The sequence below is a fragment of the Pseudophryne corroboree genome, chromosome 4 (genome assembly GCF_028390025.1).
Source record: "Pseudophryne corroboree isolate aPseCor3 chromosome 4, aPseCor3.hap2, whole genome shotgun sequence".
Taxonomy (NCBI): Eukaryota; Metazoa; Chordata; class Amphibia; order Anura; family Myobatrachidae; genus Pseudophryne; species Pseudophryne corroboree.
Genome location: NC_086447.1, coordinates 833,984,151 through 834,128,329, shown reverse-complemented (window position 1 = coordinate 834,128,329; position 144,179 = coordinate 833,984,151).

Below are 144,179 nucleotides of genomic sequence, written 5' to 3'. Positions count from 1 at the left end.
CTTGATTGACAGGCAGAGGCGGTCAGTGGGTGGGAGGGGGCGGGCCGGCGGCGTTTGCCCGCCGGTTTAGGGGCATGGTCTGGGCAATGCAGGTGCGGCCGGACCATGTGGGGGGTAGGCCGCGGCGGCTGCTTGACGTCACATGCAGCCATTGCGACTCTCACAGCGATGAGTAGCTCCCTGCCAGCGCGCAGGAGCTGCGCTGGTAGGGAGCTACTCCTAAAGTACAAAAGTGCTTTACTTGTGCGAGGAGTCGGGCCTGATATGCGGGGCGGACTAGCCCTGTGCTGGGCGTCCCCCCCATGTCTGTGTGACTGATCGTAGATGTGCTAAATTTAGCACATCTACGATCAGGTCTGAATTAGGCCCAATATGCTTTTTTAATTAATACAACTGTAAGTACAGCACGCCTCATGACTTGGACTAACAATTGTGGTTTAGATTGTTTTATGTTTTGTGCTTTGTAGAAACAGCCTCAGACTGCCAGTGTCATTGCATTTCTGACACTTAGTACTGTCACACACAGGAGAAATCAGATTGTCACTGCTTTGTGTCGCCTATGCAGCCTGCAGCATGGTATACAGCTAATAAAGAACTGAGGTCATCAACAGAGCAGACAGTTCCAAGGGATTTGTAAGCCCAGGGGACATGGTATTGCTAATGGAATGTGAGATGAAAGATGTGGCCATTGTTATGAGAACCACACACACAATCTTTTTATTTGGTGTTAAATGCTTACAGTTCTTTATCTTATGGGGAAGCCCACAGAGCATAATCAGGGGTACGTCATCTGTAGTCCCACATCTATAAATAATAGTTGAGAAATGCAATGTGTTTTAGGTCTTGCATAGGATTATATACAAGAAAATAATTACATGTATTTTTATCTGCATTTCCTCTAGTTAAATGTGCATTTATTTTCTTGTGGATTGGGTGTAAGCATCCCAAAGTGCAGTAATATTCTCTGCACCATTGCATCTCCAGAGGTACTGTATTATTTTTATCAGCAGTTTATAGTGCAGCATATTCCGTTGCGCTTTACAATTAGAACAACAGTAATAGAACAAAACTGGGTAAAAACAGACAGACATAGAGGCAGGAAGGCCCTGCTCGCAAGCTTACAATCTATAGGGAAATAGGCAATGATACACAAGGATAGATGCTACCTATTGCATAATGGTCCACCAGATTGCTACGTTCTTCTTAATGGGTTGTATGATATGATCACCCAGCAATGTTGGCCTAGGGTCAGGACAGGAGGGTACCCTTTATCAAACTCTGGCCTTGCTTCTTCCAGTCATGACAGACCTTGCAATATGTGACCCATCCCGTCACCTCTGCCTGGGCTGGGGAAAAAATAAGGTTAATAAATGGTGATTATTGCCAGCTCGGGATTTCTTTGCTTCATGTACTCTGCCTAATGCTGGGATTTGTGTTACTTTTTATAACAGTACATACGTGTGTGTGTGTGTGTGTGTGTGTGTGTGTGTGTGTGTGTGTGTGTTGTAATTGTAAACTAGCCAGGAATGTACAAAAAACAATGGGGATAGCTGTAAGCGGAATCTGATATTATCTGGAAAGCAGCAGGTAAATTAGAGGGGTGGGTGGGTTCCCATTCATCTCGCAGGAACAAAGAGAGGGTTGCGTTTGAAAACCGAGAGCTCTTCTGGTGACACTTGACACACATCAGTATCCCAGTGCAGGTTGCGGCTGTTGTACCGTACGTACAAATCATACATTTAGATGCAGTACGGCATGCAAGGATTAGGTTGCTATGACAATTATTAAGCAGCATCCTATGTGTAGAATGTATTAATGCTGATGATAGTTGAGATTACTTTTTTTTAACTAAATATATAATACAAATATAAATTTGCTGCATCAGTTGTTTTTTTATTTTATTTTTAACTGGCTTCTACAATGTTAGTCTCTTTAGATGTGTACTCCTGTGTTTCTCTGTGCTGTAAAGCATAAACTTTCTATTGGCCGATGTCGGACCGCATGACATCATTACACAATAACCTTACAACTAAATATGAACTAACTTAACTTATCTAGAAATAACGACATAGACCACTGAAATGCCATTAAAATCGGTCATCCGCTATTTATTTAATTATAATATATAAACTAAGTATGGTCGCAATAAGAAAGAACGTCCAGATCAACAGTGACATTACGACTTATTGCCGCTACGCATGTCCACGACATGACTTTATTTATCTCATTGGCTACACCAATAAATGCTGAGTCTCCAACTCTCTCCCCAGTACACCATAATAGAGCCGGCCAGACAGCCAAGCCCAATGATCCCCGGTCAGGAGGGCCAGAGTATACAATGTATTGGGCAAAAAGCACACCTCCAAAAACAGAGGCGCAATAGCCACTGTAACTGCCGTTCTTTCCCGCCACACACCGGCCCGACAGGAGCCGGTGCCGCCACCATACTCTAACTCACCACTACAACACAATGGATTAAGTGCTAACTAACTCAAACCAAGCTATCAAGAACTCGAAAAATGCTTTCCAAATATAAACAAATACCTTCATCAGTCAAATAGACGCCAGCAGGTCTATATACATGGGCGTCCTTAAAACGAATATGGGGTGGGAGACTACTGCGCCACCAAGATCCAAAACTCACCTGCCAACCAAAGCATTGAACTTGCGGCGGAACTTGTCCAAGACAACGCCAGGCAGCGGACTACGCCAAACCTGATGCAGAATGATTGCGGAACAAACAATCCGACACCAAGGCCACCACGTCATGACCTGCTCCAAATCACGCACCATCCGATGACGCAACACAAGAGAAAGCAGAGACCCTATGTCGTTACCCCCTAGGTGAATGACCAACACTCCCAGGGGGCCATGGGATTTAGCATGCAAGGTCAAGGTAGGCAAGAGTTCCTCCCATCTAATCCCCCTACGGCCTAACCATCGAACTCATTGCAAAATGTGAACATCAGCTGAGTCCCTGGACAGAGGCGACCGAGCAGCCCAATAAACAAATGAGTGGCCCAAGATCCATATAGGGCGCATGTCGAGTGACACTCCTGAAAACAAACAAATACAATAGGTTAACAATGTAACACAAGCGTGGCCAACCTGAACTAACCGGCAATGAACGGTAAGGACAGGCCAGGGACGGGGAGAGGAATTACTTGTCCCGAAGTGAAAACCTGCAAAATTTGCCACAGAGGGCGCGAGCCAATAGCACCCCCTGGGTTCTCAGGAAAAAAGCAGGGCAAAATCCAAACGGGACCCCCACTGTTCAAACGGTGACGAGTGGCCAAAAAAGGCTACAGGTCGAGTCCAGTCGAGGAAAAAGGAAAAGACGGGGAAACAAGTCGGAGCCGAGGCACTCCCGCAGAGCACCGTCGAAAAAATATAGCGGCTAGAGCGAAGACATCCCAACACCGACCCGTTGGCTTGCCCTTCCGTTGCCCCCCGAGTGAACTGAAAACAAAACAAAAGCAGAAAAAATTAAGCCAAACCAGAAAAAAGGCCGGCCTGAAACAGGAAAAAAGTTTATTACCTGACATAGCGTTTGTAAGCATTGGATTTCCATCGACCAAGCGATTTAATCTCAGTCTCAGAAATACCCAATGAAGCGGCTGTTGTCGCAGCCCCAATACGAAAGGAATGTGTGCCATACAGTGATGGCGACAATCCCAACGCAAGGATGCATTGCTTAAATACCCACCGGAATTGGTACACCGTCAAAGGAGACCCATCGAGTTGGACGAGCCACGATCCGCCACCACGTGGCCGACAGTCACCATACTCATGTGCTAAGGTTACAGGACAGACACTGGTGTGAGGGCAGGCAGGCAAGGTAACCCAACGCCCACACCCCAAGTGATCCGTCTTTGAACGGCTCAATTTGCACAGTAATGCATCCTCCAGTAACACCTGTGACTTAAGTAAAGGGGGGACCGCTTACCTGGACGGTACCACCAACTTGCCGATCCGAAAGGCTCCGTGAAAAGCCATCACAAAGGCGAGCCGGAAAAGCAACACCTCATACTGAAAACCGCAAACGGACGGTAAGACATCCATCAAGCTACCCAGCATCGCAACCGATATAGAAAGCCTGCTGTCCACAGACAAAGGAGCGCCACGAGCCCAGCCCTGCAAACAGTGTCTCACCAAAAAGCTTTTAGTGAAATCGTGTCTACCCTGTAAACGCAGAAAAAAGGAGATTCCTGCCAGCATCTGCCCGACAACAGCGCGTGACCTCCCAGCTACGTACATACGCCAGACAAAATCTAACAGTAGTAGACAGATCCTGGTACTGTGACTTTGAAACGCTTTTTCATTCAGCTCGGGGACTAGAAGGTACTGTTTCACTATCTATACATTTGGGGGTCCGGACTTCCCCTTTTGTGTTGGATGGTGGTTAACCTTTCCTTCTTGGGGAACCGTTTTTGCTTCTTTTTATTTTGGAATATTGTTTTTTTTTGCCATTTGGATGTTTGTAATAAGTGTACTTTTTATTTCAACTATGGGATGTGTATAATTCCTTTTTAAAAAAAAACTATAAAGAGATTTGTTTTTAACCATTGTGGACTGGTCTCCTTGGAAAAGAACATCATACACCGGTTAAGATTGGAACTTGTGCCCTTGGGGACTATAGCAGTGGAATCCATAGATGAAAAGAAACCCAGATAAGAGGGATATCTCCATCTATATGTGTGAGTAAGGTTACGCATCACCTTTAACAAGATAAAAGAAACCTTTATTAGGATTGAAAATCCATTGCTTAGAAGTGAGTTGGGTACGCACGCCTCTTATACACACTCTGGTGGAGGCCATACTGGGTTCAGCTGTAAAGAAACCGTTTTGCATATGTGGTGGGGTTCAGTACTGTGAGTCGGGGTACGCCCTATATACTTCCTCCATTTCCGTTTGGGATATTTTGAGGGTTGATCAATACACGGCCATAAAACAGCGCTACACATTGTATGTCATTCTTTTTCCACATACTCACGAGAATTGAGAACTTTGGGAGGAATAAAAGGAGTGATTGAAAAGCAGGAAATACTGGTGGAGCCACCATTGGGCCCGAGTAAAGAAACCTTTTGAGGCTTGTCTCCTTCCCTCTCTCAAGTGAGTTGGGTACGCATTCTTTCACAAAAACGTTGGGTAGATGTCCCATGTGATATTATCATCTAATACATATTTTGGGAGATACCATTGTGAGTCTGGGATCCTCTGGTGCAGGGTATACGAGGTCTAGGATAAAGAAACTGCTACGTGCACAGTGTATGATACTCTATTGTGAGTCGTGGTACGAACTCCAGATTCTTAAAATGTCTCTCTCCGTGGGTCCAGTGGGTTATATACATCGGGATAGACTTTAAGCAATTGTACACATTTTGTGGTTTTTTTTCTGTTTTTTATACGTTGGGACTGGAGTGGAATCAATTGCTACCACAATATCGAAGATGGAGGAATAAGGAACGTCATTGTGGATATATAAGGAATGTATTATTCATCTTCCTATTCTTAAGCGCTTATACGAGTATTTTCTCCCGCTAAAATTGTTGTATTTGTTCTGTTCGGGTGTGGTGACACCCTTGAGGGGGATTATATACGTTAAAGCTGTTTTTTTCTTGCGCACATCTCTAAGATAACTTCCTTCTGTTTTTAGTAGTCGAAAGGAAGGCTTACCTTCGTTCCACCTGTGCTCAATAAATGCCTCCCACCGATCGAACGCCGCCCGATATTTCACTAGCGTGGCTGGAGCCACCGACTGGCTAGCCAAAGCAGTTATCCCTGCCATTTAACCTGCCAAAAATGAGAAGGGCAAACGTCACCTGTAAGCGCTGCAGCAGGAGCCAAATTGCGAAACCTTTCCCACTGTTGCATAGAAAGAGCGTCGGCAATCAGGTTGTCTACCCCTGGGACGTTCCGCGCAACGAAGTGTACATTAAGACACAAACAGCGCAAAACCAGGCAGGCCAACAAGCGAAGAACTGGAAGAGAGGAAGATCGCTGCCCGTTGATCGCCTGTACCACGCTCAGATTGTCGCACCAGAAGACCACGTGCCGGTCTCTGACCCGCTCCCCCCACAGCTCCAATGCAACGACAACGGGAAACAGTTCCAGCAACAAAAGGTTGCGGGTTTAGCCCCGCTGGAACCAGGAATCCGGCCAAGGGACAGCGGACCATGCACCATCGAGGCACGCACCATATCCCCAGGAACCCGACGCATCAGTGAACAACTGGATACCTAGGTTGTGGACCGTATCAGAAAGCCAAATGGCTACACCATTGAACTCATGCAGAAAGGCATCCCAAACTCGCAGATCCCTGCAAATCTCGGATGACAAGCTAATGAAGTGATGCGGCCTACGAGCGCCAGCCGTCGGCCGCTCCAATTTGCGACAAAAGATTCTACCCATGGGAATGACCCTGCATGCAAAATTGAAAAGACAGAGAAGGGATTGGCACTGGCGCAAGGTAACCTTGCCACCTCTCAATTTCCCCCATGCAGTTTGGCAACTTTGTCTAAAGGCAAACGGCAGCAGCCCGCCTCAGTATCCATTTCAATGCCTAGATACGAGAGGCAAGACCGGGGACCCTCACATAGCAGCCGTGCACACCTGTCTGAGTTGGAAGGCCCTACGCACGGGAAATCATCCAGGTAGTGGGCGACTCCCTGTTCGCCCATCCCAGCACAAACGCACCAATAGAGAAATGAACTAAAAGCCTCGAAAAAAGCACAGGAGACTGAGCAACCCATGGGTAGGCATTTGTCGATGTAAAATCCGTCGTCCAGCCTAAAGCCCATGAAACGAAACGAATCAGGGTGCAATGGCAAAAGACGAAATGCAGATTCCACATCAACTTTACCCAATAACGCATGAGGGCCCGCCGCTCTGACTAATTTCACAGCATCATCAAATTACTAATACATAACCGAGGACAGCTCCTCGGGGATTGCATCGTTAACTGACGCGCCATGCAGGTAAATTTGCCAGGAGTTTTCTTAGGGACCACTCCGACCGGGGATAATACCAAATTCATCAAAGGGGGTGCAGCAACGGGGCCGGCCATGCGCCCCAGCTGCACCTCCTTGGCCACTTTCCCTTTCAGAACGTGGGGAAGATCTCTGGCCGAGTGCAAGTTCCGAGGAGCCGAGAAAGGGACCTTGCCGCTAATGGGAAGGCGAAATCCCTCGGAAAAAACCCTCCAGCAAAAATTCGGCCTGAGGGCGGAGTGGGTACCAATTGAGCCATTTGCACATGGCATCCAGCCTGACAGGGCTTTACTTAGCGCTAGTAATGCCAGAGGATCTGCCACCCACTGGCGTTTCTATAATGGGTGCAGTGTGTGCGGTGCACACGGGCCCCTGAGTCCAGAGGGGGCCCCCACCGCACACGCTGCACCTATTTTATAAATACTCACCCCTCCGGAGTCCCGCAGCAACGTCCACGGCGGTATTAAAACTAATTTTCACTGAGTTCTGCGCATGCGCAGTAGAGAAATCTCAGGGAAAAAGGTTGCCGCGTCATTTTCCCGGAGCTCTGCGCATGCGCAGTAGAGTCTGAGCGCTCTAGTGCTCAGACTCTCAGTGCTGCCGGCAGAGAAGAGGGGGCACAAATGGAGGAGGCTGCACCCGGGCCTCCTCCTCTCTTAAAGCGCCCCTGCTGCCACCCGATCCCGCACCGGCAGGCTTGGGACATTCCTTAGCTGGGTGGGACGCTCCGCAGCGCAGGCAGCTGTGTCGAAAACAACATTTGGACCCGGATCCGCAATTGCCGTTGTTAAAGGCAAAACAACGACCTTTGGACCTTCTTGCCCCGAAAGGAACCCCTATCGTACGGCCTAACAGGTTTGGCCGGAGAGGCTTCTGTAAGCTCGGGGGAGTTCTCTGTAACCTCAAGCCACACCTCAACGTCCTTCACTCCGAAGGCCATGATGTGCAGTCCGTGTTGTTTGCGCCTGAACTCCGTGTCATACCGAAGCCATGCGAGAGGCCTGTTAGAAAGGAATAGACCATAAATCATGTGCAGATAGCGCACGATGTTCAAGGCCTCTTACGGGCGAGTCTCCAGGTAACAGGCTGAGAAAGTGTAGAACCCCTTGAGCCAGTTAACATAGGACCTATAGGCATCCTCACCTATCCCACTCTTCTTCTTGGCCACCACCAAAGCCTTGCGGGTCTTGGATGTTAATGCAAAGACATCTACGTAAGACCCACTATTGATACGATCCCGTATTTGTGGCGGAGACCCCGCAAAACTTTGGTGTATGCACATGCCTCCGGCATTTACCCTTAGAAAGCTCTGCATGCCCTTTGCCACTCGCAGCCTCGGCCACATCACCCAGCTGCCCTAGTGCACAATCATTATCAGTCTCACCTGACGAGGAGGCTTGGGAGTCCCGTCTCGCGGCAGCCGATGCGGAAGACTGGTCGCTGTCGCTGGAATCACTCTCCGCCATGTCCACTGGATCTGAAACACGAGAGGGAACAGAAGGTGCCAGCAGAGAGCCTGGCAATTGGTTATGTGCAGACGCCGGCGCACCGGACCCATCGGCAACCTGCGGTTGCTGTCCCGCAGCAGAAGCGGGAGCGGCGCATAACGACGTCAGTTGAGTGACAAGTGGGGTCAGTGAAGACCGCAAGTCACTGAACTGTCCCGCCGATCCACTCCCAGACGCCTGCGCAATCAGTAGGGGCATCAAAATCCCTGTCACGGAGACCATTAGTGCGGTAACAGCCGCCGTGTCCCCGGTCGCTGGCCCGGGTTCTACCGCTGGTGTAATAGGGAGCGCAACGCTACTTGCTGAAGGTGCACCACCGGCCAAAGGCCCTGCACCACCAACCGTCCTACACCCAGTGACCGCCAGAGGCAGGCTGAGATCGTCCGGGGGGTTCATGACCCAACGGGGTACCCCAATCACGCCGACCTGGAGTGGCCGCCATTGCCCGAGCATCCGCCGCAGGGAACTGAGCCATGCTAAACACCGGGGACACCCCTCGACTGGGCACAACAGCACAATGCCTCCCGACACGCCTAGCCCGGGCGCCGCATGACAAGATGGGTGCACGTGCTGTTGCCCCTGCAAGTGCCCCACTACCCTGAGAGGACCCCTCTGCAGTAGCATTATTAGGGACTGAACCCCTGGAGGCTGGCACATCATGCCCTCCAGGGGACAGCCCCTGCCTCCCCCTTGTGGCTCCTCTAACATGTGCGCCCATACCCCTGGGGGCTGACGTAGCAGCACCTCCAGGGGTCAAACGCCGCTGAGACTCTCCAGGGGACAGCACCTGCCTCCCCCTTTTGGCCCCTCTAACATGTGCGCCCAGACCCCTGGAGGCTGACACAGCAGCATCTCCAAGGGTCAAATGCCACTGAGACCCCCCACGCGCTCCTGCCGCCGGCCAGAGCGGGAGCAGCGCTGCCGCCGGAGCCCACCCAAGCACGTCGCGGAAGCACCAGCGAGCGCGCCCTCAGCAGCAGGTAAGACAGGAGGGCTGGGGGACTGGCAGTGGCGCCGAGCAGGAGGTTCCGCTGAAGCCGCCCCAGCCGCAGCACTTAGGTAGCAAGCAGGGGGGAGCGCCCTTCTGTATGGGCAAGTGGCCATATCAGCAGGGGAGAGAAGAGGGGAGGACAGAAAAGGAAAGAATAGGGAATAGCAAAGAATGCAAAGGTATGATAGAGGATAGAGTAGAATATGGAATGAATACAGTAAAGAAGAGCAAAGAATTGTAATAGAAGAGACAAGTGAAGAACAAGTAAGATCACAGTGGATACTCATAGGCACAACTTTCTCTGGAAAAATCCTGAGAGAAAGAGACAGAATGAAACTCCTGTCTCCTCAAAATGTCCGCTAGCTCCTCCCTAACACTCCCACTATTCTAATTAAATCCAACCCCCCAAGCCTATTAACTGTTTGATAACCTACTCATTGTGCAAAGCCCATGCAGTCCTAACAGCCTTGAAGTTTGCACTCGCTTGCGCTATTTGCACTCGCTCTTCATTACATGAGATTATGGAGGGTATCCAATTTTTTTCGTGCAACCAGTTACCCGTTTTCACATGGAAACAGTGGCGCAGAGAGAGGGAGGGAGAGGGTACAAATTTCCTGGGCCCAGGTCTGATGGAGGGGCCCAGTGGGGGGCCAGGTCCCCCCACTTACCTGGAAGCAGCAGCTGCAGCTTTTCTCCTCAGCCCAGCACACCTTTTTCACAATTTTTTTTTGGGGGGAGTTCAATTACGGACCCTTTTTTTTTGGGGGGGGGGGTAAAAAGTATGCCTTTTTCGTGAAAAAACGTACAGGATCCTGGATAAGTTCCCAGATCCATGTGTTTTCCTTATCGCAGCCGCAGAAAGTGGCACTTATCAAGGATTTTGTTTAGATCTGAAGAATTTCAGATAATGCCAGCAATTGGTGTCAATTGAATTACCTCCAGGGATCTATTAGCTGTGGTATTTACTGCGGATAACTGAATTTGCTCCTAAATATATAATTTAAGACATCAAAAGGCTGTCTAGCTGAAAGTAAGGGCAAACCACATGATCCTTTGGTTTTAAACAAGTTAAAAATAATATGAAGTAAGAATTATGAGGTAGATTTAACAACGAATGATAGTCCTGTTATCACTCGTTATGAATGTTACATTTTGATCCAACCAATCAGCTCCTGTTATTTTTCAAACACAGTTAGGAGCTGATTGGTTGGAGAACCATTTAACATTTGTAACGAGTAATAATAAGAATATCACATGTTGGTAAATCTGCCCCTAGATATCATATACCCCTTTCATACCGCACAAATAACCGGTATCGACCCGGCATATTGCGACACGGGTCGCTGTGTGGTGTGAAAGGGCCCATGGTGAATTCCCGGGTTGCCTGACCCAGTAATTCAACCATGGGAATAAAGCCGTATTATTTCCGGGTTGAATACGGGGTCAGTGGCAATGCCAACAGGTTGCCGGGTCGATGCAACCTGGAACCCGTTCACTACATAGGGAGAGGCGGTGCGGAGATGAGCTCACCTCCAGCGCTGCCTCCGCCCCCACCCCCGATTATGCCGCAGTCCCCACCCTCAGATAGCAACCCGACGCGGTATATTGCCGGGTCAGGATGGCAGCGTGTACGGTCAAATGCTGGGTCCCACTGGGTAAGGACCCGTTTCCAATTACCAGGTGGGACCTGGCATTTGTGATGGGAAATGGGTAATATTTACCTCTGTATTTCAAGCATAGGACTCCCATTATTTTTAAATTAAAACTTGGGACACCAAGAAACCCTATGGTTGTGTTTGTAAGTCATGTTTGCCTACTGTCCCTATGCATAACTCCCAAACATCCCAATTTGGGCAGGACAGTCATGTGTTTCAAGCACTGTCCTGCCGTCCTACACTGTGCTCTGCTATGCAGTGTCCATACACTACCGAGAGGGGCTAGGGAAAGCCAGCAGCTTGGGGAGCGCTGGGCATGTCCCGAACATAGCAAGGAACCCCCTGTGTGACTCACGGCCATACCCCCAAATTGGCACATGACAAGGGCATGATGTGTGACCATGCCCCTTTTTTTATATCACATCTATCTCATCCCAAATATTGGGAAGCATAAATATGTCATAATTTGCCTCATGTCCTCACCCACTTTGCAGCAGGTGCGCACTCTCTGGGAGAACTGCCTGCTTTCTTGGAAATCTAGGAGACCTCACTCTAATTCTAGAAGAGTAGTTATACTGTATGCCTGCCAAGTTTATTTGTTCCCCCTGATTCTCTGTACTGTGTTTATATATAGATGTCTCCTAGTCCTTCGACTCAGACTTTTGAAACCTATTTACTCCCATTTCTCTATTTTCCTCTTGGTTCCCTAACCACCTGGTTCTTGCACCTGTGTAATATCACATAAATCTAGCCTAAGTGGCCAGACACGCTGTGATTTTGACTTAGGACCTAAAAGGCTTCAAGTCACCGTGAATTTGAGCTGAAAATGGACGTTGATCCTGAATAATCTAATTGAGATGGACAGTAAGTGTGCTAGGGCTCTGACTGTGTAAGCACCCATATCCCAGCCGTGCAGGCCATGCATATAATCAGACATCCGTATCGCCCTATCTGACCATACATGCCCCAACTTGCCTGCCTGCCTGACTACTTTCCACAGTGTGATAAAAATCCCTTTTTTTGCCTATTTTCTATTTGTTCTACACGAGGCTGAATTAACATTACGGTAAAATATAGCATGTGTGATTGCAGTTATAAAAATAAATAAATTGGAAAAGCAGTACCAGTCATGGTCCATAAATGCATTCACAGCACACACTACAACACACACATATACAACACACAAACACTAGTGATTTTTTTTTTGCTGCACGCTAACAAAGCTCAGACAGAGGAAGTTTATGAGCTGTTTTTCTTAAGCTGCCTCAATAAGTACATACTGTACGCAGTGTACACTATATCACCTTTATATTGTTGATTATTGACTTACTGTAGGAGTTGTTTTACTGCTATTTGCTGCTAGTGTTCGAATACAGCTTCATGGAGACTTTGCCACATCCTGAGGCAGGGCCGTTTCTTGGGGCAGGCGAGCAGTGCAACCGCACTGGGCGCCCACCACGGCACTAACTGTGGCTCCCTGCTTCCCCCTCCTATTTCTCCCCGAGTAACCCGCTCGGGGGGCGGAGTTTCACGGAATGACGCGGTTGCGTCGTTACGTCACGACGCAACCCCTTCACTCCGCGAAACTCCCCCCCCCCCCCCCAAGCGGAGTACAGAGGGGTATCCAAGTTAGGAAGAGGGAAAGGCCGGCGCGAGGAGCGACTGGTGAGACGGGTCGAAGAGCAGTAATCGCCTCTGTAAGTATTCTCTCTCTCTCTCAATGTGTAAAATGGTGACACCTGCCGTAATGTGTGAAATGGGGACTCTTGCCTGCCGTAGTGTGGGGATTTAATGTTTCAAGGGCATTGCGGTGTGTGGCATAATATGGTGCAGGGGGCATTACTGTGTGGGGTTTAATATGGTAGAATTTTTTTCTCCTGTGGTGGTTGTGATCTGTTGGAGCAGGGTCAAAAACTGGATTGTAAGGTAGTCTTTTCAGACGAGGCTATGTCCATTTAAATGAGGCCACACACATTTAGATGAGGCCACGCCCCCTTGCCGAGTGCGCGCGCAAGTTTTTTTTTCCATCTAGGTGTGTGTGTGTGTGTGTGTGTGTGGGGGGGGGGGGGCACATTTTATTATGTCATGGGGGGGCACAGTTTTAAATCTCGCACTGGGAGCCAAATTGGCTAGAAATAGCTCTGTCCTGAGGTTTCATCACGAGGTGGGTCCCATTTGAATGAACAGATACCACTTAATGAGGGTAATTCCAAGTTGATCGCAACAGGAAATTTTTTTAGCAGTTGGGCAAAACCATGGCCCTCATTCCGAGTTGTTCGCTCGCAAGCTGCTTTTAGCAGCATTGCACACCCGCCTACTGGGAGTGAATCTTAGCTTAGCTAAATTGCGAACGAAAGATTCGCAATATTGCGAAAAGATTTATCTGTGCAGTTTCTGAGTAGCTCGAGACTTACTCTGCCACTGCGATCAGTTCAGTCAGTTTCGTTCCTGGTTTGACGTCACAAACACACCCAGCGTTCGCCCAGGCACTCCCCCGTTTCTCCAGCCACTCCCGCGTTTTTCCCAGAAACGGCAGCGTTTTTTCACACACTCCCATAAAACGGCCAGTTTCCGCCCAGAAACACCCACTTCCTGACAATCACATTACGATAACCAGAACGAAGAAAAAACCTCGTAATGCCGTGAGTAAAATACCAAACTTCTTAGCAAATTTACTTGGCGCAGTCGCATTGCGACCATTGCGCATGCGCAATTAGCTGAAAATCGCTGCGATGCGAAGAAAATTACCGAGCGAACAATGAGGAATGAGGGCCCATGTGCACTGCAGGGGAGGCAGATATAACATGTGCAGAGAGAGTTAGATTTGGGTGGGTTATTTTGTTTCTGTGCAGGGTAAATACTGGCTGCTTTATTTTTACACTGCAATTTAGATTGCAGATTGAACTCACCACACCCAAATCTATCTCTCTCTGCACATGTTATATCTGCCCCCCTGCAGTGCACATGGTTTTGCCCAACTGCTAAAAAATTTCCTGCTGCGATCAACTTGGAATTACCCCCAATGGGCCTAATTCTGAGTTGATCGCAGCAGCAAATTTGTTAGCAGTTGGGCAAAACCATGTGCACTGCAGGTGGGGCAGATATAACATGTGCAGAGAGAGTTAGATATGGGTGGGGTGTATTCATTTCAAACTGAAATCTAACTTGCAGTGTAAAAATAAAGCAGCCAGTATTTACCCTGCACAGAAACAATATAACCCACCCAAATCTAACTCTCTCTGCACACTTTATATCTGCCACACCTGCACTGCACATGGGGGGTCATTCCGAGTTGTTCGCTCGTTGCCGATTTTCGCTATACTGCGATTAGTCGCTTACTGCGCATGCGCAAGGTTCGCATAGCGCACGGGCTTAGTTATTTTACACAAAAGTTAGGTATTTTACGCACGGCGTAACTACGTTTTTTCATCGTTCTGCTGATCGGTGAGTGATTGACAGGAAGTGGGTGTTTCTGGGCGGAAACTGACCGTTTTCTGGGAGTGTGCAGAAAAACGCAGGCGTTTCAGGGAAAAACGCGGGAGCGGCTGGAAAAACGGGGGAGTGGCTGGCCGAGCGCGGGGCGTGTTTGTGACGTCAAACCAGAAACTAAACGGACCGAGGTGAACGCAATCTAGGAACAGGTCTGGAGCTACTCAGAAACTGCAAGGAATTATTTAGTAGCAGTTCTGCTAATCTTTCGTTCACTATTCTGCTAAGCTAAGATACACTCCCAGAGGGCGGCGGCCTAGCATTTGCAATGCTGCTAAAAGCAGCTAGCGAGCAAACAACTCGGAATGAGGGCCAGTGTAATCTATGTAGTGCACCCTACATGGCTGCCTGCATGGTTCTGAACTCTCCTAATATATTTGTCTCCCCAAATATGTGTAATTTCTACACATTTTGGGCCTAATTCTGAGTTGATCGCAGCAACAATTTTGTTAGCAGTTGGGCAAAACCATGTGCACTGCAGGGGGGACAGATATAGCATGTGTAGAGGGAGTTAGATTTAGGTAGTGTGAATTCAAACTGAAATCTAAATTGCAGTGTAAAAATTAAAGCAGCCAGTATTTACCCTGTACAGAAACGAAATAACCCCACCCAAATCTAACTCTCTCTGCACATGTTACATCTGCCTCCCCTGCAGTGCACATGGTTTTGCCCAATTGCTAACAAACTTGCTGCTGCGATCAACTCAGAATTACCCCCTTTGAGAGAATTTATTTACAAAGACAACTTCAAGCAAGATATATTTAAAAAATAAATGTCTATTTTTATTTTAACTAAAAATGTTGCCTGTTTTTGTTCTACTTCTTCGTCTTCTTCTTCTTCTTCGTCTTCTTCTTTATCTTCTTATGATGATGATGATGATGATTATTATTATTTTGTAATTATTAATATTATAATTTACTCTGCTTCTAAAAAGGAGATTTATGGTAAGAACTTACCGTTGTTAAATGTCTTTCTGCGAGGTACACTGGATTCCACAGGGAATTACATCGGGGTGTAGAGTTGGCTCTTGATCCGAGGCACCAACAGGCTAAAAGCTTCGACTGTTCCCAGGATGCATAGCTCCACCTCCTCTATATCCCCGCCTCCAGGCACTGGAGCTCAGTTTTGTTAACCAGTCCAATGCAGCAGCAGGTAAAAGAGATGACAATACTTAGTAGACACAGACAACCACATTCTCACGACAGGAGAAGATACCAGAGGCTAATGCCATACAAACCCAAAGAAGCTAAGTGCGTCAGGGTGGGCGCCCTGTGGAATCCAGGGTACCTCGCAGAAAGAGATTTAACAACGGTAAGTTCTTACCATAAATCTCCTTTTCTGCAGCGGGGTACACTGTGATTCCACAAGGAATAACATCGGGGATGTCCTAAAGCAGTTCCTCATGGTAGTGTAGTGTGCGCAAGAACCCGGCGTCCAAAGGAAGCATCCTGGGAGGCGGAAGTGTCAAAGGCATAGAACCTGATGAACGTGTTCACTGAGGACCACGTAGCCGCCTTGCACAATTGTTCTAGGGATGCGCCACGACAGGCCGCCCAAGAAGGTCCAACAGACCGTATAGAATGGGCCTTGATAGTAGCAGGGGCTGGAAGTCCAGCCTGTACATAAGCATGTGCAATCACCATCCTAATACATCTAGCCAAGGTCTGCTTATTAGCAGACCAGCCACGTTTGTGAAAACCAAAAAGAACAAATAGAGAATCAGATCTCCTAAGAGAGGAGGTTCTTTTCATATAAATACGGAGAGCCCGTACCACATCCAAAGACCATTCTTTGGAGGACAAACCAGGAGAGGTAAAGGTCGGAACCACAATCTCTTGGTTAAGGTGGAAAGACGATACCACCTTAGGCAGATATCCAGGACGAGTTTTAAGAACCGCCCCGGTCATAGTGAAAAATCAGAAAGGATGACCGACAGGACAAGGCGCCTAAGTCTGAAACCCTTCTAGCAGAGGCAATAGCCAGTAAAAATAGGACTTTAAGTGTAAGCCATTTAAGGTCCACAGACTCAAGAGGTTCAAATGGTCACTCTTGTAGGGCATCCAGAACAACCGACAAATCCCAAGGAGCCACATGAAGAACATAGGGAGGTTGAATCCGTAAAACACAGAGTGAAGGTATGAACGTCAGGCAGAGTCACAATCTTCCTCTGAAACCATACCGACAAGGCTGAAATGTGAACCTTGAGGGAGGCCAGATGGAAGCCTAATTCCAGGCCCTGTTGCAGAAAAGCCAAAACTTTTGCAGTACTGAACTTGTATACATCGTAATTCTTAGCCGCACACCAGGTGAAGTAAGAATTCCAGACCCTATAATAAATCTGAGCCGAAGCCGGTTTACGGGCCTTCAACATAGTTTAAATAACCGCCTCAGACAATCCTTTGGCCCCCAGAACTGAAACTTCAAGAGCCACGCCGTCAAAGCCAGTTGGGCCAGATCCTGGTAGACACAAGGGCCCTGAACTGAGGTCTGGGCGTTGCGGAAGTAGAAGAGGACACTTTATTGAGAGACCCTGCAGGTTTGAGAACCAATGCCGTCTGGGCCATGCCAGAGTGATTAGAAGTAGTAGTCCTCCTTCTTGCTTAAGCTTCCTTATTACCCTGGGCAGGAGTGACACCAGCAAGAACATATGCGGCAGCCGAAAGTTCCACGGAATTGCCAGCACGTCCACGAACACCACTTGAGGATCCCTTGTCCTTGCTCTGAAGACCGGAACCTTGTGATTGTGTTGAGACACCATCAGGTGCACATCTGGTAGGCCCCACTTGTCCACTAGAAGTTGAAAGACTTCTGGATGAAGGCTCCACTCTCCAGCGTGTACGTCCTGACGACTGAGGAAATCCGCTTCCCAGTTGAGGACGCCCGGAATGAACACTGCCGATATGGCTGGCAGATGGCGTTCCGCCCAAAGAAGAATCTTTGACACTTCAATCATTGCCATGCGGCTTCGAGTGCCGCCTTGATAATTTATGTACGCCACCGTGGTGGCGTTGTCTGACTGTACTTGAACAGGCCTGTTCTGTACTAGAGGTAGGGCCAGTTGCAGAGCATTAAACACTGCCCTCAACTCCAGAATGTTTATCGGAAGGTGAGATTCCTCCCTGGTCCACCGACCCTGAAGAGAGAGTTGCTCCAACACCGCTCCCCAACCCCTCAGACTGGCATCCGTCGTTAAGAGGACCCAGTTGGAGATCCAGAAGGGACGACCCATGCTCAATCGTTGGTCCTGGAGCCACCAGCCCAGGGACAGGCGAACCTCCGGAGTCAAGGAGATCATGTGAGTCCTGATCTGGTGAGGCAGGCCGCCCCACTTGGAAAGGATTAACCTCTGCAGATGGCGGGAATGAAATTGAGCGTACTCTACCATGTCGAAAGCCGACACCATGAGGCCTAGTACTTGCATCGCCGAGTGTATCGACACATGTGGGTGAGATAGGAAACATCTTATCATGTCCTGAAGTTTCAGGACCTTCTCCGGAGACAAGAACAACCGTTGGTTGTGCGTGTCCAGTAATGCCCCCAGGTGCACCATGCTCCGAGCAGGGACCAGCGATGATTTCTTCCAGTTGATGAGCCACCCGTGGGCTTGTAGGAATTGGACCGTCAGTTCCAGATGATGGAGGAGAACCTCTGGGGAGTTCGCCAGGATCAACAAGTCGTCCAGATGCGGTAGGATCCCGATACCCTGACGGCGGAGCAGAGCCGTCATGACCGCCATGACCTTGGTGGAGATTCTCGGAGCCGTAGTCAGACCAAAAGGTAAGGCCTAGAATTGATAATATAGGTTGCCAATAGCAAACCGCAGGTATTGCTGATGCGACATGGCAATAGGTATATGTAGGTAAGAATCCTGAATGTCCAGGGATACCATATAGTCCATGGGCTCCAAGGCCAGAACAATAGAGCGAAGAGTTTCCATACAGAATTTGGATACCTTCACAAATTTGTTCAAAGACTTGAGATTGAAAATGGGCAGAGAGGAACCATTCGGTTTTAGAACTAGGAACAACGTGGAATAGTACCTAGTGATGAGCGGGTTCGGTTTCTCGGAAACCGAACCCCCCCGAACTTCACGCTTTTTACACGGGTCCGAGGCAGACTCGGATCTTCCCGCCTTGCTCGGCTAACCCGAGCGCGCCCGAACGTCATCATCCCGCTGTCGGATTCTCGCGAGGCTCGGATTCTATCGCGAGACTCGGATTCTATATAAGGAGCCGCGCGTCGCCGCCATTTTCACACGTGCATTGAGATTGATAGGGAGAGGACGTGGCTGGCGTCCTCTCCGTTTAGAGTAGACTAGAGAGTAGTAGAGACACTTGATTTACTAATTTTGGGGAGCATATTAGGAGTACTACTTGCTGATAGTGTGACCAGTGACCACCAGTTTAATTAATCCGTTCTCTGCCTGAAAAAAAACGATACACAGTGTGACACAGTCACATACCATATCTGTGCTCAGCCTCAGTGTGCCCTCAGTGTGCTGCATCATCTATGTAATACTGTATATCTGACGGTGCTGAGTGCTCACTGCTCACACAGCTTAATTGTGGGGGAGACTGGGGAGCAGTTAGAGCAGGAGTACATATTTTAACAGTGCACACTTTTGCTGCCAGAGTGCCACTGCCAGTGCCAGTGTGACTGACCAGTGACCACTGACCACCAGTATATTGTGATTGTCTGCCTGAAAAAGTTAAACACTCGTCGTGTGGTGTTTTTATTCTATAAACGCATTCTGCTGACAGTGTCCAGCAGGTCCGTCATTATATAATATATACCTGTCCGGCTGCAGTAGTGATATATATATATTTTTTATATCATTATCATCCAGTCTATATTAGCACTGCAGCAGACGCAGTACGGTAGTCCACGGCTGTAGCTACCTCTGTGTCGGCAGTCGCTCGTCCATCCATAATTGTATACCACCTACCCGTGGTGTTTTTTTTTCTTTCTATCTTCTTGATACTAGTAGCTTACTTTAGGAGTCTGCAGTGCTGAGCTGACAGTGTCCAGCAGGTCCGTCATTATATAATATATACCTGTCCGGCTGCAGTAGTGATATATATATATATTTTTTATATCATTATCATCCAGTCTATATTAGCAGCAGACGCAGTACGGTAGTCCACGGCTGTAGCTACCTCTGTGTCGGCAGTTGCTCGTCCATCCATAATTGTATACCACCTACCCGTGGTGTTTTTTTTTTCTTTCTATCTTCTTGATACTAGTAGCTTACTTTAGGAGTCTGCAGTGCTGAGCTGACAGTGTCCAGCAGGTCTGTCATTATATAATATATACCTGTCCGGCTGCAGTAGTGATATATATATATATTTTATATCTCATTATCATCCAGTCTATATTAGCAGCAGACGCAGTACGGTAGTCCACGGCTGTAGCTACCTCTGTGTCGGCAGTCGCTCGTCCATCCATAATTGTATACCACCTACCTGTGGTGTTTTTTTTTTTTCTATCTTCTTGATACTACTAGTAGCTTACTTTAGGAGTCTGCAGTGCTGAGCTGACAGTGTCCAGCAGGTCCGTCATTATATAATATATACCTGTCCGGCTGCAGTAGTGATATATATATATATTTTTTATATCATTATCATCCAGTCTATATTAGCAGCAGACGCAGTACGGTAGTCCACGGCTGTAGCTACCTCTGTGTCGGCAGTCGCTCGTCCATCCATAATTGTATACCACCTACCTGTGGTGTTTTTTTTTTCTATCTTCTTGATACTACTAGTAGCTTACTTTAGGAGTCTGCAGTGCTGAGCTGACAGTGTCCAGCAGGTCCGTCATTATATAATATATACCTGTCCGGCTGCAGTAGTGATATATATATATATTTTTATATCATTATCATCCAGTCTATATTAGCAGCAGACGCAGTACGGTAGTCCACGGCTGTAGCTACCTCTGTGTCGGCAGTCGCTCGTCCATCCATAATTGTATACCACCTACCCGTGGTGTTTTTTTTTCTTCTATCTTCTTGATACTAGTAGCTTACTTTAGGAGTCTGCAGTGCTGAGCTGACAGTGTCCAGCAGGTCCGTTATTATATAATATATACCTGTCCGGCTGCAGTAGTGATACATATATATTTTATATCTCATTATCATCCAGTCTATATTAGCAGCAGACGCAGTACGGTAGTCCGCGGCTGTAGCTACCTCTGTGTCGGCAGTCGCTCGTCCATCCATAATTGTATACCACCTACCTGTGGTGTTTTTTTTTTTTTTTTCTATCTTCTTGATACTAGTAGCTTACTTTAGGAGTCTGCAGTGCTGAGCTGACAGTGTCCAGCAGGTCCGTTATTATATAATATATACCTGTCCGGCTGCAGTAGTGATATATATATATTTTTTATCTCATTATCATCCAGTCTATATTAGCAGCAGACGCAGTACGGTAGTCCACGGCTGTAGCTACCTCTGTGTCGGCAGTCGCTCGTCCATCCATAAGTATACTAGTATCCATCCATCTCCATTGTTTACCTGAGGTGCCTTTTAGTTGTGCCTATTAAAATATGGAGAACAAAAATGTTGAGGTTCCAAAAATAGGGAAAGATCAAGATCGACTTCCACCTCGTGCTGAAGCTGCTGCCACTAGTCATGGCCGAGACGATGAAATGCCAGCAACGACGTCTGCCAAGGCCGATGCCCAATGTCATAGTACAGAGCATGTAAAATCCAAAACACCAAATATCAGTAAAAAAAGGACTCAAAAATCTAAAATAAAATTGTCGGAGGAGAAGCGTAAACTTGCCAATATGCCATTTACCACACGGAGTGGCAAGGAACGGCTGAGGCCCTGGCCTTTGTTCATGGCTAATGGTTCAGCTTCACATGAGGATGGAAGCACTCAGCCTCTCGCTAGAAAAATGAAAAGACTCAAGCTGGCAAAAGCACAGCAAAGAACTGTGCGTTCTTCGAAATCACAAATCCACAAGGAGAGTCCAAATGTGTCGTTTGCGATGCCTGACCTTCCCAACACTGGACGTGAAGAGCATGCGCCTTCCACCATTTGCACGCCCCCTGCAAGTGCTGGAAGGAGCACCCGCAGTCCAGTTCCTGATAGTCAGATTGAAGATGTCAGTGTTGAAGTACACCAGGATGAGGAGGATATGGGTGTTGCTGGCGCTGGGGAGGAAATTGACCAGGAGGATTCTGATGGTGAGGTGGTTTGTTTAAGTCAGGCACCCGGGGAGACACCTGTTGTCCGTGGGAGGAATAGGGCCATTGACATGCCTGGTGAAAATACCAAAAAAATCAGCTCTTCGGTGTGGAAGTATTTCAACAGAAATGCGGACAACATTTGTCAAGCCGTGTGTTGCCTTTGTCAAGCTGTAATAAGTAGGGGTAAGGACGTTAACCACCTCGGAACATCCTCCCTTATACGTCACCTGCAGCGCATTCATCATAAGTCAGTGACAAGTTCAAAAACTTTGGGCGACAGCGGAAGCAGTCCACTGACCAGTAAATCCCTTCCTCTTGTAACCAAGCTCACGCAAACCACCCCACCAACTCCCTCAGTGTCAATTTCCTCCTTCCCCAGGAATGCCAATAGTCCTGCAGGCCATGTCACTGGCAATTCTGACGAGTCCTCTCCTGCCTGGGATTCCTCCGATGCATCCTTGTGTGTAACGCCTACTGCTGCTGGCGCTGCTGTTGTTGCTGCTGGGAGTCGATGGTCATCCCAGAGGGGAAGTCGTACTCGTAAGACCACTTTTACTACTTCCACCAAGCAATTGACTGTCCAACAGTCCTTTGCGAGGAAGATGAAATATCACAGCAGTCATCCTGCTGCAAAGCGGATAACTGAGGCCTTGGCATCATGGGCGGTGAGAAACGTGGTTCCGGTATCCATCATTACTGCAGAGGCAACTAGAGACTTGTTGGAGGTACTGTATCCCCGGTACCAAATACCATCTAGGTTCCATTTCTCTAGGCAGGCGATACCGAAAATGTACACAGACCTCAGAAAAAGACTCACCAGTGTCCTAAAAAATGCAGTTGTACCCAATGTCCACTTAACCACGGACATGTGGACAAGTGGAGCAGGGCAGGCTCAGGACTATATGACTGTGACAGCCCACTGGGTAGATGTATGGACTCCCGCCGCAAGAACAGCAGCGGCGGCACCAGTAGCAGCATCTCGCAAACGCCAACTCTTTCCTAGGCAGGCTACGCTTTGTATCACCGCTTTCCAGAATACGCACACAGCTAAAAACCTCTTACGGCAACTGAGGAAGATCATCGCAGAATGGCTTACCCCAATTGGACTCTCCTGTGGATTTGTGGCATCGGACAACGCCAGCAATATTGTGTGTGCATTAAATCTGGGCAAATTCCAGCACGTCCCATGTTTTGCACATACCTTGAATTTGGTGGTGCAGAATTATTTAAAAAACGAGAGGGGCGTGCAAGAGATGCTGTCGGTGGCCAGAAGAATTGCGGGACACTTTCGGCGTACAGGCACCACGTACAGAAGACTGGAGCACCACCAAAAACGCCTGAACCTGCCCTGCCATCATCTGAAGCAAGAAGTGGTAACGAGGTGGAATTCAACCCTCTATATGCTTCAGAGGTTGGAGGAGCAGCAAAAGGCCATTCAAGCCTATACAACTGAGCACGATATAGGAGGTGGAATGCACCTGTCTCAAGCGCAGTGGAGAATGATTTCAACATTGTGCAAGGTTCTGCAACCTTTTGAACTTGCCACACGTGAAGTCAGTTCAGACACTGCCAGCCTGAGTCAGGTCATTCCCCTCATCAGGCTTTTGCAGAAGAAGCTGGAGACATTGAAGGAGGAGCTAACACAGAGCGATTCCGCTAGGCATGTGGGACTTGTGGATGGAGCCCTTAATTCGCTTAACAAGGATTCACGGGTGGTCAATCTGTTGAAATCAGAGCACTACATTTTGGCCACCGTGCTCGATCCTAGATTTAAAACCTACCTTGGATCTCTCTTTCCGGCAGACACAAGTCTGCTGGGGTTCAAAGAACTGCTGGTGACAAAATTGTCAAGTCAAGCGGAACGCGACCTGTCAACATCTCCTCCTTCACATTCTCCCGCAACTGGGGGTGCGAGGAAAAGGCTCAGAATTCCGAGCCCACCCGCTGGCGGTGATGCAGGGCAGTCTGGAGCGACTGCTGATGCTGACATCTGGTCCGGACTGAAGGACCTGACAACGATTACGGACATGTCGTCTACTGTCACTGCATATGATTCTCTACCCATTGAAAGAATGGTGGAGGATTATATGAGTGACCGCATCCAAGTAGGCACGTCAGACAGTCCGTACTTATACTGGCAGGAAAAAGAGGCAATTTGGAGGCCCTTGCACAAACTGGCTTTATTCTACCTAAGTTGCCCTCCCACAAGTGTGTACTCCGAAAGAGTGTTTAGTGCCGCCGCTCACCTTGTCAGCAATCGGCGTACGAGGTTACATCCAGAAAATGTGGAGAAGATGATGTTCATTAAAATGAATTATAATTAATTCCTCCGTGGAGACATTGACCAGCAGCAATTGCCTCCACAAAGTACACAGGGAGCTGAGATGGTGGATTCCAGTGGGGACGAATTGATAATCTGTGAGGAGGGGGATGTACACGGTGATATATCGGAGGATGATGATGAGGTGGACATCTTGCCTCTGTAGAGCCAGTTTGTGCAAGGAGAGATTAATTGCTTCTTTTTTGGTGGGGGTCCAAACCAACCCGTCATTTCAGTCACAGTCGTGTGGCAGACCCTGTCACTGAAATGATGGGTTGGTTAAAGTGTGCATGTCCTGTTTATACAACATAAGGGTGGGTGGGAGGGCCCAAGGACAATTCCATCTTGCACCTCTTTTTTCTTTCATTTTTCTTTGCGTCATGTGCTGTTTGGGGGGTGTTTTTTGGAAGGGCCATCCTGCGTGACACTGCAGTGCCACTCCTAGATGGGCCAGGTGTTTGTGTCGGCCACTAGGGTCGCTTAGCTTACTCACACAGCTACCTCATTGCGCCTCTTTTTTTCTTTGCGTCATGTGCTGTTTGGGGAGTGTTTTTTGGAAGGGCCATCCTGCGTGACACTGCAGTGCCACTCCTAGATGGGCCAGGTGTTTGTGTCGGCCACTAGGGTCGCTTAGCTTACTCACACAGCTACCTCATTGCGCCTCTTTTTTTCTTTGCGTCATGTGCTGTTTGGGGAGTGTTTTTTGGAAGGGCCATCCTGCGTGACACTGCAGTGACACTCCTAGATGGGCCAGGTGTTTGTGTCGGCCACTAGGGTCGCTTAGCTTACTCACACAGCTACCTCATTGCGCCTCTTTTTTTCTTTGCGTCATGTGCTGTTTGGGGAGTGTTTTTTGGAAGGGCCATCCTGCGTGACACTGCAGTGCCACTCCTAGATGGGCCAGGTGTTTGTGTCGGCCACTAGGGTCGCTTAGCTTACTCACACAGCTACCTCATTGCGCCTCTTTTTTTCTTTGCGTCATGTGCTGTTTGGGGAGTGTTTTTTGGAAGGGCCATCCTGCGTGACACTGCAGTGCCACTCCTAGATGGGCCAGGTGTTTGTGTCGGCCACTAGGGTCGCTTAGCTTACTCACACAGCTACCTCATTGCGCCTCTTTTTTTCTTTGCGTCATGTGCTGTTTGGGGAGTGTTTTTTGGAAGGGCCATCCTGCGTGACACTGCAGTGCCACTCCTAGATGGGCCAGGTGTTTGTGTCGGCCACTAGGGTCGCTTAGCTTACTCACACAGCTACCTCATTGCGCCTCTTTTTTTCTTTGCGTCATGTGCTGTTTGGGGAGTGTTTTTTGGAAGGGCCATCCTGCGTGACACTACAGTGCCACTCCTTGATGGTAGAGATGAGCGCCGGAAATTTTTCGGGTTTTGTGTTTTGGTTTTGGGTTCGGTTCCGCGGCCGTGTTTTGGGTTCGACCGCGTTTTGGCAAAACCTCACCGAATTTTTTTTGTCGGATTCGGGTGTGTTTTGGATTCGAATGTTTTTTTTTAAAAAACACTAAAAAACAGCTTAAATCATAGAATTTGGGGGTCATTTTGATCCCAAAGTATTATTAACCTCAAAAACCATAATTTACACTCATTTTCAGTCTATTCTGAATACCTCACACCTCACAATATTATTTTTAGTCCTAAAATTTGCACCTAGGTCGCTGGATGACTAAGCTAAGCGACCCTAGTGGCCGACACAAACACCGGGACCATCTAGGAGTGGCACTGCAGTGTCACGCAGGATGTCCCTTCCAAAAAACCCTCCCCAAACAGCACATGACGCAAAGAAAAAAAGAGGCGCAATGAGGTAGCTGTGTGAGTAAGATAAGCGACCCTAGTGGCCGACACAAACACCGGGCCCATCTAGGAGTGGCACTGCAGTGTAACGCAGGATGTCCCTTCCAAAAAACCCTCCCCAAACAGCACATGACCCAAAGAAAAATTAAAGAAAAAAGAGGTGCAAGATGGAATTGTCCTTGGGCCCTCCCACCCACCCTTATGTTGTATAAACAGGACATGCACACTTTAACCAACCCATCATTTCAGTGACAGGGTCTGCCACACGACTGTGACTGAAATGACGGGTTGGTTTGGACCCCCACCAAAAAAGAAGCAATTAATCTCTCCTTGCACAAACTGGCTCTACAGAGGCAAGATGTCCACCTCATCATCATCCTCCGATATATCACCGTGTACATCCCCCTCCTCACAGATTATCAATTCGTCCCCACTGGAATCCACCATCTCAGCTCCCTGTGTACTTTGTGGAGGCAATTGCTGCTGGTCAATGTCTCCACGGAGGAATTGATTATAATTCATTTTAATGAACATCATCTTCTCCACATTTTCTGGATGTAACCTCGTACGCCGATTGCTGACAAGGTGAGCGGCGGCACTAAACACTCTTTCGGAGTACACACTTGTGGGAGGGCAACTTAGGTAGAATAAAGCCAGTTTGTGCAAGGGCCTCCAAATTGCCTCTTTTTCCTGCCAGTATAAGTACGGACTGTGTGACGTGCCTACTTGGATGCGGTCACTCATATAATCCTCCACCATTCTTTCAATGGTGAGAGAATCATATGCAGTGACAGTAGACGACATGTCCGTAATCGTTGTCAGGTCCTTCAGTCCGGACCAGATGTCAGCATCAGCAGTCGCTCCAGACTGCCCTGCATCACCGCCAGCCGGTGGGCTCGGAATTCTGAGCCTTTTCCTCGCACCCCCAGTTGCGGGAGAATGTGAAGGAGGAGATGTTGACAGGTCGCGTTCCGCTTGACTTGACAATTTTCTCACCAGCAGGTCTTTCAACCCCAGCAGACTTGTGTCTGCCGGAAAGAGAGATCCAAGGTAGGCTTTAAATCTAGGATCGAGCACGGTGGCCAAAATGTAGTGCTCTGATTTCAACAGATTGACCACCCGTGAATCCTTGTTAAGCGAATTAAGGGCTCCATCCACAAGTCCCACATGCCTAGCGGAATCGCTCCGTGTTAGCTCCTCCTTCAATGTCTCCAGCTTCTTCTGCAAAAGCCTGATGAGGGGAATGACCTGACTCAGGCTGGCAGTGTCTGAACTGACTTCACGTGTGGCAAGTTCAAAGGGCATCAGAACCTTGCACAACGTTGAAATCATTCTCCACTGCACTTGAGACAGGTGCATTCCACCTCCTATATCGTGCTCAATTGTATAGGCTTGAATGGCCGTTTGCTGCTCCTCCAACCTCTGAAGCATATAGAGGGTTGAATTCCACCTCGTTACCACTTCTTGCTTCAGATGATGGCAGGGCAGGTTCAGTAGTTTTTGGTGGTGCTCCAGTCTTCTGTACGTGGTGCCTGTACGCCGAAAGTGTCCCGCAATTCTTCTGGCCACCGACAGCATCTCTTGCACGCCCCTGTCGTTTTTTTAAAAATTCTGCACCACCAAATTCAAGGTATGTGCAAAACATGGGACGTGCTGGAATTTGCCCATATTTAATGCACACACAATATTGCTGGCGTTGTCCGATGCCACAAATCCACAGGAGAGTCCAATTGGGGTAAGCCATTCCGCGATGATCTTCCTCAGTTGCCGTAAGAGGTTTTCAGCTGTGTGCGTATTCTGGAAAGCGGTGATACAAAGCGTAGCCTGCCTAGGAAAGAGTTGGCGTTTGCGAGATGCTGCTACTGGTGCCGCCGCTGCTGTTCTTGCGGCGGGAGTCCATACATCTACCCAGTGGGCTGTCACAGTCATATAGTCCTGACCCTGCCCTGCTCCACTTGTCCACATGCCCGTGGTTAAGTGGACATTGGGTACAACTGCATTTTTTAGGACACTGGTGAGTCTTTTTCTGACGTCCGTGTACATTCTCGGTATCGCCTGCCTAGAGAAGTGGAACCTAGATGGTATTTGGTAACGGGGGCACACTGCCTCAATAAATTGTCTAGTTCCCTGTGAACTAACGGCGGATACCGGACGCACGTCTAACACCAACATAGTTGTCAAGGCCTCAGTTATCCGCTTTGCAGCAGGATGACTGCTGTGATATTTCATCTTCCTCGCAAAGGACTGTTGGACAGTCAATTGCTTACTGGAAGTAGTACAAGTGGGCTTACGACTTCCCCTCTGGGATGACCATCGACTCCCAGCAGCAACAACAGCAGCGCCAGCAGCAGTAGGCGTTACACGCAAGGATGCATCGGAGGAATCCCAGGCAGGAGAGGACTCGTCAGAATTGCCAGTGACATGGCCTGCAGGACTATTGGCATTCCTGGGGAAGGAGGAAATTGACACTGAGGGAGTTGGTGGGGTGGTTTGCGTGAGCTTGGTTACAAGAGGAAGGGATTTACTGGTCAGTGGACTGCTTCCGCTGTCGCCCAAAGTTTTTGAACTTGTCACTGACTTATTATGAATGCGCTGCAGGTGACGTATAAGGGAGGATGTTCCGAGGTGGTTAACGTCCTTACCCCTACTTATTACAGCTTGACAAAGGCAACACACGGCTTGACACCTGTTGTCCGCTTTTCTGTTGAAATACCTCCACACTGAAGAGCTGATTTTTTTGGTATTTTCACCAGGCATGTCAACGGCCATATTCCTCCCACGGACAACAGGTGTCTCCCCGGGTGCCTGACTTAAACAAACCACCTCACCATCTGAATCCTCCTGGTCAATTTCCTCCCCAGCGCCAGCAACACCCATATCCTCTTCATCCTGGTGTACTTCAACACTGACATCTTCAATCTGACTATCAGGAACTGGACTGCGGGTGCTCCTTCCAGCACTTGCAGGGGGCGTGCAAATGGTGGAAGGCGCATGCTCTTCACGTCCAGTGTTGGGAAGGTCAGGCATCGCAACCGACACAATTGGACTCTCCTTGTGGATTTGGGATTTCGAAGAACGCACAGTTCTTTGCGGTGCTTTTGCCAGCTTGAGTCTTTTCAGTTTTCTAGCGAGAGGCTGAGTGCTTCCATCCTCATGTGAAGCTGAACCACTAGCCATGAACATAGGCCAGGGCCTCAGCCGTTCCTTGCCACTCCGTGTGGTAAATGGCATATTGGCAAGTTTACGCTTCTCCTCCGACAATTTTATTTTAGGTTTTGGAGTCCTTTTTTTACTGATATTTGGTGTTTTGGATTTGACATGCTCTGTACTATGACATTGGGCATCGGCCTTGGCAGACGACGTTGCTGGCATTTCATCGTCTCGGCCATGACTAGTGGCAGCAGCTTCAGCACGAGGTGGAAGTGGATCTTGATCTTTCCCTAATTTTGGAACCTCAACATTTTTGTTCTCCATATTTTAATAGGCACAACTAAAAGGCACCTCAGGTAAACAATGGAGATGGATGGATACTAGTATACTTATGGATGGACTGCCGAGTGCCGACACAGAGGTAGCTACAGCCGTGGACTACCGTACTGTACTGTGTCTGCTGCTAATATAGACTGGATGATAATGAGATGTAGTATGTATGTATAAAGAAGAAAGAAAAAAAAAACCACGGGTAGGTGGTATACAATTATGGATGGACTGCCGAGTGCCGGCACAGAGGTAGCTACAGCCGTGAACTACCGTACTGTGTCTGCTGCTAATATAGACTGGTTGATAATGAGATGTAGTATGTATAAAGAAGAAAGAAAAAAAAAACCACGGGTAGGTGGTACACAATTATGGATGGACTGCCGAGTGCCGACACAGAGGTAGCTACAGCCGTGGACTACCGTACTGTACTGTGTCTGCTGCTAATATAGACTGGATGATAATGAGATGTAGTATGTATAAAGAAGAAAGAAGAAAAAAAACACGGGTAGGTGGTATACAATTATGGATGGACTGCCGAGTGCCGACACAGAGGTAGCTACAGCCGTGGACTACCGTACTGTACTGTGTCTGCTGCTAATATAGACTGGATGATAATGAGATGTAGTATGTATAAAGAAGAAAGAAAAAAAAAACCACGGGTAGGTGGTATACAATTATGGATGGACTGCCGAGTGCCGACACAGAGGTAGCTACAGCCGTGAACTACCGTACTGTGTCTGCTGCTAGTAGACTGGATGATAAATAATGATATAAAAAATATATATATATCACTACTGCAGCCGGACAGGTATATATTATATAATGACGGACCTGCTGGAGTGGACACTGTCTGTCAGCAGAATGAGTTTTTTTTAATTTTTATAGAATAAAAAAACACCACACAAGTCACACGACGAGTGTACTTTTCCAGGCAGACATTCAATCACAATATACTATACTGGTGGTCAGTGTGGTCAGGTCACTGGTCACAGTGGTCAGTGGTCAGTCACACTGGCAGTGGCACTCTGGCAGCAAAAATGTGCACTGTTTAATATGTACTCCTGGCTCCTGCTATAACCTATAACTGCTCCCCAGTCTCCCCCACAATTAAGCTGTGTGAGCACAGTCAGATATTATGCATAGATGATGCAGCACACTGGGCTGAGCACAGATATGGTATGTGAGTGTGACTGAGTCACTGTGTATCGTTTTTTTCAGGCAGAGAACAAGAACAGAACGGATTATTAAATAATAATAAATTATAAAACTGCACTGGTGGTCAGGTCACTGGTCATCAGTCACTAGTATAACTCCTCCTAAGCTCCAGTAAGTAAATGAAGTGTCTCACTCTCACTCTCCTATCTATTTTAATTTCTAAACGGAGAGGACGCCAGCCACGTCCTCTCCCTATCAATCTCAATGCACGTGTGAAAATGGCCGCGACGCGCGGCTCCTTATATAGAATCCGAGTCTCGCGATAGAATCCGAGCCTCGCGAGAATCCGACAGCGTGATGATGACGTTCGGGCGCGCTCGGGTTAACCGAGCAAGGCGGGAAGATCCGAGTCGCTCGGACCCGTGTAAAAAAACATGAAGTTCGGGCGGGTTCGGATTCAGAGAAACCGAACCCGCTCATCTCTACTAGATGGGCCAGGTGTTTGTGTCGGCCACTAGGGTTGCTTAGCTTACTCACACAGCTACCTCATTGCGCCTCTTTTTTTCTTTGCGTCATGTGCTGTTTGGGGAGTGTTTTTTGGAAGGGCCATCCTGCGTGACACTGCAGTGCCACTCCTAGATGGGCCAGGTGTTTGTGTCGGCCACTAGGGTCGCTTAGCTTACTCACACAGCTACCTCATTGCGCCTCTTTTTTTCTTTGCGTCATGTGCTGTTTGGGGAGTGTTTTTTGGAAGGGCCATCCTGCGTGACACTGCAGTGCCACTCCTAGATGGGCCAGGTGTTTGTGTCGGCCACTAGGGTCGCTTAGCTTAGCCATCCAGCGACCTCGGTGCAAATTTTAGGACTAAAAATAATATTGTGAGGTGTGAGGTGTTCAGAATAGACTGAAAATGAGTGGAAATTATGGTTATTGAGGTTAATAATACTTTGGGATCAAAATGACCCCCAAATTCTATGATTTAAGCTGTTTTTTTAGGGTTTTTTGAAAAAAACACCCGAATCCAAAACACACCCGAATCCGACAAAAAAAATTCGGTGAGGTTTTGCCAAAACGCGTTCGAACCCAAAACACGGCCGCGGAACCGAACCCAAAACCAAAACACAAAACCCGAAAAATTTCCGGTGCTCATCACTAATTAGTACCCCCTGCCTCTCTGAGCCAGAGGTACTAGCACTATCACTCTTGTGTCCAGGAGGGATTGCACCACCAAATGGAGAGTTTTTGCTTTTACTGGATCTGAAGGGATGTTTGTCGAGCAAAATTGGCAAGCGGGACATTTCATGAAAGAGATGGCGTATCCGTGAGTGACGACTTCCCTTACCCAGGCGTCTGAAGTGGTCTGTAACCATACCTGGGCAATCCGTAGAAGTCATCCTCCCACCCTGGGGTCCCCCAGGGTGAGGCCCGCCCCATCATGCAGCAGGCTTGTCTGGTTTAGAAGCAGGCTGACGGGCAGCCCAGGAAAGTTTAGGTTTGGGCTTAGTGGATTTGGAAGTGCGAGCCTGTTTCGGGTACGCCTGACCCTTTGCTTTACTTGGAGGTCGAAAGGAACGAAAGGAGGTACTTTTGGTCTTCGGAACCGAAGGATTAGAACTAGGCAGACATGCAGTTTTGGCAGACGCTAAGTCAGCAACAATCTTGTTGAGATCTTGCCCAAAAAGGATGTCTCCCTTAAAGGGGATCACCTCCAAGGTCTTTTTAGAGTCCAGATCTACAGACCCGGACCGCAACCAGAGAATCCGACGAGCCAGAATGGACGTAGTAGATGCTTTTGCCGCCAGGACACTGGCATCAGACGCTGCCTCCTGGATATAATGAGAGGCAGTAATAATATGTGAAAGACACTGTCTAGCATTATCCAGAAAATCAGAAGGTAGCTCTACTTCAATTTCCTGAACCCAGGCTTCAATAGCTTTTGCGGCCCAAGAAGCCGCTATAGTGGGTCTATGTACAGCACCAGCAAGAGTGTAAATAGACTTTAAGCAACCCACCACGCGCTTATCCGTTGGCTCCTTCAGAGAGGTGACGGTAGTGACAAGCAGAGTGGAGGACACCACCAGACGCACGACCTGGGAGTCCACCGGCGGCAGTGTTTCCCAATTTTTACTTAACTCTGCAGCGAAGGGATAACGAGCTAGCATCTTCTTAAGACAGGGAGATTTTCTTTCCTGGAGACTCCCAGGATTCCTGATGAATGTCAACTAAATGGTCAGAATGGGGCAAAACTAATTTAGTAACCTTCTGATGCGTGAACTTATCGGGTTTCTTAGAAGTAGCTGGAGGTTCAGCGTCATCATCAATTTGAAGAATTAGCCTGATTGCCTCCAAGAGGTCAGGAACATCCACCTGTGTAATAGATTCCCCATCAGAAGCATCCGCATCAGTGTCTGAGGGGTAAGTATATACGCCATCTTCATCAGATGAAGTATCCGAAACATGCGTGGATTGTTAGGAAGTAATGGCCCGCTTAGATGACCCCTTGGTCCTCGGAGGGCGAGGGTTAGGTTTTTGTTTAACCAAAGACTGGTTTAATTGCTGTAATTGAATTGACAGACTATCTGCCCATGGCGGATTAACTGCAGGGACAATATGTGGCTGCAATGGCACAGGAGGTCCCACAGGGGGCACAAGTCTTGTTACTAACGTAGCCAGTATATTAGAAAAAGCAGCCCAAGGTGGGTCTTGGTGCATCACTGGTGTTGCAGACTGGCTGAGGGGTATAGAACCCCCAGTACCTGGACCCTCAACTGCAATGTTTTCCTCAGATAAATCCATAGCGTCGGCACTGCATGACGCAGGATCAGCCATGGACTTACCGCCCTGTTTAGCAGACATTATGTGAAAACGTAGCCTTAGGGCAGAATAGTACAATATAGCCAGACAAAGTACCTGACAAGTGCAAAGCACAAACAGAGGATTTAAGAGGTATATGGTGACTGAAACACACAGAGAAAAATACCAAAATAGTATATCCTGTGAAACACTATATTATAAGAACCTTGATGCACTCAGTCCCCCTCAGGGTGCAGAATATAGGGATAGCAATATGTGTGAGATACACGGAATAGAAATCACACAGCAGCTATTGGCACATACAGTCACATGTACAATGCAGAAATGATTACAAACAACAATAAAACTGCACTGGACTAGCAATACTAAGTAACTGGACTACCAAGTAAAGCTATGTATGTATACAGATATAACAATGCACAGTAAATACTGGATGTATATCACAGAATACTTGTACTAAATATCCCTGTAGTTATGCACTTGTTCTTAACTAAAACTGTCTAAACGACATGTAGAATACTTAAGTGTCCTGTAAATGCACAGCGCTGATGAGGCAGGCGGCTTTACAGAGGAGACATTGCCCAGCAGTCCCAGGATCAGTGCAGCTGTGTTATAATAATGGTGCCCAAACGCTGATAGGGAGTGAGGGAGAAGAGTGATGCAGCTCCAGGGCGGGAACATTAGCAGTAAATGGCACCAGGGGCTGGGGGGAGGGGCTGAGGTCAGAGCCTTATCCCCTCTGCTGGACTTCACCACCGGGTACTGCAGGGCCTATTGCAAACAAATTTTTAAGAACTCCGACCTGTGCCCCTTGCCCTGGTGGTCTAGTGAGGTCTCTGTACGGCCACAGTGACCACGCCAGTGGCACAGTCCATCTCTGGAGACTGCGCCGGATCGCGATTTTGGCGGGACCCGCTTACCTCCTCTCAAAGATGCGGCCACGCGATCCAGGAGAGCAGCGGCGGTGAGTGTGCCTGAAGAGACCGGAGCCCTCCACTATAAGTACCCGGCAACCAGGGCACGGGAGTATACAGCGCCACTGTGGGAGGTGAGGGAGCCGCAGCACGATATGTCAGAATGACATATAGCACTTTTAAGTGCCTGTGCTGCGGCCCTTGAAGTCTTCTTTTCTTCAAAAAAGCTCTTTTCAGGGCTGCCTAACGCAGCCCCTTCTGTTAGCTGCCTGCACTGCAGGCACCAACTTACAAACTGAGCTCCAGTGCCTAGAGGCGGGGATATAGAGGAGGCGGCACTATGCATCCTGGGAACAGTCAAAGCTTTTAGCCTGTTGGTGCCTCGGATCAAGATCGAACTGTACACCCCGATGTAATTCCCTGTGGAATCACAGTGTACCCTGCTGCAGAAATAGGGAATTTCAGACTAAGTGGGACATTTACTAAGCAGTGGTAAATGTGGAGAAGTGAGCCAGTGGAGAAGTTGCCCATGGCAACCAATCAGCATTGACGTAACATTTATAATTTGCATACTATAACAGTATACCGAGCAGCTGATTGGTTGACATGGGCAACTTCTCCACAGGCTCACTTCTCCACTTTTATCACTGCTTAGTACATGTCCCCCTAAGATTGGTCCAGTAATCTTACAAACTTGTCCTATAAGAGGAACAAGATGGCGGGAGCCTCATGACTCATGAAGAGTCATCCTTCAGCACTCAGGAGAGGAAAAACCCCCTTGTGGAGGAAACCTCTGGGGACCCATGACTGAAGGACTGCCCGTCCCTCTATGCAGAGTTTGCCCAGACCACCAACTAACCTTGCCTAACCCAGTCATCCCTTCTGTTGCCTCAAATCTGCTATTTTGACCTATTTACCCGGCCGGAGAAAAATGCACTTATACGTCAATGGTGAGAGAGTGAAAAAAGAGAGCAAGAGATGAGTGGGAGTAAGGGGGGACAGCCATAACCACCATAGCATTCATTTCTGACGCTAACAGGTATTACATCTGTACAAATGTAGCCATTCTCGTCGTGGCTACATCTTACGGCGATTGAGCCCTGTTAGGCACGACCGCTCTGCATACGTCTGGACGTCTAAGACTTTTGTGTGCCGCATTTGCATGGATGAGAGCGGCAAATGCCGCAGCTCGACACGGCTAGGCACAGACGCGCATAGCTGCTTCGAGGGTGCAAGTTTCCCTCAGATGTAGCCATGATCAGCATGGCTACATCTGTATATAGTATTGGATAAAAACAAAAGTAATAATTAAAGCACAATATAATTCTCTTACATCTCTGCACATTACTAAAAATGGATCAGCCCTGATATAGGCATTGCCATTATGACATCACAGCATGACCTCACACACCCCACCAGACCGGCTAAGACTGGTTATTTCTGGTTTGAGGCCCCTGTCTTTTACATGACTGACCTAAGGGAAATGTGATTTCACTTATTATTTAAAATTATTACATGAGAAAATTTTTATTACTACTATTTGCCCGTGGTTTTGCTCGCTTAGTGGCATCTAATATCGTGATGTATATTTTATATTGTACACATAGGGCCTGATTCAGGTTGGATCGCAATCGCAATAAGCGATCCAACAGTAAAAATCGTTAAGAGGATGCGGGCTCATGCGCAAGGCTCGTCCTGCGCATGCTCCCGCATTTTCTGTGGCGCCCCGCAGAAAATGCGATCGCCTCTGCTTGTCAATGAGGCAGAGGCGGTTGCGGGGTGGGGGCGGCAACGCTCCATTTCCAAGGCGGAGCATAGCGGGGATGAGGCTTCAAAACAGGGGCGGCAACGGAGAAACAGGGAGCGTAGTCGGGGCGGCTGCATGACATCACACGCAGCCGATGACAAAAATGTCTGCACGCATCCTGCGGGCGTCTGACATGCGGGGCGGTCTAGCCCTGTGCTGGGCGTCCCCCGGCATGTCAGGGAATCTGATCGTAGATGTTCTAAATTTAGCACATCTACGATCAGATCTGAATCACCCCCATGGAACAATAAAAAGGCCCAAATTATGCGATTTTAGTTTTGTTTGTCAATTTTTTAAAACAAAAAAAACAAAACCAGTCACGGCGGTTTGGTAAAGACCAAATACAAAGCCGAATGACGAATCAGGGCCAAATCCAAGTCCAGCAAAAATAGTCCTGTGCACATCTCTAGTAATATTCTAATATCACATTGAGTTTGCTAGCATTGTATGCATAGGTACTGTATGTGCTGATATGAGACATTCCCTTTAACTCCTGTTTGGGGTATTCAGAGTTTAATGAATCATTCCTGTAGTTTAGCTGGTCATGCAAAACTTCGGATCAGTGCTGCCATATGGTCCCTACTAGTCTGCACATGTGCACTGATGTTGCTTGCTAACTGGTAGCTGCATTAGAAGTTGTTGCATTCCACAGGAGGAGCTAGCTGCATATATCCAGTTTTGCGTTCCACATGAGATGCACAGTTCCGGAGCACCAGTGCCATGTTTTACACATGGTACCCTGAGGTTACCGGCAGAGAGGTACATCTCTCAATGACTGATTACGTGACCTAAGTGTTGAACAGTGTAATGTTTTTTTTTTTGTTTTTTTTTTGCGCTTTGACCTTTGGGAACTTGTGTTAATATTGTTTCTATAGGAGGTGATACCACTACCAGGCAGGCCATGTGGTCCAAATTAAATTAATGTACATGTAGTTTGCCGCCTTTTTGCACATTATTCTGTTGGTATAAACATACTTGCCCATACTCCCTCATTCTGCAGGAGACTCCCTGAAATAGAAGCAATCTCCCTGACTCTCTGAATAGTCCATCAATATCCCTGATTGCACCTTAACCACATTATGCAGCTGTCACATTCTTGGGGAGGGAAAAATAAATCACAGATACATACATTCAAATGGGAACATCAGTGCTATTTCCATGTATTGGTTATAAGACACAAAGGGGGTAATTCCAAGTTGATCGCAGCAGGAAATTTTTTAGCAGTTGAGCAAAACTATGTGCACTGCAAGGGGGGCAGATAAAACATTTGCAGAGAGAGTTAGATTTGGGTGGGTTATTTTGTTTCTGTGCAGGGTAAATACTGGCTGCTTTATTTTTACACTGCATTTTAGATTGCAGATTGAACTCACCACACCCAAATCTATCTCTCTCTGCACATGTTATATCTGCCCCCCCTGCAGTGCACATGGTTTTGCCCAACTGCTAAAAAATTTCCTGCTGCGATCAACTTGGAATTACCCCCAATGAACCCTATGGCTACATGCATTTTAAATAAAGTTTCTCGTGGCCACTTACAGTATATGGAACCTCTTGTAAAGCACAAGACACAAACAAATTCTGCAAAATATAACAGTCTTTTCTTCAACAAGTATATCTTACTAACTTTGGGGCTCATTTACATTTGTATGTAAGTCATTTTATGACACACCTCTCAGATGTAGCAGTGCACGTCCGCACTGATAGGTGTTACTGTCACCATCTCCCTGAAATGCTGTTTCAAAAGTAGGCAAGTATGGCACACTGACATTACCGACTGTTGTGAGGCAGCAGAAGGAAGAACCTGGAGCACACTGCTGCACTTGCACTGTGCAGTCCCACAGTGGGCCTGGGCAGGATGACAAATGGGGGCGGTGCTGACAAGATGCGGAGGGCCAGAGGAGTGGGGACAGCCCCCCTGTTTTAAGTGCCCCCTCCTCCCCCCCGAGACTTATTCCGGCCCTGCAACTGTGTACAAATTTGCAGCGGCAGGCTCAGATACGCTCGTAAAATGGCTAGGTGCACTTGACAAAGGGTCCCATGGGTGTCAAGGGCAGGGTCAGACTGCACATGCCCCCCCCCCCTCCTCTTTAGCCGGCAGCTAGAGCACTAGTAGACTTTGGCACAGTGCCAGAGTCTCCTGCACATGGAAAAATGATGTGGCAGACATTTTCCTGGTGATTTTCCTAATACACATGTGCAAAGCTCAGGGAAAATGGTCGCCGCGCCATTTCCTCGGTGATTTCTGCAGCGCTGCCACTGTCAACGTATGCTCCGCTGAGGATGGATCATTGAGCGAGTAGTGCATGTACTATATAAAATGCATTTGCAGCATCTTTGCAGCAGCATAAGCCAGATTTACTTTCAAGTCTGCATTAGGCTCTGAATTACTACTTACAAATGTGTATGTACACCGTACATGTAGCTTTATTGGGTAAAGTTTCCTGTTTTACTTGCTTTTCTTAAAAGAAAAAAGATGAGAGGCATATTTGAGACCTTTCCTGTCAAGCCGTTTCCTTACTCTTAAATGACCCAGACTTTTAAGTGTCCTTTGACTGTATACTATTATAAAAAGGGGGCTGGGATACACAGGCTTCCTGGAGCCTAAGAACTAGAGGTCAAAATACAGTAGCACTAAAGGTGAGCCGTAGGATTAGCAATGGTAATTTGCTCAAGAAGCTTTTTATTGCCTGAGGCACTGTACTTTGGCAGATCTACTTGCAGAGAGCTGTTTGTTTTTGCCGCCTACTCTCCAGCTTACACTAATATAGTGTCCTTTGTACAACATTGCTTTTGTTACCTGTCTTCAGGAGTGTCGGCTTCTGCTGACGGCGTTTGGGCCCTTTCTAGTAACAATAAAACACCCTTAAAGAGAAATATTAGTCATGAAATGTATTGGAATGCTGTGATCACTGACTTTGTTACGTATTATTACCTTAGTGATTTGCAAGATAGAAGGATGAGGCTGCAGATCAGCCCTAAACCATAGCACTGAGGCACTAAAGGCACTATCTGTTTGGTGGGTTGGGAACGGGATCCCGGCGGTCAGAATACCAACACAGGGATCACAACCACCAGAATGCTGGCAGCGGGGCAAGCGCAATGAAGACCCTTGCAGGTTCTGTTCCCACTCCACGGGTGTCGTGGACACCCAGGAGTGGGAATAGCTGTGGCGGCTCCGCTGGCATTCTGGTGGTCGAGATCCCAGCGTCGGTATTCTGACCACCGGGATCCCGACCACATCCCTATGGAGTTTGTATGTTCTCACTGTGAATGCGTCGGTTTCCTTTGTGGGCTCAGGTTTCCTCCCACAATCTAAACATTTACTGGTAGTTGCATTGGATTCTGAAAATGAACCTTAATGCATACAGGGCGGATGTACTAAGGGAAAAATGCGGTAAAACCCCCTTTTCGGGGGGTTTACCGCATTTTCAAATGTACTAAGACCCCACCGCCGGGTTTACGCCGTCGGGGGTATCGCCATCTTTTGATGGCGATACCCTATAGAAGCCTATGGGCTTCTTACCACGGCCGATGACCTGTGCCGCTCACGACGACCTCCCACCCCCTTTTCCTTCTTCTCCTCCGCAGCACAGCCTTGTTTCCTTCCGGCTGCAGGGGGGAGAAGGAAGACCCCTGGGGCTCCCTCTACACGTCACCTCCCGGGGATGGGAGGTGACGGAAGCCACCACAAACCCTCTCCTGTGGACCATCACTGATCGCAGGACACTCCTGGCATCGCTTTGTGATACTAATCGCATATGTTAGTACATATGCGATTAGCATCATTGCGATGACCGGCGATGACCTGCAATCAGTGACAGTACATCATGCCTACAGTGTGTATACATATGTCAGGGGAATATGGGGGGTCATTCCGACCTGATCGCTCGCTGCAGTTTATCGCAGCGCAGTGATCATGTCGGAATGGCACATGCCAGACGGCCGAAGGCAGAGGCGGTCGCTGGATGGCAGCGTTAAGCCACCATTTAGGGGGCACGGTCTGGCCAACGCACGCGTGGCCGGACCATTGGGGGGGCGAGCCGCAGCGGCTGCGTGACATCACACGCAGACGCTGCGACCCGGGGCAGCGAAAAGGTTCTCCTGGCCAGCCGCAGAAGCTGCGCTGGCCGGGAGTAACTCCCGAGATGCAAAAGCATCGCCACTGTGCGATGCTTTTGCATTTCTCCGGGGGGGGGGGGGGGGGGATGCGGCACTGACATGCCCGGACTGTGGTACTATATAAATAACGTTTAATACATGAATACTGTCACTAGCATGCATCACAGTTGGGATGAGTGGAGAGCATTCACCCATAGTAAGCCAATCCGCTTCTAGCTAGCATGATAACGCACATTCTCTAAAAATGATTGCTGGAAGGTGATTGGATGTTTTGGTCATCTTCTCTACTTGTCCAGATTTGTTACATCTCCCCCTTAATGCTTGGTTTTCTATCTCTACTCCCCTATTGCTCAGTGTTTTCCTTACGTGTACTTTTATCTCAAAAGGGGAGTACACATGGAGAGATGTATGCTTAATTTCTAAGCAATCTCACTAGATTCCTTATAAATTAAGCACGGATCTCTCCGTGTGTATGCCCAATGCGATAGCGATGCACGGCACTGCGCGTCGCTATTGCCGGTTCTAGATTGGCCTGCACAAGCTGGTTAAATTGCTCACTTCACCGCTGGTTGAAGTGAGCTTCCCCCCCACACTCACTCAGCACGCATCGCGCTGAGTGGGGGAAGAGATGTTTGCTGAGGGTACTGTGCTAGATCGCTCAGCACACATCTCTCGGTGTGTACCCCCCTTTACAATGATAGCAAAGCCTATGGGTCCTTAAGCTGGCTGAACGTGCACAGACAATGATTCCCAGTTTTGCTAATTTCATGTCTAACCAAAACCTGACAAAATCTGATTGGCTGATGACCACATTAATGCATGTATCATCACTGGCCAACTTAAACAAAGACCATCCATACGTCTACATCATATCCATTTGTTTGGAGCAATAATTGAATGATCAGGTGTGTGGTGGATTCATGTGTTCACAAACGACCAGATCTGTGAGTATACTGCTAACTTCCCATGGTACTCCAGGGTTCTTCTCAATCCCTGGGAGTATTGAATGAGTTTCCCTGGGAATATTGAATGAGTTTAGATGGATGACCACTCCAGGAAGGAATACAGTGATCTTACATTTTTCCTTTTATATAATATCTGCGTAACCTCAACAATAGTTTTGTGACTCCTCCCAGCTCATGTTGGTACCAGAATATCTCTTGACATAGCTATGGGTGATGTAGGCCAATTCTATGACATGAAGAGCAGACTGATGATGTCATCAAAGTTTGTAGTGTTTTGGTGTTCCCAAACTCATTTGCTGATCATGTCAAAGATTTGAACACGAGTATCAATATTCCTTCTTAACAGATAGCTATTGTAGTTATTTCCTTTTTTCAACAAAGTCTTTGTATGATGGCTCGGTAAATGTATTAAAAGACAGAAAACCAATAAAAATTGTACATTTTATTATTTCTTAATGAGATTTCTTTATCTGTTATTAATACCTAGCTTAGAACACATATAAGTAAAAAGAATGCACCATATTGAAAAGTTATAAAGCAACAGCTATACTAACTTGGTGAATTATTTCTGGAACGTTACAACAATAAACTATGTGTATAAATGTGTATGATATTAAATCCTAGTACATGTCAGCCTAAGAGTTATCTTCAACCTTAATGCTGTCTTCTGTTATTGGGCCTAATTCAGACCTGATCGTAGCAGCAAATTTGTTAGCAGTTGGGAAAAACCATGTGCACTGCAGGGGGGGGGGCAGATATAACATGTGCAGAGAGAGTTAGATTTGGGTGGGTTATTTTGTTTCTGTGCAGGGTAAATACTGGCTGCTTTATTGTTACACTGCAATTTAGATTTCAGTTTGAACACACCCCACCCAAATCTAACTCTCTCTGCACATGTTACATCTGCCCCCCTGCAGTGCGCATGGTTTTGCCCATCTGCTAACAAATTTGCTGCTACGATCAGGTCTGAATTAGGCCCAATGCATTGTACAAGCTGAATGTATGCGTGAGTATGTTTGGTCTTCTGGCTTTCAGGTAAGCAGGATGCATTATTGTTAAATACAGCTGGATAATTATTATCCTTCATAGAGTCAACATATTGTCCAGCACTATAAAATCAGGTCATTTTTATTCAGACACAAAAGTCCCTGTTTCAGCGGCGATTGCAATCTAATTTCTTGGGTTTAGTTATTATATTCTCACAGCTGCACCTCATGTGACAGGAAAATGACAGCTTTAAATCCATGTTGGACAAGGGCATGAAGAGCCTACTGGGGAAAGCAATGGAAGCAATGGTAGGAGCTCAGATGTTGGCATGTGGATGTGTCACCATTACAGCACATGAATAAATCTCACCAGCAGCCACTTTATTATAATTCCCCCACTCTATTAAGTCAATAGAGTTACCATCTAGGGGAGTAGCAGAGTGGAGGAGAGGAATGGAAGTAAGGGCAATTAGATAAAGAGTAGGTGTGGATCAGGCCCCTGCCCTGATGTATTGTGCATTATGTCTGTCATCATGCCCTAAGCCAACAAGACACTGAACTACCAGAAAGGAGTAGAACAAATCCTGAAGCCCAACTACTATAGTACAACTGGGGTTGCAGGCCATTGTATTATGGGCCCCATGGCTGCTACTGCACCATATCAGGCGGCCTACTCACACTGCACCCTTTTAAACACCCTGTTGCTCACCCCCTGCTCACATATCAGATGTCAGAAATGTGAAGAACTATGGGGTCTATTTACTAAGACTTAGAGATATAAATTGGAGAGAGATAAAATTCCAACTAATCACCTCCTAACTGCCATGTTACAGGTTGTGTTTAAAAAATGGCAGTTAGGAGCTGGTTGGTTGGTACTTTATCTCTTTACATAGGCCAAGTGGAGTCAGAAATCTTGTGAAAGTGTGGATATTTTTATTACACTTGAAACTATACAAGATTGGCAGTTGGTAGCAGTATGATTGCACTCTGGTAGCAAAGTTTCAGGAACTCAGGATTGCTATTGAGTTAAAAACTGTCAGACAGTCAAGATTGTACAGAAGTACTAAGTAGCACAGTGTCAGGTACTCATTATTGCACTTGGATAACAGAGTGTAAAGATCTAAAGAATGCACATACAGTAGGTAGAAGAATATTAGAAATTTAGGACTGCACTTTATTAGCAAATTATCAGAAAAGCATAATTGTACACTGGTAGCAGAGTGCTAGTTACTTGGGATTTCCCACTGGTAGTTATGTCAGGAACTCAGGATAGCACATACAGTAGGCAATTTAAGTCAGGAACTAATAATTTGTGGCAGGGTGTCAGACTCATGATTGTACTCGGTTAGAAAAGTGTCAGGGACTCAAGATTTGCACACATAAAGCAAAGTGTCAGGAACTCACAATTGCAAAATGGTACCTAAATTTCAGGAATTTGTGATTGCATAGTGTTAGCAGAATGCTAGGCAGATGTGATTGCACACTGGCAGCAGGAAATCAGGAAATTATTATTGCATTCAGATTGCACATTGTCAGGAGGACAGGTTAGCAGGATGAAGATACTAGGAATTGAGGACAGAAGGAATGAGATCAGAACCACATCACATGAACTATTAATGTGTGAAAGCAAAAGCTCAACAATGATCTAACCACGATTGCAGGGATAGTAAGAGTTTTAAAGACCAGGCAACATGTACAGCTTGTTAACTGTTGGGAAATGCAACAGCCTTAATTGCTTAATTGAGGGGACAGTAGATATCCAAGATATATCACTCTGGTTGGAGTACAATATTATGACTTATAAACCAAACCGGTTTTGCTTTGTAACTGATTGCTGCTTTAAAAAAACGGTCGGACTCGCACAAAGGGGGTAATTCCAAGTTGATCACAGCAGGAATTTTTTTTTAGCAGTTGGGCAAAACCATGTGCACTGCAGGGGAGGCAGATATAACATGTGCAGAGAGATTTAGATTTGGGTGGGTTATTTTGTTTCTGTGCAGGGTAAATACTGGCTGCTTTATTTTTACACTGCAATTTAGATTGCTGATTGAACTCACCACACCCAAATCTATCTCTTTCTGCACATGTTATATCTGCCCCCCCCTGCAGTGCACATGGTTTTGCCCAACTGCTAAAAAATTTCCTGCTGCGATCAACTTGGAATTACCCCCAAAGTCACGCACCTCTGGCAACTCGGAGGCTATTATATATAGCCCCAGAGCTTTAAGCCCAGGCAAATACAGTGCATTTTATGGTAGCTGCAGTTTATAAGCTCAACTCTCACTTTAGAAGGTGGGCGTGAGGGATCCCCCACGCAGTGGAGTACACTAGGGATTTCCCTAGTTACCAGGGTGGGCCAGTCCAAGGCTGCATTCAGTTCAAAAGTAAAAAAAAACTAAAAAAAACTAGTTGATTCAATTTATTTATTGCTGACATATGAGATGTCAATGGTTCATGAACCATCTAGTTATTGATTCAGGAACCATTGGCATCTCTTGTGCCAGCACTGAAGATGCTGATTGCTGCATTTATGTTGGTTGCTGAATTTGAGTGCAACACTTGGGTTTATACAGAGGTCTACAGGGGCGGCAGTGGCCCAAACTGACCTATTAATAGTTATGTCTGTCAGGGTTACTTCCTATTTAGCTCCATCCTGGCTACTATCTTTATTACTTTCAGCTGCATGTTCCAGACAGGCTAAAATGATAGGGAGAGTGAAAACAAAAGATGAGAAAACACTCTCTTTATCTAGGATGCCTGCCTGTAGACAGCACCAACCTTTCTAGGATGAACCAGAAGTAATGTCACAGTTTTATGAATCTGGGGAAAACTTGTATACTTTCTGCCTGTGTTGTGTACAAATCACATATTTGAACAGTTGCTTTAAACTTGCAATTTTTGATGGGCAAAACAAATATCTAGGAAAAATTAATCTCCTGAGCTTTACCTATCTTTAAAACAATTAAAAGGTGGAATTGCAGCATTAATTGTTTCTTATTAGCAACGACTAAGGAGGGAATTCAATTATCCACGGTAATTTACTGTGGGCTAATTGAAGCAATTAACAAGGATTTTTTCCCCCAATCAGGCTCGAAAGGGCATCTCTATTAAATATCCTGTTTGCGGGTGCCGTGACCGTGGTAACCGTAAGGTCCAGGAATTTATCCCAGATTGTATGGGCTAATGCATTGTGTTTTACTGGGTGAGAAAAAGGGTCTCAAATAGAATAGCCCCAGGGTGGGCTTTAAAGCACAAGGCTACCACCTTTTTTCACCCATAGTAAATAGGCGTGGCTATTTGAATTCCTCCCTAAGTGAGGGGGAATGAACTTTTAAAAAACGAATGCAATGTGGGTTTGGTGATATGTGTAATTTATAGTGTGTTAAGTTTTCATGTTATTCCATGTTTGCATTGTGGGTTGCACATACTGTATAATGATGACATATTCTCTGTTCTGGATCGGTATGCGATCCAGGTGGATGGGATGCTGGTGGTCATAATACAGACACCGGCATCTCAATGGTTAAGTATTTAAACTCACCCCCTTAACCCTAACCTAACCCCTCCTTCCGCAGCCTATCCCTTAGTGCCTAAACCTAACCCCACTACGATGGTGCCTAACCCTAAATTACCCTCCCCGCAACCTTGACCTAATCCCCCCCCGTCCCCCCATGCAGCCTAACCCTAACCCTCCCGGTTATACTAACCTTCGGGATTCCGGCTGTCAGGATTCCGGCATTGGACTCCTGACCTGTTCTGGATTCCGGCGTGTCGGGATTTCGGCATCGGTATTTCAGCTGCCCAGATCCCAACAGCCGGTATCTTGACTGTGTACCCTATGTACAGGGCTGCGTGATATGCATCTGCTATTTAAAAAGCTATTAATAATAAAATAATAATAATGACAGTCAGGGGCGTTTTAAGAGAGGAGGAGGCCTGTGTTCAGCCTCCTCCGTCGGGCCCCCTCCTCTCTGCCCGGAGCGCTGTAGAGTCTGAGCACTAGAGGGCTCAGACTCTACTACGCATGCACAGATCTCCGGGAAAATGGCGGGGCGGCCATTTTCCCTGAGATTTCTCTACTGTGCATGCGCAGAACTCCGTGAAAATGGGCGCCGATCCATTTTCACGGGGCTTTAATAGCGCTGCTGATGCCGGTGCTGGAATTCGGAGGGGTGAGTATTTTTTAAATGGGTGCAGTGTGTTCGGTGGGGGCCCCCTCTGGACTCAGGGGCCCGTGTGCACCGCACACACTACACCCATTATAGAAACGCCAGTAATGACAGTGCACCTAGGTTCTGAATGATTATATATATTTTTTTTGTTGAAATAACGTTTTATTGATTATATACGCATATAAACAGACAGATATATCGTTATAAACAGTAGAAGGCAAATAAGATAATCATGGGGTTTTATAATCAGAAGGAGGGGGCATTCAAGAGACATATCAGTTAGTAATTATCACACGCGCCTCCCTGTAGACAGATTACCTAGAATATTACAACTATCCATTAAAGTAGAAAGAAGGGGAGAAAGAGAAACGAGGTACATAAGGAAAAGGATACAGGATAGAAAAGAGAAAACAAAAAAAGAAGGGGATTGTAGGTAACAGGGGGAGGGAAAAGAAAGAGGGAGAGGTCGGCCAGTCTGAGCCATACCTAGCAATAAGTTTGTGATGCGAATAAAGTCCAGCTTAAATATTAAGTATTTAATGTCAAACCTTAAGTATTAGCCATCAAGCATCAAATGTTAAATGGTTGTCAATGGTGGTTCAGCATTGAAGTGTAGAGTCCAGGGTGTCCATGTCTCAGTAAAGGAGACTGGGGAGTCTCGGAGGGAAGCAGTAATTCGCTCTAGCTTATACGTGAACCAAATTGCGTTAATAGTAGCAGTCAAAGTGGGAGGGGTCACAGACTTCCAATTAGACGCTATTTGACATTTAGCCGTATTCAAAATATGTTTAATTAGGGCTCGTTGGTGGCGTGAGGTGTCAGGGATGGGACGGGAAAGTAGTGAATAAAGGGGCGAGGCAGGGATGGTTAAGTGTCTAACTTCTAAAACCAATTTATGAATTTGTCTCCAATATTGGCGGATCGTTGGACAAGACCACCAAACGTGCAACAGGGTCCCTCTACATCCACACAGTCTCCAGCACTCATCCGAGCACGTGGGATAAATAGAGTGTAGTCTAGCCGGAACCAAGTACCAGCGGTAATACAATTTATATGAATTTTCAGCTATGCGGACTGAGATAGAACTTTTGGTAATTTCCTGTCTAATATCCTCCCATTCCTCGACTGTTAAGGCCTCTCCCACCTCCCTTTCCCAGGCCAGTTCATGACTCTCCTTGGGGGGGACATTGTGTGTCAATAACACCCGGTAAATGCGCGAAAGGAGTCCCTTCGTTGAACGAGAACCGCAACACCATATTTCCAGAGGGGTAGCAATAACAGGGTGGGTAGGTTTAGGGAGTGTTCCGTAGAAGTGTCTGATTTGTAAAAATTGATAGAATACCGAATGGGGAAGCGAGAAGCGGGATTGAATATTTGCAAAAGATGGGAATGAGGAAAGAGGTGCAACGTCTTGAAGGAAGAGAATATTATGCGCGGTCCATTGGTGAAATGCCGAGTGGTAAGTGCCTGGCGGGAATTGTGCATTGTTCCATAGAGGAGTTAAGTAGGGGTTGTGGGAGCGAAGCTGGTAGAAGCGAGTACAAAAATCCCATATTGACAAGGAAAAGCGCACTGTTGGTAAGAGAAGGTTAGAGGAGGGTCGGGAGCGAGATGGGCACCATAGTAGGGTTGAGGGTGAGAACATATGGAGAGAATGCGCTTCAAGATAGGTCCACGTTCTCTGTGCTGGAGGTGAGTGCCAGAGAACACATGAGGCTAAATGTGTGGCTCGGTAGTATCGGGTGAGGTCTGGTACCCCAAGACCGCCCTCCGAGCGGTGTTGTTGGAGCAGCCGTATTTTAACTCTGGGTTTCTTCCCGGCCCAGATGAAGTTAGATATATCTCGTTGAAGATTCTTCAGTATTTTAACTGGGATGTGAATAGGTAGGGTTTGCCATAGGTACAATATCCTTGGCAGTAGGTTCATCTTAACTGCCGCGATGCGACCAAACCAGGAAATAAATAATTTATTCCATGTGGTGAGATCTGCTTTAAGTGAGGATATCAACCGTGGGAAGTTAGCAGCATATAGTGAAGAATAAGATTTAGTTAGGTAAATGCCTAGATATTTAAGTTTGGTATTTTGCCATTTAAAGGAATAGGAGGAGCGTAAAAGACTGAGATCCCGTGGAGTGATATGTAAGTCTAGAACCTCTGTTTTGTCCGCATTGAGTTTATAGTTTGAGAGGGAGCTATATGTGTGGATCTCCTCAAAAAGGTGTTGTAGGGAAGTGTGCGGGTCAGTCAGAGTCAAGATGACATCATCTGCATATAGTGCAATTTTATATTCATGGTTGTCCGCTAAAATACCTGAGATGTTGGAGTTCAATCGGATTTTCGCTGCCAGCGGTTCCATTACTAGGGCAAAGAGTAGAGGGGAGAGTGGGCAACCCTGTCGGATGCCATTTCTAATAGTGAGTGGAGGGGAGGAGAGGCCATTAACTAGGATAGACGCTGAGGGGTTAATATATAGCGATGTGATGGCATTATAAAATGGACCTTGAATTCCTACCGACTGCAGGGCTTGCTGTATGAAGGGCCAGGCTACCCTATCAAAGGCCTTTTCCGCATCAAGAGCCACCACCAAAGTTGGGGTGGAGTCCCGATGGGAGAGGTGAATGAGATCTATAAGGCGTCGAGTATTATCAGCAGCCTGACGATTGGGGATAAAGCCTACCTGGTCTGGATGGATCAGTGTGGGAAGATAAGAGGCGAGTCGATTTGCCAGGATTTTAGCAAATAGCTTTAAATCTGTGTTTAATAATGAGATAGGCCTATAGTTTTTCATTTCCATAGGATCTCGCTCAGGCTTGGCAATAACAATAATATTGGCTCTGGTGGTAGCTGCGTCGAGAGAATTTCCCTCCATTAATGAGTTGAATAGTGAATGCAACATAGGAAGAAGGGCTTGGGAAATTTTTTTATAATATATGGCAGTAAATCCATCAGGACCTGGTGCGGAAGAGCGGCGAAGCTGCCCGATTGTAATAAGGATTTCCTCGTGAGTAATGGGATCGTTGAGTGTCTTAAGATCCGCTGTAGAAAGTTTCGGTAAGTGACAAGAGGAGAGATATTGTTGGATAATTGATACATGATGTGGATCGGTAGCGGCCTCAGAAGGGAGGTTATAGAGGGAAGCAAAATAATCCTGGAAGAGGGAAGCCATCACATTAGGATCACATGTTGTGGATCCGTCGGGACATCTCAAAGCTAGTATTCGATTGAGAGTGCGTTTCTCGCGCAGTCGACGGGCTAATAAAGTATCTGCTTTGTTCGACTTTTCGTAGAACTTTTGGCGGATCCACAAAAGTGATCTGATCATTTTCTTTGTGAGGATTTGGGACAATTGCCCTTTCAGGGCAAGTATCTTTAGATATAATTTGCGTTTGGGGAACCGCTGATGGCGAAGAGTCAAAGAGGTTAATTCAGCCTCGAGGTCCGCGATCCTCTTAGACTCAATCTTCTTCTGGACGGATGTAAGGCTAATGAGGAGACCTCGCAATGTCGCCTTATGTGCTTCCCATAGTATTGCTGAGGATATGTCGGGGGAGACATTGTCAGCTAGGAAGTGGTGAATCGCGTCTTCTATTTGAGTCACATTAGCGGATTTAAGGAGTAGGGATTCATTAAGGCGCCATTTACGGGAAGTCGAAGGTTTATGAGGGCAAGTAAAATCAAGTAGTATCGCATAATGGTCAGACCAGGTGATCGGAACCACCTGGGCGCCTAAAAGGGTTTGAGTGGAGTCCCTATCTACAAAAACATAGTCAATACGAGTGTATATATCGTGTTGTGGGGAATAGTGCGTGTAGCCCCTAGCGGACGGGTATAGCGTTTTCCAAGCATCATATAAATTGTGTGCAGTGACGCAGGACTGGAGGAGTCTAGACAGTTTCGTATGGGGAGAAGGCCCAGCTCCTGGGCGGGATCTGTCAACATGAGGATCCATTGTAGCATTACAGTCACCGGCCACAATGACCCAGGGATTGGAGAACTTAGAAAGGTGGTCAGAGAACGTTTTAAAGAAGGAACCCTGCTGCACGCCTGGAGCGTAAACCGATGCCAAAGTAATGGGAGTTTGATTAAGGGAGCCGGAAAGAATCACAAATCTGCCATGGCCATCGAGAATTGTGTCCTGGACAACCAGCGGTAGGTCACGATGGACCAGGATGGCCGTGCCTCTGCGTTTAGCTGACATTGTGGAATAAAAGACATGAGGATAACGTTTGGAGCTTAGTGAGGGGTGTGGGGCCCTGAAGTGGGTCTCCTGCAAGAATATAATATCTGCTTTTTGTCTGGCAAAAAACTGAAACGCCATGGAGCGCTTAGTCGGGGAGTTAAGGCCATTGACGTTAATGGATAAGACCTTTAAAGTCATGGGGGTTGAAAGACAGCATAGCGCAAGATAGAAGATAGCCTTTGACTTGGCCGACCATAGGGCATGAAAGAGGGGAACAAAAGACAATAGAAACAGGTAAGGAAGATCGTGAATACGAACTGAAGGGATAGACCCTTTCCTAAAAACGGGTTGGGTCTAGGAATGAAGGGGGAGGCGCCAAGCGGGCAGCCCCTTCGGAGTGTGGGGACGCGCCATGAATAAAACATGACAAGGAAGATGAGGAACATACAGAAGAGTAACAGAAAAAAGGAAGAGGTACATTCTGCAAGCCAGGTTAAGGGTAGTGGGAAAATCAGATCAGGGAGTAAAAAGGGGGTAAGAAGAAAAAGGAAGACATCACTATCAGCATTTCTGTTAACAAAATCAATAACAGTACCTTCCTATGTAGATTCAACTAAGGCAACTTAAATGCAACATCAATGTAGCTTACAACATTTCCCTGGTGAGTCAATGGTGGTATATAACGACAACAGCATTCACAATCGTTACGTCCACAGTCGGTGCCCGAGTGGCCCCCCAGGATCGAGCGGCAGATTAGCCTTACCAAGTCAAGGCACGAGACCAACACAAGGAAAAGGGACCACCCGGAACCGACATGAGGGAGGCACAGACTGCACATAGACCAGTTAGCCACCAAATCTATATGTGGGAGGCAACATAAACGAAGGGAAGAAAAACTAACATAACATAGTGTATACATCGAGAAAACATTCAAGTGCGAAATGGTCATCTCCTCTATAGCAAGGGCAATAGTAGATGGGTATACATTGAGATCTAAAGAAATTATTGGCATCCTGTAAAGAGCCTTAAATTTGGATTGGATAAACTGATTGTAGAAGGCTGTATCGCCCTCCGGTGTAGAGCGGCCAAGCAGCCGGCCCACCCCAGAGCACGCAGCCACCATTGAGATAGGGTCGCCATGTATCATTATGTAGAAATCAGGCAGAACATCTTAAATCACTAAGTGCATTAAATCTTAAAGATCTAATGTGCAAAACAATATATCATAAAGCCACTGCCACAGAAGAGAGAGGAGGGACCAATATGCAATGTCCATTATATCTACTGATCTGGAACGGGAGTCTCATTCGCTCATTTAGTAGACCAGTCGGGGGTAGGAGCCCCAGGCCTTTTAGGGGAGGCGGTAGGGAGCTGCTTCCGAATCTCCTCAGGAAGAGATTCAAATATGCCAAGGGATCTGAGGAAGTCATAGCCCTGGGTGGGCGTTTTTATCGAGTGGTGAGAGCCATCTTTTGTGACGTGTAATTGAAATGGAAAACCCCACTTGTACTTGATAGAGTTATCCCGAAGGACTTTGGTGATAGTGGTAAGGTCCTTGCGTTTTCGGAGTGTGGAGGGGGCCAAGTCCTGAAATATCTGCAGCTGGGCTCCAGAGTAGAGAATTGTTTGATGTTCCCGGGCCGCCATCATAAATCTCTCTTTGGTTTTGTAATAATGGAACCGTAGGATGACATCTCTTGGGGGCTGAGTAGGTGGAGGGCGTGGGCGCAGGGCTCGGTGCGCTCTATCGAGAAGGAGGAAATCTTTAGGGACTTCGGGAATCGTGGTCTGCAGTAGGCCCTCCAGAAAAGTCGGGAGGCCCTCCATAGTAACGCTCTCCAGTATATTGCGGATCCGGACATTATTCCGGCGATTCCAGTTGTCCATATCCTCCAGGTGTTCCTCTTGTTGGGCCATATCCGCTCGGATCTCCGATAGCTCTTGTTCGACCACTACCTGATATTGGCATACTTCATCCACTTTACGTTCCAGGGAATCTGTGCGAGAGCCAAGATCAGCGAGCTCAGTTCTAAATTCAGCCAGGACTGATCTCATTTCCGTTTGGATGGTCTTAGTGACGATTGCAATTACATCTTGGGTCGTGAGACCTGACTTCGGAGAAGGAGCGTCATCGGCATCTGACATGGGGTCTACGGTGGGGGAGCCACGAGACGAAGCACCTGCTTTTTCCCATGCCCGGAGAATACTAGGCTTAGCTTGAACAGGGGTTTTACGGTTCCTCTGTGACATAGTGAAGTGAGAAAAATAATCGGGTGTCCACTTGATAATATCGATTCAGCGGCGCTGATATCACAATTGCAAGGTGGGTCGGTGTCGGCTCCCCGAGACTTTATAAATATTATCAATAATGAGTCCCTTATCGCTACCTGGCCGCAGAATGATTTAGCATAGAGCAGGCATCATATGAGCCTCACATCGTATTAGACGAGATAAGTAGTAATCAAGTGTGGGACAAAACTAGTACCGTAGAATAAGGCAGGTAGCTCCCATCCGTGTCGACCACGGCAACCAGATGATGGGGGGGGAGCCCGCTAGCACGGTCACGGACCAGCCAGTGACCGGCCGCGGTGCAGCAGAGATGGAGGGAATGATGTGTGCTTTATCTGGTTGTTGGAGGGGGGGTGAACCGAGTCACCACTCTATGTAGCTGGAGGGAGCTCTGTATCCTAAGCGATCGGTGAGCTCGATGGCATGTGGGCACCGATATTGCTTGCCAGCGGGTAGTGAGGGTCGCGACGGTTTCCTTATCCAGGGAGCCCGTGGGATCACTGCAGGGCAGAAGATAGATAGCGGCCAGCAACAGGTGTAGTGACCGGGGCACAGAGAAACTGGGCTCAGCGCTAGGAGGATCCTGTCGCCGCAGTGGCAAGGGGACTAGCAGTCAGGGGGAGGGGGGCAGTAGCTCACCCAACCGACGTCTCGCCATCTCCCGAGCTCCACCATCGAAGGCGAGATGGTCGTGTTTCGTCCCCGTCCTGATAGGCCGCGTCTCTCACCCCGTGTCCTGTGCTCCGGGTTTCTAGTGCGATAGGCGGGGGGCCGAAGAAGCTATCAGATTGACCGTCATGCGCCTTCCCGGAATCCAAGAGAACTCCGTGGAGTCAGCTGCGCAGCTCCGGTCCTCCTGCCCGGCCACCATCCCAGGTCTAAATCTCGGCTGCACGCCGAGGGGGAGGCCGCAGTCCGCGGGACCCCCTCAGTGATTGTGATCGGAGGATACAGGTGTAAGGACCCTCACGGTGAAGCCCCTGCCTCCGGGCGGAATGTCAGTGCGGCCGCGCGGGGTGGCAAGATGGCCGCCGCCAGGGGTTACTCACTGCCGGAGGAGATGATACGGAGTCTTCCGCTCCCCGCCGCTATCCAAATCGCCAGCCAGTATGGAGGGTCGAGGCAGCAGGTCTCAGGCAGCAATCCGGTCAGTGTGGGAAGGGTGAGGGTGGGTTTATCTGGCACCCGCAAGCAGCTCCGTCCCCGATCCCGGAGGTGATTCAAAATCGAGGTCCCGGCTACACATGCGGGGGAGGGCCGCAATCCGCAAAGACAGCTGGAGCTGTCTTCCGACTCCGCAGCTCGCTCCCCCAAAGCAGTAACACAAGGAGAAGGGCTGAGGGGCACAAATAGAGAGATTCAGGGCACGGAACGGAGGTTTATAGGGCTTTCTGCAAACTTGCAGGCAGGAGCCCATGTAAAGTGCAGCTTCCTCTATTGCCAGCCAGGCCACGCCCCAGCTCTGAATGATTATATTTTTTAATGAATAAGTCTAATCTGACATTTCGTTTGTTTTCCTTTACAATGTATCAAAATGTATTTAAATTCAGTTTTACTTTGCTGAAAGTATCTTTGTAGTGCTGTTATTTCAGCATCTGACATGTAGCAGCCTTCACAAATAAACTTGGTATACAGTATGTGATAAACGGAGATATAGGAGGATTTTAATTTCCTGTTGCTCTTCCTTTGTGTCAGATGTCTGTGTGTATATACTCAAAAAACATTTTTACAAGCAGATCCCACTTATCTATCGCCTATTCCTTATCTCCGTACAGTCTGTGATGTGACACAGCTTGCCAAAGAACAGTCTATTGATGTAGGAGATATCGTTTGTTATCAAGTTTTATACCAAGTGGGTAAGGTATTTGCTTTTTAGTTCGGTTAGATTAGAGGAAACCAACTAATTGTTAAGTAAAAATATTGTATAACCCATATATTAGTGACATGTATTATTATTATTTTTTTCATTCTACAATTGATCAAAAAATAATTTAGATTTACAGCTGCCGTAGATACTGTGGGGGTAAATTTACTAAAGTGTCTAAAATTGAAAAGTGGTGATGTTGCCCATAGCAACCAATCAAATTCTGTCTATCATTTCTCTAGCGCATCCTAGAATTGGTTGCTGTAGGCAACATCACCACTTTAAAAATGTTTTTGAAGCTTTAGTAAATTTACCCTGTGATTCCAGTAGCCACTTTGCTTTTTTATATTCTAACGTCCACAAATTGCTGTGAGTGTGAGATTGATCCATACTTTCCTACTTTGAATGTCTCCTCTCCGGGAGAAGCCCAGAGAGGAGACGCTGCAGGAAACTTCGGGGGTCGGGCTGTGACATCATCAAGCCCCGCCCACATCCGGAAAATGCTGCGATTCGCGGGGCCGTGGGAAGGGGGCGGGGCTAAAATGACACAATTTGCATCATTTTAACCCCTTCCCCACCACACGGACCTGCAAATACAGTAGATTATCTCTCCATCCTGCCCGCATCACTAGGGTGCGAACAGGATGCAGAAGACCTGCCTACTCTTCCAGGGGTGCGGGGGGCTACCCCAAAAAATGGGAGCCTCCCGCAGCTTCCGGGAGAGTAGACAAATATGGATTGATCTGATTGGCTGATAACAGTAATTCCCAATTATAGATGTTACTCTTGGGTGTAGTATGTTATGCCGGTGGTTGGGCTCCCGGCGGCCAGCATACCGGCGCCGGAATTCCGACCGCCGGCATACCGACAGCCGGGTGAGCGCAAATGAGCCCCTTGTGGGCTCGCTGCACTCGCCACGCTGCGGGCACAGTGGCGTTATTCTCCCTCCATGGGGGGTGCAGTGGGCATATATGCTTTTGTAGGTACTTGCAGAGATTTGGGGTCCCTTGGCAATGGGCTGCCATCTTAAATGTTTTGTTCATTATATGAAAAAAATCACCATGCATTTATTTGCTACACACACAGATTTGCAGTATATTACTGTCACTGATAACAAAAGTATTTTTGTTTTGTATACATATATGGCATTAATATTGCCACACAGCTGGTTCCAATATGGGTAAAACCGAGGGCGGGCATATTTCTTTTCTGCTTTGTTTAAAATAATTCACACAGGCCAAGCAACTGGATCTGATTATTTATGGGCATCAAAAGTAGCTGTGCAAAGAACCATATTTATTATTTGTATACTGTAAAAGGGAGAGCTTGGTCAGTCAGATGTCAGTAATAGGCTCAGACTGTGTCTTCCCTGCTAGCAATGCATGGCTTTTACAGGATTTATTATTTCTCTCTGTCTCTGGCCCCTTATCTTTCTACCCTCTCTGCAGTGTTTGCTGGGCTATTATATTGGCCAAAGAACTACTGTAATACATAAATATACTGTAATACATAAATACATAAATACATAATGTGGTTTTAGATCATGGATTGTACAATGCATTTAAACTTGCAGCTCAACATCAAGGGACCCCATCTCCCTGTAAGTCCTACTCTATCACTAAGATTTCCTGGCAACTGGCATCACATCAAAGTCAAACTGAAAATATGCTACACACCTATAGATAGATATACTGTGTATATACACGCATATATATATATTTATATATATATATATATATATATATATATATATATATCGGCATAATGTTTTTCTAGCCCAAACCTACCCTAACCGCATGATATATATTCATTTATTTTATATATATATATATATATATATATATATTCATACTGTGTATCGAGCAACTGGATTCACCAAACAATGTACATCACCGATGGACACCAGGAACGTATCATCGACATTTTAATAATGTCAACAACTCATCAGTGTCGGCATGATAAATGTAGATGGGGTCATTATCGACATGCCATGCATGTCAACATGGCGAATGCCGTCAAAATATACCCAACCCTTTATTTTTCTAGCACATCTAGAAAATGAGAGCAAACATGGTTTCTATGGGCAACATCCAAGTTTCTTTCTTTCTTTCATCATAATCAGAGCCACCTGCATTTTGGCACTCTAAATCTGAACAGAACACTTTAAAAAGTGAAACCACTTTGTGCTCTCTCCTCGGGAGTTAACAGCACAAACAAACTGATCTGTCAGACACAGCGAGTACCCGTTTCATCGATGATAATTGCGCTTTGTGAACACAAATAGCTTCTGCAATTATGCTATGTTGTGTTTCAGGAGCACATAAAGGGGAAATGCCTAAATATACTAGTAAAACATGATTAAATACTTGCAGAAAGTGACAGTGAGTGAGAAAAGTGGAAACTGACATTCCCCCAAAAGAAAAAAAAGAAAAAAACAAGGAAAGTTGTGCGCGCACATTGGCCAGCTTCATCTAAATTGGATAAGAACGTTTAAAGTAGATTCATCAGCCAAGTGCTGTTTATTTTCTTGTTACATGCCACCACTAACCCATAAAGATGTTCCTCACTGGGAATTAATTGGTCGCTCAATACAATGCAGGGATATTATATGGTGACGACTTTGAATAGGGCAATTAGTGTTGAGGGTATGTAATGAAATGGCAGGGTGAGGAGGTCTCTGCTCATTTCTCGACTCTCAGTCAAAAGATCTTTCTTTCTTGTAATTTGAATCAGTTTTCATGTGGGCGACTGTAATGGGTTTTTCACTGGGAGCCATTTATTCCAAACCCACCACCAATAAGAAGTGCCATCACACCAAGGTACTTAAACAAGGGTAATTATAGCAATTCCTCTTGAAAAGTGCCTAATGAGAGTAACTTATAAACTCTAAAGCCTTCCAAAAGCTGTAGAAATTCTAGGAAATCTCTTCTTGCCAGCACTTTCTTACATACATACATACATACTGAAATCCTGAGGGAACATTGCATGTAACGTTCACAATTGTTAAACTATCCTTTCTGCTATTCGTCCTTTTCTTTTTTCTTTCTTTCTTTTTCTTTCTTTTTTTTTTTGTTAAACATCTAAAATGAACGTGATGGAGGATGAAACATAACACATACTGCAGCTGCACAATAACTCGGGAAGAAGTAGATGAGCAAGGGAGCTTCAGGGCTGTAAATAGGTATGTGGGGGCGGTGCTACCCGCCAGGACACAGGGACCCTGCCCATCATACCTGCATTTGTCTTGCCCAGCATGCATGTAGAGCCGCCTGGTGCATCCTTAGGATGCTGTAGACAGTGCTCTTCCTGGTGCCAGAGGTCCCTCACTCACAGCGTGACATTGTGACATCTCATATTTGGGGTAAATCACCCTGTTATGTCGCTGGGCAGCTTATGTTACCAAAGAATGCAGAGCAAAATCTACCTGTTGTAGTTGGTTCGGGTTGGGCTATCTAAGGGTCTATTTATGAAGCAGTGAAAAGAATGGAGAAGTGAGTCAGTGGAGAAGTTGCCCAGGGCAACCAGTGTCAGGGGCAAACGCAGGATTTAATAAGGGGGGTTTCCGTGTGTACATATAATAAATATATATATATATATACACACATATATACACACGATGGCTCTCACGGTCATAAAGGAAACGTGATATTAAATGCTTCTACTTTTTGGTTTTATTAAAAAACTGTCGTCATGAATCCAAACATTAAAAAGGTCTTCCCTAAAATGTGAATGTATATGAAAATATGTTAATGTATTTAAGGGAAGACCTTTTTATTGTTTGGACTCCTGACGACAGTTTTTTTATAAAACCAAAACTATATATATACACACACTGATTATATATTCTTACATAGAGCACACACATTCATTTATACATCCACAAACACACACACACACACACACACACACACACACACACACACACACACACACAGTACATACATACACACAAACACACACACACACACACACACACACACACACACACGCACACACACGCACACACGCACACACACACACACACACACACACACACACACACACACACACACACACTACACACACACACACACACACACACACACACACACACACACACACACAAGCTTCATATACAGTACATACTGTATATTTGATACATACCAGGGGCTGGGACTGGGAGGCGAGAGAAGATGGACGGCACTGTGATCGAGAACGGAGGAAGCTGCCGTGGCTAAGCATGAATTGCCAGCAGCTCTCCCCGGACATGTATAGCTCTCTGCTGCTGCTGCTGTAGCAGCAGCTATAGTAAGCGTCTGCGGTCGCGGCTTTTACTGAGACGGAGACACTGCTGTCTCCATCTCAAAAATAAAAGAATTGTCTCATCAGGGGGTTGGGGGGTACTCGGAAACCACCCCTGCGTGCGCCACTGAGTGTTGAGGTAACATTTATAAAGTGCATTCTATAAAATTATACGTAGCAGCTGATTGGTTGCCATGGCCAACTTCTCCACTGGCTCATTTCTCCACACTTTACACTGCTTCATGAATTGAACCCTTAGTCTGCTGTGTGAGGTGGTGACTGAATGGATATACTTCGTTCCTTATAGAAAGCTATATTAAACATTCACATTCCTACAGGGTGCTTGGTAAAAGCAGATATTCCAGTATGTGATCATTGCAATCGTTACCAGGAAAGACTGACAGCCGTGCAGTTTGCTATATTATTTTCCAGTAATTTGGTGAAGCTTCCTGCCTACAATTGGTACAATGCTGGAGAATACGCTAGCGCTATATAAGTAAAGTAGATCCAGACAGTCAGAACACCGACAATGGAATCCAGATGGATCCCGACGTTAAGTACTGGGGCTAAGTTTAGGGTTAAGAACTAGGGGGAGGGTTAGGGTTAGGCTGCGGGGACGGGAGAGGTTACAGTTAGGCTACCAGTAGGGGGGTTGTGAGGGGTAGGGGCTTTGACTGTCGGGATGCCGCTGTCAGCATCCGGACCGTCGGGATTGTGACTGCCGGGATTTTGTGCCCAACCCAAATAAAGTGCTACTGTTAATAATCGTCACTGATCATTTGGTGAATGTCAATCAGGTCTTAAAGTCGACCTTTGAAATGATGTGTTGACAGTGAGAATGTTGACAATACTGCCTAACCTACCCGCAGCCTAATCCTAGTCCTAATGCTGATATATTCTTAATAAACACATGCATAATATCAGTGTCGACATATTACATCTCAACATTGTGAACAAATTTGCCGACATCCAGGACCATTTGACATTACAATGTTGACATTCTGAATGTCCACAACAAGACTGCATGCCGTCTAGATGCTGTAGATAATGTAATGGGCAAAGTATGAGACTAATCTAGCAGAAAAAGTCAGCACAGGGACATTGGTGCTACTGAGTAAAACATCACACATTTCCATTAGGGTATACAGTATATGGGTTGACACTAAAACCACGGGGAGTTTATTCTAATTATTGCAAAACATAGAATACTGTATGTGATACTAGAAGCAGGGTCAAATGTGAGATTAAATAGGTGAATTGTAATTGAGGCGCTGGCGATTGCAGAATATGTGAAGCCTTTGTCTTAGCTTTTGTGTCCTCATTCAGAGATCATTTTTTAAACCATGGAGCACTAAAGCCCAGATTTATCAAGCCTTGGAGAGTGATAAATTGCATGGTGATAAAGGGGTCTATTCATGAAGCAGTGAATGAGTGGATAAGTAAGCCAGTGGAGAAGTTGCCCCTGGCAACCAATCAGCTGATACGTATAATTTTATAGAATGCACTTGACAGATGTTACTTAAAAGCTGATTGGTTGCCATGGGCAACTTCTCCAATTGCTCACTTCTCAACTCTTTTCACTGCTTCATGAATAGACCCCAAAGTACCAACCAATCAGCTCCTGTAATTTTTCAAACACAGCCTGTAACATGGCAGTTAGGAGCTGGTTGGTTGGTATTTTATCACAGTGAAATTCATCACTCCGATGCTTGATAAATCTGGGCCTAGATTGCTTGAGTGCTGTTCACATAAGAGCTCAGCTCTTATGGGCCCTACACATTGGGCGAGAATACTGAAAGATATGAACGATCTCGTTCATACCGTTCATATCTTTCAGTGTGGAGGCACCAGCGACGAACGATGCGCGGCCCCGCGCTCGTTCATCGCTGGTGCCCCGTCGCTTGTGCATGCAGGCCAATATGGACGATCTCGTCAATATTTGCCTGCACTGCTATGGAGCCAGGTGACGGGGGGAATGAAGAAACTTCACTCCCCCCGTCACTGCCCCTCCCCTCCTGCCACCGGATCGCCGGTCGGCCTTGCCCGCCGTCGGGCAGCTCGGCGGCGGATCGCAAAGTGTGTAGGCCCATTAGATCTATTGAAAAATCAGAGTCTAAAAAGAGCTGCCTTGTTCCAAATGGTTCGTAGAAGGAGGACATTTGTTATATTACACTATTAATTATATGATTTAACTCCATATGGTTTATATAATTAAAAGTCAAATCACTGTGCGCTGTTGATATTGATTCTGCATGGTATGACTTGTGTAATCATCTCATCAGACTGATTTACTTTATACTAAATACTGCTCTTTCCAAATCCACTTGATCTACTTACTAAGGGCCTAATTCAGACCTGATCATAACAGCAAATTTGTTAGCAGATGGGCAAAACCATGGGGGTAATTCCAAGTTGATCGCAGCAGGATTTTTGATAGCAATTGGGCAAAACCATGTGCACTGCAGGTGGGGCAGATATAACATGTGCAGAAAGAGTTAGATTTGGGTGGGTTATTTTATTTCTGTGCAGGGTAAATACTGGCTGCTTTATTTTTACACTGCAATTTAAATTGCAGATTGAACTCACCACACCCAAATCTAACTCTCTCTGCAAATGTTATATCTGCCTCCCCTACAGTGCACATGGTTTTGCCCAACTGCTAAAATATTTGCTGCTGCGATCAACTCAGAATTAGGGTGGTCATTCCGAGTTGTTCGCTCGCAAGCTGCTTTTAGCAGCTTTGCACACGCTAAGCCGCCGCCTACTGGGAGTGAATCTTAGCTTATCAAAATTGCGAACGAAAGATTAGCAAAATTGCGAATAGACACTTCTTAGCAGTTTCTGAGTAGCTTCAAACTTACTCGGCATCTGCGATCAGTTCAGTGCTTGTCGTTCCTGGTTTGACGTCACAAACACACCCAGCGTTCGCCCAGACACTCCTCCGTTTCTCCAGCCACTCCCGCGTTTTTCCCAGAAACGGTAGCGTTTTTTCACACACTCCCATAAAACGGCCTGTTTCCGCCCAGAAACACCCACTTCCTGTCAATCACACTACGATCACCAGAACGAAGAAAAAACCTTGTAATGCCGTGAGTAAAATACCTAACTGCATAGCAAATTTACTTGACGCAGTCGCAGTGCGAACATTGCGCATGCGCAGTTAGCGGAAAATCGATGCGAAGAAAAATACCGAGCGAACAACTCGGAATGACCCCCTAGGCCCCATGTGCCCTGCAGGCAGGCAGATGTAACATGTGCAGAGAGAGTTAGATTTGGGTGGGTTATTTTGTTTCTGTGCAGGGTAAATACTGGCTGCTTTATTTTTACACTGCAATTTAGATTTCAGTTTGAACACACCCCACCCAAATCTAACTCTCTCTGCACATGTTATATCTGCCCCCCCTGCAGTGCGCATGGTTTTGCCCAACTGCTAACAAATTTGCTGCTATGATCAGGTCTGAATTAGTCCCTATATTATAAATGCTGCAATTGTCCTTAGTTTCTCCCTCTCGTTCACCCTGCATAGCCATATAGTATCCAGTCAGTGTCTCCGATCCACCAGTCACTTACACCTTGTCTTGGTAGGTGATACAGTACGTTCCTTCACTCTTCCTGGATCTCGCACTATCTGTGAGGTACAGCTTAGGATCTTATCGTGACAGCTACAAGCTAAGACCTGCTGTGAGGTTGTCAATTTGCAACACTTGCTGACAATCTAAAATCATCACCTTAAAAAAAAAACCCTTGTTTCCTGTTTCCTGTCGCTGGTCTGTTGTGTCTTTGTAGCCCAAGGCGAGAGTTTCCTGAATACTGAGGACACGTCTTTCTCCAGCCATCTCTGGAAGCTCAGTGCTACAGTCTGACCTTGCTTTCTTTCACTGGAGGCCATAGTGTCAACTTTTAAATGTATTCAGTGTAGCTTGACCCTGCTCGTATATATGGGTGACCCAGGGGGGGATTTTTACTTTTTTGTTTAGGTGATGGAGTTTGGTTGAATTACCAATTATACCAACATTACAATAATGTTGGGACATCTGTGTGAAGAAAATACTTAAACTAAAATGTACTAATAACGTCTAGATTTGTAAGTTTCCAGGTTATAAAATGACCTTCCGATAAGATGTATATATGTCTATACTCCATATAGATGTGCTGGTGATTTTGTTCGATTATATAAATTATAATCCAATTTCACTCATTGTACTGCTAATTTAGTCATTGCGATACCATTGCTTTGACCTTGAAATCCGTTATTAAATCCCATTCATGACAATCTTTAGCTTATACATCTAGAGCTTATTCTACATACATTAAGGGGGCTATTTATCAAAGCTTGGAGAGAGATAAAATTGTGAGATAAAGCATCTACCTACAGCTCCTGTCATTTTCCAAACACAGCCAGTAACATGGAAGTTAGGAGCTGATTGGCTGGTACGTTACCTCCATCCGCTTTATCTCTCTCCGAGACTTAAGGGCCGTACATACAGGGAGATGTGGAGGGAGATGTGTGCTGAGCGGTCTAGCACAGACCGCTCAGCACATATCTCTCCCCCCTGCTCAGCACAGCGTGATGTGTGCTGAGCGAGGGGGACGGACAGACGGACGGAGGGGGCGCTCATTTCACCCAGCAGTGAAATGAGCGACCTGATAGATTGTGCCTGCATGCATGCCAATCTAGCACCGGCGATAGCAATGCGCGGGACTGTGCATCACTATTGTCGGCACCCATACACATGGAGAGATGCTTCTAACTTCAAAGCACTCTAGTCAGACTGCTTAGAAATTAGGTGAACGTCGCTCTGTGTGAACCCCCTTTAGTAAATAGGCCTCTTTATCTTTCACAATTTTATCTCTTACTAAGCTTTGATAAATTCCCCCTAAGGCTGTAGATAATTGTACTAAAAAATGCAAATATCTTCCTTATCATTATAATTTCTCCCTGTAGTGCTATAGATCATTACACTTGTTTTATTGGGTATGGCTAAAGGTATAATGTGATCTGAGTGCAAAGAAGGCCAAATAGATTATTCACCCAAATGTTTTAGTTGACCAAACCCACCCACAATGCTGAAGCAAGACTAGCGATGAGACTTGATTGGTCACACGTCTTATTGAATCTGCCCCATTGTTTAAAAAATTTCTCAAACATAAATGTGTTTTATTACAGAAAATTCTTTATTACTGTCATTGCCCATACACCCAGAGGCATTTTAGGATACTTTGCCATTATTATTAAACAAGAACGTTTCAACTCTTGTATCTTCCCATAAAATCTCTATTCTCATTTCTGTCAACTATGGAGAGACAGGTTCCTTGACATAATCCCCTGACTTCCCACCAAAGTTGTTTGTTGCTTTCTGCCTTTCTGCATCATCTGCAAAGTTGACTTTGATCTTCAGTTCTCGTGGATCTGCGGTTTCCTTTTTAAGCCGCGGAAAAAAAAGGAAACTTTTTTTGTTGAAAAATTATTTTTTTGCTTATTTGGATATTTTACCGACGCTGAATACCTTGCTCCAAGATGCTTAAAACTTACAGGGATCCTTTCTCACTCTTTCTCTCACCCTTAGGACATCAGTCTACAATGGTCTTTCTCCTTATCTCTAGTGAACTGGCCTCAGAGCTGTATTGCTGGGACCACATGGTGTGACTGTGAATGGTCATGAATGCTTCGGAACCCCCAACTTTTCAACGGGTATAATTCCTTTAAAAGCTAATAGCTTTCCAATTGGTTGTGATACTGCAGCTGCTCTAATTTAAGAATAAAAAGAATACAGCCCTTTGTGGCCCAGGCTTTATCTGCCATTGATCTGAACATTTTCTCCCCTTCCTTGCTTCTATTCAGAGTCACATCATCTACAAAGATTGACCCTGCAGGAGCTGTATAGAGATTGCACTTGTTCAAGGGACTGAAACTTAAGTCCTCCCTTCCCTGACTTTTGCAATTAAAGGTATTGTAAAACTGTGGACTCAACAGATGGGTCTGGAGACTATGATTATGCCGGGCCCCTCCCTCGTTGAATCTCCAGCACAGTCTACATCAGTCTGATTAGCTTGCAGATCCACTAGCACGTGCTGTTAATAAATCTGTAATAGAACAACGCTAAATCAATTGTCACTCAGTGACTGATGTGACACAGAAGGGGGCGAGAATTTGCATCTCCCTCTGTTTCCTTCAGGGTGGAGGGGTACAAAGTGCTAAATATTATATCTAATTCTATTGCCTACATTGTCTTTAATGTGTCAATAGCTTCAAAGTTCCCAGATAATCTATTTTTTATTTTTATTTTTTGATAATGCAGTTCTAGCTGTGATTTTTTTTTCTAAGTCTAATAAAGGGGATGTAGTCAGGTGACCGGCGGTCGGGATCCTGGCGGTCAGCATACCGACGCCAGGATGCCGGCAGGGGGCCCAGGGCTATTCACACTCGTGGGTGTCTCGTGGGAATAGAACCTGTGATGAGCACAGTGAGCCACCGAGCCCGCAGCGTGATGAGTGCCTCGGCAAGGGGCTTCATTGCGCTCGCTCCACTGCCGACTGGAATCCTGGCATCAGTATGCAAACTGCTGGGATCCCAATTGCCGGTCACCCAACCCCAACCCATACATATCCATAAAATGGTCCGGATGTACTGAAGTCCGAGTTGGAGGGAGGTGCGGGTTCCCGGCCGAACTCAGGATTTTTTTTTAAAGCGGCAATCCTTTTCAAGGCATGGTCTTGCCTTGTACATGATTGCCACTTTGAAAAAATGAATACAAGTGGAATGGTAAAGGTTGGGTAGAAGTGTGAGTGTACTAAAACTGCTTTATTGGGATTTGTTTTGACTATTAGAAGAGAGTATTGACTGCATAGGAGAGGAAAGGGTTAAACATCTGGGGAGGGGTGGACCTAGCTGTAAGGAAAGTACAGCCTTCTTTAAGGGGAGGGCTTGATATATATAGGGAAGGTGAAGCCATTTTAAGTCTCTTGGTGACTCGGTTTGGTGAGTGCTGCAGTGCCAGCAAAAATCATTGTTTTATTGCCTGCTGTTAACAGAGACATACTGCCTCTTTATTGCTCCCCTCTCCAGTAGCCCAGGGTGTCCCTTGCTTATATCACGGGTTGCTAATATGTCCTCTCGCCCCCAGCGCATGTTAAGGGCCCCGGCTCGGTTCCGTCGGTCGGACGGACGAGCGGGCCCTGACGCAGTGGTGAGCGGTGGGGGGGACGGGGCTCCGTCCCCTAGGGCCTCATCAGATGCCCCCTCTGGCAACGATGGCGGGGCCCGGGCAGACTCGTCGCCGGGTGCCGAGCCGGTCACCCCAGCCAGACGAGGGCGGCGTGGGGGACCAGGGGTCCCTGCAGGCCGCTCGAGTGTTGGCGGGCGGCGGCCGTCCCCGCCGGGAGCCGCCGAGACCGGCTTCATGGCGGGCGCCCGCGGGCGCGCGCGTGCACGCGGTGGGGGGCACCAGGGCGCAGCGGAGGTAGTCTCTCCTTCCCCGCCCCGGACGGCTGTTCGGGTCGGGCGGGAGGTGGCGAGGCTGCAGGGAGCTGGCGGTCGCCGCGCGGGGTCTAGTCAAGTACCTCGCGCGGCGGCCAGACAGGAGGAGCAGGCCGGGAGGCAGCTGGCGGTTGTACGTGGGGCGCGCGCGCCCACGCTCGCTCCGGGCGCCGCTAGCCGCGCACGTGTGCGCGCAGCGGCGCCAGCTGAACACACAGCAGCCTCTTCTTCTCCCCGGATGCCGGATTTCGGCAGGGGGAGAGATAGGTTGAGGGGGGTGCAGCACGTGCCTCGAGGAGGCAGCGCTGGGGGCACTGTCAGCATCAATAATAATGGGGGCACAGCAGGACCGGCAAGGGGTGGCCGTCAGCAACAGGCGGGTGCACCCTCTGCCGGTCTGACGACACGCGGGGGAGCACGCGCGGAGGGGCAGCAGGTCCCTGTCACTGTCGCCGGACGCGGCGGGGCCCGCGGCGGGAGGGGTGACAGGGAATGGGTCAGCGGCCGCAGGGCCGCGGCCCAGGCAGCTGTACCAGTCAGCGGGTCCTCCCCCGGATCAGGAGATTCTTCTCCTTCCCTGGATAAGGACGAGGAGGGATCGGAGAGGGAGAGCCTCGGGGCCGGCAGGGGGGCTCTTGCCTTCGGGTCGGAGCAGGAGGAGCGGGACCCCCGGGGCGTATCAGGCGGTCAAAGGGCGCGGGCTCGCGCCCAAACAAGGACCGGTCGCCCTTCGGGCGGCGTTTCCGGGGGTCGTGCCGCATGGGATTCCCCTGGGGCCATAGCGTCGGCACTGGCCACGGTGGCGCAGGCTCTTGTGCCATTAGCGGGAGTGGCCTCCCCCAGGACAACGGCGGACTCCGGCCGAGCTGCAGGGCGCAAGAGGTCAGACAAGGGCAGGTCATCAGCGGCGCAGCGAGTGGCAAGAGCCTGCCGAGAGCTGGGGGCGGCAGCAGCGGAGCTGGAGCTAGGGCCAGACTGCGAGCGACAGGGAGGCTCGAGCCCTGCGCATTCCGCACGGGGTGCCCGGCGTGCGCCGCACGCGCGGGCCGGTCCCTCTTTTGTTTTGTCTTCCACAGAGGACCAAGGTGAAGGGGACTCGGCAGACTTCGCAGTGGACGAAGATTGGAATGAAGACGACGAGCAATCCGAGTCGGAGAGGTCGACGGCATCCGGTGAGTTGGTGCAGTCTTTTTCAAATTCCACCGCGAGCTCGAGTTCGCGTAGCTCTTCATCCTCCTCCTCATCCTCCTCTTTGGCGTCACAAGCGTCCGACGCGGATAGTACCGCTAGGGCAAGGAGGGAGGCCGAGAAACTTGCCAAAAGGGCGGCGAAGCAACAGAAGAGGCGCAAGCGACGCAGGCGAATGAGTGTAGAGGAGCGTAGGGCAAAGAAGCGGCGCGATCTGCCGGGGGTAGTGCGCTGCGAGTACACCGCAGTTATGAGGGGGCTGCGAGATAGCTGCCGCAAGAAGATACGTAGGGGTGACCTCGTAGACTTGTTCGTCTTGACTAGGGCCATGAAGAGGGACTACAAAGCGGCGGCCGCTAAGACGGGCATGGGGACAGAAGCTTTCCGGTCTTTTGATAATTGGCTGGCCGGTTTTTGGGTGTTTGCGGCATGCTATTTGGAGGATAGGCCGGAAGAACACATGAATATTATCCGGTACCTGCATCTCGTGCATGACATGCAGCGCACGTCCGCGGGCTCGGAATGGCGGCAGTATGACCAAGAGTTTCGGGAGAAACAGGACGGGCTGCGGGTCATGGATTTTGGTTTCAAAGATGTGGAGGTCTGGCTCAAAGTGACCCGGGCATCACAACAAGAGGTGGAGCCCCAGAAACAGGGAACAGGTATGCGTCGCGCGGGGTCATCAGCCCAGGGGGCGGCCGCGGACGTAGGAATGGCCAGGACAGGCGGATCGGCCGCTCGCGGGGGCGGGCGGTCTGCTACTCGGGGGAAATGCTTCGCGTTTAATAGCGGAACATGTTCCTATGGCAAGCAGTGTCGGTTTCGTCACTCCTGCCACCATTGTGGGGGAGCCCACCCAGCCTCCTCTTGTTTTAAAGGGGGGCGACAGGGAAGCAAGGGAAAGCAGGCGTACTCGAAGCAGGCCGCGAGCGGGACCGCTCAGCAGAGCCCCAACGCCAGTTAAGTTGGAAACGATGGGCAAATGGTTGTATATGTATCCAAATAGAGCGGATGCGAAGTTTTTGTTAGACGGTTTTAAGTTTGGTTTTCGCTTGCCTGTTGCAAGCGAGGTATCAGTGCGGGCGCAGAGAAACCTCCAGTCTGCATGGGCATTGCCGACTGTCCTGCGGGAGAAAGTAGATAAGGAGGTCAGGTTGGGCAGGATGGGGGGGCCTTTTAGATCACCCCCGGTGGATGACTTGGTCATCTCCCCGGTCGGGGTGGTTCCGAAGAAGACCCCGGGCGCTTTTCGGCTCATACAGCATCTGTCTTACCCGCCGGGGGTTTCGGTCAACGACGCAATACCACCGGCTTATTGCTCGGTGGTGTATCAGTCATTTGACGAGGCGCTAGAGATGGTCCGCAGCTACGGGAGCGGGGCCCTCATGGCTAAGATCGATGTTGAGTCAGCCTTTAGATTATTGCCATTGCATCCTGACTCATTCCGTTTCATGGGTTTCCGGATTGGGACGGAGTATTTCATCGACAAATGTCTGCCGATGGGATGTTCCGTTTCATGCTCATTTTTCGAGCGCTTTAGCACTTTTCTTCATTGGTGTGTGGAGTCGACGTCAGGCGGGCACGGGGTTGCACATTACCTCGACGATTTCCTATGCGCAGGTCCGGCGAACGACACAAGGTGCGCCGATTTGTTGTTTAGCACCCAGGCTCTCTTTTACCACTTCGGTGTTCCTGTAGCCGAGGACAAAACGGAGGGTCCTGACTCCTGTTTATCGTTCTTGGGGATTGAAATCGACACAGTGGCGGGGGAGTGTCGCTTGCCTCAGGACAATGTGTCGAAGCTCCGCGAAACCATTTGCCGGTTCAAAGGCTCGCGTAAGGTCACGCTGCGTCAGGCGCAGTCCTTGCTGGGCATGCTTAACTTTGCTTGTCGGGTAATTCCGATGGGCAGGGTTTTCTGCCGGAAGCTCGAAAGGGCAACGGCGGGGTGTGCCAGGCCTCATCATTTCGTTCGATTGTCCTCTGAATTAAAAAGGGATCTGGCCGTATGGGCTTCGTTCCTGGAGGATTTCAACGGTGTGAGCATATGGCAAGCGCCAGCCGTAGACAGCGACCGGTTGCAGCTGTTTACCGATGCCGCAGGTGCCTATGGATTTGGTTGTTTTTTGGAGGGATCGTGGTGTGTGGCATCTTGGCCGGAAAGCTGGCATAGTGAGGGTCTTACAAGGGATCTGTTGCTACTGGAGCTTTTTCCCATTATGGTAGCCCTGGAAGTTTGGGGCGACCGGTTGGCTAATCGCAGCATAGTGTTTAGATGCGACAATCTGGGCGTAGTGCATGCGATTAATAACCAGAGGGCGAAATCGCTAGTGGTTCTGAGGGTGCTCGGGCACTTGCTTTTGACATGCTTGCGTAGGAATCTATGGTTCCGGGCGCAGCATGTTCCTGGCTTGGAAAACGAAATCGCAGATGCATTGTCGCGGGGACAGTGGGAGAGGTTTTGGGTTTTGGCACCCGAGGCCGAAGAACAGGGTTTTCACTGTCCTGATTATGTTTGGCAGGTGATCGGGCCGGATTGGAAGGTCTAGCGTTGCGGTCGGTAGCGCCGGCCACGCTCAAGGCGTACGGACAAGCGTGGAGCGAGTGGGAGGCGTTTGTCCAGAGTCGTCAACATCAAGGTAAGAGCAAGCATCGGCTGATGCTTTCTTTTATGTGGCAGCTCTACGTTTCCGGTAGGTCGCGAGCGGTCGTGTCCCGGTACTTGGCTGGCGTCTCATTCTTCTGCAAGCTGCGAGGCGTCCCGGATGTAACGAAAAGCGAGGTTCTACGGAAGGCTATGAAAGGGTGGGCGCGAGTTGCGCCGCCGCCGCCGGATAGGAGGCGGCCCATCGATGCGGCTTTGTTGCCGGCCGTCATCGAGGCGGTGGGGCGAGTAGCGTCGTCCTGGTTTGAGGCGCTTTTGTTCCGTTTAGCCTTCTCGATGGCTTACCACGGGGCTTTTCGAGTTTCTGAGTTGGTAGCGCCTTCCAGGAGGTCGGAATCGCGCATGCTGGTCGGGGGCGTAGTAGTGGGTGAGAGGTCCTTGCTGTGCAGATTGCGGCGATCCAAGACGGATCAAGTGGGGAGAGGGCGCTGGGTTACGATGGTTCCAGCGCTAGAAGAAAGCGTTTGCCCAGTGGGTCTGGCAATGCAATATCTGGGAGTACGACCCGCTAAGGAGGGGTCATGGCTATTGCACTATGACGGGCTGCCAGTCACAAAATACCAGTTCCGGTGGATGCTGGGTCGCTGTCTGACGGGCTTGGGCCTCTCGCCTGCTGCTTTCGGTACCCATTCCTTTCGGATAGGCGCGGCGACGTCGGCAGCTGCGGCGGGTTTCTCCAGAACTGAGATCCAGGCGGTGGGGCGATGGAAGTCGTCCAGTTATAAGCGATATATTCGCCCTGTCACTTGAGAGGGCGCCCGGCGCTGGGGGCATTGTTAATTGCAATCGTTATGCTGTTTCAGTTCTGTGTTTCATGAAGTTGTGCGTTTGTTAATGTTTGTTCCCCCGTTTTTTTATCCTACTCAGGGATTAGCTACTCGCCGTTGCCGGCATGAGTCGGCAGCGGGGGTCTGGAGTTATTTGCGATTTTTTTGCCTGACTTGACGGACTGAATTCTGATCTATAATTCGGCTAATTTGGTCTAATCAGAGTCCCTCAGCAGGTCTTTACGTTCACCTCCAGCTGAGTTATTACATGTGTTTCCCATTTTATACCCCCCCTCCCCTCCCCCCCCCCCTTTTTATTTCATTTGTTTTATTTGACCTTTCCCCTTTGTGTCTTTAATTGCGCTTTAAATTGGCAACGGAACATGGTGCAGTCGGCTAGGCCGTGACTGCTGCAATGGCGAGATCTAAAGTTTTCTTTTTTGGCAGATCCTTCAGTATAAACAATAAATAAGCCTCTTAGTAATCAATTCTACCCCTCTTTTTCCCTTCAGGATGGTTCGAAGACTATTTGCCCATTTGGGTGGTTGGCCACTCTTACATTTACTGGGCGGCCAGGTTTGTGGCCTCGGAAGGGTCTCAGGCATTGTTTGGAACTCAGGGTGTCAGATGGCTCGGCTGGCGAGGAATGATGTGGGGTGAGCTGAGGAGTAGGTTAGTGAGTCAGGCCAGAGAGCATGGAGTCCCTAGGGTTTTGGTTGTCCATCTAGGTGGCAACGACTTGGGGAAGAGGACATCCTTGGAGCTGCGGTGGGCCATGATACAGGATCTGGCAAGTGTGACCGCGCAATGGACCAATTGTGTGTTGGTTTTTTCCATGATGGTGCCGAGATTGTGTTGGAGGGGTGTGGCGGATGGTCGCCGGATTGACGAGGCCCGGAAAAAGGTGAACGGAGCAGTGGCAAAGTGGGTGCTGTCCCACGGTGGGAGGGTGGTTCGCCACCCGAGGATACGGTTCAGAGACAGCCACCTTTTCCGGCGCGATGGAGTACATCTATCCAATGAGGGGATGATGTTGTTTCTGGAGGATCTAGGTTTCGCTTTGCAGGAGTTAGGGTAGGTTTATTGGTGGCGGTGCGAAAGATTTTGGGGATGAGTCTTTCGCTGTTGGCGGAAAAGAACGGCAGTTTCGTATGGTAGAGAAAACTGTAGTGTTTTACAGTTTGTTGTGGTTTAGGTGCACTCACCTCCATCGACTTATGGCCGCTTGACCACCCGTCCGGGAAGGCAGCGGCAGGGCACCCAGGAGCGGTGGGTAGTCACTGTGGGAGTTGAGTTGTCACCTATTACCGGTTTATGGTAAGCTTTTAGTAAATTTATAGGATTGAGTTATTTAAGTTTAATTTAGATTAAGGAGCCGTTCTTTTGGGCCGCCACCATATGCCAGCTGGAGCGGCATATTAAATTAATCTCTTTTATTACAGGTTTCCTAATGGTTAGGGACAAATAAATAGCTAGCAATTTTCTGCCAAATTCAAGTCTCTGTGTCGTTATTTCTGGTTATGGTTATGAATGCTTTACTTTCAAAGAAAGGGGTCCACCAATTATCACTAAGATGTTTAGAAGAGAGTATTGACTGCATAGGAGAGGAAAGGGTTAAACATCTGGGGAGGGGTGGACCTAGCTGTAAGGAAAGTACAGCCTTCTTTAAGGGGAGGGCTTGATATATATAGGGAAGGTGAAGCCATTTTAAGTCTCTTGGTGACTCGGTTTCCCACCCACCCGCCCTGGTAGTTGGAAATGGTGGCACGTGGTGCTTTGGCTCTAAGTTGTTGGCTGTTTTTTCGTTGGCTATTTATTGGCGGAAAAGAACGGCAGTTTCGTATGGTAGAGAAAACTGTAGTGTTTTACAGTTTGTTGTGGTTTAGGTGCACTCACCTCCATCGACTTATGGCCGCTTGACCACCCGTCCGGGAAGGCAGCGGCAGGGCACCCAGGAGCGGTGGGTAGTCACTGTGGGGGTTGAGTTGTCACCTATTACCGGTTTATGGTAAGCTTTTAGTAAATTTATAGGATTGAGTTATTTAAGTTTAATTTAGATTAAGGAGCCGTTCTTTTGGGCCGCCACCATATGCCAGCTGGAGCGGCATATTAAATTAATCTCTTTTATTACAGGTTTCCTAATGGTTAGGGACAAATAAATAGCTAGCAATTTTCTGCCAAATTCAAGTCTCTGTATCGTTATTTCTGGTTATGGTTATGAATGCTTTACTTTCAAAGAAAGGGGTCCACCAATTATCACTAAGATGTTTATGTTCAGAACTTGTCATTGTGGTAACTGTAAATCTCCCTACATAGGCTACACAGCTTCCATCTACTCCCACACACACTCATTATATGCATACACAGGCATATGCTGCCTGAATGGTCTACTTAAGATATCCAGGATCCTACTGTAGGACAAATATCCCCTTAGTGGCCCACCCATAGCCCACTGCACTACACAAGGGAGATCCTGCACTTATATGCAAAATGTACAGTGTAATCCATATAATCAGTACAACAGCAACAATAAGAATCTTCACGTTTACAGTGATATGAAGTATGCTGTTATTATTATTATTATTATTAATAATAATAATAATAATAATAATAATAATAATAAATCAGAGGAGGAAACAACTCTTTATATATTTTACAGTTTGTTCAGACTCAGCATAGCTTAGAGTTTAAACTAGGGTTGTCCATCAGCAGTTCTACCATGCATGGTCTATGGTAGATGGTTTCTAACCATCAGTGGTACACTCCTGCACATGCACAGATCAGGGGCGCCATCCACCATGGGACCTCCAATGTATACCATCTGTGCCCACCCATCAATGACAAACCTAATCCCTATCGTCATGGCTGATGGCCATCCAGTAGCGGATCTTGCCACAGGCAAGCAGGACTTTTTACCGGGGCGCCGTCTTCCGGAGGGCGCTGGCACCTTCCGGAGGGTGCCGCACCATGGCAAGATCCGCTACTGCTGTGCCCTCCGCTGCCCGCTGTGTCCCCCGGCTGTGTCCCCCTGTGTCGGGAACTAGATGCTACTCGTCTAGTTTCCCTTCGTGGAGAGGACCATTGCTGAGCGGTGCGCGATGACGTCATCGCGCACAGCACAGCAAAGGTCCTCTCCACGAAGGGAACTAGGCGCTACGCGTCTAGTTTCCCTTCATGGAGAGGACCTTTTGCGGTGCGGTGTGCGATGACGTCATCGTGCACCGCTCAGCATTTCAGCGGCGCTACTACTGTACAGGGGGCGTAACTGACCACGCCCCCTGTATTAAGCCCCGCCCCCATTTCGTTCCCGGGGCGCAGAGAGGGCTCGAACCAGCCCTGTGGCCATCCATAGTTTGAGCTAGGTTTCTGGTTAAAATATAAACTTGGATTAGGGTAGTGGTTCTCAAACTGGGTCACATGGCACCCTGGGGCACCACAGGGCACTTGCAGGGATGCCATGAGTAGGTGGTCCAGGACCAAATCAAATAATTTATGATCCGTGTTACAAGCAAAACCAGAACTGGCGGCTGCCATTCATAAAATATGTGGACAAACAGAAGCGCAACCCTGTCCACCACCATATAACTTGAACTTAAGGCCCATACACACTTGACAATAAAATGAGCGACGTTGTTCATTTCAGCCCTCATCAACGACGTCGCTCATTATATCGTCAAGTGTGTATGCATCCGACGACCACCAATGCGCGGCCCCGCGGGACGTTAACGACCCTCGCTTATCTGTGGAGCTTGTATGCTCAATTTCCACTATGGTCGTTACCGACCAGAGACGTCGTTGAATGTGTATGGTGTGAACGACCAACGACCAAGCCACTGTTCACCAGCCCTGTTCCCAGCTCATTATTTTAATAAACTGTTCAGCTTGGATGCTTCAACGATGAATGGTCTTTGGTCTTTGGTCGTTGGTAGTGTGTATGCTCATGTCGTTTGCTCAGCTGTTCAAGAGAAGTTCAAGGGAAGTCGTTAACGACGGTCGTTAACGACGTGTGCATCGTCAAGTGTGTATGGGCCTTAAGTATGGCATATAAGCAGAGGCACCACAAGGGTGGTGCAGACTGACCCTGGGTTTCAGCCCTCCAGGGGGTGACACCAAAATGTCAGCTCCTCTGCAGTGACCGGGAGCTGGTTGCTGCAGGGTGACATTATCCTGCAGCCTCCGGCTCCTGTCACTGAGAAGGAGCCAGCAATGCAGACACTAGTCTCTGGAGACACGGCTCCAGAGAGCTGTAAATGGGGACTTCCTGCGAGGCCTCGCCCCTTACAGTGAGGCCACTTTCCCTCTTCCAGTGCACGGGGCTATTGGTCCACCCAGTGTCACTGAACCCAGTGCCGCCACTGCATTACATATATAAGCACAATTTACTTAATTTTATATCTTTTGATAAATTTCTCAATAAGAATCTTTTGGCTTAGTGATGCCGTAAATAAATGCTGATTCTCTAGGACAGTGGTTCCCAAACTTTTTGGAATCACGGCGCCTTACAGTATCAGAATGTTTTTCATGGCACCCCTTTGCCAAAAGTTTGTTATTGAGAAATTTTGAAAAAATATGAAATGAAGTAAATTACAGTATGTTTATATGTCATCCTTAGGATCAGTTGGGTGTGGTATGTTTCCCTGGAGCTTGGGATACCGGCACCGAGCATACCGGCGCCCAGCATACCGGCACTGGGATGCCAACCGCTGGAATGCTGGCAGCGGGTTGAGTTTGAAAGAGCCCCTTGCCGGCTCGCTGTGCTTGCCACGCTGCGGGCACAGTGGCATGCTATGTGGGCTCGGTGGCGTGCTATGTGCGCCACGCTATTTATTCTCCCTCCAGGGGTGTCGTGGCCACCCCAAGAAGGAGAATACTTGTCGGTATACTGGCGGTCGGGAATCCGGCGTCAGTATGGTGAGCGCCGGTATCCCAGCAGCCGGTATATCAAGTGTCACCCGTCCACTTATGTGGTGAGGGACAAGATTTGCTTCTGTTTGTCCACATATTTTATGATTGGCTGTCACAACAAGTTTTGCCTATTACATGGACAACAAATAGTTTGAATTGGTCCTGGACCACCAACCTGAGGCACCCCAGCAAGTGTCCCGCGGCACCCTGCACACAGTCTGAGAACCACTGCTCTAGGACACCGTGATTCAAAAACATTTTGGAAAACTAGATTAAGGTATTTGCTAATTACAGGTCTAGGAATAAAGCTTGGGCTGACGTTTGCCAATGTACAGAGTAATATTAAGATATTCTGGTAAAAGTTTAAATCAGTACATTTTTATTTGTACTTTATTTTGCATTCAACCTCACATGGGTCACCCTGCTCAAGCAACTCAAAGATTAAATGTTTTTTAACAAGATAATCTTCCTAGGTACTAATGCAGAAGCTCTTTCAGTGCCAGACTCTTGTTTAAGCATGGGAACCCTGTCCTGGTGGGCCTACGGCCAAACCAACCTATACTAAAATAGCCCAGTCTTCCTCTACTGGTGGATAATAAATCTAATTTTGGCTTTTGGTGGGTAAGACCAAACACTCTCAATATTAAATTTTATTTGGCTTATAGAGTTATTTGTCATTTTCTATTTTATTTATTTTACTTTCAATTAAAAAACTATTTTGTTTCTCATGTCACCTCTTACGTGCACAGCGGCACAGCCACAAAACTTAATAGCATTGTAACAGAAAAAGAGGCTGAAAAGGAGCAGTTATTTTACAACACTATTGGCCAGATTTATCAAGCCTTGGAGAGTGATAAATAGCACGTGATAAAGTACCAACCAATCAGCTCCTGTCATTTTTCAAACACAGCCTGTAACATGGCAGTTAGGAGCTGATTGGTTGGTACTTTATCATTGTGCTATTTATCACTGTCCAAGGCTTGATAAATGGGTGCCTATTTCTAAATCTCAAGAGAGGCAGCAAAAAGTTTGTTAACACATTGACAGAGTGTATTTATTTAATTGTATTATTGCTTGGGATGTGTGAATTCTGCACATGAACAGCAGTTAAGTAAATTTTTGAACATAGGGGGTCATTCCGACCCGTTCGCACGCAGCGGTTTATCGCTGCGGTGCGAACGGGTGCGGAATGCGCATGCGCGGTGGCCGCAGTGCGCGACGTTTCCCGGTGACAGCGGTCGCCGGGTTACGTCACGTCTAGAGAAGAAAGCGGTCGCAGAGCGGACCACTAAGAAGATTGACAGGAAGAAGGCGAACCTGGGTGGATCCGGAGCATTGAAGACCGTTTTCGGGGAGTGGTGAGTAAAACTTAGGCGTGCCCAGCAGAACGGAGGGCGGATGTCTGTCGTCAGAGCCGGCTCCAGCATCGCAAGAATCGTCGCATAGGGTCAGTATGTCCAGGGCTAGTCTAGTTTTGCTAGAATTTTTTTTAGCTTAGCAGGGCTGCACAAGCAATCGCAGCCCTGCTAAGCTAAAATATACTCTCCCATAGGCGTGGGCTAGTTGATCGCAGCAGCAGCTAAAAGTTGCTGGCTGCGATCAACTCGGAATTACCACCCTACTGTACTGTTTAACGAGGGAGGTTAATGAGGTTTAATGATGAGTAAAATACCGTACAGTTCACTGTTGTCTATTCCTGTGAGTTGCAGTCATACAACAGCACATTATGAATGGCTTGTAGAGCTGTACTTCATTTAGGGGGACATTTACTAAGCAGTGATAAGAGCGAAGAAGTGAGCCAGTGGAGAAGTTGCCCATGGCAACCAATTAGCACTGAAGTAACAGCTATAATTTGCATACTATAAAATGATACAGAGCTGTTGATTGGTTGATGGGGCAACTTCTCCACAGGCTCACTTCTCCGCTCTTGTCACTGCTTAGTAAATGTCCCCCTTAATCACATTGAAAATATGAGCGATTATTCCAGAAGCTGCTTATTACACAGAAAATTACTGGAAACAGAAAGCTAGTGAGATCTCAGGAGGACCATTTATAAAAAAACAAAACCTAATTATCTATTCTGTTTCCAATATTTGTAACACCAGGCTGTGATACAGATATCAAGGTTTGCAAATCCTTTAAAGTGTACCACAAAGGAAGCAGACATTTTGGAGGTAAACCTATATTATTCAGAATGTTACCTATCACAGCAGAAGGAACTAATTAGAATCATTTGTGTCTTAAGGAGAGATAAAGTGGTGAAGTAGCCAATATGAAGTATGAACCAATCAGTTTCTGGGTATTATTTTGTATCAACGTCATTAAAATGACAGTTATAAGATGATTGGTTGCAATACAAAAAAAAGCCCCCCCCCCCCCCAAACATTTGTACTACACATGTAGACCTTCCCAGCATGCTTAGCAAAATGCGCCTCCTTACTCCAGCAGACAACAAGAGCAGATGTTGCCAGAATACAACAGAAAGGGGGGAAATCAATTGTTTGATAAGTTGGTAGGGTGTCTTTTTTTCCCTGTTTATTAGATAGGATAAAACGGACACCCAACTGACTTTTCAAATATTTAAATTCCCCCCAAAGTGTAGTATAACAGTGATGGTAAGAGCTGCTTATAAATCAGTACGCAATGCACGTGCAATGCGGTACATGCAGGTGCGGATTGGTCATGGGGATCACAGGGAAGATTCCTGGTGGGCCGAAGTGCATCTGGGGCCTGTTTTGTTTGTGACATGTGAGGGGTGGTGATGCTGCCATGGTTACACGGTATACCTCTGGTGCTGCCCATGTGAGGCCACATTTTTCCAGGGACACTTTCAGTCCTTAATCTGCCCCTACCCAACTTTGAAAGAAAGTGTAATGGAATATGCTAGTGCTACATAAATGGTAATAAATAAATTAGTATATAGATGTTACAGCCAAGAATTATAAAACCTTTTGGTGTGACTGGGCCTTTCAAACAGCAGTGGAAATGTGAAACAAATTCTAATACCAAAAGCTATATTATACATTTTTTTTTTTTTTCCCTGTTGGGGCCAAATTATTTTAGTTTATTGTTTTCTGTGGGTGCCAATGTGGCTGCTTCCATACATTTTCTGGGCTGGTTTTTCATCCCAAACCCGCCCCTATGTACATGGACTGGAAATATAATTCATAGGTTATGACGGGAACATGTAAAATTCAAATTTAGCAAAAACGCAGATACTGTTTCACAAAGGCATCAACTTAATAATAATGGTTTATGTGTGTTTTCTTAATGATGCCATATCTAGTACATGCTGCTATACAATTACAGGTCAACTCAAATCTAATTGATTACTATGAGCCACACCTCCATTTTTCTTCTTTATAAACTCCCCCATTATTTCATATAAAAATGTATATAGAAAAGGCTTCCTATACATTGCTGTTACAAAGAAGATACACAGTCCATTACAAGTACCACCATTGTTCTGGTTTTCTATTCAAATGACACTTGCCTCCTGCACATGCACCCCTTCCTCCCTTTACCAGACCCATATAGAATCACTCATGGCTGCCCATTGAATTCCTCACGTGATTTTTGTTGGATAGTCCTGATGGCAGACCGCAGAAGGGATGGGGCTTTGTATAATAGTGTGTGTTTCTGGGTTGGTTGGCAGGGGTTTGTGCAAGTCAGGGGAGTTATTTTATTCTTTCTTTTTCCGTTGTAGGGGGTCTATTCATAAAACAGTGAATAGTGTGGAGAAGTGAGCCAGTGGAGAAGTTGCCTATGGCAACCAATCAGCTGCTCTGCATCATTTTATAGTATGCAAATTACAAATGTTACTTGAATGCTGATTGGTTGCCATGGCCAACTTCTCCACTGGCTCACTTCTCCACACTTTTCACTATTCCAGGAATAGGACCCCTTAATGTTTGGAGGTATACTGCTATGCAGAAACCTACTAACAGTAATTTATAAATGCGTAAATTCTTCTATTGTACGCATAGCACATTTATAGTAGTAAATATACATTAAGGGAAATGCAGAAACTTTTGCAGGATTGTTGGTTGGATTGGAAGTGTGTATGAACTATGAAGGAAACCAAAAATGAACTTGACAATCTTGCCTGCTAATGCTAGCCCCCCCCCACCCCCCACACTTCATGATGTAACACTTTCCAGTTGTTTTGATCATAAAATACTGTGCATTTCAGTGAGGGGTCATCCTACCTGTATGCATTATAGGTGTCACTTGGGTGGCCACTTTGTGTTTGTAATTTAAGTGACTGGATTTGCTTGGCTGATCTGCTAACCCTAATTAAATCTGATTATGAACCTGTCAACACATGCAAATTTGCTGTCGACAGCCAGTTAATAGCAAACGCATATGTGCGCATTGCATTTGGTCCATCTGCATCCTGCATGCCAGCATTTTACTCTACAACTGTGATGTGCAACAGGCGGCCCCTCGAGACCTCACCTGTGGCCCTCAGCTCTATGCCTCCAGTATCACATATCCATTGCTATACGTTGGCCTCTACATCACGTGACTTTCACTGTACCCTGCCCGAAAGTCACGCAGCACATCAGGGTACACCACCTTTCCTTTGAAGGCCCCTGGCTGATTTTTTTTTCTAAAAGAAATGTAAATAGGTTATTTTATTAAATGTACTAGCTACGTTATTAGTCACTGGTTCTCCCTGTAAGCACTGAAAGAGGTCTTTGTGGCATTTAGGAGACTTTTGGAGCAGATGTATGGGCTGCGGGCGTGTAGCGGCATTTTATGTCAAATGGGAGGTCTGAGTGGCATGTGGTGGCATTTTGTGGCAATGTTTTGGATTTTGCTTGCTCCGGTCGCATGCACTGGTCATATTCACTGTTGTAATCTCAGTTGATGTTAGAAAAAGGATTAAGGGGGACATTTACTAAGCAGTGATAAGAGCGGAGAAGTGAACCAGTGGAGAAGCTGCCCATGGCAACCAATCAGCACTGAAGTAACATCTATAATTTGCATACTATAAAATGATACAGAGTTGCTGATTGGTTGATGGGGCAACTTCTCCACTGGCTCACTTCTCCACTCTTATCACTGCTTAGTAAATGTCCCCCTTAAACTGTGTTTCCTGAGTTGTTTATCTCTGCGTTTGACAAGTGCCCTTCTAGATGCCAAGACAAGAAACAACAAATCAGCAATAGTTTTTCTTATTGACACGCAATTTAGATTCAGTTTGAACACAGCCCACCCAAATCTAACTCTCTCTGCACATGTTACATCTGTCCCATCTGCAGTGCAACATGGTTTTGCCCATTATTGTGCTTTTTTGGTTTGCTAACAACTCTGAATAAGACCCAATATACCAATGGTTTATGCCATGGAAAATAAGGTTTTTGTTACAACTAAAAATAAGTATCTTTCTGGTAAAGGGCAAAAACAGAAGGGGAATTCAATTAGATTAATATGGGCTAATTGATCCCCGGAGCTATCCAATTAGCCTGCAAGCTGGCAGTCATCGGGTATTTTTTTTTCACATGCCTTAGCACAGGCCTGGCCAACCTGTGGCTCTCCAGCTGTCGGAAAACTACACATCCCAACATTCCTTGCCAGAGTTTTAGCCTCCCCTTGTAGCAGAACTGTGGCAGGGCATGCTGGGACTTGTAATTTCACAACAGCTGGAGACAGGGGCGTAGCCAGAACTTTGTGGGCCCCATAGCAACATTTTGAAAGGGCCCCCGTTCCAATGCTTGTAGAGAGACACTTCTCTGCAGCAGTTGTTAATTTTCTGCCCTAAGTGCCCTAGTTCATTTTCTGGACCATAGTAGAGTCTTATTCAATGTTATGCCCCATAGTAGTGCCCTATTTTCTTTATGAATCGCAGTAGTGCTTAAGTACACCCTATGTCACATTTCAGAGCTGCCATTACACATTATGCCGCACAGTACCCCCAATTCACATTATGATATATAGTGCTCCCCATTCATATTGTGCCTCATTACAGTGCCCTGGTTCATATTATATAATATTAAAAATGCCCTCCAGTTCATTATATACCGCACTACAATGAGCAGCTCCAAGAGCATACCTAGATATTTTGCAGGCCCCAAAGAAAAAGTTTGAAAGGATCCCTATGTACCACCCAATGGTGAAAAAATGTATATAACACATGTAACTGTGACAGGGAAGGTGGGCCCCTCTCAGCTCTGGGCCCCATAGCACTGCCCGCACCTATGGTAGCTACTTCCTTGGCTGGAGAGCCACAGGTTGGCCAGGCCTCCCTTAGCGGGTCAGAAAAAAATCCCATGTAACTCAGGGTTAACAGGTGCTGTATTTCCCTGTTAATGGGTCAATGGGTTTCCCTGCACGTTATCCCCAGAGGGAGAGGCAGGCCCAGCGCTACCCGCTCAGCAAAGGGATGCAGTGCAGGTAGGCGCCAGGCAGGAGAGGAGCTCTAGCTGCCCTGCATCCCCGCTGCTGCGCCGCCTGTTCCCCCTGCTGCTGCCGGCTGCTGTGCCTGTCACACTGTGACAGGCAGCGGCGCTGCCAGCTTTCAGCTTCCTCTCCCCCTCCCTGACTGTGTGACAGCGTGGAGCCAGCCAGTGTGTGCAGTGTGCAGGCCAGGAAGGAAGACCCGCAATGGGGGGTGGGGCTACATGAAATGGAGGGGCGGAGCTACGCGGGACCAGGCTGATCATGAGGAGGAACAGAAGGATGGACAGCTACGGCCAGCCAGACTTCCTTTTGGTAAGAAGATGTAAAGAGAGTGAGTGAGCTTGAGAAAGTGTATGTGTGTGTGTATGTATGTATGTATGTATGTATGTATGTATGTGTGTGTGTGTATGTATGTATGTATGTATGTATGTATGTGTGTGTGTATGTATATGTGTGTATCTACGTATGTGTGTGTGTGTATGTATATGTATGTATCTATCTGTGTATGTGTGTGTGTGTGTATGCATATGTGTGTGTACGTATATGTGTGTATCTATGTGTGTGTGTGTATAAGTGTGAGTATGTATATCTGTGTGTGCGTGTGTGTGTGTGTATCTATGTGTGTGTGTGTGTGGGTGGGCAAAATGTGTGTAAGCGGCACTACCACAGGCGGAATTTTGTCGAAGTGGCACTACTACGGGGGGATTTTGTGTAAGCGACACTACTACTGGGGAGATTTTGTGTAAGCGACACTACTACAGGGGGAATTTTGTGTAAGCGACACTACTACAGGGGAGATTTTGTGTAAGCGACACTACTACAGGGGGAATTTTGTGTAAGCGACACTACTACAGGGAAGATTTTGTGTAAGCGACACTACTACAGGGGGTATTTTGTGTATAAGAAGCACTAGTACGTGCGGTGTTATGTTAATAAAATTGTGCTACTGTGGCGTAATTTGAAATGGGGGTACTTTTGTGTGGCCATGCCCCTTTCGTGTAAAACCACACTCCTTTTTCGGTGTGCACCAAAGGCGCGTGCTGTCCCTTTGTAAAGTATGGGAGGGTGCAAATTTATAGTTTGCAGGGGGGCGCCGAACACCCTAGCACCGGCCCTGGGGAGAGGGTGTCTTTTATCACAGAGCTGTGAGGAAAGGACCACCTCTATGGTTTAATGCGCTGGGTAAACCCTGCTATTTGAGTCAGCCATCACAGGTAATAGGATTCCACCCTTAGAAAGTATAGAAAGGTTTATCCACACTCAGAGGCATAACTGTGGGAGGCAATGGAGTCATCTGCCACCAGGCTCCTGCTCTGAAGGGGGCACCTCTTACACTGGAAGCAGACACCTTACTGATGAAGCTGTTTGCTCCTGTGTAGGAAATATGAGAATTCTAACTATATGAAGTTACTTCTCTGACAATTACACGCAACTTCATAGTTAGAATTCTCATGCTTCCTCTACAGGAGCAAATAGCTCCATCAGTAAAGTGTCTGCTGTCAGTGTAACAGGTTACGGGTTCTAATCCTGGGTAAGATGGCTAAGAAATGTGTGATTTAAAATAGAAGACAATGAAATGTGTTTATATACAGTATATATATTTTTTCAGAACACTCCACACACACACACACACACACACACACACACACACACACACACACACACACACACACACACACACACACACACACACACACACACGCACTGCTCAAAGAAATAAAGGGAACACTAGAATAACACATCCTAGATCTGAATGAATGAAATATTCTTATTAAATACTTTGTTCTTTACATAGTTGAATGTGCTGACAACAAAATCACACAAAATTTATCAATGGAAATCAAATTTATTAACCCATGGAGGTCTGGATTTGGAGTCACACTCAAAATGAAAGTGGAAAAACACACTGCAGGCTGATCCAACTTTGATGTAATGTCCTTAAAACAAGTCAAAATGAGGCTAAGTAGTGTGTGTGGCCTCCACGTGCCGGTATGACCTCCCTACAACGCCTGGGCATGCTCCTGATGAGGTGGCGGATGGTCTCCTGAGGGATCTCCTCCCAGACCTAGACTAAAGCATCCGCCAACTCCTGGACAGTCTGTGGTGCAACGTGGCGTTGGTGGATGGAGCGAGACATGATGTCCCAGATGTGCTCAATTGGATTCAGGTCTGGGGAACGGGCGGGCCAGTCCATAGCATCAATGACTTCGTCTTGCAGGAACTGCTGACACACTCCAGCCACATGAGGTCTAGCATTGTCTTGCATTAGGAGGAACCCAGGGCCAACCGCACCAGCATATGGTCTCACAAGGGGTCTGAGGATCTCATCTCAGTACCTAATGGCAGTCAGGCTACCTCTGGAGAGCACATGGAGGGCTGTGCGGCCCCCCCAAGAAATTCCACCCCACACCATTACTGAGCCACTGCCAAACCGGTCATGCTGGAGGATGTTGCAGGCAGCAGAACGTTCTCCTTGGCGTCTCCAGACTCTGTCACATCTGTCACATGTGCTCAGTGAGAACCTGCTTTCATCTGTGAAGAGCACAGGGCGCCAGTGGCGAATTTGCCAATCTTGGTGTTCTCTGGCAAATGCCAAACGTCCTGCACAGTGTTGGGCTGTAAGCACAACCCCCACCTGTGGATGTCGGGCCCTCATACCACCCTCATGGAGTCTGTTTCTGATCGTTGGAGTAGATACATACACATTTGTGGCTTGCTGGAGGTTATTTTGCAGGGCTCTGGCAGTGCTCCTCCTGTTCCTCCTTGCACAAAGGCGGAGGTAGCGGTCCTGCTGCTGGGTTGATGCCCTCCTACGGCCTCCTCTACGTCTCCTGATGCACTGGCCTGTCTCCTGGTAGCGCCTCCATGCTCTAGACACTACGCTGACAGACACAGAAAACCTTCTTGCCACAGCTCGCATTGATGTGCCATCCTGGATAAGCTGCACTACCTGAGCCACTTGTGTGGGTTGTAGACTCCGTCTCATGCTACAACTAGAGAGAAAGCACTGCCAGCTTTCAAAAGTGACCAAAACATCAGCCAGAAAGCATAGGAGCTGAGAAGTGGTCTGGGGTCACCACCTGCAGAACAACTCCTTTATTGGGGGTGTCTTGCTAATTGCCTATAATTTCCACCTGTTGTCTATTCCATTTGCACAACAGCATGTGAAATTGATTGTCAATCAGTGTTGCTTCCTAAGTGGACAGTTTGATTTCACAGAAGTGTGATTGACTTGGAGTTACATTGTGTTGTTTAAGTGTTCCCTTTATTTTTTTGAGCAGTGTGTATATATATATATAGAAATAGATACGGGTTGAAACAGAGGCGGCACTCCACGGTCTTGTGAAAAAAACTTGTAATCAAACTTGCAATGTACAAATGTGCAAACATGTGCTAAAAACAGGTTACACCATCTTACGACGTTTCAAGGCTCTGCGCCTTTTCATCAGGTAAGGTAACTATAACGTGATATAACAAACGAACCAAACCAAACATGAAAAAGCTCACCTGTTAAATAACACTGGTGTTCAGGGACAGGTGCTCCTGGCGTCTGAAACCGGGACTTCCGGCAGGGTCACGTGAGCGGCCCGCCGATGACGTGTCTGTTGCTAGGAGATGTGATAAACAATAGGTGCGGTACAGGCGCCGAGAGGACCTGTCATTGGAACTAGAAATAATTAGTGTTAAGAGTGACATGCATTATGCATGTGGCCCCAGCTGGGAATGCAAATACGTGTAACTTGTGAATAAAAGAGACATTAAAAAAGAGACTAAAAAAGCTGAAATATCTTGTTGCAAATAGAATACTGTAAACAGACTCCTATAGGCAGAATATGGCAAAAAGGTAGTTGCTGTAAGCTATCTAATGTCAAAAATAAAAAATTCACCAGTTAAACACCAAGCTTAGCTATCAATTAGGCCAAAAAAGGCTAAAGCTAGAATAAGAATATAAGTATTACACATACGGGAGCACTTTGACCTATGTATAGTGGCTGTTGCCTCTAGAAACCTAAGATCGAGAAATGCAAAAAATGCAAAAAAAAATAAAATGATAGTACATTTAGTTGGTCCTAAAAATACCTAATAATAAATACATATGACAACACATTGAAGGCACCCCGGCATTATATTTATATATATATATATATATATAGACAGATAGACAGATAGACAGATAGACAGACAGACAGACAGACAGACAGACAGACAGACAGACAGACAGATAGATAGATAGATAGATAGATAGATATGCACACATACATACATACATACATACATACATACATACATACATATATTTATCTAAAATAGGGGGGGCACCAATATTTATCTTGCCTCCAGGCAACTGGGGTCGAACTTATGCCACTGTCCACACTTCTACTAAATGTGCGCTTTTTTGCTTAGCTCAAAATATATAAACAAGTGTACATCATACATCATAAAAGTTAATTTGATGTTTTAATCTACTGTGTCATTTAGATTAATGATGTGTTTATTTTAATTATTTTGCTTTGAGCGAGCTTGGGGTTGTATTGATTAACACTAGAATGTTTTCAGTCTCCAAAGAACAACACAGCTGAATAAAAACTTTTATTGTGAATTAACTGATGCATTACTGTTTTCTTAGGCTACCGACATCTCTCACAGGAAATATTTTACATACTTGAAATGCTCGCTGGAATGATACAAATGTGTTATTTTGTAGCTTGTAATCCGACAGTAAAATTTGATTGGATTTTGACCACACAATGTCAGTCTCCACACAGTCGGAGAAAGAAAATAACCTGAGTGACAATAAAGTGTGCGACAACTATTAGCAGTTATGGGAAACTCTAATTTCCAATCAAGAACAAGTTGAAATGTGTGGTACGGAACCGCACGCAGGTATTAGACTGATGTAGATTAAAAAAACACAGACTTTCTGTATGGTTGACGTTTCAGTATACAGTGAGACAAGTTGGTCCAGTGAGACATTATATATAAACAGCACCTGGATTCGGTATGATTTCCCGATGGACGGAATGCCAGCTGTCAGAATCCCGGCAGCGGCATCCCGTCTGTCAGAATCCTGATGGCGAGGCAGCGAGTCCCCTCGCGGGCTTGCTTCGCTCACCATGTTTCGGGCCCATTGGCTCGCTTTGCTCGTCACAGGTTATATTCCCACTTGGGTGGTGGTGTGGACTCACCACCGAAGTGGGAATAATGAGCTGAGATCAGGATTCCAATTATCTGCATTTCAATCCCTGTCGGGATTCCGGCGTTGGGATTCTGAATGCCGGGATCCTGACAGGCGGTATATTAACCGCATCCCGAGCACACATATGTTAATCCTTAATTGGTTGAGAAACTAAATCATAGTAAAAATTAGAGGGCTGTCTTCCTTGAAATGTTCAACGTTTTTTGCAGCAGATCACTCTCCCATTTATTTAATTAAGAAAAAAAAAAAAAAAAAAAAAATATATATATATATATATATATATATATATATATAAAAACATATCTATCTTATGAGTTATATACATGAAATGTAACAAGTGAGAGACTACGGAAGGCAACCAGAAAGGAACTAGATGCAATCAGGAACCTATGCAGGAAATTATACAGTGTAAGGACACTAGCGCAGTGGGTGAATTATTAGAATATTATATCCTGCGAGGCAGCAGCTGCTTTCCATAGGAGTAACTTTCTATTTGGTTTGTAGCTGGAACCTCCCAGTGCGGCAATCATTCATGAGCCATTAGCTAACACACCTTCGATCTGATCTTATGTATTTACCATCTCTTCTACACACTTAAGCTTCTCCCACGTAATCTCCCCCAGCACTATTCAAAGTAATAATAAAATCTCTTTAACATTATGGGTCATTTTTATTACGATGCCAGGATCCCGACGGCTGACAATGCCAACAGCTGGAATCCTGGCTAACAGGGGCTATTCCCACTTGTGGGTGTCCACGACACCCATAGAGTGGGCAAAAAACCTGTTGCGAGGGCAGACAGCCACGTACCCTTAGCGTGGCGAGCGCATCGTGCCCATAAGGAAACTCTTTGCGCTTGCCCCGCTGCCGGCATACTGGCGATCGGGATGCCATTGTCTGTATACTGACGGCCGGCATCCCGGTCATCGGTAAATCCTACTGATCCTCCACACCCTCATGCCTGTCGATCTAAGCCCCATCCATCACAGATGCGTGTCACTATACTATAGGCCCCACTCTTTAAGCTGGTGGTGGAATCTATACAAGTGGGGGACTTGGGATAAACATGGCAATAGCTTACAATATGTCCCCAGGGGATGCAGTGATGTGACCGCCGGCCAGGAGACTGCCGGTCACTATACCAACGCCAGAATCCCGCCCGGTGGAAAACCCAACAGTCGGCATGCCCACGACACCCATAGAGTGGGAATAGAACCTGTTGCGAGTGCAGCAAGCCACCGAGCCTGCAAGGGACTTAGTTGCGCTTGCCCCCCCACCAGCAATTTAAACACTGGGATTCCGGCGTCGGTATGGTGACCGTCCATATTCTAACAGCCGGTCACCCATACCTAACCCATCCCCAGCTGTACACAGTATAGCATATAGTATGTCACACACTGTCCACTGCAGGCCTAGAAAATTTCAGTTAGAAATCAGGGATCATTGGGGCAGATGTATTAAGCCTGGAGAAAGGATAAAGAAGTGATAAAGCAGTGATAAGCTCAAGGTGATAACGCACCAGCCAGTCAGCTCCTGTCATTTTTCAAATCCACAATGATTGGCTGGTGCGTTATCACCTTGAGCTTATCACTGGTTATCACTTCTTTATCCCTTCTCCAGGTTAATACATCTGCCCCATTGTTAGGAGACAGCAAATAATTATAACCTAAAGTGTGATACGAATTCACAAAAGGATAATTTTGGCTGATTGAACTGTGTTAGTAACAGCTAGGGCCGCCATCAGGGGGGTGCTGGGGACAAAGCTGGATGCTCATGCAGCCGCCTGCCCGCCCGCCACCGTCTCCGCCATTCCGCTGTCGTCCCCGCTGTTCTGCCACTGTCCTCTGACCCTCCTGCAGCTCTGTATTGAAAGCGTCCCTCCCAAAATGGCCGCCGCCGTTTTATAGAGGAGCCCTCTGGTATCTTTAATAACTGTCTCCTCTGAGGAGGCGGCCATTTTGGGAGGGGTGTTTTCAATACAGAGCTGCAGGAGGACTGAGAACAGCAGCAGAACAGTGGGGATGGAGGCGGGCAGGCAGCGGTATGACCATCCCGGGCTCTCCCAACAGCGGCAGCAATGGGGGAGGGAAGGAAGGAATCCCCTGACGAGCAGAACCCCTGATAACTACATGAAACGGGTACTTGCATAATTATTGTGTGGCCATAATATGGTGTCAGGGGCATTACTGTGTGGGGCATAATATGGTGACGGGCATTACTGTGGGGACTTAATATGGCACAAGGGGCATATAATGGTGTTGCTCCGTGTCTTCATAGAAATTTTATTTTTGATTTTTAAAAATATATATTTACTTTTATTTAACTTTTTTTTTTTTGGGGGGGGAGGTGGTGGTGGTGGTGTGTGTGTGTGTGTGTGTGGGGGGGGGGGGGGGGGGCTGCCTATTTTGTCAGTCCCAGGCCCCACAATTTCTGATGGCAGCCCTGGTAACAGCCATCGCAGGAGGTTGCAGGTAGGTATTTTGGGCAAAGGGCCTGATTCTGATATGGACGCATGAGGTTGACTAGGTGGTGAAGACATGAGTCTGAGAGTATAGAGAACTCTGTTTGTGAGAGCTTACAATCTGGAGAACTGTCCGCAGCAGGGCTTCCGATACATCAGGCAGATCCAGGTGCGTGTGGCCGTAGCCAATTGTGGGGCATGGCCACTCCCTACTTGACATGTTCTCTGGTGATACACAGCACAACAGCTCACACCGATGGAGAGCAATGCTCCACCTCCCAAGTTGCCATGGGAACTAACCATCTCCCTAAATTAGTCCCAGGCCCAGGTCAGTTGTATCCACCCACAAGATATGACAACATGACACATAGCTAGAAATAACCAATAAATAATAAGCAATAAATAGTTGCTGTAAATGACTTTTTTCATTGTATTACAGAATTATGAAGCTGAAACAAACAGACCAGACAAATTTCTCCTGAACGGACCGAGTCATGTCTGTGTGGAGCTCAAGTACTCATGCCTTAACCAATAATTAATTAACTAATTAATGGTATGATAGCACCTTACACCAACACTTTACAAACCAGTGTTTTTAAAAGCTAATGTTTAAAGAGTGTACCTTAGGGGCAAACTGCATGTGACACAATGTTATTTAGACGCAGACACTGTTTTCTTAAACACCCCATGGTGCTATTTTATGTGTGTTTCTTGTGTTTTTGCAAGGTGTAATATAAACCCAGGAAAGTCTTTTTTTCTGCTGTTTTCTTCATACATTTACCCTTGCCCTTCACCAGTATTAGAAGTTTACTGCATAATCTCACTAAGAAAGATAATATAAATCTGGGCTATTGGCACTCTTCTCTAAATCCAACATGAAGGACTTATTTTTTTATACATGCGGTTATATATAAGATCTAGGAAAGTTGCGTTGTTTGCAATTATAAAAATTGAAGCTGCTAATAAACTTCACAGGCGCCTGCCGCCCGCACAACGTTAGCCACCCCGCACCATGGCACAACCCACCTGCAGCCGACACCAGGGAGAGCGGGGAGACAAACGCTAGAGGTCCTACTTGACCTCTAACGACTGACACCGGGGACGCTGGCAGTGGGAGATGCATCTTTTCTGCATCTTCTCTCATGTAAACCCCCTGACAACAAAAATTAACCCCCTGACAATGAGCAGGAAACCCTTGGCAATGAGCATGAGACCCCTGGCAATGAGCATGAGACCCCTGGCAATGAGCAGGAAACCCCTGGCAGTGAGCAGGAAACCCCTGGCAGTGAGCATGGAACCCAGAGCATGAAACCCTTGTCAACGAGCATGAAACCCTTGGCAATGAGCATGAGACACCTGGCAATGAGCATGAGACCCCTGGCAACGAGAAGGAAACCCCTTGCAATGAGCATGGAACTCAGAGCATGAAACCCCTGACAACGAGCATGAAACCTTTGGCAATGAGCATGAAACCCCTGACAACGAGCAGGAAACCCCTGGCAGTTAGCATGAGATCCCTGGCAATGATCAGGAAACCCCTAGCATTGATCATGAAACCCTTGGAAACGAGCATGAGACAAATGGCAACGAGCATGAGACCCCTCCGAATGAGCAGGAAACCCCTGGCAGCGAGCATGAGCCCCCCCGGACAATGAGCAGGAAACGCCTGGCAATGAGCGTGGAACCCAGAGCATGAAACCCTTGGCAACGAGCATGAGTCCCCCGGCAATGAGCACGTAATTTAAAAGTAATTAGAGGCCTTACTGTGGGGCATCATTTGTAAGGTACATTATTGTGTGTGGCGCATGCATTGGTGCCGGGGCATAACTGTAAGTGGCATAAATGTGTAATGGGCATTACATTGTATGGCATAATGTATGGCATAATGTGTAATAGGCATTACGGTGTATGGCATAATATGTAATGGGCATTACAGTGTGTGGAATAACATGCAATGGTCATTACGGTGCGAGGCATAATGTGTAAGGGGCATTACTATATATTAAATGACAAATAATGTAAAGGGCATGAATCAGGTTCCCCCACCCCCCGTGTTTTTATTTTTCCTGTGTTGTATAAGGGGCTCTGCTCTACTGTGGTGTAATGTGTGTAAAGGGGTCTAACATGGCATAATGGGTTTAAGGGGTACTACTGTGTGGTGTAATGTGACTGAAAAACACTACTATGCCCCTTCCCCATGAAGCCATGCCCCCATTTATTGGCATGCACTAACCCTGTTTTGAATGGGATTGGGCGCTACAAGGTCTAGAACCGGCCCTGAGATGACAGGAAGGCAATAATCATGTATAACAGCAGAGGTAAGCCGAATAGCATCTCTAAACAAACAGCACACTGAACCATGTAGTAGATGGGCTACAGCAGCAGTAGATCACTCTGATTTCTATTCCTGTCAGGAACAGGACACTGAGGCAGTAGTGACACAGACCAAGGCCATAGCTACCATAGGTGCAGGCAGTGCAGCTGCTATGGGGCCCAGAGCTGAGAGGGGCCCACCTTCCCTGTCAAAGTTACATGTGTTATATACATTTTTCACCATTGGGTGGTACATAGAGGTCCTTTCAAACTTTTTCCTTGGGGCCTGCAAAATGTCTATGTATGCCCTTGGACCTGCTCATTGTAGTGTGGTATAAAATGAACTGGAGGGCATTTTAATGTTATATAATATGAACTGGAGCATTGTAATGAGGCACAATATGAACAGGGAGCACTATATATCATAATGTGAGTTGTGGGTACTGTGTGGCATAATGTGTACTGGCAGCTCTGAAATGTGACATAGGGGGAATTTAGTGGATGATTCCGAGTTGTTCGCTCGCTAGCTGCTTTTAGCAGCATTACACACGCTAAGCCGCCGCCCTCTGGGAGTGTATCTTAGCTTAGCAGAATAGCAAACGAAAGATTAGCAGAAATTTCTTTCTGAGTAGCTCGAGACTTACTCCTACATTGCGATCAGTTCAGTCAGTTTCGTTCCTGGTTTGACGTCACACACACGCCCAGCGTTCGGTTAGCCACTCCCCCGTTTCTCCAGACACTCCCGCGTTTTTCCCTGACACGCCTGCGTTTTTCCGCACACTCCCAGAAAACGGTCAGTTTCCGCCCAGAAACACCCACTTCCTGTCAATCACACTAGGATCAGCAGAACGATGAAAACACTTCGTAACGCCGTGAGTAAAATACCAAACTTTTGTGCTAATTTACTTGGCGCAGGTGCACTGCGTACATTGCGCATGCGCAGTTTGCAACTAATCGCTCCGTAGCGGGGAAAAAAATAACGAGCGAACAACTCGGAATGACCCCCTTAAGCACTACCACGATTTATAAAAGAAACTAGGGCACTACTATGGGGCATAACATTAAATAATGCTCTACTATGGTTCAGAAAATGAACTAGGGCACTATTATAGGGCAGAAAATGAACAACTGCTGCAGAGAAGTGTCTCTCTAGAAGCATTGGGACAGGTTCTCTTCCAAATGTTGCCATAGGGCCCACAAAGTTCTGGCTACACCCCTGACACAGACTCACTCAGTCAGTCAGTCAGTCAGTCAGTCAGTCAGTCAGTCATGTTGCCCATATCAACCATTCAAATTCTAACTATCCTCCTCTATGGGAAACACCTCCACTTGTCCTCTTTAGAAGGTTTGATACATCTCTCCCCAATATTAGACAGTTAAAGGTTGCAACAAAGTTGCCTGATCTGACAAACCTTGGTTTCTACTGCAACACACAGATGGCAGGGTGAGAAGTGGGCACAAACAACATGGACATTCTGCCTTGTGACAGTGGCTCAGACTGGTGGTGTAATAGTGTGGGGAATGTTTTCTTGGCACACATTAGGCTCCAACTGAGCATTGTACAACAGCCATAACAGTAGTCCACTGCTCTACCTCTGTGTCGTCAAGTATACTATGCATCCATACCTGTGCTGCATTTTACTTGTGCACATTATATAGTAGGAGGACAGTGCAGAATTTTGCTGACCACCAGTATATATATAGCAGTACGGTACAGTAGTCCACTGCTCTACCTCTGTGTCGTCAAGTATACTATGCATCCATACCTGTGCTGCATTTTAGTTGTGCACAGTATATAGTAGGACAGTGCAGAATTTTGCTGACCACCAGTATATATATAGCAGTACGGTACAGTAATCCACTGCTCTACCTCTGTGTCGTCAAGTATACTATGCATCCATACCTGTGCTGCATTTTAGTTGTGCGCAGTATATAGTAGGAGGACAGTGCAGAATTTTGCTGACCACCAGTATATATATATAGCAGTACGGTACAGTAGTCCACTGCTCTACCTCTGTGTCGTCAAGTATACTACAAAAGTTCAGTAAAATGACCCAAAATTAAAAGCGTCTGATGAGAAGCGTAAACTTGCCAATATGCCATTTACGACACGGAGTGGCAAGGAACGGCTGAGGCCCTGGCCTATGTTCATGACTAGTGGTTCAGATTCACATGAGGATGAAAGCACTCATCCTCTCGCTAGAAAACTGCAGTGCCACTCCTAGATGGGCCAGGTGTTTGTGTCGGCCACTTGGGTCGCTTAGCTTAGTCACACAGCTACCTCATTGCACCTCTTTTTTTTCTTTGCATCATGTGCTGTTTGGGGACTATTTTTTAAATCTGCCATCCTGTCTGACACTGCAGTGCCACTCCTAGATGGGCCAGGTGTTTGTGTCGGCCACTTGGGTCGCTTAGCTTAGTCACACAGCTACCTCATTGCACCTCTTTTTTTCTTTGCATCATGTGCTGTTTGGGGACTATTTTTTAAATCTGCCATCCTGTCTGACACTGCAGTGCCACTCCTAGATGGGCCAGGTGTTTGTGTCGGCCACTTGGGTCGCTTAGCTTAGCCATCCAGCGACCTTGGTGCACCTCTTTTTTTCTTTGCATCATGTGCTGTTTGGGGACTATTTTTTAAATCTGCCATCCTGTCTGACACTGCAGTGCCACTCCTAGATGGGCCAGGTGTTTGTGTCGGCCACTTGGGTTGCTTAGCTTAGTCACACAGCTACCTCATTGCACCTCTTTTTTTCTTTGCATCATGTGCTGTTTGGGGACTATTTTTTAAATCTACCATCCTGTCTGACACTGCAGTGCCACTCCTAGATGGGCCAGGTGTTTGTGTCGGCCACTTGGGTCGCTTAGCTTAGCCATCCAGAGACCTCAGTGCAAATTTTAGGACTAAAAATAATATTGTGAGGTGTGAGGTGTTCAGAATAGACTGGAAATGAGTGGAAATTATGGTTATTGAGGTTAATAATACTATGGGTTCAAAATGACCCCCAAATTCTATTATTTAAGCTGTTTTTGAGGGTTTTTGTAAAAAAACACCCGAATCCAAAACACACCCGAATCCGACAAAAAATTTTCAGGGAGGTTTTGCCAAAACGCGTCCGAATCCAAAACACGGCCGCGGAACCGAATCCAAAACCAAAACACAAAACCTGAAAAATTTCCGGTGCACATCACTAGATTTTGACCATGTTGGGATTTTGACCTTATTGGGATTTTGACCGTCAAATTGTTTGTAGGTAAATTGACCGCATCCCATGCAGACAGACTGCATGCAGCACAGCATGGCTCCTGAGTCCCCTCATCACATGACACATCACTTCCATGCCGCTGATTTGGGGACTCGGGAGCCGCTCTGCTACCTGCCTGTGAGTTGAGTGCTCAGGGGGTTTGGAGGAAGGCCTACCAGGTATTGCATACATGGCATACAGGGACCATTTCAATGGAGGGACCCCCCACAACTTAGTTGCCCCAGCCCCGGTGCCCCCAAGCCTTAACAATTAGTTCTGTTGCCTATACAGTCATTAGATCTGAATCCAACAGAACCTCTATGGTATATGTAATGGGACACTCGCAGCTGACAAATCTGCCGCAACTACTTGAGACAACAGCCCCTGGTATTTCTTGTCTGCTTGTGTCACCTGAGGCTGGGACCTTGGGGGTGATTCCGAGTTGTTCACTCACTAGCAGATTTTAGCAGCATTGCACACGCTAGGCCGCCGCCCTCTGGGAGTGTATCTTAGCTTAGCAGAATTGCGAACGAAAGATTAGCAGAATTGCGAATAGAAATTTCTTAGCAGTTTCTGAGTAGCTCCAGACCTACTCACAAATAGCGATCAGTTCAGTCAGTTTCGTTCCTGGTTTGACGTCACACACACGCCCAGCGTTCGCCCAGCCACTCCCCCGTTTCTCCAGACACTCCCGCGTTTTTCCGCACACTTCCAGAAAACGCTCAGTTTCCGCCCAGAAACACCCACTTCCTGTCAATCACACTCCGATCACTTCAACGATGAAAAATCTTCGTTCGGACGTGGGTAAATCTACTAAGTTTTGTGCTAAAATACTAACCGCATGCGCACTGCGAACCATGCGCATGCGCATTTTTGCCTTAATCGCTCCGTTGCGAAAATCGGCAACGAGCGAACAACTCGGAATGACCACCCTTATGCGCTCTCCTAGCAGTGTTACTTAAGCATTGCATTACCAATGAATCTGTTCAGTCCAACTACAAGGTGGGTAGGACCAGTCTTTGCACCTACTACAGCTTGAATTCTTCATGACATAGGATCAACAAGGTGCTGGAAACATTCTCTAGCGATCCTGGGATCCATATAGATACGACTCAATTTGCAGATGCTGCAGATTTCTTATCTGCCCATTGATGCTGCAGGTGTCCCATAGGTGCACTTTTGGGGGGTGTAGTAACTGTCTGCCACTGTAGATGTCTATTCCCCGTCACCTTCCTCTGCCCAGTCTAGCTCATTTTAGCTATCATTTTGTAGGATGTACTTAAATAAAGCGCTTATCAGCATGTCATCAGATGTCACATATGACTGTTGAACATCACCTCCTGCCGGGGGCTATGGTGCATGGGGGACCATCCCATTCTTTTGTAGTCTCTGATATGTGGGGACTCTTCCCCTTTCAGTAACATTACGGTCTCTGACATGGGGACTCTCTTAAATGGAGCTCTTACACCCTTTCCTGTATAGGGGTTCATATGGGCGAGGCTCCCACTTTCTCCACATTTTAATGGTCCCTCTGCCCTGGCATGGGTGGATGCCTTGTCTACTGCTGTGCTGACTTCAGGGTCGCTCGTGGCAATCGCTATCACCAGGGGATTGCAGTACTATTGCAGTAGATGTATCAAGTCTCAGAGATAAAGTGGAGAAGTTGCCCAAAGCAATCAGCTTATAACTGTCATTTCATAGACCATGCTAGATAAATGACAGCTGATTGGTTGCTTTGTGCAACTGCCTCACTTTTGGTTCTATTTACTAAGCATTGGAGAGAGATAAAGTGGATGGAGATAAAGTACCAACCAACCAGCTCCTAATTAGTTTTTCAAACACAGCCTGTAACATGGCAGGAGCTTATTGGCTGGTACTTTGTCTCTCTCCACTTTATCACTCTCCAAGCCTTAGTACATAGGCACTTTTCTCCCACATTCCTAGGCTGGATACATCTCCCAGATAGCAGTTAATAAGACAGTATACAGTTTTAGTTAATTATGGCTGTCTGATTAGCTGTAACTCTTCTCTTACACATGACATATTCAGCAACTAACACAGTTTAGGAAGAACTATGGACGCTGTGCTGTGCACTGTGCTTTGTTATAGTAAACGTCATGGTGTAGGGAGAAGAAGAAGAGGAAGAGGAAGAAGAAGAAGAAGAAGAAGAAGAAGAAGAAGAAGAAGAAGAGAATTTGTGCAGTATTATTGCTGTTCACATTGTGGGGGAGATGTGTCAAACAGGTATCCGGACTCATTAGGTCGACATCCATTGGCCGACAGGGGATAGGTCGACACTGGAAATAGGTTGACACTGCCATTAGGTCGACATGAACAAGGTTGACATGAAATAAGGTCAACATGAGTTTTTCACAATTTTTTTTGGGGGGACTTTTTCATACTTTATGATCCACGTGGACTACTATTGGGAACGGTAACCTGTGCCGAGCGAAGCGAGCCATGCAAGGGGACAGCGGTGTACTAATTGGGGTTCCCGGTCACTTGACGGAGAAAACTACACCAAAAAAACAGAAAAAACTCATGTCGACCTTTTTTCCTGTCAACCTTGTTCATGTCGACCTAATGGCAGCGTTGACCTATTTCTAGTGTCGACCTACCCACTGTCTACCAATGGGTGTTGACCTAATGGGTGTTGACCTAATTGCTGTTAAACCTTGGAGAGAGATAAAGTACCAACCAATCAGCTTTCAAACTCCTGTGAAATGACAGTTAGAAGCTGATTGCTTGGTAGGTTATCTCTCTCCACTTTATCTCTCTCCAAGGTTGATACATCTCCCCCTGCACCTCTTATGTATGCGTGTTTATTACACAACAGCCTCATTTTATAAATTGAATGATGGCAGACATCTAAAGTAATATTTAGTTGCAGTGTAAATAGTTGCTACAGTAGTTTTGTTCTGTTGGAACCCCCTGGGCCTGTTAAACCTGCTGGATGCAGAATCTGAGATTATATTTCCCTAGCTGTGTCCCAGGGGACGATAGATTTCCAGAGTTTTAATTTAACAGTGCATTTTTAGGATACTTTGTACTGTCCTAGCTTCAGGATCCCTTTCTGTCGGCATTCAATGACAGCCATTATGCGAACAGCAAATTTCAAATGAACTTGGTCATTAATGAATAGACAGGCAACGAGTTCCAGTACACGCAACACAATCAACTTTTGTTTACTGAGTCGGACTTAGAAAAAGGAAGGAAAATGAGTGGAAAACGCTGCGTTCAAGTACGCTAGAAAAAACGAGAGGGGACCGGCAAATCCCCAGAAGCTTATAATTCAGTCTGTTACAGGGTAATTGTAAAAATAAATCATTCTATCATTTGAAATACAAGCTGAAGTAAATCATTACAGGAGAAAGCCCAGGACATCTGTTATTGCAATCAAAACGCCATGTAAAATGTGTGTATAATTTCACTGGCTCTAATGAAAAGATTTACACGTTTACTCGAGCGCACACCAGTTATATTTCCAATTCCGCTACAAGAAAGTTCCCATTTTATTAACTTCCCCATGTTATAATGTTTTGAAGTAAAACAAATGGTATACACAAGTAGGTCATTAAAAACTATTGGAATAAAAAGTAGTAGCTGTCAAAAACGGAATCCATTGTATATAGGCTTTTACTACACGTATGAAGTCCCACGAGTATCTAACTAAAAGAAAATACAAGATATATATATATATATATATATATATACAGTATATATGAATAAATCCAATATTGATTTTTTGGATGTGAATATTAGGATTGAAGCCATTAACTTTGTAACATCTGTACATGTGAAACCTACGGATCGCAATACTCTATTGCAATATAAGAGTGGTCACCCTCCAAAATTAAAAAAATCTCTTCCTTATTCACAAATTTTAGGATTATGAGGATTAACTCTGATCTAGTCATGGCAAGTAGACAAATCGATACCTTGATTGATAAATTGATCACCCGGGGGTTATCCTAGGGAGGATCTATTGACAACTAAGGAAAGGGTGTTGAATAATGGGGGTCATTCTTACCCGTTTGCTCGCTGCAGTTTGTCGCAGCGCAGCGATCGGATCTGCGCATGTGCCGCAGTGCGCTGGCGCATGTCAGCTTTCGTTGCCTAGCGATCGTCTCTGAGACAAAGGCGGTCACTGGGCGGGAGGGGGCTGAACGGCGGCGTTAAGCCGCTGTTTAGGGGGAGCGGTCCGGCCAACGCAGGCGTGGCTGGACCGTTGGGGGGGCGGGCCACGGCGGCTGCGTGACGTCTCACGCAGCCGCTGCGGCCAGCGGCAGCGACAATTCACTCCCAGCCAGCCACATGAGCTGCGCTGGCCAAGAGTTACTCCTCAAATACAAAGGCATCGCCGCTGTGCGATGCTTTTGTATTTGTGCGGGGGAGGCCGGCACTGACATGCGAGTCGGACTAGCCCTGTGCTGGGCGTCCCCCCGCATGTCTGAGCTCATGATCGTAGCTGTGCTAAATTTAGCACAGCTGCAATCAACTCGGAATGACCCCCATTGACCGTAATTCATTGCTGCAGAAAAGCCATACTAAGAGTGACAACAAGCGATTTCCAGTAGTTAATCGTTTTAATGTACAATCAGGGTTAGTGAATACAGTAGTAAAAAAACATTGGCACGTTTTGAAAACGGATTCACACTTGCCGTTTAAAACTATGAAGCCGATGCCTTGTTATACCCGTGGTCAGAATTTGAGGGACCTTTTGGTCCACGCCGATATTGGCAACTATACTGATGATAAACCAGCACACTTCTTATTTAAGAAGAAATTAGGTTGTTTTAAGTGTGGCTGCACAACATGCAGTTTCTTAATTATAGTATTAGATACCGCATGATAGATTGGGTAAAAAAACCTGTGAGAGGTGGTGAAGCTCAATGGATATACCGTTTGGGGGTATTATCTCCCCGGGGTTTAAACGAGCATCTAAATTTCAATTGTTTTAATTGATTGTTACTGTTACAATGTATCATGGGTTATATTAGCTATATGGCATATATCTACCAGTTTCTTATGTCATGCTGTAACCATTTTTCATAGAACCGCTATTTTGTATCTGTGGTTGTTATGGTGATGGGTGTCACTGGTGAATGACGTCATTGTGTCTGCTGCCGGTGAGGAAGCTCCAGCGGGACTCCAGGTGAGGGTGATTTCACAGGGTGTTCATGCTATAAAAGGCATGGTAATTGTTTGTATATGTTATATCCTGACGATAGTGCATAAAGGGCACTGAAACGTTGTATACTTACCATTGGTTTGTGTGTTTATTATGCCGAGTGCCACACCTTCGTTTCCTATATATATATTGAGAACCCAGCACTCTCCTTAGTAACTTCATTCACCTTAATACTTTAATACATAACTGGATAAGTAATGGGGCTTTATCCTGTTATGTGTTCAAGTATTAAGGTGACTGACATTACTAAGGTAAGTGCTGGGTTCTCGGTATATATATATATTTGAGCAGGTGGTCACAGCCCGCTGCACCACAACCTGGGGATGGGGAGTGCATGAGTGCACCCCTTTCCTGGAAATGGCGAGTGCAGTGGATTCCTGTATATATATATATATATATATATATATATATTAGAGATGAGCGGGTTCGGTTCCTCGGAATCCGAACCCGCCCGAACTTCATTTTTTTTTACACGGGTCCGAGCGACTCGGATCTTCCCGCCTTGCTCGGTTAACCCGAGCGCGCCCGAACGTCATCATCCCGCTGTCGGATTCTCGCGAGGCTCGGATTCTATCGCGAGACTCGGATTCTATATAAGGAGCCGCGCGTCGCCGCCATTTTCACACGTGCATTGAGATTCATAGGGAGAGGACGTGGCTGGCGTCCTCTCCGTTTATAGAGAAGAGAGTAAGACAGTAGAGAGAGACACAGTAGTAATTTTGGGGAGCATTAGGAGGAGTACTAGACTAGTTACTTGCTGAAGTGATAGATAGTGTGACTGTATTATCTGACTTGTGGGGGAGACACTGACAGTGGGGAGCAGTTAGAGTCTGAGAGCAGGACTCAGGAGTACATATAACGTACAGTGCACACTTTTGCTGCCAGAGTGCCACACTGCCATTGTGACCACACTGACCACCAGTATAATATATATTGTGATTGTCTGCTTAGGAGTACTACTTGCAAGTTGCTGATAGTGTGACCAGTGACCTGACCACCAGTTTAATAATCACCACCAGTTTAATATATATATATATATATATATATATAATTGTATATAATATATATATAATATTGTATACCACCTACCCGTGGTTTTTTCTTTTCTTTCTTCTTTATACATACTACTATAGTAGCTTACTGTAGCAGTCTGCGGTGCTGCTGAGCTGACAGTGTCCAGCAGGTCCGTCATCAGTCATTACATAATAAATATATCTACCTGTCCGGCTGCAGTACTAGTGTGATATAATATATATTGATTTCATCTCATTATCATCCAGTCTATATTAGCAGCAGACACAGTACGGTAGTCCACGGCTGTAGCTACCTCTGTGTCGGCAGTCGCTCGTCCATCCATAATTGTATACCACCTACCCGTGGTTTTTTTTTTCTTTCTTCTTTATACATACTACTATAGTAGCTTACTGTAGCAGTCTGCGGTGCTGCTGAGCTGACAGTGTCCAGCAGGTCCGTCATCAGTCATTACATAATAAATATATCTACCTGTCCGGCTGCAGTACTAGTGTGATATAATATAAATTTATTTCATCTCATTATCATCCAGTCTATATTAGCAGCAGACACAGTACGGTAGTCCACGGCTGTAGCTACCTCTGTGTCGGCAGTCGCTCGTCCATCCATAATTGTATACCACCTACCCGTGGTTTTTTTTTTCTTTCTTCTTTATACATACTACTATAGTAGCTTACTGTAGCAGTCTGCGGTGCTGCTGAGCTGACAGTGTCCAGCAGGTCCGTCATCAGTCATTACATAATAAATATATCTACCTGTCCGGCTGCAGTACTAGTGTGATATAATATATATTGATTTCATCTCATTATCATCCAGTCTATATTAGCAGCAGACACAGTACGGTAGTCCACGGCTGTAGCTACCTCTGTGTCGGCAGTCGCTCGTCCATCCATAATTGTATACCACCTACCCGTGGTTTTTTTTTTCTTTCTTCTTTATACATACTACTATAGTAGCTTACTGTAGCAGTCTGCGGTGCTGCTGAGCTGACAGTGTCCAGCAGGTCCGTCATCAGTCATTACATAATAAATATATCTACCTGTCCGGCTGCAGTACTAGTGTGATATAATATATATTGATTTCATCTCATTATCATCCAGTCTATATTAGCAGCAGACACAGTACGGTAGTCCACGGCTGTAGCTACCTATGTGTCGGCAGTCGCTCGTCCATCCATAATTGTATACCACCTACCCGTGGTTTTTTTCTTTTCTTTCTTCTTTATACATACTACTATAGTAGCTTACTGTAGCAGTCTGCTGTGCTGCTGAGCTGACAGTGTCCAGCAGGTCCGTCATCAGTCATTACATAATAAATATATCTACCTGTCCGGCTGCAGTACTAGTGTGATATAATATATATTGATTTCATCTCATTATCATCCAGTCTATATTAGCAGCAGACACAGTACGGTAGTCCACGGCTGTAGCTACCTCTGTGTCGGCAGTCGCTCGTCCATCCATAATTGTATACCACCTACCCGTGTTTTTTTTTTTCTTTCTTCTTTATACATACTACTATAGTAGCTTACTGTAGCAGTCTGCGGTGCTGCTGAGCTGACAGTGTCCAGCAGGTCCGTCATCAGTCATTACATAATAAATATATCTACCTGTCCGGCTGCAGTACTAGTGTGATATAATATATATTGATTTCATCTCATTATCATCCAGTCTATATTAGCAGCAGACACAGTACGGTAGTCCACGGCTGTAGCTACCTCTGTGTCGGCAGTCGCTCGTCCATCCATAATTGTATACCACCTACCCGTGGTTTTTTTTTCTTTCTTCTTTATACATACTACTATAGTAGCTTACTGTAGCAGTCTGCGGTGCTGCTGAGCTGACAGTGTCCAGCAGGTCCGTCATCAGTCATTACATAATAAATATATCTACCTGTCCGGCTGCAGTACTAGTGTGATATAATATATATTGATTTCATCTCATTATCATCCAGTCTATATTAGCAGCAGACACAGTATGGTAGTCCACGGCTGTAGCTACCTCTGTGTCGGCAGTCGCTCGTCCATCCATAATTGTATACCACCTACCCGTGGTTTTTTTTTTCTTTCTTCTTTATACATACTACTATAGTAGCTTACTGTAGCAGTCTGCGGTGCTGCTGAGCTGACAGTGTCCAGCAGGTCCGTCATCAGTCATTACATAATAAATATATATACCTGTCCGGCTGCAGTACTAGTGATATTATATATATATATATATATATATATTAATTTCATCTCATTATCATCCAGTCTATATTAGCAGCAGACAAAGTACGGTAGTCCACGGCTGTAGCTACCTCTGTGTCGGCAGTCGCTGGTCCATCCATAAGTATACTAGTATCCATCCATCTCCATTGTTTACCTGAGGTGCCTTTTAGTTGTGCCTATTAAAATATGGAGAACAAAAATGTTGAGGTTCCAAAATGAGGGGAAGATCAAGATCCATTTCCACCTCGTGCTGAAGCTGCTGCCACTAGTCATGGCCGAGACGATGAAATGCCAGCAACGTCGTCTGCCAAGGCCGATGCCCAATGTCATAGTACAGAGCATGTAAAATCCAATACACCAAATATCAGTAAAAAAAGGACTCCAAAATCTAAAATAAAATTGTCGGAGGAGAAGCGTAAACTTGCCAATATGCCATTTACCACACGAAGTGGCAAGGAATGGCTGAGGCCCTGGCCTATGTTCATGGCTAGTGGTTCAGCTTCACATGAGGATGGAAGCACTCAGCCTCTCGCTAGAAAAATGAAAAGACTCAAGCTGGCAAAAGCACCGCAAAGAACTGTGCGTTCTTCCAAATCCCAAATCCACAAGGAGAGTCCAATTGTGTCGGTTGCGATGCCTGACCTTCCCAACACTGGACGTGAAGAGCATGCACCTTCCACCATTTGCACGCCCCCTGCAAGTGCTGGAAGGAGCACCCGCAGTCCAGTTCCTGATAGTCAGATTGAAGATGTCAGTGTTGAAGTACACCAGGATGAGGAGGATATGGGTGTTGCTGGCGCTGGGGAGGAAATTGACAAGGAGGATTCTGATGGTGAGGTGGTTTGTTTAAGTCAGGCACCCGGGGAGACACCTGTTGTCCGTGGGAGGAATAGGGCCGTTGACATGCCTGGTGAAAATACCAAAAAAATCAGCTCTTCGGTGTGGAAGTATTTCACCAGAAATGCGGACAACATTTGTCAAGCCGTGTGTTGCCTTTGTCAAGCTGTAATAAGTAGGGGTAAGGACGTTAACCACCTCGGAACATCCTCCCTTATACGTCACCTGCAGCGCATTCATAATAAGTCAGTGACAAGTTCAAAAACTTTGGGCGACAGCGGAAGCAGTCCGCTGACCAGTAAATCCCTTCCTCTTGTAACCAAGCTCACGCAAACCACCCCACCAACTCCCTCAGTGTCAATTTCCTCCTTCCCCAGGAATGCCAATAGTCCCGCAGGCCATGTCACTGGCAATTCTGACGAGTCCTCTCCTGCCTGGGATTCCACCGATGCATCCTTGCGTGTAACGCCTACTGCTGCTGGCGCTGCTGTTGTTGCTGCTGGGAGTCGATGGTCATCCCAGAGGGGAAGTCGTAAGCCCACTTTTACTACTTCCACCAAGCAATTGACTGTCCAACAGTCCTTTGCGAGGAAGATGAAATATCACAGCAGTCATCCTGTTGCAAAGCGGATAACTGAGGCCTTGACAACTATGTTGGTGTTAGACGTGCGTCCGGTATCCGCCGTTAGTTCACAGGGAACTAGACAATTTCTTGAGGTAGTGTGCCCCCGTTACCAAATACCATCTAGGTTCCACTTCTCTAGGCAGGCGATACCGAGAATGTACACGGACGTCAGAAAAAGACTCACCAGTGTCCTAAAAAATGCAGTTGTACCCAATGTCCACTTAACCACGGACATGTGGACAAGTGGAGCAGGGCAGGGTCAGGACTATATGACTGTGACAGCCCACTGGGTAGATGTATGGACTCCCGCCGCAAGAACAGCAGCGGCGGCACCAGTAGCAGCATCTCGCAAACGCCAACTCTTTCCTAGGCAGGCTACGCTTTGTATCACCGGTTTCCAGAATACGCACACAGCTGAAAACCTCTTACGGCAACTGAGGAAGATCATCGCGGAATGGCTTACCCCAATTGGACTCTCCTGTGGATTTGTGGCATCGGACAACGCCAGCAATATTGTGTGTGCATTAAATATGGGCAAATTCCAGCACGTCCCATGTTTTGCACATACCTTGAATTTGGTGGTGCAGAATTTTTAAAAAAACGACAGGGGCGTGCAAGAGATGCTGTCGGTGGCCAGAAGAATTGCGGGACACTTTCGGCGTACAGGCACCACGTACAGAAGACTGGAGCACCACCAAAAACGCCTGAACCTGCCCTGCCATCATCTGAAGCAAGAAGTGGTAACGAGGTGGAATTCAACCCTATATATGCTTCAGAGGTTGGAGGAGCAGCAAAAGGCCATTCAAGCCTATACAATTGAGCACGATATAGGAGGTGGAATGTACCTGTCTCAAGCGCAGTGGAGAATGATTTCAACGTTGTGCAAGGTTCTGCAACCTTTTGAACTTGCCACACGTGAAGTCAGTTCAGACACTGCCAGCCTGAGTCAGGTCATTCCCCTCATCAGGCTTTTGCAGAAGAAGCTGGAGGCATTGAAGGAGGAGCTAAAAGGGAGCGATTCCGCTAGGCATGTGGGACTTGTGGATGGAGCCCTTAATTCGCTTAACAAGGATTCACGGGTGGTCAATCTGTTGAAATCAGAGCACTACATTTTGGCCACCGTGCTCGATCCTAGATATAAAACCTACCTTGGATCTCTCTTTCCGGCAGACACAAGTCTGCTGGGGTTCAAAGACCTGCTGGTGAGAAAATTGTCAAGTCAAGCGGAACGCGACCTGTCAACATCTCCTCCTTCACATTCTCCCGCAACTGGGGGTGCGAGGAAAAGGCTCAGAATTCCGAGCCCACCCGCTGGCGGTGATGCAGGGCAGTCTGGAGCGACTGCTGATGCTGACATCTGGTCCGGACTGAAGGACCTGACAACGATTACGGACATGTCGTCTACTGTCACTGCATATGATTCTCTCCCCATTGAAAGAATGGTGGAGGATTATATGAGTGACCGCATCCAAGTAGGCACGTCAGACAGTCCGTACTTATACTGGCAGGAAAAAGAGGCAATTTGGAGGCCCTTGCACAAACTGGCTTTATTCTACCTAAGTTGCCCTCCCACAAGTGTGTACTCCGAAAGAGTGTTTAGTGCCGCCGCTCACCTTGTCAGCAATCGGCGTACGAGGTTACTTCCAGAAAATGTGGAGAAGATGATGTTCATTAAAATGAATTATAATCAATTCCTCCGTGGAGACATTGACCAGCAGCAATTGCCTCCACAAAGTACACAGGGAGCTGAGATGGTGGATTCCAGTGGGGACGAATTGATAATCTGTGAGGAGCGGGATGTACACGGTGATATATCGGAGGATGATGATGAGGTGGACATCTTGCCTCTGTAGAGCCAGTTTGTGCAAGGAGAGATTAATTGCTTCTTTTTCGGTGGGGGTCCAAACCAACCCGTCATTTCAGTCACAGTCGTGTGGCAGACCCTGTCACTGAAATGATGGGTTGGTTAAAGTGTGCATGTCCTGTTTATACAACATAAGGGTGGGTGGGAGGGCCCAAGGACAATTCCATCTTGCACCTCTTTTTTCTTTCATTTTTATTTGCGTCATGTGCTGTTTGGGGAGTGTTTTTTGGAAGGGCCATCCTGCGTGACACTGCAGTGCCACTCCTAGATGGGCCAGGTGTTTGTGTCGGCCACTAGGGTCGCTTATCTTACTCACACAGCTACCTCATTGCGCCTCTTTTTTTCTTTGCGTCATGTGCTGTTTGGGGAGTGTTTTTTGGAAGGGCCATCCTGCGTGACACTGCAGTGCCACTCCTAGATGGGCCAGGTGTTTGTGTCGGCCACTAGGGTCGCTTATCTTACTCACACAGCTACCTCATTGCGCCTCTTTTTTTCTTCTTTGCGTCATGTGCTGTTTGGGGAGTGTTTTTTGGAAGGGCCATCCTGCGTGACACTGCAGTGCCACTCCTAGATGGGCCAGGTGTTTGTGTCGGCCACTAGGGTCGCTTATCTTACTCACACAGCTACCTCATTGCGCCTCTTTTTTTCTTCTTTGCGTCATGTGCTGTTTGGGGAGTGTTTTTTGGAAGGGCCATCCTGCGTGACACTGCAGTGCCACTCCTAGATGGGCCAGGTGTTTGTGTCGGCCACTAGGGTCGCTTATCTTACTCACACAGCTTTCTCATGTTAGGGTCTCCTGCCCTGTGCTGCCACGTCGTCATGGCAACCGGGAGACAAGTGCTAGTGGAGTAACCTGAGCGCAGCTGATACTCCGGTTCGGGTCTTTTGCTGTGCAGTGGTTATAGGCTCTGTGCACGGCAGGGGATCCGGTGCTGGTTTTTGTGCTCACAGTCTGTGAGGTCTGAGTGGGGCGTGGACAGCACCTGCTTTATAAGGCCTCTTTTCAGGGTAAGCAGATGCTGCTGAATCTCTGTTGGTTAGTCAGTTCATGAAAGTTAGCCAGTACTGTGTAGCTTTGTATTTGTTTGTTGCTTACTGCAAATAGGCCTGGGGATTTGGTATTACACTCTGCCAATCCAGACCTAGCAGTAAGACTGGAGTCAGTCGTTTAGCTTGCTGGGGTTCTGTTATTACTCTGTGAACTTAGCAAGTTTGCGGCTGTATTCTAACACTTGCCTGTCTAATCCTGTCTCACTGTGCTAGGTGTCAGGGGTCAGTTTAGTGGCAGTAAGCTTAAACCTGTGCACTGCAAGTGAGAATCAGGATTGTGGAGGCTCTCCTTGTGTCTATCATTCCATCTCTGACCAAGGAGTTTACTGCCACACCCGTTGGTAACCCTTTAGGGTTTTGCTGTTGCCCTTAGCAACAGCATTTCGGGTTCTCTACGTATTAAAACACAACATCTTGCTTTTTACATCTGAGCAGTTCTAATACAAGGGAGATACCCAGTTCCTTAGCCTCTGGGCTTCTCTGTTCACTGTGTGTGTATTTTGTTACCCTATCACCTTCTGTGTACGTTATGTCATATTCCCCAGTTTGTCTGTGAGTCCATTTGTTTTGCATAACAGTTCAAACACCAGTACATTCCTGCAGACACTGGAGTGCATAACAGTTCTGACACTAGTACTTTCCTGCAGGCACTGGTGTGCATAACATATTCAGCAGCCTAATACTCCTGTTGAAATTTTGTGGGAATATGGAGCATACCCCTCAAAATACGTTGCAACAGGTGGTCGATCAGGTGCAGGTCCTGACTCGGCAATTTAATGATTTGTCCATTAAAATGCACACCTCCCAGGCTGCTGGCGGAGCTCCCGCAGCAGCAGCACCTGCAGGGGTTAAGGAGCCGAAAGTAAATCTCCCGGATCGTTTTTCTGGAGATCGCTCGCAGTTCTTTTGTTTCAAGGAGAGCTGCAAGCTATACTTCCGGCTTAGGCCTCAGTCTTCTGGGTCGGAGATTCAGCGGGTGGGCATAGTGATTTCCTTGCTACAAGGAGACCCACAGGTCTGGGCATATGGGTTGCAGCCTGACTGTCCGTCGCTTAAAAGTGTTGATGCTTTTTTTACGGCACTGGGCATGTTGTATGATGACCCTGACAAGACGGCCTCAGCCGAGGCTCAGATTTCGATCCTTAAGCAAGGGCGAAGGCCAGTTGAGGTTTACTGTACGGAGTTTCGGAGGTTGGCCCATGATACCCAGTGGAATGACCCAGCCCTGAGACACCAGTACCGAAGAGGTCTTTCTAACCAGATAAAGGACCAACTGGTACAATATCCCTTGCCTGATAGCTTGGATCAGCTCATGCAGTTATCCATCCGGGTGGATAGACGGCTGAGAGAGCGTAGGCTTGAAAGGGAGACTGAGATTTCCTTCCTTCCCTAGGGAACCTCAGACTCTGAGGAATTTTCTGAGGAGCCTATGCAGATTGGGGCTACCCGCCTCTCCTCGCGTGAGAAGACGCGGAGGAGACAGCAGGGGTTGTGTTTGTACTGTGGGAATAAAGGTCATGTGGTAGTATCATGCCCAGAAATGCCGGAAAACTTCAGGGCCTGAGGGTGATGGGAAATATCCTGTCAGGCCAGAAGTCAGAATTTCCCAAGAAGACTTTTATCATTCCGGTGACCTTGAAGATCCTCAGTCAAACTGTCAAGACTGAGGCCTTTGTGGACAGTGGGGCCGACGGGGTTTTTATGGACCGCCAATTCGCCCTAAAACACTCTGTTCCCTTAGTACCCTTGGCATCGGAAATTGAGATTTGTGGGTTAAACGGGGAACCATTATCCCAAGGTAAAATTACCTCTTGCACTAGCCAGATTTCTTTGTTTATTGGAGCCACACACTCTGAAAAATTGTCCTTTTATGTGACTGTCTGTACTTTTGCCCCATTGGTGTTGGGGTTACCCTGGTTAAGGGCCCACAATCCTCAATTTGACTGGGTCTCTGGGGAGATTCTTAGTTGGGGTACTGATTGTTTCAGGAGTTGCTTGAGCCTTCCAGTCAGGCTCTCGCAGCTAAGTTTGCCAGGATTGCCAGGGTGTTATGCAGATTTTGCGGACGTGTTCTCCAAAAAAGTTGCAGAGGTACTACCTCCCCATCGCCCCTATGACTGTGCCATTGATTTGTTGCCAAATGCTAAGCTTCCCAAGAGCAGGTTGTACTCCCTGTCACGTCCTGAGACTCAGGCTATGGCAGAGTACATTCAGGAGAACTTGGCTAAGGGATTTATCAGACCTTCACAGTCTCCAGTTGGGTCGGGGTTCTTCTTCGTGGGTAAAAAGGACGGTTCGTTGCGACCCTGCATCGACTTCAGGGAATTGAACCGTATCACGATTAAAAACTCATACCCACTGCCTCTCATTTCGGTCTTGTTTGACCAGCTTCGTACTGCCACCATTTTTTCTAAGATTGACCTACGCGGTGCGTACAATCTAATCCGAATAAGAGAGGGGGATGAATGGAAGACTGCCTTTAATACCCACTCAGGGCATTATGAATATTTGGTGATGCCTTTTGGGCTCTGTAATGCCCCGGCAGTCTTCCAGGATTTCATGAATGATGTGCTCAGGGAATATTTGGATAGATTCTTAGTTGTATACTTAGATGACATCCTAATCTTCTCCCATTCCCTGGAGGAACATCGGAAGCATGTACGCTTAGTCCTCCAGAAACTCAGAGACCACCGGCTTGGGGCGAAGCTGGAGAAGTGCGAATTTGAAGTTCAGCAAATCGCATTTCTAGGATATATTATCTCCCCAGAAGGTTTCCAAATGGAGGGTTCCAAGGTACAGGCAGTCCTGGATTGGGTGCAGCCCACTAGTTTGAAGGCGCTTCAGCGTTTCCTGGGCTTTGCGAATTTTTATAGACGATTTATCGCTGGATTTTCGTCTATAGTGGCGCCCTTGGTGGCACTCACTAAGAAAGGGGCGGATGTTGCTCACTGGTCTTGTGAGGCTAAAGCGGCTTTTGCCCGTCTCAAAAGGGCATTTGTTTCGGCCAAGGTGCTGCGACACCCAGATCCAGAGCGTCCTTTTGTGGTGGAGGTGGATGCCTCTGAGATGGGTATTGGGGCAGTGCTTTCTCAGATGGGAGTGTCTGATAATCGCCTTCATCCCTGTGCTTACTTTTCCCGTAAATTTTCGCCTGCCGAGATGAATTATGACGTGGGTAACCGGGAATTGTTGGCTATTAAGGATGCACTCGAGGAGTGGAGACACTGGCTTGAGGGGGCTAAGTTTGTGGTCTCAATTCTCACTGACCATAAGAATCTGGCATATTTAGAGTCAGCGAAGCGTCTCAATGCCAGGCAGGCACGATGGGCTTTGTTTTTTGCTCGCTTTAATTTTTTGATAACATATCGCCCTGGGTCAAAAAACATCAAGGCTGATGCGCTCTCGCGGAGTTTTGCTCCAATCCAGGAGACCACCGAGGAGCCGTTGCCCATTGTTTCCCCATCATGTATTAAAGTGGGCATTACCCAGGACCTCTTATCATTAGTCCTTAGAGCACAGGAGCAGGCTCCTCCAGACCTTCCGGTAGGTCTTTTGTTTGTGCCTCCTAGGTTAAGACAGCGAGTGTTCCTGGAATTCCATGCCAAGAAGTCGGCAGGTCACCCGGGTATTGCCAGAACTCGGGAGTTGCTATCTAGGGCGGTGTGGTGGCCCTCGGTGGCTAAGGATGTGGATCAGTGGGTTCGGGCATGTGACATCTGTGCCCGAAATAAGACTCCTAGAGGGGTTCCTGTTGGCCCATTACATCCACTCTCTATCCCATCTAAGCCATGGACCCACATTTCAATGGATTTTGTGGTGGACTTGCCCAAATCCTCGGGGATGACAGCCATCTGGGTTGTCGTTGACAGGTTTTCGAAGATGGCGCACTTCGTTCCACTGGTTGGGCTGCCATCAGCCAGACGCCTGTCTGAATTATTTATGCTGCATGTTGTGCGTCTCCACGGGTTGCCACTTGATGTGGTCTCTGACCGCGGATCCCAGTTTGTGGCCAAATTCTGGAGGGCATTTTGTTCCGATCTCCAGATTTCTGTCAGCTTGTCGTCAGGCTACCATCCGCAGTCTAATGGGCAGACTGAAAGGGTGAACCAGTCCTTGGAGCAGTTCCTCAGGTGTTATGTCTCCAAGTGTCAGACTGACTGGGTTGCTCATCTGTCCATGGCGGAGTTTGCCTATAACAACGCGGCTCACTCTGCTACAGGGATCTCTCCCTTCCTTTGTGTGTATGGGCATCATCCTAAGGCCAATTCTTTTGACCCCCTGGACTCCACGCCTGGTGGTTCCTCTGTGGTTTCGGTCCTTAGAGGTATTTGGCGGAAAGTGAAGAAAGCCCTTGTGTCTGTGTCATTAGTGACCAAAAGGGTTTTTGATAAGCGGAAAAGACCCTGCAGCTTCAAATTAGGAGACTTCGTCTGGTTGTCTACCAAGAATTTGAAGTTGAGACAGCCATCTCATAAGTTAGGGCCCCGGTTCATCGGCCCTTATAAGATCACCAGGGTTATCAATCCGGTGGCATTTCAGTTAGATCTGCCCCGTTCTTTGGGTATCAATAAAACATTTCATTGTTCCCTTTTAAAACGGGCGATTAGTAATCCTTCTTCCAGTGGAAGACCTTCCCCTCTTCTGATACGTGGCCAGAGGGAGTTTGTTGTTGAAAGGATTCTTGACTCCAAGGTGGTTCGGGGTCGGCTGTCATTTTTGGTGCACTGGAAGGGGTATGGCCCGGAGGAGCGGTCGTGGGTGCGCAGTTGTGATCTTCATGCCCCCAGACTGATACGCTCTTTCTTCTCGCAGTTCCCCGATAAACCCGGTGGTAGGGGTTCTTTGACCCCTCGTCAGAGGGGGGGTACTGTTAGGGTCTCCTGCCCTGTGCTGCCACGTCGTCATGGCAACCGGGAGACAAGTGCTAGTGGAGTAACCTGAGCGCAGCTGATACTCCGGTTCGGGTCTTTTGCTGTGCAGTGGTTATAGGCTCTGTGCACGGCAGGGGATCCGGTGCTGGTTTTTGTGCTCACAGTCTGTGAGGTCTGAGTGGGGCGTGGACAGCACCTGCTTTATAAGGCCTCTTTTCAGGGTAAGCAGATGCTGCTGAATCTCTGTTGGTTAGTCAGTTCATGAAAGTTAGCCAGTACTGTGTAGCTTTGTATTTGTTTGTTGCTTACTGCAAATAGGCCTGGGGATTTGGTATTACACTCTGCCAATCCAGACCTAGCAGTAAGACTGGAGTCAGTCGTTTAGCTTGCTGGGGTTCTGTTATTACTCTGTGAACTTAGCAAGTTTGCGGCTGTATTCTAACACTTGCCTGTCTAATCCTGTCTCACTGTGCTAGGTGTCAGGGGTCAGTTTAGTGGCAGTAAGCTTAAACCTGTGCACTGCAAGTGAGAATCAGGATTGTGGAGGCTCTCCTTGTGTCTATCATTCCATCTCTGACCAAGGAGTTTACTGCCACACCCGTTGGTAACCCTTTAGGGTTTTGCTGTTGCCCTTAGCAACAGCATTTCGGGTTCTCTACGTATTAAAACACAACATCTTGCTTTTTACATCTGAGCAGTTCTAATACAAGGGAGATACCCAGTTCCTTAGCCTCTGGGCTTCTCTGTTCACTGTGTGTGTATTTTGTTACCCTATCACCTTCTGTGTACGTTATGTCATATTCCCCAGTTTGTCTGTGAGTCCATTTGTTTTGCATAACAGTTCAAACACCAGTACATTCCTGCAGACACTGGACTGCATAACAGTTCTGACACTAGTACTTTCCTGCAGGCACTGGTGTGCATAACACCTCATTGCGCCTCTTTTTTTCTTCTTTGCGTCATGTGCTGTTTGGGGAGTGTTTTTTGGAAGGGCCATCCTGCGTGACACTGCAGTGCCACTCCTAGATGGGCCAGGTGTTTGTGTCGGCCACTAGGGTCGCTTATCTTACTCACACAGCTACCTCATTGCGCCTCTTTTTTTCTTCTTTGCGTCATGTGCTGTTTGGGGAGTGTTTTTTGGAAGGGCCATCCTGCGTGACACTGCAGTGCCACTCCTAGATGGGCCAGGTGTTTGTGTCGGCCACTAGGGTCGCTTAGCTTAGTCATCCAGCGACCTCGGTGCAAATTTTAGGACTAAAAATAATATTGTGAGGTGTGAGGTGTTCAGAATAGACTGAAAATGAGTGGAAATTATGGTTTTTGAGGTTAATAATACTTTGGGATCAAAATGACCCCCAAATTCTATGATTTAAGCTGTTTTTTAGGGTTTTTTGAAAAAAACACCCGAATCCAAAACACACCCGAATCCGACAAAAAAAATTCGGTGAGGTTTTGCCAAAACGCGGTCGAACCCAAAACACGGCCGCGGAACCGAACCCAAAACCAAAACACAAAACCCGAAAAATTTCAAGTGCACATCTCTAATATATATATATATATATATATATATATATATATATATATAGATATAGAGTAATCTAATCAAATTATTTGACACTGACCAATAAAATAAAGTGCTTTATTTAAGGGCTGCAATGACAGTTTCCAGTTCAGTTCAGTGCAAACCTGAGTGATGCATTATATGTTTTTACAAGGACATTCACTATACTTCACAATTGTTTTCAGATTGTTTAGTCATTTTTGTGTACTGAATTATGTGAATGATCTCTGTACGCAGCGGCCATCTGACCTGCACATGCGCACTGGCCGCAGTGCGTGCGCGACCCTTCTCCTTGTAGCTGATTGACAGCGGTGGGAGTCTGGTGGGCGGCGTTCAGCGTTTTGGGGGCCGGATGGGGACATGCCAAGAGCGTTTTCGGTGCCAGGCTGCGCTGCCAGGGGTCAACCTTAAGTCAGTGCATCTTCAATTTAATTAAATTGTGGACACATTGTGAAGCGGCGCCACACATGCGGGGCGGCCCCCAGCATGAGAGGGGATGGACGCAGATCTTGCTCTGTATGCAGCGATCTGCGTCCTTCTCTGAATCAGCCCTTAAGGCAGGTATGTTATCGATGACACTTTTTTGTGAATTTCCCATTCGTCTGAATAGGAGATATATAGGGGAGGGGCATAGACAACTCCTCGGCCTGTGGATAAACCTGCCTTAGGAGGAAATTCTACACTAATGGATTGTATTCTAAATTATGTTTGGACTTATTCCTTTCACTGTTGATGCTGCCCCGCCCCTATTAACCTTTCATCCATGTGAATGGGAGGTACACAGTACAGGGGAGGAGCATTGACAACACCTTTGCTAAGCTGCATTGTTGCACTGTATTCTTTGGACTTATTCCTTTCACTGTTGACGACGCTGCCCCTCCCCTATTAACCTTTCATCCATGTGAATGGGAGGTACACAGTACAGGGGAGGAGCATTGACAACACCTTTGCCAAGCTGCATTGTTGCACTTTATTCTGTATTATGTTTGGAGTTATTTGCCTCTAGCCAAACGTAATCCCCAGTCTCTGTGAACATTATTCTTCCAGTGCTGCCAGTGTCTAGACAAAACATTCATGATGGTGATTAATAAATCACTGTTTTGTGTCAGTGTAATGTAGATTCAATGACTCTGATTGCAGTGCAGGTAAAACAACTGACTCATATACAACCACTAGTGACTCGAAGGGGAGATGTACGAAGCAGTGATAAAAGTGGAGAAGTGAGTCAGTGGAGATGTTGCCCATGGCAACCAATCAGCTGCTCTGTATATGTTTATAGTACGCAAATTGAATGTTACATCAATGCAGATTGGTTGCCATGGGCAACTTCTCCACTGGCTCACTTCTCCACTTTTATCACTGCTTAGTACATGTCCCCCTTGGAACTCCTACGCTGGTTATTGAACCAACTGTGCACTGCCACCGCTATGGTGATAAAACGTAACCAGTATGCGCTACTGGTTGGACCCAAAGAGTGTCGGTGATGGGAATACGAGAACACTGAAGTAATGTGATTTATGGTAATGACCAACAAGTCAAAGTCTGCAGCTTTTGTTCACTATATAATTAACTTCTTGGAATGGTATAGCCACTTTCTCTGTGCTCATCAGATGCCCCTATCTTTTGTGTCCTCGGTCTGTCATTTCTCCTACGGGGACTGCAAGCCTCCCAAAGCCATGACTAAATGAATTCATTGCTGGAACAAAGATTCAGTGGTAGAGAAGAGATTGATATCTTTTGTTGTCAGACATTCAATACCATATAGCAATCCAATTACTTAAGCTGTTTCTATCAGTCTTATTACCGCTTACTATTGAGGCATGCTCTAATGCTGGATCATTCTGTCTGGCAAGAATGTAGTGGAACAGATTAGGCTTTTAATGAGAGCACTTTCTGTAGGCAAGGCCTTTCTATTGTATACGTTGAGATATAGGAATTGTACCTAGCGAAAAAGTTCTCAAATCATTCTTGCGTAGACGGATCAAAAGGATGCTTGAAATTTGTACTATTGCTGGTGAATATTTCTTACTATAAAACAATATTGACAAAGGGGTTCTTGTATCGGGGACTATGGTGGTAGTGGAGGGGAGGAAGTTAATCTTCCTGTTTGAACTTTTCCCCTACAGGTCACCTTTCCCTAACTTTCAATCAACAATTCCAGACACACAATTATATATGTATTTAAAATGTGGATTGCAATTTATATAGCAGATGCAATATAGGGACATATAGGCTCCACAGCGTATTAATGCCGAGTATTCACATATAATTCACATGCCTAAGAGACATCACTCCTCCCGTTTATGCCAATTTCCCAAGCTTTTTCCACTTCAGTAGCTCTATTTTTCCCCCTTTGAAGAAATTGCATACCTGAAGAAATTGATTGCCAGAATTCCCATAGTTTGTTCCAAGCCACTGCCACATCAAACACAAGCAGGCTACTGAACAATATTGTTAGTAAAGAATTAAGATTTTTGTATGAGATCAGCAGTCGGCGAACTTCAGGAGCCCAGATGTTACCAAAACAAACCTCTCGCCCAAATCGCTGTGTGAATGAGGGTGATGAGACTCGCTTTTAAGCAGCAGCTACAGCATTGAGAATATTTGTGCCCTACTGTATAGTGAGAGTCAGGAGCAGTGAGATGTGTGGGTAATTTCATACTGTACTAAACAAAAAAGATAATTAAGAGGATTGGGACGGGTGGAGTTTGCACTTGTTATACTTCCTTCAGGTCGCTTCTACCAAATAACGTTTGCTAATTTGCATATTGTCATTATAAAATAGCTTGAAAATCTCCATAAGCAGCAATAAAGTTCTATCTTAAATTAGATTGATCATACCTCCCAATTCCAGACTCAGGATGTGGGAGTGCACACCACATGCTGGGGGTGTGTCTGTAACTTAGAAGGTACGGGCCTAAAAAAAACAAAAAAAAAACTACAGAGAATGTACCAATAAATGACCTTCTGACCTTTTTTAAGAAATTACTGGTGAGTGCCCTCTTTTTCAAAAGACTATTATCAGGAACCAAAAAATTCCTTGGAGTTGAGCACCACCGTGTTGTCCCCTGGAGATTCAGTACAGTGCGGATGCTCGCATATTCTATATATATATATATATATATATATATAAAACCAGCTCATGATGTGCACAGTGACAGTATGACTGGGTGAAACAAAAAAAAAAAACGCTTCCCAACCATGTTGCTGAATGACCATATTGCTGAGGCATCAGATTAACGCTTAGCTAGCGCTACAATTTAAAAAAAAATCCTAAATATTGTAACATAGGGGCCATTCAGACCTGATCACTGGGCATCGAATTTTGCTGTCCTGCGTTCAGATAGTCGCCGCCCACAGGGGGAGTGTATTTTCGCTGTGCAAGTGTGCGATCGCATGTGTAGCAGAGCTGCACAAACTGATTTTGTGCAGTCTCTGCGCAGCCCAGGACTTACTCAGCCGCTGCGATCACATCAGGCTGTTCAGGACTGAAAACGCTTGATCCTGCCTGCGTTTTTCCGGGCACTCCCTGAAAATAGTCAGTTGCCACCCACAAACGTCCTCTTCCTGTCAATCTCCTTTCCAACGCCCATGCGAATGGATCCTTTGCACAATCCCGTCACAGGGCGTCAATGCCCATGGCAGCCGCGTGACCCGCCGGCGCGGTGCGGTGCATACGCATGCACAGTTCGGATCTGCAAAAACACAGCAGCGATCAGATCTGAATGACCCCCACGTTTCTATGCTAAATCAGCCACTCAATGTGGTTGACTTAGTATTGATTTGTTTGCAATTTTGCCTGTGGTTTTTAAAATGGCAAATGTATTATGGGCAAAATCTGGCATTTTTTGTCGTTAATAAAATTGGTATTATAAAAAAACGATTCCAAAATTGGTGAAAAGTAATGATTTTGCTAAAACACTATTTGATCAATAAACCTCTGTGTGCACTCTAACGTAATACACAGCGGCGCATCCAGAGAGGAGGCCATGTGCAGACTCTGGGGGCCATTCCGACCCGTTTGCACGCAGCGGTTTATTGCTGCGGTGCGAATGGGTGCGGAATGCGCATGCGCAGTGGGCGCAGTGCGCGTGCGCAATGTTGCCCGTCGCCGGGTTACGTTGCGACTTACAAAGGAAGCGGTCGCAAAGGCGACCGCTAAGAAGATTGACAGGAAGGAGGCGTGGCTGGGCGGATACGGAGAGTTTGGAGTCGTTTTCAGGGAGTGGTGAGTATAACGCAGGCGTATCCAGCTGAACGGAGGGCGGAGGAGTGACGTCAAAGCCAAGCCCATCATCGCTGGATCCATCGCACAGGGTAAGTAGCTGCAGGGCTGGTCTTGTTTTGTGTGAATGTTTTTTAGCTTAGCAGGACTGCACAAGAGATCGCAGCCCTGCTTAGCTAAAATACACTCCCCCATAGGTGTGGCTTGTTGATCGCAGCAGCAGCAAAAAGTTGCTGGCTGCGATCAACTCAGAATGACCCTCTCTGGCCGGGCCCCCTCCTCTCTAGCCGGCTGCGCTGTCCCAGAGCCCAGTGCGCAAGCGCAGGTCTCTGTGAAAGTGGCGCGGTGGCCATTTTCCCAGTGATTTACGTAGTGCACATGTGCAAAATGCTGGGAAAATGGGCGCTGCACCATTTTTCTGGGGTTTCTGCAGTGCTGCTGCTGCTGATGCAGGACTCTGGAGAGTAAGTATTGAAGAAAATGGGTGTGGGGTGTGCAGTGTGGGACCCGGGAGCCAGTGTGCACCACACACACTGCACCCACTATAAATACACCAGTGGTAAAGGTAATACATAACATTATAACGTGGCTTGGATACTTACTTCAGTTGCTTACTTTATTATTTAGCTATTTTGACAACTACTGATAGCAGTAACGATGACCTAACACTTGAACAATCCAGTCACCGTTATACATTTGTTTGGGCTTCACAGATAAAAGCTAATTGGTTTCTATGGTTTTATGCAGTAATGCTAGAAAATAATCCTGAAGGTCCAAGTACAGTACAGTATCCCCTCCTAATCTCTTTGTTTCTCAAGGTTATATTTATTAAATGCAAGTATGTAAGTGTAGAAGACACGCACAACAGGCTGCTTTCTCCTAGATAAGTGAGATGAGCCGGCACTTGTAAAATTGGAATAAACGTGTCAGTTTGTACAGCATAAGCTCTACCCTCTCAAACACACTTCTATACAAGTGTGGCACAACCATAGGCAGGCAGTGCTAGGTGACAAGTCCAATCTTGTCACTTGTCTAAAACAAAGTGGCTCCATCTATAGCATAATCGTGGTCATGTTATCTGCTCAGCAGAGGCCATGGCATTCCTAACCCAATTGCTGTTGGAAGCCACCGTCAACTGATGGCCCCAATTGATCTTGGGCTTAAAAAAATACATTTCCTTGATGAGTAAGTATTAGATTCACATGTGCAAGTAATGCAAGGAAAACAAGGGTCAGTTTGTATGCTAATTCAGTCCCTGACTTAAGGTGGGAACACAAGCCATGATGATACATCCATACCTCCCAACATTCGGAGAAGCAGAGGAGGGACTCTTTGGTGCCCGCCCGAAAAAGGGGCGTGACCTATAGGTAAGGTGGTGTGGCTACTCGGGAGTGCCGCAATCGCAAGCCACGCCCCCATTTTCGTCACTATGGGGGTATGGCCCACGTTCTATGAGCTGCTGGATTGCCCCTCTCCCTCCGTCTCTAGTGAATAGACGCTGCCCCCCCCCCCCCCCCACCGCGGGACACTGTGGCCCGCGGGTGGGACAGCACGGCAGTCCTAAAAAAATGGGATTGTCCCGTGAAAATCAGGACAGTTGGGAGGTGTGTACATCGTGCCCGGCAAGGTGGAGGTTGGGAGGGGGGGGGGGGGGGTTTGAGCAGGGGCCATGCTGCATTCGGCGGTATGGCAACGCTACTGACAGCCCCAGATCTTCTTGCATGTTCAAAATATCAGGAGCTGTAGCTAGTGACCCGCGGGTGCGCGCATTGCATTCCCCATCTGTAATACACACGGACCGATGTGCACGATGTGTCGATCCGTTTGATTGTGAACGCCCACATCGTGGCTGTAATCGACCCATGTGTATGCAGCTTTACACTGGTTAGTCTCAGGCAGGGGTGTTTTAAGAGAGGAGGGACCCGCGTGCAGCCTCCGTCGCGGGCACCCTCCTCTCCTGCAGCAGTAGACTCTGGCATAATGCCAGAGTCTACTGCGCATATGCAGGTCTCCGGGAACATGGCGCCCGCACCTTGTTCCCGGGGACACCTCCAGTGCACATGCTCAAATCACTCGGAAATGGCCGCGGTGGCCATTTTCCGAGTGATCTGTGCCTGCACAGCAGGGCCTCCATCGCAGGACTCCGAAGGGTTAAGTATATTCTGTGGGTGCAGTGTGTGCGGTGTGGGCACTAACTGCACCCATTATAGAGACACCTATGGTCTAAGGACTGCACTACTTGCATACATGGATTATTTGTTTTCAACATGGTGAGTCTTCTTAAGTTGCAGATTGTCAGCATGTTTTAAACCTGAAATTTAAAAGGGCAGTGCTTATAACAGCAAAACATCCAAGATAGTAAAGCAAACCCATGGTTTCTCATACAACCTGACACCACTGCTGGATGCAAACTGCCAGCACTGCGTTGTTGAGATATATATGGACATGGCGGCAGCTGGCACTAGTGGAGAGACAGTGGTGGCATTTTGAATTTGGTGGCCGCTGTGAGCCAAATGTGGCTCGTGGACCGGCAGCAATGAGCCAATCGTGGCTCACGTGTCACAGCTCTGCCCGCATGCAGCGTCTTATATTAGGCACAGCAGAGAAAAGCAGTTCAGTTTGGTGACGGAAAGGGAGGAGAGTAAACCTCCCAAAGAAACAAAAAAGGAAGCGGTGGCCAAGGAAGGAATTCCAATAGAAGACTGAAGAAGACGGTTGCCAGCTGGATGAAGAAAAGAAGAGAAGGTGCTACTGGCCAGGATGTGGCAGAAGACTGAAGATGAGGACTGGAGATGCCTGCAGTCAGACCACAAAAATGATTACTATTTCAAAGCAAAGATCTAAACCAGGGGTGTCCAAACTTTTTGCAAGGCGGGCCAGATTTGGTGAGGTGAAAATGTGTGGGGGCCAACAATTCAGCCTGACATCCTTTGAACCATTAATCACCTCAGAAGACTAAACAAATTGGCTTACCTGCTCTAATGTGAAGGGTGATACTGAGATCTCGACTGCAGTAACTAGGCCAATTTTATTTTCCCGCGATGTTAATTTCTTATTTTCACCCGCAAAAGGATAAAGATACCTATTATTCCATGCATGCAGTACACAGACTGCAAATCTATTATATTAATGTTTTAAGGTGATGCACTTTTGGAGGAATTAATATAATTAAACTCATAGGTAAATATAGAAATATAAAAAGTAAAAGTAGAAAATATTAGTAGAAAATATATGATATATATAACTACAATGTAAGTAACAGATATATGTGGATAATGAATAGAAAAAATTCCAGCTGAAAAATAGATCGTACATTCAATAAGGACATTGTTGGCATTAAGTGGCAAACAGCATTATAGCCCATTAAATCACACTATTCCTAGTGGGGTAAATCGCTTTTTAGTGTACCCACAGGACTTTTGTGTTTTTTGTTTGTATGACTTGTATTGTTTATGTGTTGTGTGGTTTAGAGTCTTTTGTACCGGTACATACTTTTTAGAGAAATCTTTATTTTATTATCTATTGTCTTTATTTACAATAAAATATATATACCCTTTTATACCAGACTCTGAAAATCTGCTTATTACAATTTCTGTACGCTTTTATTTCAGACTATTTTAGATTCCTTCATTTAAATTTTGATGCAAATAAGGATAAGCTAGGGATGCGCTGAACTATCTTTTTTCACAATTGTATCTCTTTAGAGTAGGTGTTTTGTAGTACACCTACCAATCAGAGGCGGAACTATGGGAGGCAATGGAGTCGGCAGCCGCCGGGCTCCTGTCCTAAAGGGGCACTCCTCAGGGATGCCACCACCAATAGTAGGCGACTGGAGTCCCAGTAGGCGGGGAAAATCACCCCGGTTGTGGGGGGGGGGGGGTTCCCAAAGGAGATTCGCAGCTGCCGTCTCCGTTTATTAGAGCCGGCGGGCGCTAGTACTGTCCACGATTCAACAGCAAGTGTCCGTGCGCGACTCCTGTGCACAATGAAAAGTGCTTTGCCCAGCCTGGCAGCGGCACCCAGGCCAGACCACCAGCCCCCGACAGCAGGAAGGAGCTTCCGGAGGAACTCTATGAGGTGCCCCAGAAACTGTAACCCGCGGAGACCCACCGGGTGTACACCCCACCAGGGTCGGCTGGTAGGAGGGCGGGGAGGCTCTGACTTCTCCAGACAGCACTTCTTCCCTTTCCTCCTCACTGCCCTCCCCTTTGCGTGTTGCTGTGTGAGTGTGTGTGGAGGGGGGGGGGTGGACAGGCTGGGTGTTGTGTGTGTGTGTGTGTGTGTGTGTTTGTGTGTGTGTGTGTGTATGGAGCACTGACTGGGTGTAGCTGTGTGTGGGGCACAGGCTGGTAGTTGCCGTGTGTGTGTGTGTGGGGGGGCACAGGCTGGGTGTTGTGTGTGCTGAACACAGGCTGGGTGTAACTGTGCGTGTGTGGGGGGGGCAGGGGGGGGAGTCACAGGTTGGTTTTCACAGTGTGTGTGTGCTTGTGTGTTGGAGACAGGCTGCTTGTTACTGTGTGTATGTGTGTGTGTGTGTGTGTGTGTGTGTCTGTCTCTCTCTCTCTGTCTGTCTATCTATATACATGTCTATCTGGGGGTGAGGGGCACTAACATTTATCTTGCCTCCGGGCGCCTTGGACAAACTTACGCCACTGCTACCAATAGTACATCAGCAGCAACCAGCTTAATAAGCTTGTGTGGTATTAATTAGCGCAGTTCTTCTAAACCATATCTATAGTAACTAGGCCAGTGGTTTTGATGCGCAAGATGTCACGCAGGTGAGAGTCACTTAATCTTGTCCTCACGCGGTTTTTGTTATGGTTCATAACCGAGAATGTCTTCTCGCACAAGTATGTCATATGTCGTGTGTATCAGTAAGTAAGTATGTATCAGAAGAAGACAACTGTTTGCTGCAGCAATGGGCTCCCAGGCTCAGATGATGGCAAAAATGGTCATATATAACACATGAGCAGAGTGACAAGACAGGGAAAAACACTAGCCCGCAGGGTGTCATCCGGTGCCTAGTTATTATGGTCAGAGTGCCAGGATGGCACAGCATATATTTATAACATGTAAATTAGGGCTGGCACTTTTCAGTTCTAAAAGATCCAGATATAGCACACACCTATCCAGATATAGAAGAGGGGGTCCCAGTAATAGTGCACCTTGATATATATATTGTTTAGTTGGGGGAGAGCATAAAATTAGGATCACAGACCTTTTCAAGATGGCCACCGCCGCATGTGTGCAATCCCAGTTGCATTGCAGAGTCCCAGGGAAGCACAGTAAACTAGCCAGCCATTCGCTGCCAACCCACGGCAGAAGCAGGGGTCCAGCAGAGCAGGGACGTCTAGCAGAGGACACCGCTAGCCGCTTCATGTCACACTGGGTATCTCCGTGTGGGTTGGGATGCCCGCGGATGGGGCGCGCTGTGCTGTGGATCCCGGCCTGAGGTGGAGAGGAAGGCTGCAGCCCGCAGGAGTGAGTTTATACACTCCTCGGCTCCGCTGCTCAGTCCCCTCCGGTCTCCTCAATATCGGGTGAGCAGTAGAATGGGCTTAGCGGGGAGAAGATGTCTGCTTTAGCTGTTTATGGGTAGCCCTTGTAGGAGCTCAGTAGAGACACAACTCTCTAATCTTCAGATGTCAGGCCACACCCCTAAATTAGCTTTCACAGAGGCTGCAGGCCGGTGGAAATTTGAGCATGGGCCGCAATTGGCCTCCGGGCCGGACTTTGGACATGCCTGATCTAAACAAAGCTCCCCACTGCAGCCTCTCTCTCTGTGATGCTGATATGTGGCCTTGAGCCTCCAGTAGTTAATTATTAATCCCTCTAGACCACAAGGGCTATCGGACACTTAAAATAAAAGGGGTGGTCAGTGATGACTGTTTTTACTGTGTTCATCAGGCTTTTTCCAGAGTATCCCCCTTTTACAATGTATTACCATAGACCAGGCAGCAGGTATACACCTTAAAATGATCTAGTTCGACAATAAAACCATATAAACAAAGAGCGCCCGTAGGGCGCGATGAATCACCTAGTAAAACCATATAAACAAAAAAAAAACTGGGTGGTTCCGACATTTTTCATTTATGAATGAACCTTACTGTCTCCCATAGAAATGTCTTAATCTAAAGAAAGACCATAAAACAGACAATATTTTCTGAATTATGGCCTTATGCAGAGTTGAATGAGAATTGGGTCTATGTCGCTCCCATATGCCATAGAGATCAATGACAGGCCCATGTGATTATTTATTTATTAACAGTTTCTTATATAGCGCAGCAAATTCTGTTGCGCTTTACCACTGGACACAATTAGAAGACAAAACCGGTTAAAAACAAACAGTCCTAGAGGTAGGAGGGCCCTGCTCGCAAGCTTACAATCTATGTGATGGTGGATATTTGGCCAAATATTGTGGGTGTGCCCATGTCCAGCTCCCCAAAAATTAATGAAAAATGGTATGTGCGCTGTCATCGCCAGGAAGGGGGCATTCTTCACCCCGCACAGCTGGCCCGGGCCCCAGCCAGAGCCCTTTATCAAGCCCAAGTCTAGGTAATTAGTACCTTCCCCCCACTTCTCGGCACCCCTACCAGTGGCGTCACTATGGGTGATAATGCCCAGTACTTCAATAGATACATACAAGAAGCAGATGACTCTGATAGTTGCGTGCACTCAGTTTAGCGCACACATGGAAACATGGAAGATACTCTCCTCAGCCCATATCCATCCTGCACACATGACAAATGAACAGTCTGTGGTCTGAGTCTATACTGTATAAATGGCTGTAGGTAAGCATGACTCGGGCAGCAGCTTGCTCTGTCCTCAGAGAGGATGGCTACACATTTCAGCTTCATTACACATTAAGGCAATACTAATTAGTGATCAGGTACCATTGCCACAGAACATTCCTGTGAGCAATCACAAGTTAATTGTTAGCAATGCTGGCAAACTAAAAACCATCAGGCATAGCACAAGATATACAGACTAATCATGTTGGTTTTTTATGTTGTTATTCGCAGTAAAACATAAACCATGTAGTAACACATGAAAAGCCTGCATACTTGTAACAAATTTAGCGTTAGTACTTTTCTAGTTAGTATATTGCGCAAAGCAGGGTCATCAACCTGGACACTAGCTACAAAGAGCTACAAACCTGGACACTAGCTACAAAGAGCTAGTATTTGTCTCTTGGTTTCCTCAAAATGCTTAGGTTTTCTGCCAGTGGCGTAGCCAGAACTTTGTGGGCCCTATAGCAACATTTTGAAGGGGGCCTGGCCTTAAGAAACACACCTCTGTCTGCAGCAGTTGTTCATGATATGCCCCATAGCCGTACCCTAGGTTCACATTATGCCACACTGTAGTGTAGCATAATGTAATCCTGTATTATGCCTTTATGGAAAAGGGATGCTAGACCATAAAAAAGTTGTTTGATCAGTGCTGCTGCCATGACTTAAATATAAATTCCAGGGACAGTAATTGGTTGATAGTTTGAAACCAATTGTGTCCCAGGTAGGCATAAAATGTGTGCACTAAAAAGGAGCTATTGCAACTAGGGATGAGCGGGTTCGGTTCCCCGAACATCACATCCCGAGCCCGGATCCAAGTCCGGCTCGGGTTTTCCCACCAGACTCTGTAACCAGAACGCCATCATCTCGCTGTCGGATTCTCGCGGGTTTTGGATTCCATATAAGGAGCCGCGCGTCGCCGCCAATTTCACTCCATTCCTGGAGAGTGTAGCGAAAGGACGTGTCTCCTCAGTGTCTGTGCAGGAAAGTGGCATGGTGCGTGGTGTGGCGACCTGCTCTTTTGTATAATTCCAGTGCTGTCTTGTGCTGCATCAGTCCAGTGGTGCTGTCTTGTGCTGCATCAGTCCAGTCACAGTGGTGGTGTCCTGTGCTGCCATAAGTCCAGTGCTGCTGTATGTCCGGTCCAGTGGGGCTTTCTTGTGCTGTATCAGTCCAATGGTGGTGTCCTGTGCTGCCATAAGTCCAGTGGTGGTGTCCTGTGCTGCCATAAGTCCAGTGGTGCTGCTGTATAAGTCCAGTCCAGTGGTGCTGTGTTGTGCTTAATCAGTAAGTGGTGCTGTCCTGTGCTGCCATAAGTCCAGTGGTGGTGTCCTGTGCTGCCATAAGTCCAGTGGTGCTGCCGTATAAGTCCAGTCCAGTGGTGCTGCCGTATAAGTTCAGACCAGTGGTGCTGCCATATAAATCCAGTCCAGCGGTGATGCCGTATAAGTCCAGTCCAGTGGTGCTGCCGTATAAGTCCAGTAGTACTGCCATATAAGTCCAGGGGTACTGCCGTATAAGTCCAGTCCAGTGGTGCTGCCGTATAAGTCCAGTAGTACTGCCATATAAGTCCAGGGGTACTGCCGTATAAGTCCAGTCCAGTGGTGCTGCCATATAAGTCCAGTCCAGTGGTGCTGCCATATAAGTCCAATCCAGTGGTGCTGCCGTATAAGTCCAGGGGTACTGCCGTATAAGTCCAGGGGAACTGCCGTATAAATCCAGTCCAGTGGTGCTGCCATATAAGTCCAATCCAGTGGTGCTGCCATATAAGTCCAGGGGAACTGCCGTATAAGTCCAGTCCAGTGGTGCTGCCATATAAGTCCAATCCAGTGGTGCTGCCATATAAGTCCAGGGGTACTGCCGTATAAGTCCAGGGGTACTGCCGTATAAGTCCAGTTCAGTGGTTTCTACCGTATAAGGTCAGTCCAGTGGTGCTGCCATATAACTCCAGGGGTACTGCCGTATAAGTCCAGGGGTACTGCCGTATAAATCCAGTGGTGATGCCATATAAGTCCATGGGTACTGCCATATAAGTCCAGGGGTACTGCCGTATAAGTCCAGTCCAGTGGTGCTGCCGTATAAGTCCAGGGGTACTGCTGTATAAGTCCAGTGGTGCTGTCGTGTGCTGTATATTATTTACTCCAAATAAAGAGGTCATTAATATTTAATCCAAATTATTTGTACAGGGTTTGCCATGTGTGGTGTAGGGGTACGCTCTCCTGTGCCGCATATTGTTATATAACTCCAGAAAAAATAATGGGGAACAAAAATTTGGAGGATAAAATAGGGAAAGATCAAGAACCACTTCCTCCTACTGCTGCTATTGTTGCTGCTGGGAGTCGATCGTCATCCCAGAGGGGAAGTCGGAAGACTACTTGTACTACTTCAACTAAGCAATTGACTGTCCAACAGTCCTTTGCAAGGAAGATGAAATATGACAGCAGTCATCCTGTTGCAAAGCAGATAACTGAGGCCTTGACAGCTATGTTGGTGTTAGACGTGCGTACCGTATCCGCCATTAGTGCAGTAGGATTTAGACAATTGATGGAGGTAGTGTGTCCCTGATACCAAATCCCATCTAGATTCCACTTCACTAGGAAAGTGATTCCCGGACTGTACAGGGACATTTAGAAAAGTGTCCTCAGTCTCCTGAAAAATGCGGTTGTACCCAGTGTCCACTTAACCACGAACATGTGGACAAGTGGAGCAGGGCAAACAAAGGACTACATGACTGTGACAGCTCACTGGGTAGATGTATTGCCTCTCACAGAAACAACAGCAGTGCCACCAGTTAGCAGCATCTCACAAACGCCAGCTCATTCCTAGGCAGGCTATGCTGCTTATCACCGGTTTCCGTAAGAGGCACAATGCTGACAACCTCTTATGGAAACTGGGGGACATCATTGCACAATGGCTTACCCCACTTAGACTCTCCTGGGGATTTGTGATTTCGGACAACGCCACCAATATTGTGCGTGCATTACATCTGGGCAAATTCCAGCACGTTCCATGTTTTGCACATACAATTAAGTTGGTGGTACAGAATTTTTTGAAAAATGACAGGGGCGTGCAGGAGATGCTGTCGGTGGCCAGAAAAGTTGCGGCCCACTTTCGTCATTCAGCCACTGCATGCCACTCCTTGATGGGCCAGGTGTTTGTGCAGTCCACTTGGGTTGCTTAGCTTAGTCATCCAGCCACCTCATTGCACCTCTTTTTCTACTTTGCATTATGTGCTGTTTGGGGCCTAGTTTTTAAAAGTGCCATCCTGTCTGCCACTGCAGTGCTTCTCGTAGATTGGCCAGGTGTTTGTGTTGCTCACTTGTGTCGCTTAGCTTAGTCATCCAGCAACCTCGGTGCACCTCTTTTTTTCTTTGCATCATGTCCTGTTTGGGGCCAAGTTTTTAAAAGTGCCAGCCTGTCTGACACTGCAGTGCCACTCCTAGATGGGCCAGGTGTTTGTGCCGCCCACTTGTGTCACTTAGCATAGTCATCCAGCAACCTCATTGCACCTCTTTTTCTTCTTTGCATGATGTGCTGTTTGGGGCCTACTTTTTAAAAGTGCCATCCTGTCTGCCACTGCAGTGCCACTCCTAGATGGGCCAGATGTTTGTGCCGCCCACTTGTGTCACTTAGCTTAGTCATCCAGCTACCTTATTGCACCTCTTTTTCTTCTTTGCATGATGTGCTGTTTGGGGCCTAGTTTTTAAAAGTGCCATCCTGACACTGCAGTGCCACTCCTAGATGGGCCAGGTGTTTGTGCTGCACACTTGTGTCGCTTAACTTAGTCATTCAGCGACCTCAGTGCACCTATTTTTTTTCTTTGCATTATGTGCTGTTTGAGGCCTAGTTTTTAAAAGTGCCATCCTGTCTGACACTGCAGTGCCACTCCTAGATGGGCCAGGTGTTTGTGCCGCCCACTTGTGTCACTTAGCTTAGTCATCCAGTGACCTCATTGCACCTCTTTTTCTTCTTTGCATGATGTGCTGTTTGGGGCCTACTTTTTAAAAGTGCCATCCTGTCTGCCACTGCAGTGCCACTCCTAGATGGGCCAGATGTTTGTGCCGCCCACTTGTGTCACTTAGCTTAGTCATCCAGCTACCTTATTGCACCTCTTTTTCTTCTTTGCATGATGTACTATTTGGGGCCTAGTTTTTAAAAGTGCCATCCTGACACTGCAGTGCCACTCCTAGATGGGCCAGGTGTTTGTGCTGCACACTTGTGTCGCTTAACTTAGTCATTCAGAGACCTCAGTGCACCTATTTTTTTTCTTTGCATTATGTGCTGTTTGAGGCCTAGTTTTTAAAAGTGCCATCCTGTCTGACACTGCAGTGCCACTCCTAGATGGGCCAGGTGTTTGTGCCGCCCACTTGTGTCGCTTAGCTTAGTCATCCAGTGACCTCGGTGCAACCTTTTGGCCTAAAAACAATATTGTGAGGTGTGAGGTGTTCAGAATGGACTGGAAATTAGTGGAAATTATTGTTATTGAGGTCAATAATACCGTAGGATCAAAATTACCCCTACCACCCTCCCCCCCCCCCCCCCCATATTCTGTGATTGTAGCTGTTTTTATGTTTTTTTTCAAAAATCATCCAGATCCAAATCAGAATCCGAAAGGGTGGTTTTGGCAAAACCAATCCAGATCCAAAACACGAATGGGAATCCAGATCCAAAACCAAAACACGAAAAGTGTCCACCGCACATCTCTGATTGTAACCATACACAGTATGGCAGCTATCACAGGTTGCATGCATGTCTATGCCAGTAGAATATGTACTAGGCTTACCTCCAGAATACAATATGTACCATTTGTTTGCATTCTCTAATTGACTTTAATAGGATATAAAAATCGTGTGAGAAAAAAAATGCTGGAAAAAATGCATACAAAAACACAAAATATAGGTACAAGCAATGTGTTCACAATCGTCCAATCAGGAGTGGTTTTCTAGACCTGGTGATGAGCACCATTGTGCACTAAGGTGGTCATTCCGAGTTGTTCGCTCGTTGCCGATTTTCGCTATGCTGCGATTTGCTGCTAAATGCTCATGCGCATGGTACGCAGTGCGCATGCGCTTAGTTATTTAACACAAAACTTAGTAGTTTTACTGATGCTCGAGCGACGCTTTTCAGTTGCTGGAGTGTTCGTTGTTTGATTGACAGGAAGTGGGTGTTTCTGGGCGGCAACTCAGCGTTTTCACAGAGTTTGCTAAAAAACGCAGGCGTACCAGGGAAAAACGCAGGAGTGGCAGGAGAAACGGGGGAGTGGCTGGCCGAACGCAGGGCGTGTTTGTGACGTCAGACCAGGAACTAAATGGACTGAGGTGATCGCAATCTAGGAGTAGGTCTGGAGCTACTCAGAAACTGCAAAGAATTATTTAATAGCAATTCTGCTAATCTTTCGTTCTCAATTCTGCTATGCTAAGATACACTCCCAGAGGGCGACGGCCTAGCATGTGCAATGCTGCTAAAAGCAGCTAGCGAGTGAACAACTCGGAATTAGGGCCTATACTCCCTCAAACACCTGCTGCAGCAACACAATTAGGTTTATCATTAAAAATGTAAAAGAAAAACCATACCAGCACATAAAACAGGTTTCAGTTACACTAATCATCTCACTAACGGTGTGCCAAAAATGTCATAGGGCGGGATGTACTAAGCGGAAAATGCGGTAAACTCCCTGTTTACCGCATTTTCCTGATGTACTAACCCCCGGCCGGCAGGACAGCGCCGCGGCGGGGTACGCCAGCTTTAGCTGGCGTACGTCCATAGAAGCCTATGGGCTTCTCTCCGCGGCGCTGTGTGAGGGATCCGATCGGATCCCTCCCAGCATGCCCTGCGGCCGCCCCCGTCACCCCACGCATGCGCAGACTGACTTCTGGGGCCGAATCCCGGAAGTCAGGCTGCCGCTGCGTATCGCGGAGGACAGCTCTTATCGGTAGAGATGTCCTCCGCAATGCTGATCGCATATGTTAGTACATATGCGATCAGCATCGTGGCGCAGGGCGGCGATGGGCGGCGATGTACATTAGTACATCCCGCCCATAATGAGTAACCTCACAGTTCTAAGGGCGAGATATACTATGCATCGCATCCACAATGTGATACATCCCACCACTTCTTGGGTACATATCAATGTTAGTAATGCCTTTGCGATCAGTGGACTTCCGGGTTTGTGACCTAGCAGTCCTTCTACGCATGAGGAGAATGACACGGCCGCCATAGGGGGTACTCGGAGGGTTCTGGTTGGATCCCTCTCAGAGGGAAATGGAAGAGAAGCCCATAGGCTTCTATTGGGCAAGGCCATCTAAAGATGACAGCCTGGACAAAACGGGTTGGGTATGTGATCCCGGCTGTCGGGATGCCATCGGTCACATGACCAACACTGACATCCTGACAATAGGAATGCAGACAGAAAATAGGGTAATTATTTTACTCCTCCCCTGTTCCCTACCCTAACCCGAGTGGGGTGGCGGCTAGGGCTAAGATATGGGGGAAGGCAGCTAGGGCTAAGACTCAAGGGGTGGCGGCTAGAGCTAAGATTTTGGGGTAACGGCTAACCCCCCTCCTCTAGTGCCTAACTCTAACCCCCCCGGGCCCTGATCCTGACAGTGACCCCTATACTTACATTCAGTATGTAGGTGGTCGGTGTTCTGACGCCAGCATTTTGAGTGGTGTTGATATTCCAGCATTGGTCACATGACCATCGGCATCCTGACTGCCAGGATGCTAACCGCATCCTCTTCAAACAGTTTCACATGAGAAAGGACATGAAATGGTAAAACAGAAAGCAGTTGCGTCAAAAACCCAATCAACACCACTAAGGCATTAACAGCTGCAATAAGATCAGGAGAACTGGACAGATCCATAGCTGCCTGTACTGTGCATACTTTGCCCCCAAGGTCCAGTCAGGCCTTTCCTCAGCTACAGAGGCTGCAGCATGCTCAGGCTCTGATACTGACTCCAAGGGCTGATAATGGGAAAAGACAGCCGCAGAGAGAGAGAGAGGAAAGATACAGGGTGGGATGTATTAAAATACATCGCCGTCCCACGCCGCCTACTGCAGCGATGCTAATCGCATATGTACTAACATATGCTATTAACATCGGTGTGCTGCTGGGGCTGTGTTCATCTCTAAGGGGCTGTGTTGCTGGGGCTGTGTCCATCTCTAAGAGGTGGTGCTGTCACTGTGTCCATCTGTAAGGGGCTGGGATGCTGTCACTGTGTCTATCTAAGTAGCTGTGCTGTATCCATCCACAAGCTGTGTCCTATCCCCTTAATCTAATTAGTCTAATTCCATCACATTGTTGCTGCACTGACTCCCCAGGCCCCACCCACTGCATTCACAGTGTGTGGCTCCATATTTGAAAAAAAAAAGTAAAAAAAGTAAAATAAATAAATAAGATAAAAATTGTTGTATTTGTACTATTCTGCGCACTGCATCCCAGTTTCACTGTAGTGCCCAAGTGTGTGTGTGTGTAAAAGCGGCCTGAGTCCACACAGTGTCAGCCAAGCTGCCAGTTTAAAAATATATATTTTTTTGTATATGTTTGTACTGTGAACTGGGTGACCATCCTGGTTGCCATGTTGTTAATCCACACTGTACATGGCTAAAGTTGGGTACACACCTATACGATTGTCGGCTCGTTCTTGCGATTTTCAGCCATTTGTTCGATATCGGAAGAGTATGTACGCATATTTGATCATGTTTTGTTGAAAGAATACTCGTCGAATCAGAGGATCGCATCTTATGTGCAGTTTAATTAATTTTCATCTGATTCAACAGGGCCAGGTCGGACCAAAAGTGCAGTACAGTATGTATGCACCTTCCACCGTTCTTGCGACTGTTCTTATGATTGTACACCAAACCAGGGCCGCCTCTGCGGGCATGTATAATTGCACTCAGGTCAGGAGGCATTCTGTGTGTCACGCGTCTCTTTATGTAAATATTAGCCATTTTTTAATTTGTTATGCACTAAATACACGCTTTACCACCTATACTGCAAGCTAGAGCTTGGTGGCACGTAGAAACAATTTTAGGGCTTGCTGGCATGTGTAGTTCCACAAGTGCAAGTGTTCAAAAGCATACACCCTTTTCTGTAAAACCTTTCCCCACCATATACTGTATATTGTCTGCAAGGCTTTTTTCCACATTTTTTTTATAAAAGAATAATTCACAAGTGTTTGATCATGTTTCACAAGCAAAATAACATGCCAAACACCAGCCTATATAGGCATATATACCCAACTGTGAATCTGCAAACATGTAATGGCCCCATGCCAGCTCATGCGGTTCCATGCCAGCGGCGCATCATATGTCAGCATCCTGGCCTGTTTCCATTTGATGCGTCACTGGCATAGTCCCATATGTCTGACACATATCAGTATATGTTTGCAGGCAGAGAGACATCAGGGTTGGTCTGACGTATCTCCTGAACCAGAGGCATACAGGAGAAGGTGTCTCGCCTCTGCAGCCAATCCTTGGTCCAGCAACTCAGATTTTTGCTGCTCTTTCTCCTGATAGCTTACAGTGTTGTTGTCGTAGCAGCAAGAATAGCAGCACGAACCTTCTTTTTTCTCAAACTTATGTGGATATACTCTATACCAGTGGTTCTCAAACTCAGTCCTCAGGACCCCACACAGTGCATGTTTTGCAGGTAACTCAGCAGGTGCACAGGTGTATTAATTACTCACTGACACATTTTAAAAGGTCCACAGGTAGAGTTTATTATTTCACTTGCGATTCTGTGAGACCTGCAAAACATGCACTGTGTGGGGTCCTGAGGACCGAGTTTGAGAACCTATGCTCTATACCAGAGGTTCTCAAACTCGGTCCTCAGGACCCCACACAGTGCATGTTTTGCAGGTAACCCAGCAGGTGCACAGGTGTATTAATTACTCACTGACACATTTTAAAAGGCCCACAGGTGCAGCTAATTATTTCACTTGCAATTCTGTGAGGAGACCTGCAAAACATGCATTGTGTGGGGTCCTGAGGACCGAGTTTGAGAACCTATGCTCTATACAAACCAGCTCAGAAAATGGTAAGGTTATTCAGGGAGGCTTGTTTTGGACTCGTAATCACACCCCTAATTTGCCCATTATGCTAATTTTATTTACTCTTGCTGCAAGTGCAGCCCAAAATCAGGAGAGTATGTACGCTGGTACAATCATTTCCTTTGCAATATTTTGGTGTCATGGGATTAAAGGTCGCAAGTATGATTGTATAAGTGTGTACGCGCTTGGTACTGTGATCAGGACTTCCAAACAGGAGTACGGTCCATAAACCACCGCATCGAAAGTGTTATTGCCCAAGTGTGTGCCTAACTTTAGCCTTTATTTGAATTAAAAATAAGTGATTAGTTATGCAATTTTTGTTGCCATACTCTTACCATAACTCAAACCAAAGATATATTGGAGCCAAGAAGGCAATTGCTTCCCTATGAAGTTTAACAAGATGAGTATAAGACAGAGTATTATAGTACTTAGATCAAATACTGTATAAGAGAAGTGCAGAAATATATGTAGGACTTCCAATAACAATGTGATCTTCTTTGTCTTGATGAAGAAATACAAGATGAAAACAAAGTGGATACAGACATGAAAGGTGGACGAGACAGAGAGAGGGCTCAGCATTTACATACAGTCAGTTTTATATCATTTTTAAAACTGATCAATATGACATTGGCATGTGGTGCAGGCATAAGATTTACCCAACAGTACATATTAGAAATATTGTACTATATGTACAAAAAAGTAAAAATTATTATTGATTTAAAAAAAAAAAAGAACAAGCTGTCCACTTTATACTTTTGATCTTTACAGTAGTTTGGATTATTCTGCTTCTGTTTGGTATCCTTCAGATAAAGTGTGAAAAAATGCCCATTTCAAAAGCTTCTTGTGCGCACAGAGGGCAAACGTTGTTAATCTGTAGCCATTGGGGGTAATTCTGAGTTGATCGCAGCAGCAAGTTTGTTAGCAATTGGGCAAAACCATGTGCACTGCAGGGGAGGCAGATATAACATGTGCAGAGAGAGTTAGATTTGGGTGGGTTATATTGTTTCTGTGCAGGGTAAATACTGGCTGCTTTATTTTTACACTGCCATTTAGATTGCAGATTGAACACACCCCACCCAAATCTAACTCTCTCTGCACATGTTATATCTGCCCCCCCCCCCCCCCTGCAGTGTACATGGTTTTGCCCAACTGCTAACAAAGTTCCTGCTGCGATCAACTCGGAATGACCCCCATTATGTCAAGCAAGGAACATGGAAGGTATGGTGGCAGGATGAGATAGCCACTTCTGTGTCTTCAACTTCAGTGTCAGAAATGCAGTTGGCACAGAACTCTAATTCCTCTCCATCTGCAACAGTGCATCTACTGTAGGTGGGAGTCAGGCCAGAATGAGCCTCAGGATAGTGTCCAGCATGAGGCATTCTACCCTTTGAGTGACTGCCTGGTATACGCTGGCACTGGGATAATTTTTTCTTCCCGATAAAGGCCCAGTTCTTCCTCTTCCTGAAGATGGTACAGATCGTCCTCTTCCTGATGATGGTCCAGTTCTTATTGTCTTCCATGGGTTGGTCTGTCTGTGGTGTCCTGACCTCAGCCCTGTACCACTGATGTTCTGGGTTGGTCCATCTGAAAATATATTTCATATATTGTAGATATAACAAATAGCCATATTTAACATGTAAAGATCATAAATTGTGTTTACACAATAAGCGTTACAGCAATTACATGATCTATATATTATCTTACGATATTTACAACTCGACAGTACAGTGTATGGACGCAGGCCCCAAATGTTTAGTGGTTCCTGATCTGTAATGACTAAAAGCATAGGCCCACCACGATGACAGCATGATGATGATTAACTGTCCAGCTGGCCACATGGTTGTCATTGATCAAAATAATTCAGATTGTATTTCTAATTTCCTCACAAAGAGATGCTGTTTTTCTATAATTAAATATTTTGGGAGACATTGGGGCCTATAATGTAGAATGTGCACGCCCATATGTCACTGGCCACAACCACACATCTTTTGACACACCTCCCCCACTTCTCACAAAAGGTCCTTGATCATTATCAGCCCAAGGCCCATGTGGACCTTAAGGGGGGTACTCACGGAGCGATATTCTAAGCAATCCGACTAGATTGCTTAGAATATCAGCATGATCGCTCCGTGTGTAGCCCCCTCAGCGATAGCGATGCGCAGCCCCGCACATCGCTATCGCTGCTGCTAGATTGGCCTGCATGCAGGCCAATCTAGCGGGTCGCTCACTTCACCCGCTGGGTAAAGTGAGTGGCCCCCCCCGTCTCCCCCCGCACGCTCAGCACAGATCGCGCTGTGCTAAGCGGCAGGAGAGATGTGTGCTGAGCGGTTCGCTCAGCACACATCTCTCCTTAATCGGCCCGTGGGTACTGGGCTTTAATCCGTCCCTGGGTGCCACCCAGTAACACAGAGATGCTGTCCAAACAATGCTACCATAATTCCTTCCACTTCAAAGGACAACTGCTAAAGATGAGAAACTGGTCTAAGATTTCATTTACTGAACAAACATTTTACTTACTTTCATTTCCAAGTACCTGGGATAATTCTCTGTGGCTCATTGTAGCTGGTGATAGTGGGTGCACGAATTAAAAACAAAAGAGAAAAAGAAAAAGCACAGATGCGATTATAGTTATACACTGAGCTCCGCTCACCTTTAAATCGCTGGCCGCAAACACTGGTGTGCAGACTAGTTCTCTATTGGGAGACTTATTTCAAGTGTCAGCAACAGCTCCTACACAAGAAAGCCAGTGATATTGCCGCGCACTATGGTGTTGTATACATTCATATGTAGAATGCGGATGGCAGTTGGTGATGGCAGTTGGTGATGGCAGTTGGTGATGGCAGTTGGTGATGGCAGTTAGTGATGGCTATGCTTCACATCAGCTCTTTGACCTGTCCCCCACATCATCAACTTCCTACTGATATTACACAGTGACACATGGGGGAAATCAGTGGAAAATGACATATTACTGCTGAGGAGCCATCACACCAAGAACGGGCATAGGCGTGCGCAGCACATTTTATTAGGGGGTGCACTGTTGGAGGGGTGTGTCTAGCACCGCCTTTTGGGCGTGTCTAGCACCATCTATTGACGGTCAGCATAATATAAAATATCCACCCTTGTACCAATCCTAATAATGCAGAAGCATTGTCAGATGTTGTGGTGTGCACCAAACAAACACTCCAGATGACACTCACTGCAATTACACTGCTTCTCCTCAGCCTGGTCTGGCTCCCCCTCTCTTTCCCCTGCAAGCTGCAGTCACTCACTGACACTGACAGTCGCAGACTAGTTACTGCTGCTGCTGGAAAAACGTGTTACGTGTCAATGCTGCTGTTGCCGACCACCTGCCAGTATTGAATTTGTCTTCCTAAGAGGAATACTGGCTGCATGCTGCTCCTCATCAGTGGCTGGCGTTGGCTAGAATATAAGTTTTTGTACATCGAGGTGGAGCCGGGAGTTTGAAAGCCGGTGGCAGTGGCACCCTTGTTTAACCCAGGCGTCCAGTCAGTAATGCAGTCCTGACAGGGTGCAACGCAGAGGGGACAGTAATCAGCCTGCTCGGCAATCGCTGCATCAGGCATGTGAGATCGGCTTGTCAGACATTAGGGGGTGCCTGTGCGCACCAGGCACCCCCCCTGCGCACGCCTGTGAGAACGGGTGGTTTGGGGCATCTACTGAAACCATCTAAATTATGCTGCTGGACCTAGTGAGCTCAACAGTCATTGCTGCTGTCATCAATGCTTCTTCTTTGGTGGTCTCTGTGGTGACAGCTGCCAAACATTATATGGGATCTCTATCTATCTATCTATCTATCTATCTATCTATCTATCTATCTATCTATCTATCTATCTATCTATCTATCTATCTATCTATCTATCTATCAGAGCCGGCCCTAACCAATATGATGCCCTAGGCAAGATTTTGGCTGGTGCCCCCTAGCACCACCACTAGTTCTGCCTCTGACCCTGCACCCCTTTCCCAGCACCATCACCCCCCACCCATAGCAGTCCTTTTTTTCCCTACCCCCTGTAATTTAAATAAGAACAGTGCGCACATTCGGCGTACAGCCCAAAAAGGGTGTGTTTTTGCTGGCAAGGGGCATGGCCACACAATAGTACCCCCAATTCAAATTATGCCTCACAGTAGTGCAACTTTATTCACAATTTATCATACGATCGCGTCCCTTATTCACATTACATCACACAGTTGTACCACTTTACCTTATATACGTTACCCCTCACAGTAGTGCCCCTCATTCATATAACATCATACTGAATTGCTCCTTATTCACATTACACCACACCATATTGTTCTTTATTTTCATTACACCACACCATATTGCTCCTTATTCACATTACACCACACCATATTGCTCTATATTCACATTAGACCACACAGTAGTGCCCTTTCTGTACGTTACGCCACACAGTAGAGCACCTTATACACATAATGCCACACATTGGTAATGCATTTATACACATAATACCACACAGTAATGCCCCTTACACATATGACACACATTATTAATGTGTTTATAAACATAATGCACCAAACACATTATGCCAACCCTTATTAATGCCCTTATACACATAATGACACATGTAGTTCCTGGCGTGAGTCAACTGGCAGCTCTGCTAACGTTGAGCACCTATTTTTTATGAAAATGCATCTTATTAGCATTGCTATGTGACTAGGATGCACAAGCAGCTTCTGCTGATTAAAATGATATGCGGCATGTCTATATACTGTGTGCAACTGTGGCTGTATCTGCATATGAAATGCTACACACAGAACATAGGCATGCCGCATATCATTTTAATCAGCAGAAGCTGCTTGTGCTCCTAGGCATATCAAATGCCCTAGGCAATTGCCTAGTTTGCCTATGCCTAGGGCCGGCTCTGCTATCTATCTATCTATCTATCTATCTATCTATCTATCTATCTATCTATCTATCTATCTATCTATCTATCTATCTATCTATCTATCTATCTATCTATCTATCTATCTATCTATCTATCTATCTATCTATCTATCTATCTATCTATCTATCTAACCGACCACATAGTGCAGTGTGGAACCATTTAGAACATATAAACATACATGGGGGGTAATTCTGAGTTGATCGCAGCAGGAACTTTGTTAGCAGTTGGGCAAAACCATGGGGGTCATTCCGAGTTGTTCGCTCGTTATGTTTTTCTCGCAACGGAGCGATTAGTCGCTAATGCGCAATGTCCGCAGTGCGACTGCGCAAAGTAAAATTGCTATGCAGTTAGGAATTTTACTCACGGCATTACAAGGTTTTTTCTTCGTTCTGGTGATCGTAATGTGATTGACAGGAAGTGGGTGTTTCTGGGCGGAAACTGGCCGTTTTATGGGTGTGTGTGAAAAAACGCTACCATTTCTGGGAAAAATGTGGGAGTGGCTGGAGAAACGGAGGAGTGTCTGGGCGAACGCTGGGTGTGTTTGTGACGTCAAACCAGGAACGACAAGCACTGAACTGATCGCAGTGGCAGAGTAAGTCTCGAGCTACTCTGAAACTGCATAGAGAAGTCTTTTCGCAATATTGCGAATCTTTCGTTCGCAATTTTACTATGCTAAGATTCACTCCCAGTAGGCGGCGGCTTAGCGTGTGCAAAGCTGCTAAAAGCAGCTTGCGAGCGAACAACTCGGAATGAGGGCCCATGTGCACTGCACGGGGGGCAGATATAACATTTGCAGAAAGAGTTAGATGTGGGTGCGTTATTTTGTTTCTGTGCAGGGTAAATACTGGCTGCTTTATTTTTACACTACAATTTAGATTGCAGATTGAACACACCACACTCAAATCTAATACCGCTTTCACATCGCTAATGCCGGATCCCACCCGGTAAAAGAAACGTGTCCTTACCGGGTGGGATCCGGCATTTGCTCCCTTCTGCTGGCTTTCCGACCCGGCAATATACCGGGTCGGTTGCCATAGCAGCGGGGGGGGCGCAGCAGCAGCAGGGGCGGGGGTGGAGGCGACGCTGGGAGATGAGCTCATCTCCTGCGCCGCCTCTGCCTATGCTGTGAATGGGAACCGTGTCGCATCGACGCGGCTCCCATTCACACTGCACCTGACCCGGTATTCAAACCGGGTATAATCCTTCTTTTATACCGGGTTGAATTACCGGGTCAGGCGACCCGCTAATTCTCAGAAAGTGCTTTCACATCGCACACTGACCCGTGTTGACACGGCAATATGCCGTGTCGATACCGGGTTATTTGTGCGATGTGAAAGCGGTATAACTCTCACTGCACATGTTAAATCCCCCCCCCCCCTGCAGTGCACATGGTTTTGTCCAACTGCTAACAAAATTCCTGCTGCGATCAACTCGGAATTACCCCCATGGTCTGATGTATGTAATATACTGTATGTGCTGGCTGATTCCCTGGGAATCCTCAGTGCTGTGGGTATCAGACGTCATGTGGCACCTGGGACTCAGCATAAGGCATCACACTCCTTCTAAGCCCGCCCCCAGACTCCCATTGGCTAGATTCACAGGAGTCTGGGGGTGTGCTTAGAAGAAGTGTGATGCCTTATGCTTAGTCCTGGGTGCCACAGGGCGCCTGATTGCAGGTTCGGCGTTTACGGTTTGACTTTCTTTAGAATGTTAAATAATAAAATGCTACCTGTTTAAGCTTAAATGGTTACATGCCAGAGTATTTGTAAATCATTTTTTTAAATTACCATTCACGTGGGAAAACTGTTAAAGTACAAAGCATCTATTAAGCTTAATGGTTTTCCAAGGTTCTTGAACATGGCCGAACCAGTTCAAACTTTGTCAAACTGGTTCGCCTTCCTCAAATTTAGCTGGAATGTTTTAATCTATCTAAACTTTAGAACCATTTAACGAACTGGTTTGAGAACCACTATATACAATTCTGAGAATCTCTAATGTTATATACAAATGAAATAAGATACAAGATACTGTACTATGCAAAACTATAATTGTCACAATTACTATTTGTTAAGGATAAGGAAAATAATACATTTTTTGCTTATTATTTCGTAGGCTGTTTCAGGTTTTGAAGATGTCTATGGAAATTCTTGACATTGACATTGTTCATGTTTCACTAAAAGCCAACAACATACTACCACTTCTATTGCATTTGTGTAGTAAGCATGTGGCTAGAGGTATGCTCTGAGGGATCTAGGACAGGGCGAATGGTTTGTTATAGTACTAAAATGTTATAATACTGTACTTGGACTATGCATCCATAGGAAGTATGAATGCTCTTCACTCGAGCAGATCAGAGATTTTTTTTGCCTGAGGAGGTTTCACTTCCAAGGGTAGATCTGAAATTTGCCAATTGAGCCTGATCTTTGACCCAAGGTAATAACACTAGGATACGTATGTATGTATGTATGTATGTATGTATGTATGTAGTTATTCTGGATAGGTGTAACCTGAACCCTCTCCAACCAGGTCAATAACAAAAAGTACTGCAATGGCCTAAGAAGTGCAATGACTATTTACTGTGCAGTACAAGAACTCATGGTTGATCTCCTGATATCCCTTGTGTCATTGCTATCCTGTTAATTGCCTTGATGCACAGAGGCACTGCTTTTTCATGTGTGTTATGTATTTAATATTAATTGTAAGAAAATATAGAATGGAGAAGTATGTGACCATGACAGTCCTGCATGGGACCCGTGGTGTATGATCACACCCCAGCTGATGCGTGATTCGTGGGGCACTCATGTCTTTCATGATTCCCTGCCCTAAAAGGAGTATCTGGTCAGAAGGTCAAAAGCAACCATTTTGACGGTATCCGGTCAGATGGTCGACAATGTTAAGGTCGACACTTATTAGGTTGACCACTATTGGTCGACATTGACATGGTTGACATGGTCTAATGGTCGACACATGAAAATGTCGACATGCGTTTTTCACATATATTTTTTTTGTGGAACTTTTTCATACTTTATGGTCCACGTACACTACGAATGGGAACGGTAACCTGTGCCGAGCGCAGCGGTAGCAGAGCGAGGCACCTTGCCCGAAGCATGGAGAGCGAAGTGAGCCATGCGAGGGGACGCGGTGCACTAATTGGGGTTCCCCGTCATATACGCAGAAAACGGCACCAAAAAAAGTAAGAAAACTCATTTTCATGTGTCAACCTTTCATGTGTTGACCATTTTCATGTGTTGACCATTAGTCTATGTCGACCATGTCAATGTCGACCAATAGTGGTCGACCTAATGAGTGTCGACATTAACATTGTCAACCATTCATACCGGAACCCAGTTTGACACGACAATATTGACATATAAATGTTGACATGGTTCAAACTGTTGACAGACACCAGGTTGACATCCTCAAACTGTTGACATATTTGCAATGTGGAATCTGACCATGTGAAATGTTGACATTCTGAGGTTGCAGACGGTTAGGGTTAGATGCCACCAGAAGGGCCAGGGTTAGGCTGCGGGGGGAAGTTAGGCTGCAGAGGAGGGGGTGGAGGTGGGGCAGTTAGGCACTGGGGGAGGGTTAGGGATTAGTGATAAGAGAAGGAATACTCACCGTAACATTACAGCATTACAAGTTTGTGACGGAAGTCATTGCCACAGCACCGTGGGGACATGGAAGAAGACACTGGAGCCACCGAGAGAAGGTAAAAGACCACTAGACCACCAGGGATGGTTTGTCGACATTTCATTATGTCAACATATCATCCTTGTAGAACGGGTAAGAAAGCAGTGCCTCTGTGCACCAAGTCAATTGACAAGGTATCAATGACACATAGGATACATACCCTCCAACTGTACCTTTTTGGCAGGTACCTTTTTTTATGGTCTGTATCGATTTTTGGCTCTCCAAACTTCCATTGAAAGTATAGGAAAAGGGGTGTGGAATTTGTACCAATTTTTATGTGTAAAATGTTGGAGGGTATGAGGATATCATTCTCATGACTACCTGATAACTGTCAATATGATAACTGTTAAATAGTTGTACCACACTCCTAAAAAGTTAGGCGGTATTGGACAGTAGAGCCCGTCTTCAGATACAAACTTCATAAAAACTATGGCTAACTTCTGTCCTTTAAGATATATTTAAATTGCAAGATAGCATCACTTTAATGTTAGAAGGCATATGTTCACCAGCGTCATTAGTTTCAGCCACGTGCATGTGTGTTCACATTGAAATTAAAATAGACCTTTCTAATGTGGAGGTAGCCATTTCCGGGCTGAGCCAACAACCAGCCTATTGATTGACAAGTTGCACAGGATTATAAATGAGGCATGAGACACTATGTTCCC